The sequence below is a fragment of the Ananas comosus genome, linkage group 7 (assembly GCF_001540865.1).
Source record: "Ananas comosus cultivar F153 linkage group 7, ASM154086v1, whole genome shotgun sequence".
NCBI classification, from domain to species: Eukaryota; Viridiplantae; Streptophyta; class Magnoliopsida; order Poales; family Bromeliaceae; genus Ananas; species Ananas comosus.
In genome coordinates this window covers 2450522-2572417 of record NC_033627.1, presented here as the reverse complement: position 1 = coordinate 2572417, position 121896 = coordinate 2450522, and the positions used below count along the sequence as shown (strand labels likewise).

Genomic DNA, 121896 nt, shown 5'->3' with positions numbered 1-121896 from the left:
AATAAATTTATACATAGAATATTATAATTTTGTAAATAGATAAACTATTAAAGTAATTTGTCTAATAGTCCAATATTGTGGCTTGGCTCTTGTACTTCTCACTTAACCATTTTAAAGAGTCTAAATTTCATATATTACAACATGTTTTCTAATCATAAAAAAATAGTTTTTTTTGTAAGATGGCCATTTTATTACTGCAGTTGTAAAGTGACTATGGTTTTAGTTTGCTTCAAACAAGAATTTTTTTTTTTATAATCAAACTAACTTAAATTCTTTCGTATGATCAAAGATTATAGTGTTATATGTACTTCAAAGTATAGAAATTAAAGCGATTATATCAAAAAGTATAGGAATGAAAAATCACCTTTAAAAAGTATATAAGTACATAAAAATCCTAGTTGATTCATATTTCTAGCTAAGTTTATTTCTAAATGAAATAAACGAAGCGGGTAGCGTGCTACCTCTCTCTCAAAAAAAGCATTGAGTTTCAGAGACCGGTCCACGGTGGACCACGGTCTACGCAATAACATCACCACTCCCACCCTCCGAAATAATTATTTTAGGGCTCCGGTTAATATACGTCGATGCGAGGTAACAACTTAATCACTCCTCTCTCCCGTTCGGAGCGCTCTCTCTCTCTCTCTCTCTCTCTCTCTCATCCTGCGGCGAAAGAAGCCCACTTTTCTCTCTCCTCTCTCTCTCTCTCTCTCCGCTCCTTCCCCAGTTGGAAACCCCTTCTCTTTGCCGCTTCCGTGTCCAAGAAGCCGCGTCGATCTCTTCGTCGATTCCTCGGATTCAATTCGATCCGGAGATCCGAGTTTGGGATCTCGTCATTCCGATCTACCCCGGTTGAGATCTCGCCACCTCGAAGATGAATAATCTCCTAACGGTAACTTCATCGACCCATGAATCGTTGCCCCTAAGTGTTTGATTCGATTTATTTTGGTTTTTGTGATGCTTTCATGTTTCTTGTTGATCATGCGCTGGTGTTTGATTGTAATGGTGAGTAGATTGTGGGATTTCCGCGTCATTTTGCTGTGTGATGGTGTTTTGGGGGATTGATTAGTATTTGAGCTATGTAAAGTAGCGGAGTTTGGGAAAGAGATGCACTGTTGTTACTGGATTTAGTCTCCGATTGAAGAGTCTTTTAACTTTGATTTAGCTTAACTCGTAAGGGGATATGGTGAGATCATGTGAGTAATAGTGGGATGGGAAAGTTTTGATTTAAGAACAAGAAAAGATCGCTGGGTGAATCGCATGTGGGACAACAAACAAAAAAGAGTATATTGTCTAATTCGTGAACTTTTAGTGTTCTATGGCCCTGTTTTCGTGGCTTCTTTAAAATCTGGAACAACGGAGTACTTGATGAGGACTGATGGAATTATTTTTGTGAATAAACCTAATATTATAACTTCTCGCGGCCTTTAATTTCAAGAATGCTTGATCGGCAATTCCTTTGATTTAATGGAATCTTCTTATGAGCCCATAAAACTTATCTTTTTTCTGTTCTGACAATGTTTTTAGACTTCAGGATGCTCGATTTCCATGCAGAATAATCTCTACCGGTGATGGATTTATCGGAAAAAAAAAAAGCAATACTTTTGAGGTTTGGCAAGAATACAAGAAAACGAGCAATGCATTTGACAGTTTTATGTGGATTTAATCTAATCAGTCAATGGGAAAAATTATTCTCTCCAGAGGGAAACGTCATGCAAGCACATTTATCAGCTGATTTAAATCGTACTTCTGGATGATTATCAATTGCAGAAGCCTGCCTGCTTTTTTTTTTAACTGCTATTATAATTGAAGTGATAGAAGTATCACACTGTCACTTGAGCAATGATCCATGAGTTGCTTAAGCATAAATCCTTCGCATTGCATGATGTTGTAGATAATTTTCTTCGTTCCTATTGGTGGGGCGTTATGGTGCTCTGTAAATATCACCAAATGGAAAGAATCTTTATGGATGTTTGAAATCATATGTTGTCTTCTTCTCACAGAATAACTTCAATATACTCATATATGTTGTATCCTTCTTTATAAACTTTATCGATTGGCAGGATTCCTTCGAGCTCCCTCGAGGCCAGACGTCAAGAGGCGGAGACATTGAATTAGGGCAGGCCCAACAAAATACTGCAGAATTAGGACTGGATGATTTCTTCAAGCAGGTTTTAAATATGTCTGATGCATTATACACAAATATCACCTCTTCTATTCGCTCAATAATTCTCTCTTTTTCTTTAGGTTCAAGAGATAGAGAAACAAATTGACAAGCTCTCTAAGCTGTTGAAGAAATTACAGGTATACATCAGAAACACTTTGCTTATAATTTCCTTTTATGGAAGTATGCATCAGAAACACTTTGTTGAGTCTAGCATTAGGCGGAGTGCCACAGCGGCATGACTGGGAATATGGGGCATCCAATTATTCGATCACCATCTTACCAGAATTTGCTTGCATAACTACTATAGTTTACCCAATTGCTCTTTTGGTTCTGGAGTTGCTACTTTCTAGTGAATTTCTCTTCAGTTGAAGTGATGCTAATGCTTTTTTGGAAATTAACCTACAATGCTAATGCTGTATTTTGGAAATTAACCTACTGCCTTTGCTTGCAGACTGCAAATGAGGAGTCGAAGGCTGTTACAAAGGCGGCTGCTATGAAAGGTAAGTGAATTTGATTATGCATGTAATTCATATCTTCTTTTGTTCTTTTTACATATCTGGTATGTACAATTATCTGACCATTTTATGACATAATAATCACTGTTAAGCATGCCTTTGATTTTAGCAATCAAGCAGCGGATGGAAAAAGATATTGACGAAGTGGGTAAAATTGCTCGTCTAGCAAAGTCAAAGCTTGAAGAGCTGGACAAAGATGTATGTTTTTTAACTTTTAAATCTAATCACATAAGTTTTAGAGTAGTTACAACATAGTAAAGGACTTTTCAAGACTCTTCTCAAGTTTTTGAAAATGCAGATTCAAAGTGTCTGGAAGTTGAACTGAGTGGCAACATAGAAAAGATTCAACTTTTCTATGCCTGTGAGGTTAACTGAATAGCAGTTTGTATGATATTTTTTTTTCGTTGAATTATGGGTTTAACTTGTTCTTAATGGTCAAGTTTCATTTGTCTTTAGATTTTGTCTTTCTTGGTTTTTGTAGAGTTGAGTGTTTCATATTTCCTTCCTGTTATCTATAAAAGGAAATTTTCTTTTAACTTCTCATCGAATTGCCTGAGCGTTTAACGACGTAATATGAGAAGCTTAATTTTTGCTGCTTAAAATCCTCTATTTGGATAGCCTTTTTTTGTTATCTCTTTATATGTTACTGGTTTCTTTATGAAAATGCTATAATATAAAATCCAACATTCTTTCTCTTCTTTTCTTTTTCTGACATGAGTGAATGTGAGCCCCATGACCTTTCAAGCCTCCAACTTATGAATTTAATCACACAAACTTCACTCATGTTTTCTTAAGCAGAATTTAAGCAATAGACAAAAGCAAGGATGTGGCAAGGGTTCAACTGTAGATCGTTTGCGAACGTCAAATACTGTGTAAGTTACATTCTGGTTTACCTCATTCTGCTTTTCTTTTTCTTTTTTTTCCTTTCTTTTATTACAATAACCTTATGAGATCACATTTTTGATGGTCTGCAGAGCATTGAAGAAGAAACTAAAAGAGAGGATGGATGATTTTCAGGTAATATCTCCATTCAATGATTTCAAGAAAACAATTTAACTGGTTTCAATTAATCGGGTTAGGGTGTATGGGTTGGTCTTATTCATGGTTTCTTAATTTATGCCTACTGCATTCTATTGTAATTTTAAACATTTAGTTGCCTTCTATAAGAGAGAAGGTAAAACAATATATCAAAGTGAATAATTGATTTTTCTTTACTAGCTTATTTAGCAATTTTGATGCGGGCTGCAGACAAATTAATGCGAACTAGTTAAACAATTTTTTTGAATAATAGCAACAATCAAGAAGGGAAAGTATACATGGCACAAGGTAGTTGAGAAGAAGGAAATCCATATTGTGATTCAACAGGAAATAGGGAACAATAAAAAGATGAATTTGACAATACAGAGGTGTCATGTAAGAACGGGAGAAACTGACAGAAGACACTCTAATTTTAATAATGGAAGACACACTAATGATAATGATGTTAGATGCCACTGTCTTTTAATAGAGTAAATGTTTGTTTAATAAATTATAATTTGCTTAATTTGGTGTGCAGTCTCTAAGGGAAACCATCCATCAAGAATACAGAGAAGTTGTTGAAAGAAGAGTCTTTACAGGTCTGTTTTTGTTTCAAGATGAAAAGAATCATTGTATTATTTAGAATTCACTGTTTCTTCCATTCCTAGTAAGGTTGACTTTTTTCTTTTTCTTTCTGTTCATCTTTCAATTGGTCATTGACAGTAACTGGCACTCGAGCTGACGAAGAGGTAGGCTCATTCCCATGCTAATATTTAAACAGTTGAGATTTTAATTGAACTTTTATAATTCATTATTTTTGAAATTTTGGCATACAGACTATCGACCAATTGATAGAGACAGGAAATAGTGAACAGATCTTTCAGAATGCTATTCAAGGACGTGGTCAGGTTTGTTTTTGTTTGATTGCATTTCTCTTTGTGAATATTGACTGATTAAGACTTCTTTGATATGAACAATTTTCTCATGTTTAGTCATTCCGAATCTCAATCTATACATCTAGATACAAATGATATACCCATTTTGGTTTAATGCAGGTAATGGACACCTTAGCCGAAATACAGGAACGTCATGACACTGTAAGGGAATTAGAGAGAAAGCTTCTTGAACTGCAACAGGTAGGTCTGTTCATGCAAACTTTGAAATTTTTAGGTGAATAACTAACTATAATCATGACTCGAGGAATCTTGAGGTATCAAAGGAACATTTTTGGAACTAAAGTTTGTAATAAAATGATTGCTTCGCAAGTACATATTTTGATTAGTAATAAAATGATTGGACCCAACCTGTCTCTTGTCATTACTATGCATTTACTCCATAATCTTATTTATGACCTATGGCTAAACGCTCCTCTCTAGATGGTTGTTTTTTCTTTTGTTAATGCTCTTCAAGGTGTAGATATAATTTTACTTTGAGCATTTTGTGTCCTACTATTACCCTTTTTTTGAATTCCGATGTAGATATTTCTCGATATGGCGGTCTTGGTTGAGGCTCAAGGAGATATGCTGGATAACATCGAATCCCAGGTAAGAATTAGCATGTAATGCATGTTAGTATCTTTTCTATGCCTTCAAATTGTTGTGCATCTACTTAACTTTGTATATACTTTTCTATGCCTTCTCCTTTGAAGGTCTCTAGTGCCATCGACCATGTGCAAAATGGCACAGTCGCTCTCCAGAAGGCGAAGAAGCTGCAAAAGAATTCTCGCAAGTGGATGTGCATAGCCATCATTATCCTTCTCCTAATTGTCGTGATCATTGTGGTGGCCGTCTTAAAGCCATGGAGCAAGGGTGGATAGCTTGGGCCAGCTGTAAATCATACCTATACAATAAAATGTTCCTTCTTATGTGCAATATATATTTGTTTGTTTCCTAAAAATAGGAGCTTTATGGTGTATTGTTGTTTCTTCTCACTGGTCTTTCTTTCCTTTCGTCGTTTGACTCATTTGTGGAAGCATATCGGATGCTATTTTATTTGTAAGGTAAACTCTGCGTGTGTTATGCGATCATTTTTGTTTCTCTAGACGAGTTGAGGCGCATTCTTTGTTTCTTGCTCTTTCCCCTATTTCCAGAACTTAAAATTTCTGCAGGTTTGAAACTACAGCGGGCAAAAGGTTTTCACTACCGCCTTTCCTACCGTTGCCTTACTGGTCTTTGCAGACTGGAAAACAAGAACTGCAGATATCTAAGTTCCACTTGGAGCAATTTGATGTAATATCTGTTTTCTATGTTTAGTTTTATATTCTGCATCATAATTAATGAAAGCTGCTAATGTTCCTAGGCAGAGAATGAGCAGATTGACCTGTTGCAATTGCTGTGAAACCTTTTGATTAAAAAAACCTGCCTTATATTTCTTATATACTGATGGTTACAAAATTTTCAGATGTGCCAATTTAGTGAACACAAAGTGAAAACTGCAACTTGTGCGCGAATCTTTGTCTTTGGGACCATCCTGTATCTTGCTCATTCGTCGACATCCAAGGGCTTGAAGTGCTTGCCATCAATGAGGTATGTACCAATCGCGAGGCGGACGGCCCAGACGTCTTTAGGCTTCCTTGCCACAATTCTGCAGTATCATGTATCAGCACCTGTTCTAAAATTTGAGTGTATGTAATATTTCTCTTACTGCATCAATTATCAAAAACAGAGCATGTATACTGGCAGTACGATCAGGAAAAGAAGAGGAAAAGGAAAACCAAAAAAAGGGAAGAGGCAGAGCGCAGTAATTGTAAGTTTGTGGTTTGTGTTCAGGGCTTCAGGAAACTCTGCTGATGCTAAACATCTATCTGTTGCCCCATAGGTACAAAGAGAAATATTTCAGAAGAAAAGTTTAGCATTGAGTGTGGGTTAAAACACCTTACAACAAACAGTAAGGTTGTTTTTAACATACCTTCCTACATCGCCGGGCTTGACCAGCCCGGAGTTGACCCTCAGCGACGGCATGGAGCTCGCCGTCTTCAGCGTCGGCGGAGCCACAACCACGATGATCGGAGACCCTATTGTCAGCTCGTCTTTTCCACCGCTCTCTGCGGCATTCACTGAACCCAATTTGCAACAAACTACGACTAGGCTTGGCCGTCGGGCTCGAAAGCGGTTCGGTTGTGGCAACGGCGGCGGAGACGAGACGGCAGAGGACGAAACAGTCGCGAGAGGCATAGTCGGTGAGGTGGTTACTCTGAACATGGACCTGGATGAGGTAATAATATATGAAGATAAGCTTCTGTATTATGTGGTGGCCAGTTTCCTTGCCAAATAGATTCAACGTCTTCACTTCATTTGATTAGCTTTCTTTTGTTTTTTCCTTTCCTTTTCTATGTTATATTTTAGCCCAACCAAACCGAACCGAAGCTAATCGAACCCGTCTATTTTTTATCGGACCGGACCGGGTTCAACTCACTGATTCACGATTACGAAACTACTTCCTCCTCTTCCATACGGAAAGCCTGGCGTATGAACACACACACCATTTCTCATTTGATGCGGTTTGAGTTCTCGCTTTTCCCCCTCCGCGTCCCTTCACGCCCCTCTCACGCCCTCTCCCTCTCTTCTCCAACCCTCGACCCCCACCACCTCCTCCGCGAAACCCTCTCCCGACTCCCCACCCAGCCCTCCCTCTCCCACATCCTCCAAGCCCACGCGCGCCTAGTCGTCCTCGGCCTCGCCTCCTCCCGCGCCGCGGCCGCGCGCCTCCTCCTCGCCGCCGCCGCCGCCGCCGTAGTCGCCGCAGCGCCCGCCGCGCTCGTCTACGCGCGCGCCGTCTTCGCCTCCATCGACCGCCCCACCGCCTTCGCCGCGAACAACCTCATCCGGTGCTTCGCACGGAGCCGCACCGCGTCCCGCGAGGCCCTCGCCTTCTACAGCCGCGCGCGGAGGCTCGGCGTCCCCAGCAACAACTACACCTTCCCCTTCCTCCTCCAAGCGTGTAGCGTCGCCCCCGCGCTCCTCCGCGAGGGCGCCCAGGTCCACGCCCACGCGGTGCGGCTCGGGCTCGATGGGGATCTGTACGTGAGGAACGCGTTGATCCACTTCTACGGCTCGTGTGGGGAGATAACTAGCTCGCGGAGGGTCTTCGATGAATGGCCACGATCGCGTGATGTGGTGACGTGGAACGCGATATTGGCAGGGTACGCGAGGTCGGGCCGCATGAGCGCTGCGGAGGAGGTGTTCGACGAAATGCCTCAGAGGGATGTGATCTCTTGGAGCACGATGATCATGGGCTATGTCCAAAACGGTATCTTGGAGAAGGGGCTGCGGTTATTTAGGGAGATGACGAGGAGAGGATTAATGGTGAACGAGGCTATATTGGTGACGGCCCTCTCGGCTTCAGCGCAGCTGGGTTTGCTCGAGAATGGCCAATTCATTCACGACACTGTAAGGAAGGTCAATTTCCCCATAACCATGGCGCTCGGCACAGCACTGGTCGACATGTATGCGAAATGCGGATGCATCGCGATCTCGCGGCGCTTGTTTGATGATTTGCCGCAGAGAGATGTGTTTGCCTGGAATGCTATGATATGTGGTTTGGCCATACATGGACTTGCAAAGGAGACACTGGAGCTCTTCCAACAGTTCATCGGCGAAGGGCTTCGACCCACGAATGTGACATTTGTGGGGGTTCTAAATGCATGTAGCCGTGCCGGATTAGTCACCGAAGGCCGAAACTTTTTCAAATCAATGGTAGAAGAATACAACATTGAGCCCGAGGTGGAGCATTATGGTTGCATGGTCGATCTTTTGGGCCGTGCTGGGTTAGTCCCCGAAGCCCTCGAATTGATTGAAGGGATGAGTACTCCACCCGACCCGGTACTATGGGGCACCTTGTTGGGAGCATGCAAGATGCATGGATTGATAGACTTAGGGGTCACTATAGGGAACAAACTCATTGAACTAGAACCGACCCACGACGGCCATTACGTTCTTCTAGCTAGCATCTACGCAAGGGGGAGAAAATGGGAGGATGTTAGTAAGGTTCGAAGGTTAATGGTTGATCGTGGGACGAATAAGGTCGCAGGTTGGAGCTTGATAGAGGCCTATGGTTGTGTGCATAAATTTGTGGCAGGGGATAAAGAACACAAGGACTGCTTTGGAATCTACAAAAGACTTGAAATGGTTGATAGGAGATTAGCTGAGGCAGGTTATTCTCCTGATGTTTCTTCAGTTTTGCATGATATAGGGGATGAGGAAAAAGTGCATGTTATAAAGGAGCATAGTGAGAGGTTGGCTATTGCTTTTGGGTTGATGGTGACTGAGGTATCAAAGCCCATAAGAATTGTGAAAAATTTGAGGGTGTGTGGGGATTGTCATGAGTTTAGTAAGATGGTTACTAAGGTTTTGGGTAGGGAGATTATTGTGAGAGATGGGAGCAGGTTTCACCATTTTATGGAAGGGAAATGTTCATGCCTTGATTATTGGTAAAGATTTATTGGGACCACTGATCAACTAAGCAAGTTTCTTTAAATTTCATTGTTTCTTGTAGCGAAAAAATTCAATAAAATTTGATAAATGTATTGCTTGTGACATTTGTTGTACAATTCCTTTGAATTATTATGACATCACAGAATTTGTAAATATCAAAAGGACAACTTTCACAAACGTTCATTTTTGTCAAATGTTCCCTAAAACTTTTGAGTTCGGAGTGTTAGGGAAGGTAATGCTCCTTATTTTAACTGGAAATAAAAAATTACAAAAAATGAACCACTTCTCAGTTACTTTTTGGCTTCCGGAGACGTAAAAAATTTATGCAAAATTGCCACTATAAAGGTTATGATTTTGGAGCAAGGACTTAAAACAGATCGAAAAATTTACTACATAATGCTCCTATTAATAGTTTAGAGTGAAATAGTCGCCAATATTACATTCCCAGTAACAGCTACATTTAGTTTACGTGACAATGGAATAGTAGTCGTAGACAAAAACCTGCACAAGAATTCCCACTCATGACGCCAATCAAACTATTTAAATCTAAAACTTCATTCCTTGTTCAATACTCTTGGAACTTTGATGTATGGATCCTCGTAACTCGGAACAGCTGCTATTATGGCCTCCCTGTGTTCATACAAAACAAATATTTAGGTTTTGTTGACTATAAAGGGAAAATATTAGACCCTAAAATGGAGTGTGGTCTTAAAGCATGACTTTTTACAACCTGTTATCAAATGCTTCTGGCGCATCTTCTCTTGTACGGGCATCTACTTCAGTATCTGATCACGGAAACCAATTCATTCAGTCATAGTTAAGTAGTGTAGATGACGAACAGTGCATTGAACGTAAAATACTTCATAAGATGTAATTTAAGAAGACAATTACAAGGATCAGGCTGAAACTGCTGATGCAATATATTACTGCTAAAATTCTCATGCAATAAAGGACGAATTTCAGTGCCGTAGAAACAGCATATACTAGATAACCCTTCTCAAATTTTAAACACTTATAATCACATCGAATTTGAAATATTTCTCATATGAGATTCATGATATAGACCTTTCAACACAGGCAGAGGTTGGACTCCGGACAAACATACATGAATGCTGATTCAATGGTAAAGTGAAAAATCACCGGCATGAACATGATAAATTCAATAAAAATCTTATACATACTAGCTCGAAGTGAAGGTTCGATACTCTCAAGATCAACAGCCTGGAGTTGCCCAAACCTATTATCAAGTAAAAGAGCAATTAAATAAATTGATCTATCTTTCATAATATACTGTTATAGGATGGATGCAAAAGGTTAGAACAAAGAAGGTAGTAGAACATAAGTGCACATTAAGTTCTTGATCTCATTTGTACACTCAATAGAGAATTATGTGGACCTCTCCCCGTATAATCTTCTTATATATAATATTATTAATACTCTCCACGAGGAAATTCAGATTCCTGAACCTCAATCGAGTACTCCAAATGAGTACCTTTTGGGCCTCAATCAACCACCAAATTTTTTTCTAAACATCAAGGTATATGACGAGATGTAGTAATTAAGTGCCGCAATTCTTAGTTGAATCTTAACATACGATCATTTCTATCCTTCTGATTATATTTTTTTCTCTTTCTCGCCCTTAAATTGCTGCCCTATTGGTTTTGAATCCTTGTTTAGAATAATGTACAATATTCAAGCCATGTTTCTATTCACACTAATTTCTCCAGCTATTGATATTAATGGAATGTAGATGTAAATCACATTGATACTCTACTTGCTGAACATGAAAGTGAAATAATAAGGACTCAAAGCCAGAAAAGATGTATGCTTCAGGAATAATAGCAGCAGAGCTATTACTGATCTGAACAAAGAAAAGGAATGTAAGAGCACGTGATACTAATACAATTCCACAAACACAATCGCGTGACCGCTTACTTTAAACTCACCATCTGAACCGAGAAGCATAACATACATGACATTCAATTAAGGGCGCATTTGGATTGGAATAACTGCAACCGCGTATTCGATCACAACCACGCCGTCCAGCCGTGGGCTACATTTTCAATCTTTTTCCACAAAAACTCTGAACCTTTTCAGGGAAGCTCCTTTTAACGAGCTAAGCCCACGAATAGGCGGCAGCGGATCTTCACGGCGTCGGAGCTCCCACTTTCACTAAATTTAGATCTAGTGTCGAATTACAACAACATCAATCCAAATTCAAGCACCAGCTCCAAAGCAGCACAAGATAGCAACAGTAGTGGGTTTAGAGAGAGAGAGAGAGAGAGAGAGAGAATGGAATTACCAGTCAATGACCTGCATAATCTTGGGCTCGAATTCTCGAACCTGCCATGGACAAAATTGGGGAAATTGCCATGATTTTGCCCTAAACCCTAAAACACAACCCCCAGAGAGAGAGAGAGAGAGAGAGAGAGAGAGAGAGAAAGAGAGAGAGAGAGAGAGTGGATACTTCGTTGGGGGAGAGGGAGATGCGCGCGGCGTCGGCGAGGAGGGAGACGTCGGGGGAATCGAGAGCGGCGCGGAGAGGCGAGGAGGAGGAAAAAGAGCGACTCCTCCTCCTCGTCGTCGTCGTCGTCGTCCGCGTCGGCCACCTCGACCGCGGATTCGGATTGGGGGGCCGCCGCATCCGCATCCACCCGAGTCTCGGGAGGAGCGAGCCCACGCCCGCGTAGGAGACCATCGCGCCTCCGGTGATGCTCTGGGTCTTTGATCCTCTTCGGAGTTCGGAGCACCGCCAACGACGCTATCCAATCCAAATACTAGTCATTCCCCTACTTCGATTGGTAACAAAATGTACGGGGACACCGACGGTCGCTAGTGCAAATAATAAAAAATTTGGTGGTTGATATTCAAGATTCTAAATTTAAATTTGGTGGCTGATATTTGAGATTCCAAATTTGAATTTTAGTTGATTTATATTTTCAGTTAAGGCTATTTCTAAATGAAATAAACGAATCGATAATATGCTATCTATCTTTCAAAAAAAAAAAAACAAAAAAACAAAATGTACGGGGACCCCCTCAGCTATATGGCTAATTTGAATTCGACCTCTCAAAATTTATAATTCTTAAAAATGTCACGTATTTGTAAAAATAAAAACATAAATTCTAATTTCACTGACAAAGCTTAAATAGGCAAGCAAACTTTAAAAGTTTTAATTTTATCATCTGATTTTGATATTTGTAACTCTTTTTACGGATGTGTTGTTAGTGAGACACGAGTTACATAATATTTTGAAAATCATTCCTCGACTGTTTCCCCCACATGAATCTCACTTCCTGCAGCTCATTGTATGAATAGGCAGAAGCAGAGAAGGCAATCAATTTTAGCAAGAAAACCGATGTACAGAAACACGATAATTACATTGACTAGCTTCAAGTCCTCGCTCGCCTCCGTCATTTAGCATTTGGAGATGATCAGGGAAAGTTACACTAGATTCTAGAGGGTTAAAACAACTTTTAGTGAATTACAATTACTGGTCTGAAGTAAAATCAAAAGACTTTCACAAATAGCTACTCCCTGACCTGGTGCATAAATTCACACAAGATATGGTGCCATCATTCATCTTGAAACTGAGAATGAGGCAAAGAAAAAGCTTCACATAGCCATCCTTTTGGGTTTGTATAGCCTTCTATGTAGAGAATATGCTTCAGGTATGCAGGACATTATTAGGCGGATCAGTTGACGCACGTGTGATAGAAAATGGAACCATCAATGTTCTCCATAGTTAACTGATTCATCCGTAAGAGTACTAACAGATAAGACCGTCCCTTGCGCCCTGCAACAAGAACAAACCAGCATCTAAATCACTGTAATGGCAACGCATAAGATGGACAAGATGTTGCAGATTCGCAGTTGTTTAGATTATACTAATTTCCTTTATGTCATATGCAAAGTTCCAACTTCCGCTTGAGGTAGTATTACTTGTAGTTGTGGTCAGTCACAAGTGATTTGTAAACGGGACACAGAAAAAGAGCAAGATCTCACAAAATGCGGAGGCAACCAGTTTTATAAATTCACTCACCTAGCCCTATTTTTTCAGTATCATCCTGGTTAAGTTTATCACTTCCCTCACTTCTGTCTTTGCAGAAGTATGAATTCAACTTTACAACGGCGTCCTGCAACTCCTGTGACAAGGACGCAATAATTAGCATAAGAATATTTGATATAAACTAGTCAAGAAGAAATGCAAATAGGCAATAAATAGTTAAATTCTCCTGGTACTCTAGCTTACATCAAATAACAAGTGAATATAACAAAGTACCAAGATCCATCAAGAGTCAGACAAATTAACTTACAAGCCAATATTTAAACCAAACGCTGTTTTTCTGCAATATTATACGAAATTGCAGGTGGTAGATGGGGCATTCAGCAAGTAGCATAGTAGTGAATAGAGAGCACATAAACATTAATGAAGTTGAATAGTTAAAACTTAAAAGATGAAGTATTACTGCCAACTGCAATGGGAATTCTCAGAAGGTAGATAGATACAGTAGGTGTTTGGCCATCGCATTGCACAAAGCTTTGCAGCATTCAATCGCAGAGGCCCTTTTGGAATGTTCGGTTGCGCGTGCAACTGCACATGCAACCACCCAATTCCACGTTTTTTGGGGAACCTCCACCTAGAGAATACAAGCGGTGCGGCCCGCACAATGATGAAACATGTAGCACATGATGGTACGTCAAGATTCAAGAGAAACTATCACTTCGGCAACACATGGTATCAGAGTATAGGTTATTGTTAAATTACTTCTTCGAATAAAAAGTTGGTGCACAACCTCAGGGCCTGCACATCCTTATGTCACATACTTGGAACCACTTTCCCGATATTTGGAATAAGAAAGAGGTAGAAGGACTCGAGAAAATTAGGGAAGTCAATGTGTTGCTTAGTCAATATGCTAGAAATTTATAAGCAGCATACAAAAGTTGATGTTCTGTGCAACCTTTATGCTACTGTAGCAAGGTTACTACAATGCATATGCAGATTAACAGTTGTTACTATGCCTGAGGAATAAAATTCACTTTAAAAATAACACAATAAATTTTGTTTCATGTACGAGACATTAAACATTGTGTTGCTAGTGCATGATGATATACATACCTCCCAGGAAGCTAGAGTTTTCATATAGGAAGGAAGATTATCATAGTCATCCTTGGACACCTTTATAACTGAGTTCGTAGCACTTCCATCTTATCAATAGCACATAGCAAAATCAGTAGCCAAACAAAGAGATTAAACTTGTTAGTTGATCACAACGTAATCCCAAACAGACAAATTATATAGCACCTTGGGTATTTAGAACATCCTTCGTAAGTTGAGAGAAGGTTATCTTTTCATGTGGTTGGCCCTCATCATCACTAAGCGAAATCATCAACAAACTATTAAGTAATGGATGAGGAAAATATGATTCAAAAATTTAAAAAAAAAAAAGAAACTTTGCCAACAATACCTCATATCCAGCTCTGAAAATTTCTTCAGAGTTGCATCACGCTCGTCACCTGACAAGACTTTCCATAAGTTATAAAATGATGTTTTGACAAAGAAATATTACAATTCAACAACTAAGAAACAAACAATACATGCAATACTACAGTTTTATCAAAAATAAACAAATGTTGTAGTATCCAGTAGCGACATGTTTATAGATAACACCTTTAGAGTTTAGACAGCCTTTTCACTCATCCTTTCCTCTTCACTCAGTTGGCCACTCTGAGTAGATCAGCAGACCTTTGAAGTACATTAATAAGGCATGTTCAAGTTATTTATGCAAGTGCAGCATGGAAAAATGCTTTTGGGACAAAGAAGTCCTAGTTCCAAAAAGCTAATATAGGGAAGAATTCATCAATAACCGAGCCTCTTATTCTCCTCTTAAGGCTATTTCCGGAAGCCACAACTCTATCGGCTTGTTGACATCCAATATTATCCTCAGCAGCCATTAGATCCATGGTCTAACCTTCAGATAGCACTCACACAACTGTTGACACCAGGAATGCTAAGTCGCAACAATTACACAATAACAAAGCATCAAAACAGCCAAAACTAGCTACTTGGTTGTCTCACACATAACAGGTATTCTTAAGTCCTTTTCTGTGGTAAGTTTCTCATTGCACTTGGAATTTCCCTATACGAGGCTATCAAATTGTGCTACTTAAGGCTCGAAATTCAGAATATTGGAGAAGGCCGTTCATGATTTGTTACCACTTAAAAGAGACCATATTGATGCTATCATCTTAATCAGAATATATTCTGAGCAAGAATTTACAAGTTTTAGCACTCTAGTAGCCTGCTGTGAGAAATACAGTTATCCAGAAATGTGTCAAACCTTCGGAGGCTAGAGTGGCCAGGCAAGCATCTGAAAATCCAAGATTTCGCAGTGAAACAGAGTCCTCGAACCTTACCGATAGTCAGGGAAAGACACATAAATGCTGCAAATATATGCTGCCATTTCAGATGTAATATACATTAAGCTGCACTGTAAACCAAGGTAGTGTAAATCGAAAATTTTGGTGAACCAAAAACTATGGGGTTGAAATGAATTCATGCTATTCTTGATGCAGACTCATTGAGAATATTGAGCACTCGTAAACAGCAAGCGTTCAAAAATAAAGAAGACGAAGGCAAGTAAAGGGAGGATCAAGATTCATGATACATCGATACGGCAGTGCAATTGCATAATAAGAACTCCCATGAATTGCGAGACCATAACTCATTGCGAGGAATCATAACTTTCTAGCTACAAAAACGATTGTATCTTTAGGTACTAAATACAAACAGGCGTGCCACAACTGTAAAGCTTGACACACTTCGCATTCTAAGATCTCAGATCTACAATTATTCCAAAAATAAGCTACTATACTGCATTAGAATGAGAGAAATTTCTACTTGAAGAAAATTATGAAGAAAATTATGAACCAAAAAAAGGATACAAAAAATCGTCATTGAGCCGTTTCCTGCAAGCAAAGTGCGACGTACCGACGCCGTTATCAGGGCTCATGTACTTGGAAAGAACGCCAGAATCCTCATCGCCGCCCTCATCGTCTTCCACCTCTACCTCTAGCAATCGAGAATTCGAGATCGATTAAAAAGAAGACCACAAACAGGTAGGGGTTCGGGCGGCTGCGATATTGCGATCGGTTACCGGGAACGTAGCCGAAGGAGGCGAAGCGGTCCTCGAGGTCGGAGATGTACTTGAGGTTGATCTTGTAGACCTCGTTGCAGTGGCCGAGGAGCTCCTCGAAGGAGACGGTGCCGAGCGCCATGGATTCGAGGAGGTCGAGGTCGGCGCTCGCGGCGGAGACGCGGCGGTCGAGGCATTGCAAGAAGGCGGAGGCAGCGGAATCTAAGGAAGAGAGAGAGAGAGAGAGAGAGGGGGAGAGAGAGAAGGGGATGAGCATACACGAATATATAAGAGGGAGATGAGAATGGTTTGGGATGAGGTTACCGAGGGGGATGGGACGACGCTGGATGGAGTCGGAGAGGGAGTCGGAGGCGCTCTCGACGTGGTGGCAGAAGGCGGAGAGGGATCGGCAGAAGGCGGAGATGGACGCCTCCATCTGCAGTTGGGCGGTCGGAGACGAACGGAGAGATGGGAGCAGACCGCCCCGGCCTTTACGAAGGACTTTCGGTGGTTTTGAAATTGGATCCGAACGGGCGGGCACCTCCTAATGACTGTTTTTTACTTTTTCTTTTTCTTTATTTTTTTTTTATTTGAATTCAACTAACATCCAAATATAAATATGTTATTTATTTTATATACTTAATTAATATACTTTATATAATCTTTATAATTATAAAATTTATTAAAGTAAATAAGTAATTTAAATTTTAAAACTAAAATATCCTTAAAAAAAATTAGACAGTAACATTAAAATTTTAAAAGATTAGATAGTCAATAATTGTCTCAAAGTTAGACAAATTTTATATATTTTTATTTTTATTTTATTTTTTTGTTAGTTGTGTGATGACTAATGCAAGTGGATGATAGAGGAGGCTAATCCCAAAAATATATAAAATGTGTCGGTGATAAAGAATAATATGTTGTTTGCAATTAATTAAATTATTTTTAAGATTCATCTATTTTATTATAATTTTTAAAAATTATTTTTACTGTATTTTTAAAAATTAATTAGTAAAAAATAGATAATATATAGTGTAGCAGCTGCAGTATACTTCCTCGGTTCCTCCTCCAATCCACCACCGCTATCGCGACCTCGCGCCGATGCGGTCGCGTCATCGCCTGCTCGTTACTCGTTAGAAACGCCACTCGAGAAGAAGATAAACTATACTAGTCACTCTCCCCTCCCCTCCCCTCCCCCTCTCTCCTATCCATCGCCATGGGCTTGTTCTCCACCTTCCTCTCTCGCCTCGCCTCCTCCTCCTCACCCCGCCCCTTCCTCCGCCGAGCTCTCCGCTCCCCTCTCCTCCTCCCCCGACTCCTCTCCGCCCTCCCCGAGCCCCCGAGCTCCGCCACGGAGGGCTTCGCCTTCTCATGGTCGCGTGCGCTCCTTCCCCTCGCCGTCGCCGCCTCCGCCGGAGCCCTCGCCGTCGATCTCCGCCCCGATCCCTCCCTCTGCGACGCCGGCCTCGATCATGGGTTCGAATCCTTCCTCCTTTTGATCTCCCTTTTCTCACCTCTCATCAACAAACTCTCGATCGGATGGTGACTTTACTTTTGCTTCAACTATGCAGCATAGATGGGAAAGGGAGCACCGATCTAGTGGTTCGAGGTACTCGCAAGGAGATTCCGGAGGAGTTCATCGAAGAGTTGCGAGAGATTTTGCAAGTATTATCTCAGTTAGACTCACATTGCTGAGTATTTGGCTATTGGATGGTATTGGTTTAATGTTTTTTTTCTCACTAATTAATTGGTAGAATAACATGACACTCGACTATGAAGAGAGGTACTTCCATGGCAAGCCACAGAATAGCTTCCACAAAGCTGTGAATGTTCCGGATGTTGTCGTCTATCCTAGGTGTTTTGTTTATTTTTCGTTTATTTTTTCACCCCCTGCATTCATTGGTGTATTACTTGATTTTTGTATGTTGCAACTCTAGGTGACTTTAGCAATGTTAGCTTCATCATTCACAACATTTACTAGGTAGGTAGTAATGCGTGACTTAAAATGAAAATAGTACATATTACAAGGCAATGGGCTAATTGTGCCTGGATTTTGAGTAGAACTAGTGCAAACTTGACTATCCCATTGCCAAGGCGATAAATAAGTGGTCTCTCGATCTCTGTGTCTAATCTGAGGATTCTTAGAAACTGGTGAGCCGGATTCAATTAACTTAAAATCAAGGCCGGTTACAAGGCCGGTTACATTAGCTTTAACATCTGAAGAAAAATTAGGAGACTTGTTATTGCAGGTTTGGATAGTTTGTTAATCAAATTCAATTAATATGGTTTGAGGTCCCATTTCTTATCATCAGAAGATCACCCAAGATATGTCTTATAATAATTCAGACAGTTAACCACTACCATGTACTGCTTTTTAACCAAAACTAACAAACTAATAGAAGAATACCCTTTGTCACGAAATTTCTCAAGATGCTTTTTTAAGTTGTTTCATTTTTTCTTTTCCCCAAGGTTAATATTGCAAATGTGGAGATTGAAAGCTTAGTAGAATTTAATTACATCATTGATGTTTGTCTACTGTAGCCTTTGATCTTTGGCCTCTGATCATATGTCATCTGCCGTGGCGATGATAAGTCACCTGTAGAGAATCATTCTTTTACTCATTGTATCTCTTGCCATATGTGTGGCATGGAGATATATTTAACCTTCTATTCTCCATTTCGTCAGTACAATCCTGCGGTGAAAAGGCATGTACTTGATTATACAGAAGTAATTGATGAAGTCAATTAGCTAATTGATTCTCTTCTTTTATTATCTGTTTTAGAATCAATTCCACTGCCAATTACCAATTATTTTGGTATAAGTAGTTCATTTTGACATTCTGAACTAGAGAATCTTGAGTTAATGTTCCTTTTCCCTTACAAAAAATGTGCTCAAAATGCAATGCAGAACACAAGATGACGTGCAGAAGATTGTGACAGCTTGCAACAAGTATAAGGTATGTCGTCTTTCTCTTGTCGAAGAAAAAGAACAAAGGGTTTTGGAAAATGTTTAACATTCTTGAGAAAGCTTCACTTCTACAAGAATACAGTATTTTAAATTGTTTCCACTAACTACATGTTGGTCCATTCTGCATATGACTTTTCAAGAATGTCATTTGACCTTTTGCTCTATTGGATTGGAGAGTCTAATTTGAGTGATTACTCATTTTGTTGTGGTGGTAGGTTCCTATTGTACCATATGGTGGAGCTACATCAATCGAAGGCCATACTTTAGCTCCTCAGGGTGGTGTGTGCATTGACATGTCTTTGATGACAGTAAGCATCTCAAATCTTTCTATAGATTCCATGCCCTATGATGTGACTACTCAAAGGACAGAAGAAATATCCAACTTTTCCATATTACCTTGTTATATTCCCCCTTGGTAAGAAACATATATTAGACCTAGAATCATGGCTCAAAGCACCATATTCATGTAGATAATACAAGTAGCTGCACAGGATTTAAATTCAATAAGTTTCTGCAAGAAAGAAGTTGAATACTAGTGTTTTGCCCTTTTGAAATGAGGAATATTTGTTGTTTGATCCTGTTGGTTTTTGTCCCTTGATGTGCTAGAGCAATGGTGCATATAGGTTGATTCCATCTTTCACCTTTTTTTGGGTGTAACCTGACTGTCTAGGTCTTGGAGTATAATGCTAGTTTATGCCTGAGATCTAACTTGCTTGTAGAATGATTCATATGTAAAGAGCTTCTTGATGAGCACTCAGCTATGATGATACTTTCGTAATATTTCACGCTTCAGCAAATTAGTATGCCAATTCATTTTTTCATATATTTCGGTCTTTCTTGTTTTGGTCGAAGTTTATGCCAATTCTTTTTCTTTTTTTTCATTTTAGTTATCCTTTGAAGACACCAGTTTTTTTCGAATTGTTACCTAAAACCTATTCTCTTTTTTGATTTTAAATATTTTCCATTCATTCATCTTTTCTCTTTCTATTGTAGAAAATCAAATCTTTGAATGTTGAGGACATGGATGTAGTTGTTGAACCAGGGATTGGATGGATTGAACTAAATGAGTATCTGAGGCCTTATGGTCTTTTCTTCCCTTTGGATCCAGGCTAGTAAAATATCACTCTTGTTTTAAATTTTCCTCAATTATTTACAAAGGTCTATTTATCTGTGAGTGTCTTTTTTTTTTTTGATAATTTAGTTCTAGCGTGATGTGGAATCACCGTGAATCTTGGTTCAATTTTACTGGCTTACTTATCTGATAATGGATTACTTATCTGATTATGTGTTGTTGGCAATCTTATGTTATATTCTAATTTGTATGTGTCATAATTTCCAATGAAATCACGACAATTCACTATGCTGATTTTCAGCCATTAGGGTGTATTTTTTGCATCTTCTGATAGAGTGCCTTCTATAACCCACTGAATGAACTTTAGTCTTTTCCTTTTCTTCTTGTGAAACAACTGTTGTACTCTAAAAGTTTAAGCTATTAGAGAACATTGTTTATATATTTTTTGTATTTAACACTCTCCCTCACGTCTGGGCTCGAGACTTCTTTTTTTTTTCGCAAGATCCATGACGTGGACTTGAATTAAATGAGAGAAAATTAAAAATGTTAGGAGCCTGGCGTGACTCGGAACTCAGGACCTCCTGCTCTGATACCATATAAAACAACCGTTATACTCTAAAAGCTTAAGCTATTAGAGAACGGTGTTTATATATTTTTTATATTTAACACTTCTCATCTTTTTCATCATTGAACTTATTAACAAGAAAACGCATAGACTTACATGTTTCCAACTATTTGGAAGCTACATGGATCCTTTTCTTCCATTCAGCTGTTACATGCTAATATGTGGGGCACTCTTGCCAACTTGCAGCACTAAGGTGCTGTTTTATAATGATTGGTGAAGACTTAACAGTGTAAATGCCTTTCCTGATTGCAAGAGTATGTTTAAACTAATGAGCTATTTAGTAAAGACCTTGGTTCCTATTGAAGGTCTCCAAACCTTCACTTGCGTACTTTAATTACAGAAGAGGGAGCTAGAACATTGACTATCATATGACTATCATTTGGTTTTTAGCTATATAAGTTCCTAGATTGATATTTGACTGCTGTAATAGAACATGATAATGCAAGGACTTCCACCTGGTACCATTTAGAAAGGTACTCTGCTTCCTCTTTTTGAGAAGCTGACGTGGAAAGGAAAGCTCATGTTGTTCTGTTCATCTCGCCTAAGACCTTTGAAAATAACTTTGTCAAACATATGTATTGCTTTTGGATAAGCAGCGTGCTCAACTTGAGCCGATAAATAAGAGTATTCTAATTATTTTGGAAGAGAGCTTACATACTTTCTATTTTAAGAAGAAATGTACCTGCAGAATAGGGGAATTAATGCAGGACCTGGTGTGAGTTGTTATATTCACATGAATAGGATGTAAAGATCGAATAAGGATGTAAGTACTTGGTATTCAGTATACTTGGTGAGGCTTGTATTTTTGACATGCAGGACCTGGAGCCACAATTGGAGGAATGTGTGCTACCCGTTGTTCTGGATCTTTAGCTGTAAGGTAGTACCCTCCATCTTCTTTTAACTGTTAGTTTAGTTTCCTTAATGTTATTAATATTGCTTCAAAGATAGAAAAGTTACCTATAGTGCATTTATTGGTGGGTTGGATGATAATTAATCGGTTTTGATGATTGAGTTCTTAGTTTTTAGGTATGGAACAATGCGGGACAATGTCATTAATCTTCTGGTATGTTGATGATATTCTCTGAATTTTGTTTATGTTAATTTGATGGGGTATGTTATCAGATGTTATCTGAAGTGCAGGTTGTTTTGGCAAATGGTGAAGTTATCAAGACCGGCTCCCGTGCTCGAAAAAGTGCTGCTGGGTATGATGGAACCTTTCTCTAAATATTTGAAATCCAACTAAGAGTTTCTCTAAATATTTGAAATCAAACTAAGAAAGTACTGTTGCATATCATTTTTATTGTCTGCCAGATATGACTTAACAAGATTGATTATTGGAAGCGAAGGGACCTTAGGGGTAATTACTGAAGTGACTTTACGGCTGCAGAAGCTTCCTTCACATTCAGTGGTATTGGTTTTCTCTTGTGCATGCCTTGCTCAATATTTCACTTTCAGAATACAAAGTTTGTTTTATATTGGGTCAAAGTGAAAAAGGTAGAAAGAACGATGCAATTTTAGTTTGTTAATGTGCTTCAGTCATTTTTTGAAGCAAATGACAATATTGCAGCTTCTTAGAAATATCAAATCCCATTTCTTGTTCTATACATCCATTTTGTGCTTCGGCATGGGTTAATTTCATCTCTTCCTTCTATTCTTTTGTAGTAGAGTATCTAGTATCTTGGGTCTTTTTCCCTTCTATACCATATTTTAGAGTGATCATCCTACTTGTCTCTCATATTTCAGGTTGCTATGTGCAATTTCCAAACAATAAAGGATGCTGCTGATGTTGCCATTGCTACAATGCTTTCTGGTATACAGGTTTGAGTATTGGATAATAAGTCTCCTTATCTCTCTATCTATTCTTTGCTATTTCTTTCTTTCAAAGTTTTCTATTGTCTATCAGGAGCTAGTGTATCGGTTTTCACATTTGGCTTTTCTTATGACAATATGAATGTGGTCATTCTTATTATAGTCTTGGTGTTTCAGGTGGTGAATATCTCTTTGTTTGTTTATTTGTTTGTTTGTTTTATTTTTTATTCTGCATTATGTTCTTGCAACAAACATAAAGATTATTAATTAGTGGTTAAGAGCCATCCAAGCTGGATTGTGATTGGTGTAACTTTTCCCTTGTTGACGACTGTATTACCCTTGACTGTTGGTTTATGGCCAAAACATTAATAATTGATAACAGTCAGTGCATAATTGCTAGTAGAAATTTGCATGTGATTAAAGGATCAAACACCTAAACTCGTACTGAACCAAGTTCCTATACTGAGATTATATAGTTGAACTGCGAATTTGACCTAGGCTCCAACCTGATTTTTTTTTTTTTTTTCTTTGAGACAAGTTACCAATTGGAAAAGAAAGTTGGCCTGAAATTGTTATAAGATTAGCTATGGAGTGGCCAATTTGAGAGTCTTGTAATAAGATCGGCTAAGGAGTTGTAAAATTGAGAGTCTAAACTGGTATGCTTTCTTCTGTTGTGTAATAATTGTGGGCTTTCCTCCAAAATATTTCTGTTTATTGGGGTTTATTCTGTGTTGATAAGTATATATCAGTAATATTAATGGTGAGCAGAAAGATAATGTGTGAAGCCTTTTTTATAACGAAAATAAGAAAAATATTGGTAACTGTTATTGGAAAGTTCGGAAAAGTATAAAAAAGTAATATTACAAAAGCTTATTCAATTGCGTCAGAAATTAGTTGTGCAGACAGTGCTAAACTGCACCCTTCTCTTCATGGTTGCTCTTCCTGAGTATGTTGCTGTTTCGAGACTTGTAATGGTGCCCTATTTGTTGTGTATTAATATGTTCTAGTGCTAGAAAAATGAAAGTGATTAATTGATATAGATTTTTCAGATGGTAAATACGCAATTATTAAAGCAAATCCTTATTTTTCATATGTTTTTAAATGTCTTTATTTCATATGGACTATCAAAATGTCAATTGCATGTCTTTCTTGATTGTAATGAAATGTCAAAATATTTCGTTGATGTTATCTGTTGATGTTTCTTCCTTCATCCCTGAGTAGGTATCCAGAGTGGAGCTGTTGGATGAGGTTCAAATAAAGGCAATTAATTTGGCAAATGGGAAAAATATACCTGAAGTTCCCACATTGATGTTCGAATTTATAGGCACAGGTATGCTACAAAGGGTTTTGGCTGTTTTTCAAAAAATTGTTCTCAGTTTGTGCTTTTTATTTTGTAAATCCTTTATAAGTCAGTCTTATTAAATTGTTTCTGTTTTCAAATTATCAGAAGCATATGCACGAGAACAAACATTGCTGGTTCAGAATATCGTTTCAGAACATAATGGCTCTGATTTTGTTTTTGTGGAAGATCCTGATGCTAAAAAGGAGCTATGGAAGGTCAGACATGCCATTCTTTTGAAGTCTTTTTTATTTTCTTTTTATATGAATACTTATGTTGATATATTTATCTTATTGTTTTTCTGACCATAGTTTTTTGGCTTGAGAATTTATAGTGTGGTAACATAACACTGTCACTTTGGGCCAGCCCAGTTCATCACCCTTATTTACTGACAAACATTTATCAACTGTGATATTGCATACGTGTGCATTGCTCTTATTTGGTTCATCTAGTATACATATCCATGAGTTGATTTTTCTTATATCCTCATTGATAAAAAAAACAGGTTCCATTCACTGAATTCCCTAATTTGACTGGTTAAAATTTAAAAATATTGTCTCACTTACTTGATAGTATAAGTATCCATGAGTTGATTTTTCTTATATCCTCATTGATAAAAAAAACAGGTTCCATTCACTGAATTCCATTCTGTGACTGGTTAAAATTTAAAAATATTGTCTCACTTACTTGATAGTATAAGTATCATTAATCATTTGTCTTGAAATTAATGAATCATTACTAGTGTAAAATCTTTTCAGATCCATGAAGAGGAGTAATTAACAATCACAGAATAAACATCCATCGCATAACTTAATCATCTTGACACTCGGTCTGTGTAATAGGTGATTGTGACCTATCTTAATTGAGTGAACTTGAGCTCTTACATCATATGCTCTGAAACTTTCATGCTGGTGGATTCCTAATAAAGGTTAATATGTTCTGTCAATACTCTATGACATAGTTTCTGAGCTTAGTCAATATATGTTAGAGGCCACTCCATTTTATTCTTCCAGTTATTTATTTTCAGTAATTATGTCTGGACATTCTTTTTTGTAATTATGTCTGGACGTTCTTTTTATGCAGATACGGAAGGAGGCGCTTTGGGCAGGCTTTGCTATGGCACCTGGGTATGAGGCAATGATAACGGTTTGTCTCTTGATAATTTTAAACAATTTCCTTTTATTTGAAATTTTAGTTGCACTAGAATAGATGACAATTAGCTAAAATATAAGGATTAAATTGGTATCAAGCAGGCTAATTCCAACTTCCTGTTTAGTCTAGTTAAAAGGCAATTGAAATGTGCTTCTGCTTTTCATAAATAACCAGACAGTTTTTTTTTTCCCCATTAATGCATGCTTCCACTAATCTGTTACTACTGCCTGAACTACCTAGTACGAACAAGTCTGTGATCCTTTGCCTTGTTGTAAATCATAAGGGCATGCATGCACATATTCTAAATGATTTATTTGACGCGCTTTATCTTTTTCCTAGCATCTTACTGGTTTTTCTCTTTCCAGGATGTCTGTGTTCCTTTATCAAGGCTTGCAGAATGTATTTCAAAATCAAAGCAACAGCTTGATGCTTCACCGTTAACATGGTAAGCTCTTTTATCTGATTGTTCAGCAAAAGAGTTGTTCAAGTTAGAACATCTCGAGCATGCTTTTTTTGTAGGTGAAGTAAATAAAATTGTATAATTAATAACAACCATATTGATTCAAGACATGCATGGCACATAGAGAACAAGCATGGGAGATGGTTTAGCTTGTACAACAGAAATTGCATCAAAATAGAAGTAAAGGTGGGTTAATTTGTTCTAGCATAAATACCTCTGGGAGCGGAAGATCAAATTTGATAATATGGTGTGATAGTGAGAAAAGATATGATGGCACTTGGTTTGACAAAGATTTTTTTGGAAAAATAGATTTGGATGGAGAATGGTATCCTTATAAGCATACAAACGACTCTAAATAGTTGGGACTAAAAGGCTTGATAGTGGCAGCTAGTGTTGAAATTTTATATAGATGATAACACTTTGAAAACTTGTGCTTTATAGCTTGTAAAATAATTTCTCCGGAATCTAATATTGATTATTAACCTTTTTATGCTCACAGCATGGTCATTGCTCATGCTGGTGATGGAAACTTCCACACAATTATTCTATTTGATCCAAGCAAGGAAGAACAACAGCAAGAAGCTGAGAGACTCAACCATTTCATGGTCCACACAGCCTTGTCAATGGAAGGTAATCATACTATCTGAGATGCTAGAAAAGCCTAGCTTCAGTATATTAGCATCAACTCTGTTAGCAATCATGCTTAGTAATTAGTTTTCCGCTGAAGTTTTAACTTTGTTAGCATATAATTATCCTAGGAGGATGATAGACTACTTGATTACATTCTGTGTTTTTAATGTGCTTTAATATGAGCTATATGTGGCTACTAAACAGGAACTTGTACAGGAGAACATGGAGTGGGTACTGGGAAAATGAAGGTACAATTTTCCTACCTTACCTAAGAGTCATGGCAGAACAGAATAGGTGAAATAAGATTAAAGCATATATACACATAAATGTTGATCCACAAAGGTGAATAAGAGAATGATGAAAGAAAAGTAGCCAACCGGGATGAGGCTTTTCTTGTAAAATAGAAGAGCCATCGGATAGCTGCTTGGGAAACCGATAACTTCAGTTTCCATATGATTTATCAATTCTATCATTAGCACCATTAGCACACAATTTCAGTTTCCATATGATTTATCAACTCTATCATTAGCACCATTAGCGCACAATTTTTAGATGTTTTGAATGTGTTATATTTGTGATATAGTCTGGTTTTGAAGTGACTAATGCTTTAAAAATGTCGGTCCATTGAAACATGCACTCACGTAAATTACCTATTGTAGTTGCCATATATTTTGTTTAAAACTTTCAATAAACTGTAGTTGTATCTAAAGACAAGGACTGTAGAAGTGTCTAAAGATTCTTTTCTTGCAGTACCTTGAAGAGGAGCTTGGGATTGGCGCATTGAGAACAATGAAGAGAATAAAGACCGCATTGGATCCCAATAGTATCATGAATCCGGGGAAGTTGATACCTCCTCATGTTTGTCTTTAAATGGAAAACGCCCCTTCACACGACATATTGCCAAATCCGACAAAAGAGACAAAGGTTATGTACCATTTCCATCTAACTTAATTGTACTGTGGTGCTGCTTCAGTTCAGGGGCATTGCAGGTATAGCTCTATCATTCTCATTCTCATTGAGATCGTAGTCGTATGCACTAATGGTTTTCCATCATATTCTTGTTGCATGAGGCGTCAGTAGTGAAAGAAGCAAAGCTAATGAAAGAAACAGTCATATTTTTTATCAATAACAGGCTCTAGTAATATGTTTTGCCTGAACAAAGATATGAAAATTTGCTGTCCATATCAATAACTGATATTTCTGTGGTTTTGCAAAATGTTGAGTTCCCTCGGTTCCTCCTTATTCATCTTTCTTAGGAGACTTCGGATACCAACAATCAAGCTCTTAGCTAAGTTTATTTCTAACGAAGTGGCAAAGGATTTGGTGTTTGGTACCCGAGATCCAAGTTCGAATCCTAGTTGATTCACATTTCTAGCTAAATTTATTTCTAAATGAAATAAATGAAGCAGTAGCATGCTACTTATCTCTCAAAAAACAATCAAGCTCTTAGCTAAGTTTGTCAGGTGCGATCGGTGTTTACAAAGATATTGTTGTTGTGCAAAATATTATATATTTTTCAGCGGCTATGAATCTGATCTGAACTTGAAATTTTTGATAGACATACTCTTGGGTTGAGACTTGCGTTGTTCTGCGATTTGGATCCTGATTTAAAATCTGAAATGGAAGTTTTGTGGGCCGTCCGAGGCCACAAGAAGTCCTTAATAAATTTAATGTGATAATTTGAGGAGACCCCCTCAACTATACGTCGATTGGACGCGGGTACTCTTTAATTTTTTTTTTTTTTTTTTTTTTTTTTTAGTTAACACCTCTCACCGTGTAATTTTTTTTATCTAAATTATTTCTAGTTTACAAAAAGGCCAATTTGCATAAAAAATCTACTTATTTTAGGCTTTTGTAAAATCGGGCCACCTTTTTCGTTTTTGCAGATTCGGTCCGCTTTTTCAGCAAACTGACCAAAATGCCCTTGTACCTTTTTCTCTTTCTTCTTTTTTTTTTTGTCGTTCTTTTTTCCTTTCTCTTCCCAGAGAGCGGCAGAGGCGGAAACGCCACCCCTGCCCCGGCGACGTCGCCTTCGTCCGCTCCGGCGACGTCGCCGGCAACGAGCCCCTCTCCNTTTTTTTTTTCCGGCGAAAAAAAAATTAAAAGAACGAGAGAACGAAGATGAGAGAGAAAGAGGAAAGAGAAAAAGTAATAAGGGTATTTTGGTCAGTTTGCTGAAAAAGCGGACCGAATCTGCAAAAATAAAAAAGATGGCCCGATTTTGCAAAAGCCCAAAATAAGTGGATTTTTTATGCAAATTGGCCTTACAAAAATTAAGATTTTCTTGACTATTAAGCATTAATTAATTTCATTTTTATTTCCTTAAGAAGTGATTTAAGTTATTAAATCTAATAGAATCGTGTACTTTTAATTTTATTGACTCGATTGAAAAAAACTATGAGCTATGAGAGGTGTTGGAAGGTTTCGAGAGGTGATCGGCTGTTCTTCATAGATTTTTGTCTAAATTTAATCATTCGATGAGCTTAATGCTTGGTTTCTTCGGAAATGTGAATAACTACCAGAACCTAAAATTTCAGCCGGGAATGAATTCAAACTTTTGTGTAGCGATAAGTGGCTCCCTCAATAGTAATTGATTACAGAATTTTGAATTTTTTAAGTTCCGTATGCTTCAAACTGCCTTGCTCGATTTTCTCGTTGCCATTTGTATTTTATTTTTCCCGGCAATATCTAATGTCATCCGTTCTACGCCATGCGTGATGTCATTCACCTAATCTGCTGCGTCATCAAATTTGACGTTTCTGGTCTTCTCGATACAGCTTCTTTTCCTTCCAAACTCGAAACCGTGGAGCACCGAGTACCCTCATCAGAAACTTCGCTTTCTCTCTAGAAGCAGGCCACCGACGCTCTCTCCTTGTGACTACTCCATCTTTGACTCTTCTAGATTTTTTTTGACCCCGCTACATAATAAAGGAGAATTTTTCCCACGAGAAATATTATTTTTTCGCTAGCTGCAACGCTGGACGTGGCTAGATGCATGTAACTAGAAGGTCACCGTCGTGCGACCCCAGGTTTCACACGTACGAATGAGGAACTCCCATTTCTTTAATTAGCAAATGCTTTCCGTCCGATTAATAAACACGTGCGGTTTGGTTTTCAGAAGGAGGCATCTTCTATATAAATAAATCTCTTCCCCTTCCACCCTCCTCAACACACACACCGAAGCAACAGCAATTGTCTCTACAGCTGGTTTAGCTACAAAACAAATTCTTCTTCAGCCACAAATTCAGATCCAACAAAAAATGGCCTCCCCCCTCGCCACCGCTAATCCCCTCTCGTCTCCTCCTCCTCCTCCTCCTCACGTCGTGGAGGACTGCCGCGGCGCAATCCGCGTCCTGAGCGACGGCACCATCCTGCGCTCCCCCGACCCCATCTTCCCCGTCACCGTCCACGACGACGGCTCCGTCGAATGGAAGGATTCCCTCTACGATCCCCAGCACGACCTCCACCTCCGCCTCTACCGCCCCCGCCGCGATCGATCGTCCGATCATTGCAGTAGCGAGAAGCTCCCCCTCCTCTTCTACTTCCACGGCGGCGGCTTCTGCATCGGCTCCCGCACCTGGCCCAACTTCCACGCCTGGTGCCTCCGCCTCGCCGCCGAGCTCAACGTGTTCGTCATCTCCGCCGACTACCGCCTCGCCCCCGAGCACCGCCTCCCCGCCGCCGTCGACGACGGCGCCACCGCCCTCTCCTGGCTCAGATCCCAAGCCGAAGCCGGCGCCGGAGCCGACCCCTGGATCGCCGAATCCGTCGACTTCGGCCGCGTCTTCGTCTCCGGCGACTCGGCCGGCGGGAACATCACCCACCACATGGCCGTCCGGTTCGGGCCGGCCGGCCTGGGCCCGGTCCGCGTCCGCGGGTTCATCCTCCTAATGCCGGCCTTCGGCGGGGCCCAGCCGACCCGGTCCGAGTCGGAGTGCCCGCCCGACGCGTTCCTGAACCGGGAGCAATCCGAGCGGTACTGCCGCCTCATGCTGCCGCCCGGCGCGACGAAGGACTACCCGGTGTTCAACCCGTTCGGACCGGAGAGCCCGAACCTGGGCCCGGTCGAGACCGGCCCGATCCTCATGGTGGTCGCCGAGCGAGACGTTTTGAGGGATCGGGAGGTGGACTACGTGATGAAGATGAGGGAGCTGGGGAAGCACGTTGAGCTCGTCGAGTTCGCGGGGCAACAGCACGGCTTCTTCGAGGTCGACCCCTACGCCGAACCGGTCGACGAGTTGATCCGGCTCATCGGCCGGTTCATGGACCAGTTCGGACACGACTCGGCCTGAACCGCTCCGGGACGGTTTGCGGTGTTGACGGAATAAATGGTCTTTAATTTGTTTCCTCTTTTTTTTTCCTTTTTTTTTTGTAATTTTCTATTTTTTGCATCTTCTTTTTTTTTTCCCTATTTGTCGCTTTTCTATTGTTTTTGTTGTTGAGGGCGAACGTTAGTATCTGCTCCTGCCGATAATGTTGTAATGTCGCCCCAAAAAAATGGAAAAGAAATTTTTTTAAATAAAAATCAGATATATGGAAAAATAGTTTCGAATAGTGGACTTTCTTAGGAATAAAAAAAAAATATCACTATTAAAAGAAAGTTAGCGAGGTATCCATAAAAGCATGAAACAATTAAGCTTCCAAAGTTAGAAACTTAGGGCGTGTTTGGTTCGAAGTTAAAATCGGAGTCGGAGTCGAAATCGGAATCGGAATCGGAATCGGAATCAAAATAAGCTGGAATCAGAATCGGAATGACTTATTATCTAATTCCGTTTGGTTCATCACCTAAATTGGAATCGAAATAAATAATTCCCATTGTTGGTATTTGGTTCAAGTGGATATAAAAAACGTAATCAAATTAATATAATAACGTTATCTTTATAATATATTAATTTAAATTCAAATTAAAAATTAAATATTAAAAATTTACATCAAAATTTTTAAATAATGTCAAAATTTTAAATCAATTTTTTTAAAATAAATTAATCTTTGAAGTTGAGTGGATAATTCAAAATATGAAACTAAATTTTTATTTATTCAAAGTCAAACTTAAAATTACAGTTTAAATTTTAATTTGAATTCATAAATTTAATTTAAGTTTGAAATAAAATTTGAATAAACTTTATATAAATTAAAATTTAATTTAAATTCAAATTCATAAGTTAGATTCGAAATACTTAATTAAATTTTAATTTTTAATTTAAGTTCAAATTAAAATTTAAAATTATATATTTAATTTTTAAATTTTAACTCATATTTTAATTAAAAAAGTTGAAAAAATAAATTTAATCCGAATAAATATTCATTCCGTCCGAATTCAACTTCCAATCCGGTCTAGGAGGCCGGATTGAAAAAATGGATGATTGGGGGATTCCCATTCCACTCGAAAATCGAAATCGGAATGGGACTCCCGCGTACCAAACACCCATAAACATATTCATCCATTCCGATTCCGATTCCATGGTAAAAAAGAAGCGAACCAAACACGCCTCTTAGATACCAACCATAGAGTCCTTACCAACTAACTATATTAGGTATGATTGGTTTCAAAACTGAAGCCAATTAAAATCAAAAGATACAAAACATGAGAACAACTTTAAAAATGTTTTTACATGAACGTGAAAAATCACTTAGTTCGCACCGATCTACTGTTCTTTTCTGTCTCATTCATTAAGCACCACATCCTTAATCCAAATCTCCAAGGCCTGCCTACTTTGTTATGGAAAAAGTATGCTTGTCATAACATAAAACCTACAGTTGCAAAAGCATCTTATAATGTGTTTCCACAAACAACTTTTTGATACAATTATGTGTATAAAATCATTATTTCTTTGCATATTTAGGAGATTTAAACTCATATATTCCGTTTACGTACCCAGAGTGCATAATGATTTATTTCTCTAAAACATATACTTACTAGAGAACAGTATTTTAATTATTTATGCTGTACATTTCATTCTAGAATTTGGGATCATCTCCTCTCGACCACCCTTTTGTCAACCATATATATTTGTTTATCTTGCCTCTGAAATATTTTTAAGACCGCGTAAACATCTCGTCTTTTTGTACTTTAAAATATGACTGAATTAGTGTAAAATGCCTTGCTAGAACCCTAGCTATGTTGGGCCGAGAACACAATTGAATCAATTTGGGACTTAAAGAGCTCTATGCTAAATTTCACATTGTCGACCGAGCCGTTCTAATAATTCAGCAGCCTAAATAATGCAAATTCTAAAACTTTCATATGTAATTTAAGTAGTGAAAAATATAGATTATTATCACTCGAATCAGAATGTTTTTGGACAAAAGTGAAACATCAAATGACATATTTGAATCGGATTGTCGGGAAGGTACAAACCGTTAAGTAGAGCCAAAGAGGCAACCGGAATAACTATCAAATTTTTTACTTCTTGTATTAGAAACGATTGGTGCAATTTTTTTATTCTGCAATGTGATTTTTCAAACTACTATATTTCGCACTGATTGTTCCTAACGTAAATGGCAAAGAACTTGATGATTGATTCCCAGAGCCTCAAATTCGAAGTCTAATTGCTACATCTTTTTAACAAATAGTATAGTTATCTTTCTTTCTAAAAAAAATATATATATATTAAAGTCTTATATTTAACCAATTTGTCAAACGAGTACGATCTATAAAAAAAATCAAAGTATTACTTTTCACCAATTTGTCAAACACGAACGATGTATAAAAAAAAAATCAAAGTCTTATATTTCACCCATTTGTCAAACGAGTACGGTGTGCCGTTCTCACAAAATAAATGATCGTGTTCATCGGGTAACAAGGATATTATAAATGTTTTATTTTTTAAAAAAAATAAACTTAGTTAAAAATATAACGTAGCTAATTTTCGAACTTGAAATTTCGGATACAAATTATTAAGTTTTTTGCCATTATACCTACTGGAATTGACTTATAAATTGTATCAATATATTGATAATAATGATATTTTTTTTCTGGTTGGTATTTAAGATTCTGAATTTAAAACAAAACTGAGTTGCTTTAAAATTTCAGCCAAATTATTTCTAAAATTGAACTAAGCAAATAACATACTATCTATTTCTTAAAAAAAAAAAAAGCTGGCATCTACCACTTTATGTGATATGCATTATAAGCTAATTAACTGTAAGCTAAAAAAAGTAAAAAGTCATTTTTTCAACAAATTAAATTATAAAGAATTAGTGTGTAAAAAATAAAAATATAACAAAAATACAAAACTAGTAGACTTGGCAATCTCTATCTATACTCATAAACTATTCATAAATTTGTAAATACGGATACTAATTTTTTTATCTAAAAAATTATAGATAAAGAAGATGATAGCTAGTAGATTATGGGTATTTTTGACAATTTGGGAGTGCCCATAGATACCTCCATATATTTTTAATTAAATAAAATTTTTTTTTTGTCTATTCATTCTCAAAAATTATAAACCTAATTTATCCACGTGTTTTTTTTTTTGGTTTTTGCTGTGGTTATCTCTCCTACCACGTGGCCTCTGACGCTGCACCATTTTTCCATTGACCAATGCTCCGGGTATATGTAAAATGCTTTTAAATATAATTAGTCGGTGCACGTGCGTTGCATGTATAATTATTTCTAATATAATTAAATAAACTAACAAATTAGTGGAGAAATAATATATTTAAAAAGTAGTGCCAAATTTAAAAAATTATAAAATATTGCAAACTATAAACAAACTACAAATAAGTATTATTTGAAGATTATTATTCAAACGAACATAACATTCATATTGAAAATTATTATTTGAACATAACAAAAATTTATTCAATGAGAATGAAAGAATATAAACAATTTCTGACATAAATTTTAAGGTAAAATTTGATAAAATCAAAGTATTATGTGTTGGGGCAAATTCTACAGGTATTATATCGAGTTGCTGTATGAACAAGCCAAACGTTCCAAACAATCTTTGGCAACGATGCAACAAAAATTCAAATATATCAATTGCTCTATTGAAGTAGAAAGAGATATCTAAGAAGAGTAAAGAGTAGCTAAATCAACTCTAGTAAAAATTTTCATTAAAATGTCAATTGACAATTGCACATTTTTCTCATCATCAATCCAATATTGAAAGATAGCTATATGCTAACGACATATTGTGAATAAAATAGAAAAAAAATAAATAATTAGCAGCCATTGAAGTAAAGTTTTTTTAAAATTTTAGTAAAATTTTAGAAAAATGAAATCATAAAAAAAAGGAAGAAAAGACAACCAATTTACAAAGTGAAAGCAATTTACTATGCAACTAATTCATCGAATCATCAAAAAATATGAAAGTAAATTAAAAAAATCACTACAAGTACAATTTTATTGTATACAACTCTCACAAGTATGAGTAAACAATCAATTTAAAAAACAAAAATCACCAAAGCATGCACATTAAGAAAAAAATTTAAAAAAATAATTTTACAAAACTAATTGTTTAGTAAAGGTATGAAGACCAATTAAATAAATATCATCAAATTGATTGAAAATCCACACAATATTCAGAATATCTTCTTTTAAAAAAAAAATTTCTCTTCAAATTCAAGTCCTAATTGATGCACTGTCTATGGCAACAATACTTTCTTATATAGAAAAAAAAAAGGAAATAAGAAAAAAATAATTTATAAATATTTAATAATGATTAACATAATTGCATTTATTCAAAGTGCACACTTCTTTATTCAACCTCTTCGTTCTTCGAGAAAGCTCTTTGTTTCTTGGACAAAATACATCTCCTCTATCAACATAAGTGACATTTATTCCTTAAGCATTTGAAAGATAAAATATGAACTTGTATACTTCTCTATTCAATCTTTTCGTTTATTGGAGAAGTCTCTTCGTTTTTAAGAGAAAATACCTCTTCGTTTCTTGGAAAAGATACGTCTATTCCACACCACGTTTCTCGGATGCCTAAAAGATGAAGAAACTAAATATTAAGTCTTTTATTCCTTCATTAATTGAAGAAATTCTAATACTTTTGTTCGGAGAAAAAAATATTCAAACCTCTATTTCTCCGATGCTTAGAAGAAAACCAAAAACTCTTCATTTCTATGAGCACGTTTATCTCTTGGCCATCATCTTTCTTACATGTATGGAAGAATAAAATTCGATGAATCATATAAATAGACCACAATAATTCGAATATATAAATTTAAAATTCTAATTGAAGTTTAATATTTTGTAAAATTTTAAATATCTTTTAAAAGATAATAGAGAGAATTTAGATTGAAAATAAGAATTACTCTAATTTGACATAATTTTCAACATTATAGTTATTTATAAGTTAATTATATAACATTATAATTAATATCTAGATAATAATTAGTTGACTATAATTTTTTTAAAATTTTATAAAAAAATCAATTTTGTTATGGAAAGAAAAGAAAAACACCTCTTCTGGAAAAGTTCTGAAAAATTTTATTATACTGTAAATTTTTCTTGAAAAGTTCTGAGCCCTAATAATAAATTTTAGTCCTTATTGATATTGCATGTTTAAAATTTGTTTTACTAATTTTCAGAAATGAACTCTTCTATGTTGTTTTTTTTTTTCCCTTCATTATTAAAATTTGTCATTTAATTTAAATTTTTTTGGTATAAAAGTAAAATTAAAGGTTATATTTTGTAACCTTATGACACTAATTGAAGTTTGGTGTTTTGTAAAATTTTAAATATCTTTCAAATATCTAATTTAATATAATTTTCTACATTATTGTTATTTATAATTTAATTATACAATATTAAAATTAATATCTAGATAATAATTAGTTGAGTTTAATTTTTTTAATTTTCTAAATAAATGCATTTTGTTTGGACAGAGAAATGTCCAAACAATTTAACAAATAATAGTTATCTATTTTATGATTTTGCATATTTAAATTTTGCTTTACTAATTTTAAAAAATTAACTATGCTACACTGTATTTTTTCGCCTTAATCATCAAAATTCATCATTTAATTTAAAATTTTGTTGGTATAAAAGTGTAATTAAAGGATATATTTTGGAACCTTAAGACACTAATTGAAGTTTAGTATTTCGTAAAATTTTAAATATCTTTTAAAAAATGATAGAGAAAATTTAGATTGGAAATAAAAATTGCTTTAATTTAACATACTTTTCAACATTATAGTTATTTATAAGTTAATTATATAACATTATAATTAATATCTACATAATAATTAGTTTACTATAAATTTTTTTAAATTTTTTGAATAAATGAATTTTGTTATGGAAAAAGAAAAAGCACTTTCTTTTTTAAAAGTTTTGAAAAATTTTGTTATGCTATAATTTTCTAAAAAGAGTTTTGAGGCCTTCATCTCATTGTATTAAGTTTTAAAATTCTAAATTGTTATTTATAATTTAATTATATAAATTTATGGTTAACATTCAGTTAATAATAAATTATCAATATAGCCTTGGTAGAAGGGGGTGAGGAGAACCCACCAAACATATTTGTTTATAGTTAATAATATCAAGATTTATGCGTTTTAAAATTTTATATTATTTATTGTATATTGTGACATTGCAGATAATAAGTTGTATTAGGATTTTTTAAAAAATTATATATCCGTATTTTACATTTGAAAAGTATAGAAAAAAAAATAATAATTTGCAGATAACCCACATACTCATCCGCCCGCGGACCAGTATGGATAAAAATGCAACCTATCTAAAAATTTACAATAGGTTTCATCCATACCTATATGACTCGCAGGTATAATGTCTTATCTGCGGTTTTTTCAACTCTTCTATTTGCCAGATCAACAAACGAATTCTATTTATTTTATTTTTTTATTTTTAATAAATAAATTTAAATTAAAATATCACATAAAAAAGTGTTCAAACTTCACCCATAGTGTCTAGAGTTTATACAACCCACCACTCTCGTTCAGAAGTGCCGAAAACGAAACCTAGGAGAGGGGAAATTTCAATTTTCCGTGGTGTTCGAGTTGCTGCTTTACAAATTGGTCTCCAAACTATTAGGACCGGAACCACAGAGCAGTTACTTAATTAGATTTTAAAAATATATCAACTTCTTGATAAAAAAAGCTAATAATATTTAATTAAAACTCGCCATTTGAATTTTAGCACTGCCGTACTAAACCCACTATATAGTTGCGGTAATGAGACCCTGAGAAAATTAAGAATTTCAAATCAGGACTTGTCGCCTTGGAGAAACTATCAAAAACTTTTGAGACAAATAAAATGAATGTCAAATGACTTGAACCTGTACCATGTGCTCTATATTATTATTATTATTATTATTATTATTATTATTATTGTTGTTGTTGTTGTAGGGGAAACCACATTAGATTTAGATAGTCGAGATAACATAACAGTGGAAATGACGAAACTAGTGAAGCACTCGCAGGTTGCTATAAAAAATTCGGACGTAGAACCGGTTCAGGCCGAGTCGCTTCGGAACTCGTCCATGAACCGCTTGATGATCCGGACCAGCTCGCCGGCCGGTTCGGACCACGGCTTCGTCGCGAAGAAGCCATGCTCCTGCCCCTGGATTTCGACGAGCTCCACAGGCTTCCCCAGCTCCCTCATCTTCGCAGCGTACTCCGCGTGCCGGTCCCGCAGGAGGTCCCGCTCGGCCGCCACCACGAGAACCGGGCCGGTCTCGAACGGGCCGGGGATCGGGCTCTCCGGTCCGAACGGGTTGAAAAGTGGGTGGTCCCTCGTCGCGCCGCGCGGCAGCATGAGGCGACAGTACCGGTCGGCCACCTCCAAATTCAGGAACGCGTCGGCCGGGCACTCCAGTTCCGACCGGGTCCGGTCGACCCCGCCGAAGGCCGGCATTAGGATGATGAACCCGCGGATGCGGACCGGGTTCAGGCCGGCCGGCCCGAACCGGACGGCCATGTGGTGGGCGATGTTGCCCCCGGCCGAGTCGCCGGAGACGAAGACGACGCTGAAGTCGGCGGATTCCGCCAGCCAGGGGTCGGCTCTGGCGCCGGCTTCGGCCTGGGATTTGAGCCACAAGAGCGCGGTAGCGCCGTCCTCGATGGCGGCGGGGAGGAGGTGCTCGGGGGCGAGGCGGTAGTCGGCGGAGACGACGAGTACGCCGAGCTCGGCGGCGAGGCGGAGGCAGCCGGCGTGGAAGTTGGGCCACGTCCGAGAGCCGATGCAGAAGCCGCCGCCGTGGAAGTAGACGAGCACGGGAAGCTTTTCGTTATCATAATCAGATAGTTCATGACTAGGTCGGGGACGGTAGAGGCGGAGGAAGAGGCTGTGGGTCGGGTCGAAGAGCACGTCCTTCCACTCGACGGAGCCGTCGTCGCGGTCAGAATCTACAGGAAAGATGGGGTCCGGAGAGCGCCGGATGGTGCCGTCGCTCAGGAGCTGCACGACGCCGCGGCAGTCCTCGACAACGTGCGGAGGAGGAGAAGAGGAGGATGACGACATGGCGGCGGCAGAAGAGGAGGAGGAGGAGGAGGAGGAGGAAGAGGTGGTTGTGGTGGCTAAATAACGTTATGACTTGTGAGCCTGCGTGGTGGTATTGTTGTATTGGGAACTAATGCCATGTATAGCCTTATTAGAAAAAAAAAATTTCCAATGTAGCCTCTTTTTTAAAAAAATTCCTAACCTAGCCTTCTTTTGATAATTAGAAAATAAAAGATAACTTTAATAGTATTTATATGCTAACTTGGAGAGAGAAATTTTTTTCTCTCTCTCCTCCCACCCTACTAATATTTAAAAATAATTAATTTTTGTTATAATAATATTTATTAAAAATTAATATTTAATAATAATAAATATTATTATTATTGAATTTTTTTTTTTCAGAAAGATAGCATGATGCTATCCTCTTCATTTATTTTTTTTAGAAATAAACTTAGCTGAAATAATAATAATTCAAACTCAGGACTTCAAGTACCAACCACCAAGTGATTTACCACTTGTACTAAATACTAGTGATAATAATAATAATAGTAAAAAAATTATCATTCAGTAATAATAATATCATTGTTATTAAATATTAATTTTTAATTATTGTTATTATTATAAGAATTAATTGAGAGGAAAGAGAGAGAAAAATTTTCTCTCTACTAATTAACATATAAATGCTCTTAAGCCTTTTTTATTTTCTAATCCATCAAAAGAAAGGCTAGGTTGGGAATTTTTTTAAGAAAAAGGCTAGATTGGAAATTTTTTTTCTCAATAAGGCTAGATGTGGCATTAGTTCTTGTATTGGACTATAGGTTGCAACAGATTTTGAATTTAAATAGAGTTTTAAGTAAAAATAATTTTTTTAACTATTTTTATAGTTTTGAAAGTGAAGCCTTTTAATTTTTTTGTTTATTTGATAGAAAATAAATAATATAAAAATTCTTCATTTTTTATATTTATTTTGTACAAAACTGTTGAATTTTCACACTCTTGCTAAACTTATCATTATCTTTTATAAACTTGATACATGATAATGAGTAATATAATAATATAATTATTTTTTTATATACTTAAAAAAAATATTTTTAAATAACTAAATTAATCCAAAGCAAGGTGAAAAAAAAAAAAAATTAGTACACCACCAAAATTTACATTAACCTCTAATTTTCTTGTAACTTTTTATTACCTCAACCACAATCAAATCAATTTCCTCATATTTTTATTATATTTTTTCCTCACGCGTTCTTTTCCAAATTGATTTGGTCCCATTGCGCGAAGTCAATTACGGTACTTTAAAAAACTCAAAGTCTAACTGAAACTATATTATGCTAAACCAAACATCAAAAATATTTATTTTCGATCGAAAATTATTTTTCCTCTTTTCATTTTCACCAAAACAAACAAGCTCAATGATGCGTGGAGTTTACTAGTCCATTGTTTTATTTTTAGTTAAAAAGTAAAGCTAATAAAAAAGTCTTTCAAAACACTTGTTGTAAAATTTGAGTTCATTGTGGATTATAATCCTAGCTTTGCTCTTTTGTAATAATGATAGAGAAAAAATATATACGGTAAATATATAATAGAATTAAAAATCTCTATTGCAAGAAATGCTATTCAATTTCAAAATTTAATTTCACTAAACAAAATTGAAATTATTTAATTTGTACAGTACAACATTGTTGTTCATATCCGGTACATTTATATATTTGTCATGGAATGGCGAGCACGTGGAGGTGGTGAACAGTGATATATATATATATATATATATATATATGTATGAATGCCTTATTGCAGATAATAATTAATTCAAGTTTATACCTTTATTATTATTTTTTAACTTGTAAAATATAGTGCTTTATGACTTTATTTAGTAGTAGATTCTAAAATAGGTAAATATAATAATAAAATAGTAACTTTTAGGCCAGGAGATAACAAAATAGGCTGGCCTTAATTTACTTTTTCTGGTAATAAAATTACTACAGCACTAAAGTGAGCCTCAATATTATCATACCTTATTTTCTTTGACAGAGTCTATTTTAGGTGAGGAGACATTATCAATTTAAAATTTTAATACTTAATTTGACACGATAACTTTATTTGTATTATAATTTAAATGGTTTTTAATTATTTGTACATACTTTATCATTTTTTTATTCAAAAGATGTTAAAAGCGCTTTTGCATGTCTACGTAGAAGGATCAAAAATAAAAAGCAAAACTCTTTTTCACGGTGTAAGTTTCGTTTACGTTTCAAGCAACTAAAGGAAATCTAAAGCAGCTGGAAAAAAAAAATGAAATTGCGTATGCTTTGGGCCTCAAATCTCAACCACTTGAAATAAAAAAAAAAAATAATAAAAAATAAAAAAAAAACATCTCTCCTATGCTTGGTTAGAAGAAATTAATTAATTGATGGTGGGTTGAGGAGTTTTTGTCAACACGAAATTTAATAGAGTACGTTGTTTTGGAGTATTTACTCTTAGATGATGGGTTCCATATCTGCCAATACAGTACTTTCTCCCATCAAGTAATTTTTTTTTTAAGACCAACTATATCTAGTATGTACAGCTAATTAAGGAGTTAATAGTTAGTATTTGAGATTTGAAATTTAAAATTTTATTATTTTATATTTCTAGTTAAGTTTGTGCGTGAAAAAATAAGTAAAATAAATAACATGCATGTTATCTTTCTCTAAAATATTATAATAATAAAAAAAATTGAATTTTGTACATTCTGCTTGAATTCTTAGTAAACTAATTACTACATTCTTATTATTATTTATCTCTTTTTTTTTCTCTCTCTCACTTGTTTTTCTTCGCCCAATTCATCCTCCTTCTGTTTGTTATTTCTTCCTTTCATTTTTCTCATGCTTTTTCTTCTGTATTCTCCTCCTCTGTTGCCCAAACGTTGATGCCATGCCTCTCTTTCTTATCTCGTCTACACCTTCATCAACGTCTTTTCGAATATGACACAAATCGTTAAAGTAAGGCTGCAGGGGAGGGCGTGACTATGAACGGCGACAAGGGTGCCACAGACTTTGAGTACGATGGGGAGAGAGAGCGCGATTGCAAATTGGCCGAATAGTAATAATAATAATTTCATCCATAAGGTCTAAACTTAGTAAGATAATCTAAACTCTTTTGTGACTCAAAGAGTCATGGCATGCATGCATGAATCAAAGGGATCATCTACAGATAGAAATCCTACGAAAAGCTTCTCATAGTTAATGCTAGCTAGGGTTTGATTTCCCAACACATATTATTGGTCGTGGGAAGCTTTCTTCCTCAACTTCAATATTTTTTTTTTTTTCCTAAAGAGATATTTTCTTTAACATCTAATTTTTTCAATTTAAACTATTCTTGCTGTTTGCATCTTTTCTAATGAAATGTCATAGTACTCATACATTTTTAAGGGGGGTACAAATTTCTTTCCATCTTGAGTGGTGAAAATTTTTTCGTAGCAGGTGATTGGAGTATTCATTCAAAAATTTTTGCATAGCTTTCTAATAGGCAATCAGATTACTTAGTTTGCAATAAATTATACGTGATATAGATTTGTAAATTAATGTAGGAAGGAAAATTATAATTAAGAAATATTATATTTATTTTCATGACATTTATAAATTAAAAATATGGAATTTGGTTTGGTTAAAATACAATTTTATAATTTTTATTACTACAACAGTGATTCAATCAAATGTGGCTTTGCGCCAAATACCAAACGCCAAACGTAATCCTACAGTGTCGTGCTCACCTTCGCTACTGCCAAGTACCAACTTATATTGCCAAAAACTCACAAACCTTATCATCATTCATTTTCATTCCAAGCCCTCCAATCATATCCAACACCAAACAATGTCGCCGTCCTCCTCTTCTCCTCCCCACGTTGTCGAGGACTGCCGTGGGGTCGTGCAGCTGCTGAGCGACGGCACCGTCCGGCGCTCTCCGGACCCCATCTTTCCAGTCGATTCTGACCGCGACGACGGCTCCGTCGAGTGGAAGGACGTGCTCTTCGACCCGACCCACAGCCTCTTCCTCCGCCTCTACCGTCCCCGACCTAGTCATGAACTATCTGGTTATGATAACGAAAAGCTTCCCGTGCTCGTCTACTTCCACGGCGGCGGCTTCTGCATCGGCTCTCGGACATGGCCCAACTTCCATGCTGGCTGCCTCCGCCTCGCAGCCGAGCTCGGCGTATTCGTCGTCTCCGCCGACTACCGCCTCGCTCCCGAGCACCGCCTCCCCGCCGCCATCGAAGACGGCGCTACCGCGCTCTTATGGCTCAAGGCCCAAGCCGAAGCCGGGGCCGGAGCCGACCCCTGGCTCGCCGAATCTGCCGACTTCAGCCGAGTCTTCGTCTCCGGCGACTCCGCCGGGGGCAACATCGCCCACCACATGGCCGTCCGGTTCGGGCCGGCCGGCCTGAACCCGGTCCGGATCCGCGGGTTCATTCTCCTAATGCCCGCCTTCGGCGGGGCCGACCGGACCCGGTCGGAGCTAGAGTGCCCGGCCGACGCGTTCCTCAACCTGGAGCTATTCGACCGGTACACCCGGCTCGCACTGCCGCGCGGCGCGACGAAGAACCACCCGATTTTCAACCCGTTCGGACCGGAGAGCCCGAGCCTGGGCCCGGTCGAGACCGGCCCGATCCTCGTGGTGACGGCCGAGCGAGATATCCTGAGGGACCGGGACGTGGAGTACGTGGTGAAGATGAGGGAGCTGGGGAAGCGTGTGGAGCTCGTCGAAATCCAGGGGCAGGAGCACGGGTTCTTCGCGACAAAGCCGTGGTCCGAGCCGGTCGGGGAGCTGGTCCGGATCATCAAGCGGTTCATGACCGAGCTCAGCAACGAATCGGTGTGAACGGGATCAACAATCAATTTCGCGTTTTCGCGTGCTTTTGGTCCTAGCAACAATTATTGTACTGTTAACAGCAACAAAATAAATAGACTGGTTTTGAATATCCCAAATATTTTATTAGAAATGTGCATGCTATATACATCAATTCGAAAAGCAGAATAGGCTCGCCGTGTTGTCCCTGTTGACAAGGTGACAGTGTCGCAACGTTTGCTATCCTCTCATCCAACTGCGGCGCCACTTCGGTAAACCTTATGCAGCGTTTGGTTAGGGAATAAGAATAGGAATAGATCATTATCCTCCTGTTTATATTCAAACGCTATTTTTTTATCCGAGAATAGTAATTCTCGATTATCCCCACCAATACCTTCATTTTTTATATAAAATTATCTAAAATTGTTTTAATTTCTGGAAACAATCCAAGTTTTATCCCAACACTATTTTTCTTATTTCCATACTTGTACCTATCCCTATAATAATTAGTTCTTACTTATATCCGAACCAAACGGTACCTATATGAAACGCTGAGTATGAAAAAGAAAAAAAAATCATGTTTTTGCACTTTGGTACTCGTTAGAAGCCTTTTTTATAGGATCTCGATTTGTAGATCATATCATTCATGCCACGCCTCTTTCACAAATACTTTATAATATCTTTCTAAGTTTAGACATTCTAGGTAAAATTGTTTGATAGAAGCAACGTTTTGTATTAAACGATATCCAACACACTCCCATGTAGTATATGTACTATATAAAACACCTCTATTAAACTTTCGTGTTCTTTAAAACATCCTTCGCCCACTATTAATTAATTTTATTCTAGCCAAGTATAAGAGATATATACTTTTTTTTAATAAAATAATAATAATAATTATTATTATTATTATTATTATCATGTGGTTGAGATTTGTATTATACAACTTCAGTGTCACAGAGTTGTTGGAGGTCCAAAGTTTATGCAATTTCATATTTTTCCTTCATGCTTTACTTTTATTTTAGTTGATTTTAGTTGCTCGAAACGTAAACGACTCTCTCGCCACGGAACTGAGTTTTCATTTTTGTTTTTTCTTCTTTTGAGCACGCATGCAAAAGTGGTTTGCCCAAGAAAGAAAAAAAGAATTTTTTTTTTTTTGAGAGATATGTAGCACGCTAACCGTTTCGTTTATTTCATTTAGAAATAAATTTAGCTAGAAATGTGAATCAACTAGGATTCGAACTTGGGTCTCGGGTACCAACCATCAAGCCCTTTACCACTTGCTCTAGGGACAGTCGGTAAGAAAGAAAATTATTGATAATATTATTCAGTACATTACATCTTTTGAATAAAAAAAGTGACAAAGTATGTACAAATAATTAAAAAAACATGTAAATTGTAATACTTGTCAAAATTAAGTCCTTAATTGTTAACGTTTCCTTATCTAAAATTAGACTCCTTGTGAAAGAAAATAATGTATAATAAAATGATATAAAGGATCACACGATTAGCTCTATTAAGGCTAAACGTAATTTATATTTTTTCATCTCTAAGCCTAAAAGTTAGTTTTTTTGTTATTCTATCTTTATGCTAGAATCTACTATTAAATAAGATAATAATAAAGCAGTGTATATATATATACAAACCAAAAAGGTAATAAAGTGTGAATTTAAAGAATTGTTGTGTGCAATCTCCATGTGACATATATGAATGCACGGTAGTCGACAATAATATTTCTATGTAATAATCTTTCCACATGATTATTCAAATGCCCATAATGTACCAGCTGTCCCTGGCGCAAGTAGCATGCAATATAAAAAAACGATTAGTAAACCCTAAACGAGAGACTCTGTGTATCCTCAAAAACCAAAACACATCCAGCTCCACACCAGCATCTCCTCCACCGCGCCGCCATGTCGTCGTCCTCCTCTTCTCCTCCTCCGCACGTTGTCGAGGACTGCCGCGGCGTCGTGCAGCTCCTGAGCGACGGCACCATCCGGCGCTCTCCGGACCCCATCTTTCCTGTAGATTCTGACCGCGACGACGGCTCCGTCGAGTGGAAGGACGTGCTCTTCGACCCGACCCACAGCCTCTTCCTCCGCCTCTACCGTCCCCGACCTAGTCATGAACTATCTGATTATGATAACGAAAAGCTTCCCGTGCTCGTCTACTTCCACGGCGGCGGCTTCTGCATCGGCTCTCGGACGTGGCCCAACTTCCACGCCGGCTGCCTCCGCCTCGCCGCCGAGCTCGGCGTACTCGTCGTCTCCGCCGACTACCGCCTCGCCCCCGAGCACCGCCTCCCCGCCGCCATCGACGACGGCGCTACCGCGCTCCTATGGCTCAAATCCCAAGCCGAAGCCGAAGCCGGCGCCGGAGCCGACCCCTGGCTCGCCGAATCCGCCGACTTCAGCCGCGTGTTCGTCTCCGGCGAGTCCGCCGGGGGAAACATCGCCCACCACATGGCCGTCCGGTTCGGGCCGGCCGGGCTGAACCCGGTCCGGATCCGCGGGTTCGTTCTCATAATGCCCGGCTTCAGCGGGCCCGACCGGACCCGGTCGGAACTGGAGTGCCCGGCCGACGCGTTCCTCAACCTGGAGCTATTCGACCGGTACGCCAGGCTCGCGCTGCCGCGCGGCGCGACGAGGGACCACCCACTTTTCAACCCGTTCGGGCCGGAGAGCCCGGGCCTGGGCCCGGTCGAGACCGGCCCGGTTCTCGTGGTGGCGGCCGAGCGGGATATCCTGAGGGACCGGGACGTGGAGTACGCTACGAAGATGAGGGGGCTGGGGAAGCGCGTGGAGCTCGTGGAGTTCGAGGGGCAAGAGCACGCCTTCTTCTCGAGAATGCCGTGGTCCGAACCGGCCGGGGAGCTGGTCCGGGTCATTAAGCGGTTCGTGGACGATCTCAGCAACGAAGAATCGGTGTGAACCGGGTCAACGAATCGCTTTTAGCCATCCTCGTTTTCTAGTGTAATGGAATAGCAGCCGAATAAATTGATGGACTTAGTAATATTTTTCTTTTTCTTTTTCTTTTTCTTTTTTTTTGGTTGACAAAGCGTTGTTTAGTACGTAATTATATGTGGCTCAAGCTAATCAGTGATGATTATCACTCACCTTCATAAAATCATTCAAACAATTAGCAACAATAAAAAGAGCAATAGCGACAGAGCACATAGATGAACTTGTTAAGACGCTCTAAACATTTCAAAATAGGCAGTAGTTGAAGGGTGGTATTCAAACTCTTTTAGAATATGTTTGATTTACAATTAGAATAGAAATAAAAAATTAAATTAAAACAATGAGAAAAAAAATGGTAAAGCATCCAAAAATTATTTAGTTCATTATAGAAAGAAAAATCAAAATGGATAGTTGTGAGTCGAGACATATAAAGTTTTGAAAAAAAAATTTTGTTCGAGAGGTAGATGTTTGTGCAAGAGGATTTTAAGTTATGTGCTCTGTCTAAAAAACAGCAAGCAATTCAAGTTTCAAAGTTGAATTAGAACATAAGCAAATTAGATCATTCTTCATTTCAAAATCTGATTTTTACAAAATAAATAATAACTATTGGAATTAGTAACCCTAATTTTGATTTTAAAAATTTAAAATAAGTGAACAGAATAAGCTCTTATTGTAATTGCTCAAACTTTATTGTGCTTCGTGCTTGTCCTTTAGTACGTAATTCATGAGTAGGTGGTCCCTTTTGATTCCAAAAGAGATACAGTAACTTTGTAAGGTGAGCTGTAATGATACAGAACAAATCTGACACAAAATATCAACTTAAAAAATATTAAAAATGTAATTCTTATTCATAATTTCAATTATAAAAAAATATCTTTCCTGATCATACAGAATGAGTAAAGTAATATTAGGGTAACACGAATATAAATAGATGATAGATTAATTTATTATATATATATATATAATTATCTACTATATTAGTTGATGTGGTGGTATAACTACTTATGTAAAATTAGTATTTTTTGTAAATTCATCAGACATTCGTAATGTATAGAAACAACATTAATTATAAAAAACTGACAAATAGAACAGTCGAGGAGTATTAAAAGAAAAAAAAAAAATCTTCCTAAAAACATGAGAATTTACTAGAATGTGTACTCTATAGAGTAATTAAATAAGAACAGCAAAATAATAAGTACCTTATAGGATAAAAAAATATTTAATGCTACAGATATATACTTGTATATCACAATTGTACAAACAATTACAGGTATACAGGTAAATAAAATACTAAAGAAATATAATTTAATTTTTTAAATAATAACTAATAAATAATAATAATAGTAATGTAATTTTTTTTAAATCCCATAACAAATGACTATATTTCAATTTTTTAATTTTTAACTTGTTAACCTGCTCTTCTTTTTTTTTTTCTTTCTAGAAGGCGTGGGGGCCAACGAAGAAGCTGCCTTTCAGCTTTTCATACGGTGGCCCAATCAATGTGTTTCTTTTTTTTTCCTTTTTTTTTTTTGTACTTTCTCTTTTAATCTTAAAAAAAGTAAAGATAAATCCAAATGTGGGGGATTAGCCTAAATTAAGTAAATTACGAAAGTAGGATTAGGTGAAAAGTGTGAACTAGACCAAAATGACTTACATATTAAGAGAATGACACTGTGGGCCCCACATGTTGATCTTAGGGATAATTTCATCAATACCCCTCTAGGAAACAGTAATTTCATAAATGCCCCTCTAAATTAGAAAATATCAACAATATCCCTCTAAAAAGCAAAAATATTCATAGATACCCTTAAGACTAACATTCCGTTAAAAAGTCATCTAAAATTCTATAAATACCAATTTTACCCTTATTACTAATTTAACTAAGTGTAATAATTTAAGATTAATTATATAATTAATTCTTAACCTTTCAATCACATAATAATTCAACATTCTCTTTAAAATTTTACAATTAAAGATCTACAGTTTATAAAATATAATAATTCAATTCTGTTATGATTTTTCGCTTTTAAATTATATAATAGTTGTAATGCAATTCTTTACTTTTGCAATTGAGTTTTTTTTTTTTTTTCCAACTAAGTTAAAAATTTTATCAAATTCATGTATGAGGGATCTCAATTGAAAAACTTTTAACTAAGTAAAACACAAAAACAAAAAAACTCTAAAAGTTCAAGGGCACTTAATGTTATAAAATTGAAGTTAAGGGGGTTCATTTCAAAATGATCTATAGGTGAGGGGTTTCCACATATTTTATTCACCAATAATTAGTGTTAAAAATATTATTTTTAAAAGTTTAAGGGTATTCATGAAATTACTCTTTTATTATCTCTTATCAAAAGAACAACCCAACCAACTTTTTAAGGGGTAAATTAGTCATTTTACAATTTTACCCTAACGTCAGTTAGAAGAAAGGATAACTGTGATAATTTTCTACATTTGAAGGGGCATATATGATATTTTTAATTTTATAGGGGTATTTACGATATTTACATGTTTAAGAGGGCTATTGCTGAAATTGCCCCTTAATCTTATTACCTTGACTCTTTCTCCTCTTTTTTTGAGTAACTCTTTTGTTAATTAACTTAATAATAATATTTTTTTCCCATTTTGGAGTTAAATTAGCATCTTATTCCTACCTAGGCTTTGTTATTTTTGGTTTTTGAAAACTTTTGTCTCCCTCAAATGCTCTTTGGATTTGGTTGGCCTTTTAAATAACTTTTTTTATTTCAAATCTCTAATAAATTTACACGTTAAACATAAATTTAAAATTTTTTATTAAAACAAAGCGAAAAAATGACCAAGTTCAACTCTTATTTTAGCTTCAACTTAAGATCATAAAATTAGAAAAACTTTCTCAAAGCGATGAGTGAAAAATTAAGAGAAAGTCGCTAATTCTCTCGTATGTCCGAAGTTTCTGATTCAAATCCTAAATTTATTAGATCTGGAAAATTTTATTAGGTATTTCCAGATAAATCAAAGCAAAATAAAATTAAGAAAATATCTGCACCATCATGGCAAAATAAGTTATAAAAAATAAATGATAAAAAATAATAATAATAATAATAAAAAAAGTAATCATGAGCACGTGGCTCGGTCGTGCTTTTGACGAACCCAACCCCGCGACGCGACCACTGACCACCCTCCCACCTCTTCGCTGTTCGCTAATCGCTATTTTATTCCTCTCTTTCGCTCTTTTTCTCTTTGTCCATTTCTCACTGTTCATTGGATAGCGAACTTTTTTCGAACGAAGAGAGGGACCAGGGTTAAAAAAAAAAAAAAAAAGAAAAAAGGAAAAGAGAGAGAAATCTAGGGTTTCGAAACCCTAGATTTTTTTATTCCCCCGCCCCATCCCCCGAATTTCCCTCCCAATCCGAACCCCAAATCCCTTCGTCTTGTTCATCCTCCCCTCTCGGCGAGTCCGATCGATGGTGAAGGGGAGGAAGCTCCCGAGATCCGAGTTTGGAGGGTAACGTCGACACGGAGACGATCCATGGAGGCCGTGGCCCCGAGGGCGGCCCCGTGCCCCTGCGCCTGCCCCTACTGCTGCTCCGGCCCCTCCGAATGGCGCCGATCCGTGAAGCGCAAGGCCGAGCCGGACGCGGCGGCGGGGGAGGTGGTGCGGGTGGAGGTGGAGAACGAGGTGGCGGCGCTCCGGGAGGCGGTGGCGGGGCAGCAGGAGACGATCCAGCGGCTGTGCGCGGAGCTGGAGGAGGAGCGGAGCGCGTCGGCGTCGGCGGCGAGCGAGGCGATGTCGATGATCCTGCGGCTGCAGCGGGAGAAGGCGGAGGCGCAGATGGAGGGGCGGCAGTTCAAGCGCTTCGCGGAGGAGAAGATGGCCCACGACCAGCAGGAGATCGCCACCCTGGAGGACCTCCTCTTCAAGCGTGATCACGCCATCCAATCCCTCTCCTCCCAAATCGAAGCCTATCGCTACCGCCTCCTCCGAGAGGGCATCGCGATCGCTCCGCCCGATCTCGACGCCGAATACGGCGACGTCCTCTTAACCCCCGACGCCGATGCCGCTACCGCGAACCACCTGTTCGAAGACCTTAACTCTCCGTTCTATGACTACCCTCCGCTCAGGTGCACCATCCCCGGCGGCAGCGTCGGCGATCGGGATCGCAAGGATGATGATGAGGGCGACCGCCTCGACGCGGCCAATCTCGAGAAACCGGAGCCGGAATCTTTACGGGATTTGGAGCAGCGGATCCTCCAGCTGGAGAAAGAATCGCCGCACAGCAGCATTGTGATGGAGGAGAAGGGCGTCGTCGAGCAGTCGCTCGACGGCGATACTAGGCAGGACTTCAGAAAGGTGGAGGAGTTCCCCGTGATGGTGGACCGGCCGTCGGATGAGCCAGGCGATGATGATGATGATGATGATGTGAGCGATCGGGTGTACACGATTGATACCGTGCATAGTAATCCGACCGCCGGGGTTTCGGAAGAGTACTCAGGATCACCAACGGCGAAGGGGAAGGGATGGGAGAAAGAAGGGGAGACTGATATAAAGAAGCTTTATATGAGGTTGGAGGTATTAGAGGCTGATAGGGAGTCAATGAGACAGGCCATCATCTCGATGAGGACGGAGAAGGCCCAGCTAGTGTTGCTTAAGGAGATCGCTCAGCAGCTTTCGAAGGAGGTGATACCGTCCCCGGAGAGGAGGATTGTGAAGAAGAAATCTTTCATCGAGAGCTTCCCGATCATAGCAGTATTTAAGGTAATTTATTGGGTAATTGCATCTCTTTAATTTGTTGTTTGAGTATATAAGTTTGAATTGGCTGGGAATGCACAAGGAAGGTCTTGTTTCGTTTCGAGAGTTAATGGTAACAAATTCGTGTTTAAAGGTCAATATCTAATGGCATTTTGCTACGGAGAAATACTATGCAGTTAAGTAGCACTCAGTAGATATCGAACGAAATACTTCCAACCTTATTCTAAGGCTTTGCAATGTATATGTTCTGTTTATATGGTTGCGTATTTCTCTTTTAATAACTGATTTATAATCTTTATTCTTGCTCTCTTCCACTAAATATATAGCTGTGTTCATAGATTAAATGGCTGGCGTGCACTTTTTGTTACCTTTGATTTTCGAATAGTGATTGGTGTCTTCATATTTTCACTACTCTCTGCCAACTAATTTTCTTGCAGTGTTGTCAATAGAAGGATTACATTTCTTGAGCATATTTGTTCTTATAATAAGTTAAGCATTGTTCTACATAACTTTGACGATTGTCATGTCCTTTTCTCTGATTGACATTGTTAGTTTGAATTATATGATGTCTCTGATTGACATTGTTAGTTTGAATTATATGATGTCCAAATACTAAAGGCTGTCGGAATCTCATTGTTTTTAGGATCATACATTGCTCAGAGAGAGTTTTTGAGTCTAATTGAATTCACTAATTTCTGGTAAATGAGTTTTCACTTTGATGGTTTCAATATTCCAGCCACAGACAAGCTCAAACTCGAATATCCAAAGCTGAACCTTCTTTCAAACTCTCATAGATTTTAGATACGTGTTGCTACCATTGATCAGTAAGTCAAATTACTGTACTTGTGTTGCCAATGTCTGATGAAACTTTAAGTTTTCTTTACTAGTGAGAAATTCATTGAATGATGTTAATTTGGCTTGGTGAAGGAAATTATTCTGATAATCCAACTTGTTAATTTGTGGCAGCTAGAGTAGATTTGAAGAAAGGCAATTAGAAAGAAAATTGAAGTTTAGGAGAAAACCACTCCACAGTTTTAGTGCAGTTGAAACCAAACTGTACTCTTCAAACGCTTTCTCATGCCTATGCACCTTCTGATTGTGGTGTGTTATCTTTTTGTTTACTTTTTTTGGAGGGTTTATATTTTATTTCAGCCTTGAGGAGTTATCAATTTTTAGAATCCTCTACATTTTTGTGACAGAGAGATATTTTGTTTGATTGTATGGTCAATTTATTTTTAATTGTCACATCTTTATATTTCTGTCTTAGGTCAAAATTCCATGTGGATTAGCTTACCATTGTTTCTGAATAGATGGAAATTAGGGAATACTCTTTCTTTCATCTGTTGTATTGCGTTCAAATTGTATAGAGAAGAGCATGCATCAGCAAGTTGCTTTTATCTCTACACATGGATAAGTCCTTGGGCTCTTAGCTTCTTATCTGTTCTTTTGTACTTTGAACGCTTCAATACCATGTTTCCATTGGTGTTAATTCGTGGTTACAAGGTGTCCACTTTTTCATTTGTTTTCTCAAACAATAGGACCATTGGGATTCTTTTCATGGAGTAAGTTGGCCAGGCCATGTGATAATAGATTCTCTTTTTGTGTACTCTGTTTCTTCACTGCCCAACTGTTTGATTATTCAATATGCTAACTAAACTAATCAGATCTGATATAATAGCAATCTCTTGGTCTGATGGTTAATGCTAGCCTACAAGATTTTGTACTCTTGAATCAGTTCTTTTACCGTGTTCAGTGAATTTAATTACTAAAATTTGAAGATAGTTCTTTGAAGGCTCTTTGAGCGGTTACATGAGGTTGGTTTCTTTGACTTGCTAGTCTATCTCAGTGTCGATGACAGCCTCGTATTCAAGCTAGTTATCAAACTTTCATAATATTCTATATGGATAATTCATTGTACTTCAGAAGTGCTTCTTGTTTCCCTTATTTTTCCCCCTTTTTTTTTGCAGTGGGTCTTTTCTTTTACATTGTGGAGGAAGAAAGCACCTCGATGTAGATACCCTTGTGGCTTGTCGAATAGCAATGTCGGGTTACTGCTGCTTTTAGACAAGTCCAATCAGGGGAGCCAGCGGAAGTTCCTCACACGAGCACGAGGATGACTGTGTTAACTCGCTGTTTCTCTATCTTCTGAAGCAGATAATACCATTAATATAAATCAAAAAAGGATATCCGTTCAGAGTGTGTCGTTGTATTGGGAGATGCATTCATTTTGTGGTTTGCATTGTTTTCTTTTTCTCTTTTTCTTTTTCCACTTTTGTTTTTTAGGGGATTATGTTTCCGATGGTATTTGTTGATCATGCTTGGAGAGCTTTCTCATGGTCTATGAGAGGGTCATAGCTTTTGTATAGATAAACATTTGTTGTTATTTGATTCCTTTGAATTTTAGGTATTAGGAAACGAGTCATGAAAATTTGACTGTGTAATATAAATTACTCCTGCACTCCAATTGTATTTTGTTTGTGATCTCTTCTCTCTCTCTCTCTCTCTCTCTCTCTCTCTTTTCCAAGACTTCGAAAGAGTAAACAAGAGAAAAATTTACCTATTTTTCGTGTCAAATTATAAAATGGTGTCTAACAGAACTCATGGACGCACGCAAAATTTTAATGCGCTTCTAAATTTTGTAAAAATGAATTTTTTCTGTACTTGACGTGTGATCTTTGGCAAATGATAGAGCCATTTTAGCTGATGAGGCTTTATCAATATAGTTTAAACACTCTCAAAGCCCTTCGAAGCATTCGTTCAGTTGAAGATATAAATCTTCACAATAAAAATAATAATAATAATAATAATGTGCATAAAACTGTAAGGCGCCATGAAGCATACAAGGCTAAATATAAATATTAAAATAAATAAAAATAATAATAACAAATATATAAACTAGGACAGATTTTTTAGTACAATAGCCTTCTCATAAAATTTTATTCTAAAAATAAACCTAATAAACCTGTTAAATTTTTATTTATAAATATAGTCCTAAAAAAATAGTGAATTATTCACCGTTTTTAAAAGCGATGAACCATTCACCGCTTCCTTTTTTTTTTCTCACTTCTTTCTATATTGTGAATAATTCACTGCATTTAAAGATCTATTTTTATAATTATTTTTAAAAAAAAATATTTTTATAATTATAAAAATCAATAGGATTATTTATAAAAAAAATTCAACTGGGACACAACAAAGCAAGCATATAGGACCTAAACAGCTACTCGAGCCAAAAACAAACCAAAAAAACAAAGGAGCATATTAGCTCTAACGTTGTTTTCCCATGCCCTACCCCCATAAGCCCCCGCCAAGACGCCAAAAAAACGATGACCAAAATTTCTTATAATGACAGTCATAACAGGACATCTCAGTCGTAATATGGATGTCTTTCATTTAAGTTTTGAATTACCAACAAGATAAATCGATCCAAAGAGCGTACAGTTGATGTGGAAACCCATATGCCGCCACAAAGCTCCGCTATATCCACTTTTTTCCTTCTGAGCTACACCTGTAAAGGTCACAAGAACTTACACAGTTGTGAAAGCTACGTAAGCACCATCGGCATACTTGAGGCGTCGTACTGATACAGAGCGCAATGACGGCACCAGTGTTGTTTCAGAAATGCCGAAGGCATCACAGCTCTCTGAAAGATGCTTATCTGATTCAGATTTCTTGCAGAAAGAGTCCATGGCAACATTTAAGCCAACTGATGAAGGCTCTGTCGAAAAGCTGCAAAAGCCCCAAGTTATTCAAAAGATAAATAAAAGGGAAAACTTCAAGCAAAAAAGACTCCCGAGCACATTTCTAATTAATCACCCTGTGATTCAAAGTGTAGCACCTTGTTCTCCTGTGATTCTTGCTTCAGTTTTCCAAAAAGAACAATGCAATCAAAAAGGGCAGCAATGCACTATGCTGTTAAACCCCGGGGTGGTGAAAAGGACAATGGCTAAACATGGAGATTCCTATACTTTCAGCATTTTACAGAAACTAGCGATTGCCATGTGTTCACTTTTAAGGAGTTGCAATAGAAGATTAAGCAACAATCAGTGGAGCAAATGGCCACACTTTGCACCGAGGGATAATAAATTGCAAACCAGAGGGGGCTTTTCAAAACTTTTCCAAAACTACAATATGCAGATGTAGAATTTAGTAAAGGGAAGAATTGTTATGTCGCATACACAGAGTCAAAACTCCTTCCATCCGAGCTCATTGTAGCACAGACTCCGCTAACAATCCATGGGGGAAGAATAGTATCCTTTATCTCGATACTATAGCAAATACCATTGCCAGAAGAACCAAGAATAGCTTCGGTTTGTTCTTCTGATTCAGACCCCCTTGAAGAGGGAACAACCATGTTGGCTTTCCTCATCTCCTTGCATCTCACCTACAGGAAAACACAGGTGATGAAATTCTCTCAATCTAACAATAAAACTATTACAAGACATAGTTCATTAGCAGAACAATGTTGATACAAGGCGATTCAACAGAAATAATAAAAAAAAAAAATGGAGACTAGGATCAAATCCTAGTTCAGACAACAAAGTACGGGCCGAAAGAAGTAAAAACCTAAGAAACAAACCTCTGGAATAAAAAAACAAGCATTTTGGAATGGTACAGGGGAGTAGAGTACAGGAACATCCACACCACTAAAGGAGCTAAGAAAGAACCTGCAAAAGGAAACAAAAAGAAATTAGATCGTGTACCAGATATCAATATCCTAAATGAACATTTAACAAGCTCACTTACCTATAGTTTAATAAAAAGTCGTATAAACCATGGACACTCTCATTTCCAATAAATGACAGGAGAGATTGAGGCGTATTGTCTATATCAGAGAAAGAGTCTGATAGGAACGCCTGCATTTGTAGGTTCCAGATCATCAAAATCCTAGATAGTAGAAGTCTGGTAATGTTAACAGAGAAAGGTTTGAGTATTATTCAAACCTGGCCTAGGTTACGCTTCTCAATTTCAGATAATTCAACCAAGTCATCTTCGCTAGCTTGCTCAACTTCAGCACGACAAAGAGGCATTGAGAAACAAATATCCTACCAGTAGGATTGCAAAGGTAAAATAATCAGATAAGTTATCTTGAAAAGCCAGCTAAAAATTATCATATATTTATTACTATTAGAATCCTCACATAGGCTAATGAATGAACACCACTTAAGTTCTGACAGAACTCTGCCTCCTCTAGCTATTGTAGCCATCTAAATTGCAAGATAAATAGGCCTATTGGATTTGGTTAATTAGAGTCTAGCTCAAATCTTACAGGAAAGTAGGCCCATCACCTTCTGCCCAGTTGTTTAGAAGGTAACTTTTCCTTTATATTGCCCTCCGTAGACTGGTTGATAAGCCCACAGCAAAAGAAGAGAAGAATGCTATCACCATCTATAATTGTAGGGACAACATTTGATATGTTGATGATTTACCATAATTCTACTCTGGTTTAATTATTTTTACCTCTTCCTGAAGGTAATCATAAATAAAGGGGAGATTAGTCCTGTTGTACAAACAATATTGAGAAGCCTTCAAATTTTCACGAATTTGCCATAAGGGTCAAATCTCCATTACAAATACCGCTCAGCCAATCCATCCATTTGTTACCCTTGTTCATATTATACGCGATCAATTCACCAACAAATGCTCAATTATTTTACTTCTTCAATAGTTCAAATCATCATATTCTACGTCTATCATTGTCGTTAGCATTCATTAGCAGTGATCTCTTTTTCGCTACCTTTGAACAGCATCCCCTATCAGCAGTATCCTAATTGTTTAACTTTCTATCCCCATCAAGGCTTCAAAACTAGCAATCTACGATTGATTCCAATATACTAATCAAGTTTGGTTAAGGCATTTCTCTTGGTTGCCTATGGTGTGACTATGTCACATTGGGTTCGATTGGAAGGTGCGGATCACGACTATATGTTTGTTAATATCACTAGCAGATACAGGATTAAAGTAATTAAGCTGGATGCGACAATATGTCCCACATCAACCTCCATATTTCTTTGTTCTGCATTTAAATTGCAAATCTAAGGAAAAGTGTAGAAGTTTGCAAAAAAGAAAAACTAGTGAAACAACTTACATGTTTTTTGAGCAAGGACCGCAAACCACGAGTTGATTGTGACAAGTAAGCATTACATGATTGTTTCTTACCCAAAAAGACCCCACCAATGAAAAGAACCACAAATTGTGATGTATAAACTGCAAATTATCAGGTAACCTTGAGTATACAAATTAACTACCAACAACAAGAACTTTAATACTAATACTAGATAAAATAAACAAAACACTAAAATTTGCAACATTAAACCATCTTGCTTATTTTTTTCCATAAAATCTAACAATCACAATGATGTTAATAGCTTGAATGCAATAATTCATATATCATTTTAAATTGACAGATATGAATAAGATCATTTGTCTCGAGGACGGTCACCAGTAACATTCTATATAAATTGATAACAAAATATAGAAACAGGCATGCTTTAAGAGGGACCCTCATAATTGCACAGTATGAAAATGCAAAGATATTACGAGCCTATAATGGAACATAGATACCCACAAGTGCAATAATTCACAAACAAAAATACGAATGCCTAACATTAATTTACATCTAAGCAGAACTCTTTTCCACTAAAATGAAAATTCTACCCTTTGCATTAGTTTCACTTTGTTCTAAATATCTCCATATCTCTTAGCATGAATTACTGTACCCAACATGAAGTAACGATGGTTGCTACTATTGTTAGGGCCTATTTGGTTTGCTCAAACTAGGAGCTGAACTCACGATGTAATGTAATGTCCTGCCTCCCAGCATTTGGTGCACGTTAGAGAAGTCAGAGTTGCGACTAATTAAGGTACTGCCGGCTAAGACAATTTTCTACTTTCTACTTTCTACACGACCCCATGGGAGGCCCAGGCAGTGTTTTTACAGCAGCCACCCAGTGGCAGCAGAAAACTTAAAATAGTAAGCTTCGGGAGGATATGTGTTGAAGTTTTAGTTCGTTGCAATTTCAAGGCTGACAAAAAAAGATGGCCAATATACTCCTTTGCTTGTCAATAGTACACTTGCTCAGAGAAAATTCAAAATATGACTTAAGCAGAAAATTTGTTCAAATTAATAACATCACAAGCCAATAGACATGAATTTAAACATATGTTATCATGAGAAAACTGTAAAAACAGAGTACACATGATATCATTCACAAGGTGAAATTTTAGAACCAAAATCAAACATCCAGTCTGCTAAAATGGGAAAACAAGATATATACATGCGTAGAAGTGAACTTGAACATATTCAAGAGTTAAAGATAGCAGATCCACTCATCAGACGTCTAAAGATGTTGTCAAGATAATTTAGCAAAGGTACATCATAGAGATGCGAGGGATTACCATAAAACATAGTAGACTTGTTCTTTCTTAGCATATAGTAAAGATTGCAAAATGAATCTTCCCAGTCATGCTGCCTTTTCTGCAAAAAGTCTGTTTCTGTGAATTAGCAAAAAGAAAAAAAAAACAGAGTTATTTACAACCTAGTTCCACCAAGCTAATATTTTGAACAAATAACAGGGGGGTGAGCATAAATACCTCCCTTTATACTTGATGAAGCCATAGCTGATATGATGGAAGGAGGCAAAGAAGATTGAGGGTAAACCCATGAATATAAAGCCTTTGAAAATTGCTCGCTCGGCACATTGGTACCAGACGTGCAGCCAAAACTTTGGCTCTTGCTACAACACTGAGAAGTCAACCTGTTAATCCCTGCTGTAGAAAAGCTTGCCCTTACCTTGTGGAACCTAATGTAAAAGAATTTAACATGGTCGCATCAGTCTGATTTATTTTAGTATATAAAACTAGCTAAAAAGTAAACTTCATTGTCAGAAGTTAGCATGGAAGCTACAAATCGGTGCTACTTCTATTATTGAACTAGAAGAATTGCCATGCATCTTGTAATATTAGCAAAAAGGGAGGACAAAAATTAAATGTTATTACCCCACAAAAATAGGTCATTTAGACTCTCTCTCTATTATCTTTAGAGGTACGTTTACATGAAATGGAAGGAAAAGAAGTTTAGGTGTTACATTCTAGCTAAACTATTTGGAATGACTATAATCCAATTTTTCCTACATGGTCAATAGAGTGTCTGTTCAAATTGCCAGCATGTGTACTTGTAAATTTAATCAGCCATCTTATCACTTTTCTAGCAAACCGGGCAATAATGACTACCAAAATTTGAGATTTAAAAAATAATCAATAGTACTCACCACTTCACTGAAGACGATGAGACTAATCTTAAGGAAGTTTTTAAGGTAAAATCCAAAGGAACTTTATCCCCTGGTATGTGAATTTCGGAGGGATAGACATCTGAAGAGATAGAAGGAACATCAACAAGTCTTCGAGAAGAATCAGCCAGTGAAGAAGTGGAAGGAACATCACGAGCTACCAATCCTTTAAGTGCTTTTTCCTATCAAAATTATTGAAGTAAGCTTAAACCACTGAAATGACAAATAAGGTGGTATGGCTAAAAGTAGCACTACCATATCAAGTTTGGCAGAATCAACCAACTTCTCGTTTCCAACATGGAGCTCAACAACACTGCGCAAAGGATTCTGGCTACATTTATCAATCTTCTGAAAACCATCACCAGCGATATTTCTAACAGATGGGTCAGAAGGTTCCAAACTGTCAGCAGTGACTCCATCACCGCTAGATTGAACACAAACAAAGATTAGCAAAGTAGCAAAAAACAATATTAACTGCAGTCATACATATTGAGGTTGTGAATCTATTAGTGTAGTACCATGGAAATGATGTAGCCTTCGTTGAAAAGCTACAAGCAATAGTAGCATTACTAAGGTCGCCAGGTTTTGCACAAGCAGTTGAATGATCCTGCTTTAAAGGAGTAAAATCAAAGCAGTTTAGTAAGAGCCTTCGAAGAAAGAATATTTGGACCTCAGCACCGCATGTCTTACATATGTTTACGATAATTAAGTTGAATTAAAGAAGAGCAAATATGCCGAGTCATAACATTTTGGACCTTCACGTTTTCTTTTCCAAATAGTACTCTGCACCTCTCACTTGACTTTTTGATAGGATATACATCGACCATACGAGTATTAATGTACTTTGGAATCTTCAGGTGCTCAGCTTTCTTGGGACCATCAGCAGTCCTATTATCAGCCCTGCAAGTACAACAGCAGTCAGAAACCAAATAAACAAAAGAATTATAAGCATTAGCAAATGCTACCTATCATAGTCCTGTAGAGGTGGCAATTCCTCATTAACAAGCAATTCATGGGTCCTTCGCTTCAACTGCTCTCCCTACAATAGAAAAATTTATATGAAAATCAACTTTAATGAAACCCGTGAAAGACCTCTTTGCCTTCCCATCCCGACCTATAAATAAATGCTTAAGACATACACCTTTTATGCTAGCAAATGAACAGAATAATTAACCTTGTTTCATTAGCTGAGTTCAATATATAAATTGCATTGACAAACTTTTCCTATCAATGCAAATAGTTGTTGTATTGCTAATTTCAGCAGATTGTTGCTTCTCTCCTGCAACTTCTGTGAGCTTAAACCAAAGTCTTCTCACTCACACTCAAAACCCAAAAGATAGCCAGATCAACTGGTCTTACTAATGCCATCCCAGATGTTACAAAGAAATGGTAGCACACATTATTTGTTCACTATTTTACCACTATTACACTGTTTGTATAGCCTGTCAGTATTAAAATACTCAATCTCGTACAATAATATAACTTTGACTGTAGTCTCTTAAGCTGAAATATATAATGCTAGGAGCAGCACTCCAAAAAATTGATCTGAATGCAAATTCAGCAAGTCAAAACATCAGCAAGTCAAAACAAAATTTTTGTGTGCAGGTCCTTAATATTTTAAATAAAACTTTCACATAATCTTCTTTAGTAAAAACTCTAACAAGTAATGATATTAATGGCTAAGATGGATCGCAGTAAAATCACAAGTATAAAGTTGCCTAAATTTTAACATCTACAATGACTAAATAATTCCAGCCTTTAAATTCAAAAATTATAATGCTCTATACCAAAGAATTGGTTCCTTAGTAGCATAAAAAATCTAGATGAGAAAAATATTTCATCTCAAAGTGGGTAGGACTACATAAATTGTGTTGCACTATAGAAAATTAATGAATCACATATGCCAATAGGAGTATGTAAATGAAAGCAAAGACGATAGAGTTTTACTCTTAGCTCCGACGGGGTCTTCCTCTTCATTTTCACATCTGATTTAAGTTTCCCGAAAGAAAAACTGTTGAGTTGCAGAAGATTCAAGAACAGCAGCTTTTGCCATAATATCCAGCTCCTATGACAGCATCTCTCTCTCTCCCCCTTTGACAAGTAACACTCTCCTCCTATAGTAAACACCCAATGCAATAAGAATTCACAATTGATAGCCTCAATCTCTTGTTGTATCAAATCAACAATATGAGCAGTAATAAACTATAGCAATCAAAGAACACCAACAAACCCTAAATCGAGCAGGATCAAGATTTGAGAATTAAATCAGAAGGTTCTGCATCGCAGACAACTTACTTTTATTTTTAAGTCATACGTGGTGCATTTCAATTAGCTAATCTTTCAATATATAGTTTCGTTACAGGGAAATCTCATACACCAAGAAAACATAGAGCTTTACAAAGAGGCAAACACCATTCATCAAGAAAACATGAGATTATATAAGAAAGTATTGGATTGTAAAGCTAATAAATTTGTAAAGATGCTTCATAAATTTGTACAAACAAAGTAAACAAACCTACATTATAATATGTGATCAGTATTTCTCATTATGAAACAATGGAATTTATCAAGTTTCTGAAACAAATAGGGTAAATGGTGTCCCATACCAGCTCCATACAATTTTAGCATCAGTACTTAACAATCATTTTTGTATGTCAGTCCACAATATGCGGAAATTGAACTACGAATACAGGTCGCAGTTTCACCGGTCACTAAAAAACACATTGCAGTGTTTCTACACTGAATAAAACAGGGTTCACACCGATTACCAGCGTGGTGAAATCGTTCACCTTCTACAGCCGTCTATATCAAATCAACTACTAATTAGGGTTTCGATTCGGCTACCTAAATACTGTAAAGGAAGCATACAACTTGGATTTACTCCCTAAAACTAAGAACGAATCTTAAGATGAAACTATAAACTAGCAAATTCCTGAAAAGAAAATCTCTAGCATCACAGCATGAAATATACTTGCGAATATTTCCATCTAAATTAATTTTTCAAAAAAAAAAAAGGCAAATAGTAAACGCTAGAACCCTAATCCTTACCACCACCGATCGAAGAGGAACTTAAGATCGAGCTCTGATTCCCGATCGAAATGGGGAAGGAAGACGACGTGACGAGTCCACGCCGAGCGAGAGGGATGGAGAGGGGCGACGACAAGGAAGGGTCGGGGCGAGAGCAAAAGCGAGAGAGAGAGAGAGAGAGAGAGAGAGAGGGGTTTGAGTGGGAAGAAGAGAGAAAAATGGGCGGCAAGAGAGATGAGTTTTGGATTTTTTAGGGGGAGTTTGGATCCACGTAAATATACGGAAACGTAAGTCTCATTCCGAAAATTCTTTTTTGATGCTTAGATTGGGATTTCGGAGAGACTACATTACATGCCGTTAAAAAATACGATAATAAAATATTTTATTTATTTTTATATATAATATTGTGTTTTGTATATTACGATGAGTTTATTATGATGTATTTTTTGTGACCCTATCAATAAATGTAGAAATATATTTCAAATATACTTTTATTCTAACTCTATTTTATTTAATAACGTCAGATAGGCTTTAATACCAAACTAAGCGTAAGTTATTTAGTTTGAGGTAAAACTATTTTTTCGGCCCTTCGTGCAAGTAGAGATAAATTGAAAAGTTAAAAATAAAAGAGATTGCCCCCAAGATAGTATTTTCATGAACTTAAATTAAATACTTTAAAATCTGATGGAACAGGAACTAAGAATCTCTAATATTGATACTATATTAAATTATCTAAAATTTGAAATAATTGTTAATTTTTAAAAGTTTAAGTCGCTATATAAGGTTATTTTTTAATAATTATATTCAACATAGCTAAAGTTGATATGAAATATTACTAAACTTTATGAATAAATTTGTGTGTGCATGTGTGAAACAGAGTAGAAAATTTTAAATTTTACCAAATTTTATCATCTTGGTATGAACTTGGGACTTCTAAAAAATACTTCCAAAGTGATCAACAACTATTCTAGATTATAATTACTGGATTAGATCAAGATTGATAGCTTTGGTGATGTTTTCATAAAAATGACTGTATTTATCATATCGTTTTATTTAATAAGTATCGTATTGAAGGGTAAAAAAATGAAAATGAATAATATGTAAAAATGTACAAATATTGCTCAAACTCTACGCCATTTAAAATTGATAAGTTTTTCAAATTTAATTCACTAATAAAATTATTTAAAAATAAGAACTAGTCAAAATGAAATTTTAAAATAATAATAAAAGGGCCCAACCGGGTTCGAACCGGTGACCTATTGATCTGCAGTCAATTGCTCTACCACTGAGCTATGGACCCTCTGTGCATAAAGAGTTTAAAACTTTATTTTTATATAATAGAAACATTAGAATTTACCGACGAAAACACAAACCAATCAACCAAAACCCAAATCACACTGGAAAACTCAATTTAAAATCGTTCCCCCGCTTTGCAATTCATGGTTTATTACAACGATGGAAAAAAAAAAAAAATAGAAAAGCAAATAACAAGACATACTCTCCTTTTCTTATATTTTCCCCTCTATTCTCATCTCCATAGAGAGTAACACCTCCTAAGTTTCTCATACTATTTTCCATTGAATACACATCATTTTTCACAACTGCTGCTGCAAACTAAGGATGAAAATGGATCCGGGTTGATAAAGCCCCCGCACCTCGTGCGAAGTGAAGGGCAAAAGTAAGAAAAATAGATTCCCTCTGTTAAGAAAATAAAGTAGAAGGCATGGGCCGAACCCGCCAAAAATGTAGCAGAGCTGCAAAAGCGCGCTTCTGTCTCAACCCACTCCAGCTCCAGCCTGAATGAAACGATAAGAGGGTGTTTGGTTTCTACGTAAAATGAACTAAAAATTTATTATCAGCATAAAAACTAATTTTTCACTTGTTTGGTTCGACATAAAAACATATTTCTGTAAAAAAGATTTTACGGACTTAGAGAAAAATTAATTAAAGTTCTCATTTGTTATTATTTTTTAGCAGAAAAATAAAAACTCAAGCTGTATAAAATATTTTTATTTATTTTTTCTACGAAATCAAACAAATGTAGATTTTTTTTTTCAACAAAACAAATTTCAATGAAAAACTTTTTTTTTCCAACAATTCAAGTACTACAAAATACAACGATTTTTTTTTTTTGCGCAAAAAAATTTTACATTGAACCAAGCAAACACCCAGTAAAAAACAAAAATCTCAACCGACCCCAAATAAAAAAAAAAAAAAGGGTGAAAGGGGAAAGACTCCTCCCACAGTCATATCTATCCGCCTTACGAAGTGAAGTAGAATATCGGGATAAGGAAAAGATGGAGGAGCTTCAAGAAGGCGCAGGAGACAGAAATGAATGCCAAACCGTACACCATCCGCACCACCATCTTATCTATTACTTACAGCGCTCACAAACTTCGAACTGGATATGAATTAAGCAACAGAGAGAGAAAGGGGGCGGGGACCTATCACTATTCCCGCTTATTTATTTGTGGAGTTTGGATCCGAACATGCGCGGTATACATACTTACCTCTCAGGATTTGATCTGATTTTAAATTTAAAATAAAAATATATAAAATTTATCTGAATTATAAATTATTTTAAAATTATTATAAAATTATTTAAAAGTTTAATTTTACTATTTAATCTTTTTATTTGCTTATTTTGAGTCAGTCGGCCATAATTTTGACTTAAAAATTAAAACTAATTTCTTGCTTTAATTGATATATAGTCAATGAAATAAAAATAACACATTTATTTTTTTTTTTGAGAGAGAGATAGGTAGCATGCTATCCGCTTCGTTTATTTTATTTAGAAATAAATTTAGCTGAAAATATGAATCAACTATGATTCGATAGCAACATCAAAACATTAAAAAATAAAATAATAAATTTAAAATAATCTATAATTCAGAAATTATGTATATTTTTTAAGATAAATTTAACTGGAATTTCTGTTTCAAGCTGCACAAAATCCACGAGATGTAAATGGTTTATTTCATTATTTGGAAGGGGGTCATCATTCGCGTATTCTCACCGGGGTGTGTTCTCAACTTCTCATCCGATGCGTGAACCGGCTCTGCTTCGGCACGTGTGAGCGCATCCGCCCTTTCCGGTTTCGTGCGGAGGCGGGAACTCGAACCCGCACGCGGCGTGTGTCAACCTCCGCTTGCCACGTGTAAACGGAAGTCGCATCTCGCACGTTAAAACTCGTGGGGACATGAGGAACAGCGCGAAGAAGAGCACGGGAGTTGGAGTGTTTAGATAAAAATTGTAAAGAGACCCCTCATCTATACAACTTGTTGAGGCCGCCCCTGAAGTAATTTTTTTAAATTAATACATTTTCTAATTTACTAGATTAATTAACTATAAAATATCTAATTGACTCGTAAAATTTAAAAAAGTTTAACTTATTCAATTGAGAAATTTCAAATGACGTAAATAACAAAAATTGAAGGTGAGGACCTAGTTTAGAATTGACTGTAGTTGAGGGGGTCTCCATACATTTTTACGAACCATTTTGTAGACTCGGATAAGGTTTCACGTGGCGGTCGCATCCCGTATACAGTATACTGTAGGGGGATTAGATCTCCCAACAATAGTGGGACCTGTGTAGCGTGGCAAGGCAAGGGGACGACACGTGTAAAATATATTGATATTAGTGAATAGTGGAGCGCACAGGTGCCACGTATTATTTGGAAACTGTGATTTGCAATTTAATCAGAATAAATTATTATAATTTAATAGTTTCAGTAAGATTTTGAACTGTTATATTCTCAACACTCTAATGGCAATGTCCAATCCAAAATATTATGAACTGGACTGAAGATGTAAGTTGCAATATAAAACAATAATTTGATTTAAAGTTTTTAACCATTTAGCTTGTTTTTTTAGTTGTTTTGCACAATTTCGGAATGCATATAAGTTCAGAGTTCACATCTTACTCAAGTCTTGGATCCTTAGATGCAGATTGTTTCGACTTTTGGGTTATACAGTTTATTTCTAAATAAAATAAACGAAACGGATAGCGTGCTACCTATTTCTCAAAAAAAACAAAAACTTTTGGGTTCTACAAATTGTTTCCATGTGTTAATTTTATTTATGAGCATTTTTTGTCTCAATTACTTTCCAACTGTTAATTTTTCATGTGTTTTGATTGTTTTCTTATTCTGGGCCAGTTCAATTTATTAGATGTTGAGATGTGGAGAAACTCGAGTCTTCTAAGATTTTAAAATGTTTAAAGTCGTATCAAAATCAAGTCAAGTCAGATCAACAAAATATGAGTGGCGCAATCGTATCCGCTATATCTAAAAATATCAGATACTCTAGTTTGATTTGATCAGATCATCTAACATTTTGTCTATTAATTACAATATTAGTTGGCCCACCAAACTTCTAAATTTGCCGACCAATAATTCAATTTTTTTTTTTTTCTAAAGCAAAAACTAAAGGTCAACGTTAATGGTCTTAGTATATGCTTAAATCCATTGACTTGACCAACCACAGCCCACAACTTCGGCTTTTGGTGGGCCCATTGACACATCACCCCTTCTTAAACAAAACAACACACATTTCACGCTTCTTATTTTTCTAGAAGATGCAATGGTTTTTCCAAATAGAATTGGGTGCTATAATCTAGAAAACGATCTGTATGAAAAAAAGTCGTTTTTCGTCGCAGTTATTTCACAGAAAAATAATAATATCTACTTATATGAATACTTCTCTATGTTTACATTAAAAATTTATAAAATTTTGTTATGACATAAATATTAGGCTAAATTATATAAAATTTTTCAATCAATATACGTTTTTTCACTTTCCTCATATTATTCAAAAACCTACACTTTGTTATTTTTGAAAAAAAAATATATTCACGAGGGATACAGTGTGATAAAATGATCAAATTGTCCTCATCTTCTTCATCTCCCCCTCCCCAATCTTGCTCGTCCCGACGGTGAAGGAGGGCGAAGGCGTGTGTCTGGGCATGAACAGAAGGGTGGGCGAGAATGAGGCAGCAGCTGAAGGCATGTATGTGGATATGGACGAAGGTTTCAGGAATATTTTGGGTACAAAAATGAGATATAAGCGAAACCCTAACGGAACAACTGAGGGTGGGGGCTGAAGTGAACATTTTTTATTTTTTAAAAGAGCAAAGTGTAGATTTTTAAATAACAGAAGGGAAAAGTGAAAAAGCGAGTGGGCCGCGCCTCCTGTGCACTTCTCACCATCCACGCCTCCGACATCGCCGAGGCCGCGCTCGCCGTTGCCCTCTGGGGTAGGCGGGTGGGCCGCGTGCTCCCTCTCTCGCCGACGAGCTTCTCGGCGCCGAAAAGCGCTTCCTCTTTGTCGTCAGCGGCGGTGGTGTCGACCGCAGGTTTTTAGAAATGGGTTTGATGGATGCAAAATCTGCTGCAGTAGAGGTGAAGAGCGAAGGCGGAGGAAGAAAACGGGTTGCCGTTTTCGTTACCATTACGGAGGACTGCAGAGACGGTGGAGAAGGGTTGGAGAGAAAAAAATGATGGTAGCGGCACGGCCTTGGCACGGTCGGAGGCGAGGAGAGCCTGGGGTGCGGGTGCGGTCGAGGGCGAGAGTGTGCAGCCGCCTCCGCCTCCGCTGCCTGAAGAGAGAAAAAAAAAAAAAAACAAGAGAAAAAAAAAAAGAATATTTTGATAAGTTTGTTAAAAATTCTGATCGAATATGAAAAATTTAAAAAAAGGTCTAGTTTTATAAAAGTTTAAAACTTATGAATTATTTATGCAAATTGGCCTAATCTTTTTATGTAGATGGAAAGATACTGCATACCTACTCTCTNTGTATATGAAACATGTAACAGCTTATGTTTTTATAATTTTGTATTAAAAAAAACTATTGAATTGTAAAAACTCTCTTTATCAATAAATAAAGTGTTTTAGATTATACAATAGTTTCGTTCTTTCATAGAATACGATTACTAACTTTTTTTTTCTTTTTTTTTTCTTTTTTTCTTCAATGCATGAAATGTAATGAATTGTATGTGGCCTAAGCATAAAAAGTATTAAAACTCCGCAGTGCTCAATTTGTAAAGTTCAATTCTAAATGCGTTAAATTTGAAAGTTATAACGCTGCACGTAATCTATAATGCTTAAAAGGTCCATGCATAAAATTTACGTTTCTTTTTGACCTTTTTTTTAAGATTAGTACACCATGATTCTAAAGTCTAAGCTATTTGTTTTTCCAAATTTATAATGACTCATATGCACGTCTATTCACTTATTTTAAATTTTTGAAAAAAAAATATTTCAGCATCCAACTAAAATATATTAAAATATCCAACAATCACAAGAATAAAATTTTTATTTGCCAGCTCATTTAAATATAATTTTTTTCTATAAAAATTTTATAATAATAAATAATTTAATTTCTCGTCACAGTGATTGTGGCCTTGAATGCCCGAGAGTGGGCCCCACATGTCATTTACTCAACCGATATATTATATACGCCATTATTGTTTATAATAATAATTTTTTTTTAAAACGAAACATCGAGAAAAACCGTGAAGTCACAGGGGTATAACCATATAAAATTAAATTCGTTCTCTAAATACAATTATATTTTAAATCTCTGCATTTATTATAAATTCTTTCCTTTTTTTTTTCCTTTTTTGGCCTCTCATATATATTAAAATAAAAATAGAAGTAAAAAAAAAAAGTTTAACCCAGAAATTTTTACCAACTACGTATTTTTCAGATTTATATTAAAATTCCTAATAAAATCAAATTCAAATAATCTTGAATATATACTTCAAAAGCTAACTAAAGTATTTTGATCAAGAACTTAAAACAATTTAATTGATTAAAAATTTGTTGTTAAAATGCTCTTGTAAAACTCTATTCTACATAATTTTTTTTATTCCTTGTTAATACTCCTTTCTTTCTAAACTACATCTGCTTATGCAATATTATCTTTATATTTTGGATAAATTTTAAGTACCACCCATGTGATTTCGCGCTTTTTATTTTAGTGCTCTATGGTTTAAAATGTATTAATTAAGTGTGTCTGAAAGTATTGTATATAATTTAACAAAATATTAACGAAACATCTAACAAAAAGATAAAAATAAAACCACAGGACACTAAATTAATATATTTTTAACCACAGGATATTAAAATGAGAAAATGTGAAACCACGTGGGTGATATGTGAAATTTTTCCTTATATTTTTAAATATCTGAGACCAATTATTATAATAATAATAATTATTATTATTATCATCGCGGGATTAAATCCGGATAAACTCTAGATATTAACGGAGTCAAACAATAACACAACTTGTGAAACCGACACGTGGGGCCCGCTTATGTGGGGCCCACATGTCACTCGAATAGTCAAATACAACGAATTTGGGTTGTCGCAAAAAAGTCAAAAATTAAATTGAAACGGATACATCCCTCCGTTTTCTTCTATAAACATCCGCTCTTTTCCATGTGCTTTTCGCTGCCGCGTCCTCTCTCTCTCTCTCTCTCTCTCTCTCTCTCTCTCTCTCTCTCTCTCTCTCCTTTTTCCCCTCCCCTCCTCTCCTATTCTCTCTCGTATTAGAATCCTACTCCTAACCCAATTTAGATACATCTCCAATATGTACGTATACATCAATTACCAATACGTATGTATGCATGTATATAAACACCTCCTCTCTTTCTCATGGGCCTCTATGGAATTCATGATTTAGAGAGAGAGAGAGAGAGAGAGAGAGATTGAAGAAGAGATATAGGGGGGGAGAGACTAGAGAGAGAAAGACGAGAAAAAGAGATGGGGAGCAGCAGTTGTGTGGGATTAATGGCGGTCGTCGCGGTCTCGAGCAGCGTCGCGCTCGTCGCATTCCAGATCCACCGGCGGCTCACATCGGAGTTTCTCAAGAAGATCGAATCCGAACTCGGTACGCTAGCTTTTTTTTTTTTTAATTATATCGAAAATAAATGTATTGAATTTGGTCAGTTCACAGCTTATAATTCTGTTTGTAAGGATGTGGTACGGTTTTTTTTTTTTTTTTTTCCCGGAGAAATAAATTTCCAAATTGTCAATCACTTGTTCCTCTTTTTAACTTTTTATATATTAATTTAGTAATTGGGTAGGTGAAGAGACTACATGCCCAATAATGATTAGACTTTTCTTGTGGAGCACAACCACCTCCCCCTGCCTAATAATTTGATTAATAGTTTTTAATGCAGTAATTATATTCTTGCTTAATAATTGCATTAATCCTTTTTGTCCCGGCTAATTATAGGGAACGGTACTCAACGAATCCGACCCAAGAAGAAGGTCAGCTTCGCGGCCGACGTGATCGAGCCGTCGTCGAACAACAAAGAGTATCGGAGGCGTAGGTCAAGCGCATCGGCTCAGCCGATCGAATCGTCATAGAGATTTGATTGGTTGATACATCGACGTAGGGAGAACTTGACAATGTATAGGGAGTAGTCTAGTCTTTTCCTTTTTTTTTCTCTTTTTTAATGCTACAAGTTGAGAGCTCTTTCTTGTAGATTTCTTTGTATATTAAGCTTTTCCTTAATTAATTTTTTGTTTACACCTAATGTTGAAAGCAACACTTTTGTACCATATGAAATATGTGAATAGTTATTGCAACAAGTTCTCAATTTAGATCCTCTCGTGTTGTTTTCATGTTGTAGTCATATATAGGTCCGTACGTAACGTGTGGATATATTCTAGAAACTTGGAAATTATTCATGGTAATCCAACATTGCTTTTTCTCTCTCTCTCTTCTTTTTTTATTATTATTATTGTTACTTTTTGATTACTTGTATAGTTGTATACCCGCCCAAAAGAAAAATTAAAGAAAAAAAAATCAGATACACCATCTACCAATAGGAAAGTAGCCTAAACCCTCGAATTAATTTATGTCTAAAAATAAAATAAGAAAAGCAAGTTTGATTGGAGAATAATATTACTATATAAATTACTTGAACTTCATGAATGGGATAAAATTTACATTTCATTTTTGGATGTACGAAAGAGTGTTTTTCGTTTGAGATTGTGATGTATATTCCATTAACACTTCGATAGAAAAATATTATTTTATGAACAAATATAATATTATATAAAATACAGTAATTTGATGTAATTGAAATTATGCTGGAATATTATCAATAGCACTAAGCTATTGTTGCTATTAGTTTTTTAGCCCTTACATTGAGAAATGTGCGGCTAGGATAATATGGGCCCTCCTAAGGTTGAGTGAATGGTTGGTTGAATAGTATCATCTAACGGGTAAAAATAATCAAAGAGTTAAATCTAATAGTGAAAAACTCGATAGTATCAAATCCTTGGCGCTATGGATAGTATTCCAGTCGGACTCATGTAATTGAATTAATAAGAATAATGATTCCACCTTGAATTACATGAAAGAAGAAAAATATCAGCTTGGTAATAATCGAGATCAATTGTAATGGACCAACATGTCATTTTTCATGATCCTTGTGTGTTTTAAAAGTTGGGTTAATTATTGAGAAAATCACTCAATATTATGAATATTAAATAAAATTATATCATTATTTAATTATGTCCTAGTAGGATTAGCTAAAACATCAACTTTGTACCTCCAACTTGCACATTATCGTTTTCCTGATGAGCTTACCGGGAGTACGTAATCATGATAAATCTTCTATACCTATATATTAATTCCCAATATTTATAGCTGATGTGGTGCAATTTTTTTTTTTTTAGAATTTTTTTTCTTTTCTTCTCTCTTTCTTCATTTCTCTTGAGCCATTTTTCTTCTCTTAAGAATCTATACCGGTCTGTTAATACCTAATATTTATAGCTCATGGCACAACCTTATTTTTTTTGAGATTTTTTTTTTCTCTTTTGTTTTACATAGGCACGTCTATTTTCTCTTTCTTCGTCTTCCTTAAGCCATTTCTTTTTTTTTTCTTAAGAATTGTATGGTTGATATTCGGGATTCTAAATTTAAAAATCAATTGTTTCGTACTTCAAGCAGAGTTTAATAGATAAAACTAGTTCCTNTATATATAATAAAAAATATATTAAATAATTTTTTATTTTTTTTCTTTTTCTTTCAGCCAAACAACCGTCACGGAAAATTTTTTTTTTTTTCTTACAAACTATATTAACTCTATTTTTTTTAATGGTCCTTTGTCTTGCGTTGCATTTATTCGATCCTTTTTCCAATGGCCTTTTGCCTTATTTTTGCCATAGGTGAGACTAGGAAGATGGGAGAGCACGCAGAGCTCAACATCCTACCCGAAAAACAGCGGAACATCTACAACTACGTTGCTCAAAAACGCTGATCTTGCACATGATCCTTTTTTTTTTTTTTTGAGAGAGAGATAGGTAGCTCGCTACCCGCTTCGTTTATTTCATTTAGAAATAAACTTAGCTAGAAATCTAAATCAACTGGGATTTGAACTTGGATCTCGAGTACCAACCACCAAGCCCTTTGCCACTTGCTATAGGGACTGTCGGTATCTTGAACATGATCCTGATGTCGAAGAAGAGATGGAGCGCAAGGGTACTGTGGCGAAAGAGGAGGAGCAGCAATAGTATCATTTGTTTCTTTACTTCTTTTTTATTTTTTAGCTATATTGGTTAGTAAAATTCTGTATTATTTTTACTGTGTTAGATTGTATATTTTTTTGTCTCTTAAAAAAATATTGTATAATTTATTTTTTCTACTTTTATGACTTTTTTATTACTAGATGTAAGAATGTTGACAAAATTAGATTTATATAATAATTTAAAAATATCTTCATTTTCTTGAAATATAGCTTATATAAGAAAAATTAAGTCTTTGAGTGCTTTGATTTGTGAAATATTGTTTTTTGTTGGATTTTTTATCTAAACTTTTTTCTCTTCCTAAATAGTATAAATTTTGTTACTATTCAACTAAGTAGATTGGCATACTTATTCTTTTGCTATAAGCATTTTGTTACTAATCGGGTTCAATATATTAGTATACATAAATTTTTGCTGGAATCCAGTTCATTTGAACCATTTTGGTTTTCAAAATAATAGGAAATATTTGATTTAGTAGCTATATAATAAATTTACTTTAACTATATCTATCCGCTGCAACGCGCGGGTTACTACACTAGTTATTAATGATTCAGAGTCGCATTACTACTTTATCTCCAATGAAAATTAGATGTTCGAGGTCAGATGTGAGGAATGACCAAATCGGCCCAGGCGATATCTGGGCCAATTAAGCTTGCCATCGTAGAAATTTTTGGCCCGGAGCAAATAACTTTATTTTAAAAAAATTTATTCCTTATTATTTTTCTTAGAGATAAGTAGCATTCTACCTGCTTTGCTTATTTCATTTATAAATAAACTTAGCTGGAAATGTGAATCAACTAGGATTCGAACTTAGAATTTCGGATTTCAACCACCAAGCCATTTGCCACTTGCGCTAGGATAATATTAAAATGGACATTATTATTATATAATCCTATAACGTATTTGCTCTGCAGAAGATTTAAAATATAAGTTCATTTTTGAGCCCCTCCCACTTCGATCAGACACTATATTGAGTCCTGCTACATTCTAGACTCGCTGAACCACAAAATAAGATTAATACCGGGAAAGACGCAAGCCTTGCTTTGCAGAAAAAAATCTACAATATGTCATTCACATATTCTACGCGGCGTGTCCCAACCAATCATAATCTTTTCTTATAATTTATCTATCCTATCATAATTTATAAACAAATATTTTTATCATATTTTTCAGTTTAAATAATATTTGATTGACAAGATATAATTAAAGTGGTGTGATTTGTTGGCTTAAATGGGCCAGCATCCCGCCCTGTGGCGGGAGGTCATGTTGGGTCGAGTCGTGTTCGAAATGCATGAGACTGGGTGGGCGGAGTCATGTTCGAAGTGGCATGAGGCTAATTGGATCAAGTCACAATCGAAACTCGTGGGTGCTGTATCTGTATACTTTAAGTGAATTGATTGCGTATTTCTAAGCTTTCTATTGGCTTTTTGGAATCAGGAAAAAAAAAAAAAAGTTTCCGCACTGTATTTATTTAGATCTAAAATCAAGGTTGTAGTTCGGGCCTAGTACGGCCCAGCCCAACGGAACTCCTAGTTGTTGCCAATTGAACCAGATTCGACACGTGGAGCCCTCAGGGCCATTGGTGCCACGTAATTCTTACGTCAGCAGGGCCGGCGGGCCCACACCCTTTTTCCTGGTAATTTCTGCGTTGGAAAAAAATCTATAGACCGAGAGCAAAATTTCTACAAAGTCCGCAGATATATTATATTTTATTTTAAAAATTAATTTCATTACTTAGACAATACTGGTCTGTAAAAAGTGTGTTAAAATCGGCAACTTTGCCGCGGTTGGCACCTCTATTCCTCTCGATTTGATCCTACATATTAAGCTAGAATTTTCATTTGATGATTTTTTATACTGTTAATTTTTTTTATCAGAGCTTATGTCTAATTTTTTAGTCATAGTGAGAAACTAAATCATTATATAGGTCGTCCACCAGTATTTTATTAGAGATGTCTTTATCTAAACAACTAACTTCACTGTTTTCATTATGCAAATGATTTTAAGATCTACATAGTGAAGGAGTTGTCGGATTCCGGCGAAATGGTAAGGAAGAGGAGCGGTTCATAATTTTACTTTGCATCTGATGCGACCATATCCATATTAGTATATATTTTCTATCTGGGTATAGAATTATTGTTACTTTACAATACAAATTTTTAATTCTCGTTTTGGTACTAAATCTAAATTGGAGGTCCACAAAATTCTATTCTATTTGCCTTGTTTGGTAAATTATGAAAACTTATTTTAATATAATTTTATTATGATTTACATAATTTGAGAGATTTTATAGCTATTTTTGTAAATAATAATTAACTAAATAGCAAATGACCTCACCAATTCGATTTAAAATTATGTGAAAAGGATGAAAGTCATTTTATGAAGTCAGATTCTTTTAAATTACTTAAATTCTTATTAACTTACAGAACCAAATAGTTTTAAATTTTAATAAATAAAATTAAAGTTTTAATTCTATAGAATTTCGGGAATTTTCATTGGACGCTACCCGCATCGTTTATTTCATTTAGAAATAAATTTAGCAAAAAATGTGAATCAATTAAGATTCGAACTGTGGATCTCGGGTATGAACCATTAAGCCTTTTGCGACTTACTTTAGGGACGGTTATTTTTGGTGCAAAGAGTTACAAATTTTATGCTCTATAGATTAAAAGTTTTTGAAATATGCGGTGTACGGACCACGGTCTATGCAATAATTATGGTCTCTTCTTTGGAACGCAAAAGACGCGAGAAGCAGCGTTCGACACAATCCAACCAAATCCCGTTTCCGGTAACGGCTTCCGTTTCCCTCTCGTGCGTTCTCGCCTTCTCAGCGACGATCTCGCGGATCGTTCCGGAATCTTCGCGACGGTTCTTCCGGGTTCTAAGGATCGATCGAAACCCTTCCACTTTTCCCCTCTTTCAATCTCGACGATGGGATCGCGCGGCATCTGATGGGGCGAAGGGGGGCCCCCGCGGCGTCGTCGTCGTCGTCGTCGTCGGCGGCGGCGGCGGCGGTGCAGGCGAGGAGGAGGCAACCGGTGATACTGAAGGAGGCGGCGGTGGCGGGGCCGCGGCCGAGCGCGCGGCGGCGGATCGGGGAGGCGGCGGGGGGGACGGCGGCGGGGTGCGCGGCGGTGTGCTGCTGCTGCCCCTGCGCGGTGGTCGACCTCGTCGTCACCGCCGTGGTGAGGCTCCCCGCGGGGCTCTGCCGCCGCGCGATGAGGGCGAGGGCGGCGCGGCGGAGGAGGGCCAGAGCGCCGGGGCTCCTCGCCGCCGCCCCCGAACGCAGAGGCGGAGGCGACGCGGCCGCGGCGGCGGAGAAGGACGGGGTCGAGTTCTATCTCCACCTCCACCAAGCGGAGGCGGCGACGGGGGCGGAGGAGGAGGCGTCCGAAACCGAGAAGGAGATGTGGAAGAGATTCTACGGCGCCGGGTTCTGGCGGAGCCCGTCGCAGGTGGAGGACGAACGGTAACGGTTTCGTTTCGGATTTTTTTTTCTTTTTTTTTTTTTTCCTTGAGGTTTTTGCTCCTCACAAAAAAAAAAAAATCTTTCTATTCTAAATGGAAATTAATGTTGTCAAAAAACATAGATTTTAATATTATCAAAATAGTTATATTTCTCTGTTTTGATAATAGTAAAATTTATTTTGGCAAAATATCTTATCAATTCTCATCTCCATAATTGTATATTTTATCTTATTATTCGTCATTTCGATTGTGTGTATAGAAATTTTTATTACATCTGAGTGAATAATCGTGTGATCTAAAGGTGTCTATGTACGAGATACACAAGCTCTAAATCATCGTATGGATAATAAAGTTAAGAGAAATGCAACAGATTGCAAAAAAATTCTGAGTAATTTGTTTGTGTGTTTGTAAATTTATACTATGCATGATTAGACTAAATTTTTGTGGGCCTGCATTATACACATTTTAGGCCCCACATTCTGTTTTTTTTCTTACAATTTTCACTCGTTGTGGTATATATATATATATATATATATATATATATATATATAGAAATAGGTAGCAATTTTTTCGTTTCGTTTATTTTATTTAGAAATAAGCTTAGCTAGAAATGTGAATCATTTATCATTCGAATTTGGGTCTCGAATACCAACCACCAAATCTTTTTTCACTTACTCTAGAAACGGTCGGTCTTTTTGTGATATGAATTGTGGATAAGGATTATAGTTTATATAAGTCTGCGACTATTATCAAAGAAGTTTACGTACCAAACTTGTGCTTTCAATTTAGATGATCAAATGAACATTTTCTGAACGAATCTATTACATCCATGTCCACAGAATCATGAAAAAAAAAAGTCATCGAAGAATCATATTGTTATATTTCTATAAAGCTGGAAATATTGCAAATGTCCATGTAAGTCTTAATTGATATGCGTTGGTGATGTTGGTGTTCTTATTGTCCCTTTCAGGTGACAACATAGCCAATCTTAATCTGAACGCTAAAATGGTTTGATATGAGTTGGTACGAAAATTCTTTTATTGTGATTGCAAGTTAAAGAACTTAATTTTTTTAATTCTTTTTTTTTGAGTAAAAATTAGAGAAAAAATTATTCCCAGCCAATTTTAATCATTATCTTTTTAGATAAAAGTAGCCAAGTTACTTATTTTATTTTTTAAAATAAACTAAGTTAGAAATGTGAACTTGAAACTTAAAACTTTTAGAGAATTGTGTTAGGGATAATTTTAAAAAATTGAGTTTGAAGACTGAATATACAATACTGGGCATTTAATTATTTTTTCTACTCATCAAATATTATGTTTTGTTTTAAAAAAAATGCGTAGAATAAAATATTTTTTAGCATCCAATCGAGATATGTAGAATAAAATATGTTTAAGCATCAAATCCAAACTAAGACAACATCGAATCAACTACTCCTTTTGTAAATGCCCTTTTGTCTATTTTGGGCATCAAATTCTAATCACATGCCAAACCAAATCTGATTACTCCCAAACGAAGAAAATTCTGCTGCACTTGTACGATCACTTTATGAACAAAAAGCCAATGGAATTGTACACAGATCTGACATGGAGCAGTGGCTCGTGGGAACACTATTCAATGAGCTCGTATGTAGAAGCTTTAAATGAGTCAAACCAGCCATTTGCCCAGTCAACAGCGTCACACCAAAAATTATGACTTTTGGGGCCTATTTATTGTAATAATAATAATAATAATAATAATAATTTTTGATTCTTGCTGTAAAATTAGTAAAACAAGAAAAATAAAAATTATAGTAAAATATTTCTAATAGCACTAGTCTTAGTCGGACTCGCAGAATAAAACAGTGGTAGGAGTTGGTCTCTTTCGATATATTATTTTCATTTTTTTTGTTTCGTTTATTTTATTTAGAAATAAATTTAATTGTAAATGTGAATTAACTAAAATTTGAACTTGGGATCTCGGATACCAACTATCAAGTCCATTACCATCTGCTCTAGGAACAGTCGGTTTCTTTTGATATATTATCTCTTTTTAAATAAGGTACTTATAACACACCACCATTGTCTAGTACGGTGCAAGTAAAAAGTTGGGGATTGGACTATCGCATACTCCTATATTGAAGGTTCAATTAAACCATCCGAAAAATAACTCGGCTTAAATTCTGTCAGCTCAGATTCTGCTGGAATCCAATTGAAACTTTTCATTTTATACGATAAAGGCCGGTAACAATAAAAGAGTTCTTAGGGGTTGACTGTCCCACGGGGGATAGAAAAGTATATTTGTATATGCTCTACCTCACCCTCAACACCAACAAGGGCCGGCGAATGAGTAAGCCAGCTCGGTATTCAGCTCACTCGCGCTCGATTCGGAATTAAATAAATCGAGCTTAAGCAATTTTTTTTTATTTTTTATTTTTTTTTTATTTCAAGCAGAGCTTGATACATTACCAGGCTCACTCGAATTAGGCTCGAAAAGCTCGTGTGTGTGCCATAAGGACTACTATCATCTTCACCGCCCAAAAACTTAATAACACCAACGACTTATGCTTAGTTTGGTATTGAGATGGATCTAACGCTATTAGACAGAATAGAGTTGAGAAAAAGCATGTAGGGAGAGCGTGTAGGGATATGCTTCTGCGTTTTTCGATGGAATCACAGAAAATATATCGTAACCGACTAACTGCAATATGCGGAACGCAATATTACATACGGAAACAAATAAGGTATTTTCTCATCGTCTAATGCTAATGCTATTTACAAGCATTCCGGCCCAATTAATAATTATATATAATATATAATTTATATTATTTATTTTAATTATATTTATATAGAATTTTGATTATTGGGCATATTTGCTGGCCTATAAAACCAAACAAGCAAATCCCTATTCTAATTACTCTCTCTCCCCCCTCTTTTCCATTTTGGTCGCATAATTGATTTCTCTAATTTTTTTTCTTCATATATAATTTTGTATTCATACGTTTTATTTTGTATGTTAAACTATTAGACATATTTATCTAAAAATTAGATTATACATTGCGTAATGTTAAGAATTTCAAGCAGCTCGTTTAGGGCTCAAGCTTGCTCAAATCGAAATTGGGCTCGCTTGACCTCGGCTCCAATTAATTCAAACCGAGCTTGAGCTTAAATTTAATTTTGAAATTAATTTCAAGCCAATCTTGAGTTAAGATAAGCTCGCTCAAGCTTGGCTCATTTCCACCCCTAGCACCAATCACGCGCCGTAGGGCATGCTTGATCAGGTCGTATAATGGCCTGGGTCATTTTGGACCAGTTGCGAGCCTAAATTAGCGACCCAAATTTCAAACCGGGTCGGGTTCAAACATCAAAAAAACAATAAAACTCGGCCCAAATTAGGCCCGGTCCATAAACAGGCCCGTTTGCCAAGGTCAACTGCGGTCCGTGGTAGACGTGATAGACCGGGTCTAGCCGACTTTTTTCCCGCCGTATACCAACAGTGGTCGTGATCTCCCTCCGAACGGCAGAGGAATAATTAGGGTTACGACCACAAAAAAAAACGCGAACAAATCCCCCATACCATTTCGACGAAGAAGAGAGAGAGAGAGAGAGAGGGGGGAGAGAGAGAGACGGGGTCCCCTTTTCCCCTCTCCTCGCTTCGCATCGTTGCCGCTTCAATGGATTCCGAGCTCCGCATCCCTTGAAAGATCCCGATCATCCGATCCTTTAACCCTAAACCTTGTTCAATCCCTCGAAGGTACGCGTCGATCTCCTTTCTCCCCTCCATTTCGTGATATTTTTCCTTTTCTCCTTCGTTTTTAGTATCAGTTTTTGTTCACGATCGCTTGCTATTTCCCCTTCTTCCCGGCGCTCAATCGATTTGGTGTTTCTTTATTTCAGTTTGTGTAATTTCCTAGATTATTCCCCCTCGCCGTCCGCGTACGTGTCGATTGGTGTGCACGTTCGATTTTCAGGGTTTAACTTAGTACCGCTGCGTTATTCTTCTTTGGTAAAGGCGCCGCTTTTATTCTTTTGATCGAGTTCGGCGGATGTTTGTTGGGTTTGTTGATTAATTTGCTTGGTCGTTTTTGGGATATAACATCTAAGTATGATTCCTTCCACCAATTCTATGTTTAGTTTTGTTTATTTCCTTGTCTAAGTCGATTTATCTTGGAAATAATATTATGAGGTAGGGGCGAATCCTAGGATGGAGGAGACCGCGAAGATGGAGAGCCACTTGTCGTCGGCCGCCGCCTTTGTCGAAGGGGGCATTCAAGATGCCTGTGATGATGCTTGCAGCATTTGTCTCGAAGAGTTCTGCGAGAGTGATCCCTCAACGGTGTGGTTTCTTTCGAGTTCTACTTCAATTTTTATCATTATGTTTCCCCCTTTCTGATATTTAAATTAGATTGTTCGTGAATTGCAAACATTTTGCTGATCCCCCAGGTGACTAGTTGCAAGCATGAGTTTCATCTGCAATGCATTCTCGAATGGTATTCTCTGCCTCACTGTGGCCTTTTTCTTTTGTATTTGATGGCAGTTTCATTCTAGGCATTTCTAGTTTGCTGTGGAGAAATTCTGGTGACATGAGATGTCCGAGTTACCTTAGTTCTTCAAATTTATTTGCTTGTCTTCGAGGATGGGATTAACGTTTGCTGTTAGTTATGGATTTTTAGTGCTTCATCCAGAAAGTTAACTGAATTTAACGGCTGAAAATGTCTTTGTTATTATAATTTCTTGATAACTCTAGCACTTTCCTCTTAAATTTTCATTTCTTTTCCTCATGGATCCCCTATTCTCTAATATGGTTTTATACCAACTTCTATGTTCCTTCTCTTTATGTGATTTTCTATGCACTTTCCACCATAATAGTTTGTATGTTGATTCAGGTGCCAAAGGAGCTCCCAGTGCCCCATGTGCTGGCGGCCCATCAGCTTGAAGGACCCTGGCAGGTTTGACTGTTTAGTTTAATCTGCTCAAAAATTTATTGAAAGTTGTTTTATTTGATTATGTTGTTTGATTTTGTTCTTCCTGCTGATTGTAACAGCCAAGAACTACTTGAGGCTGTCGAAGAAGAAAGAAGTTTTAGGGTCAACCGATCACGAACTGCTACCATTATTCATCATCCAGTGCTGGGTGATTTTGAACTGCAGCATGTATGTAATTAGATCTATAATTAATGAATCTTATTGAACTGTACACATACATATAGAATCTTATTGAACACCGCCCAATATATCCTTTCAGTTACCGGTAGGGGCAGATGATGCTGAATTTGAAGAGCGTATTATTCAGCACTTGGCTGCTGCAGCTGCAATGCGCAGAACATCTCACACTGCTAGGAGAGAGGGCCATCGTGGTAGATCATCAGCAGTTCATGGTCGCCCACAACTCCTTGTCTTCTCAGCACATCAAAATGCTCCTTCTGTTGGTTCAGTCTCTGCATCTTCGGCTCGAAGTGAAAATGAGCCAGTCCCCACTATAGTTGCTGATAATCCATCAGCTTCTTTTGCTGCGGTGGAAGAGGGTTCACCACATGAAGCTTCGCCAATAAACTCTGCTCCAGTTGATCCAGCTGCAGCCTCTCCATCCATGAATAGTGCTACTTTTGCTAGTAACAGGTAATTTTCGTGTCCATGTGTGCCTATATATGCTTGCACTTTCTTTTCAAATAAGTTGCTCCTGTAGGTTTCTAAGGCTGTTAAGTTTTTTTTTTGTTTTTTTTTTTCCACTCTCTCTCTCTTAGTCAATTTTTAAGCTTAAGAATGCTGCTTTCTAAATTTTTCATTATAGTCCGTCCATTCAATGCCTGTTAGGAGACCAGTAGAAGTCCAATGTCGCTGCCATGTGGGTGTTACCTCTATACACATGGCAACCATTTGGCTCGAGGACTAAAGTTAAATTTGCAAACAAGTTAAAGGACTTGAGGTGGAATTTAGCTATTAGCTTTTCCTATCTGGGACTTTGTGCCTTATTTATGTTTCGTTTTTATTTTTTGTACTTCAGGAGTTCTGCTGGGCAATTTTCTCCTGTAAGCCAAGATAGAGCCGGACCATCCGACCTGCATTCCTTTTCAGAGTCTTTAAAGTCTCGCCTGAATGCAGTCTCAATCAGGTAATCTCTAGTTTCATGTGTTTAAAAGTACAAGCATATGAACAATAATTGATAATCCAAGTTTCCTTATCATGAATTTGCGGCTATCAGATACAAAGACTCTATAACAAAGAGTACAAGAGGATGGAGAGACAGACTGTTTTCTCGGAACAGTGTTATATCTGACTTTGGTTCTGAAGTCAGGAGAGAGGTCAATGCAGGAATTGCTACTGTGTCACGCATGATGGACCGGCTTGAAACGAGAGATAATGTTGGACCATATACGGCTTCTACTCCGCTAGGCAGTCAAATTCATTCTGCCAGGGAGGCAAGTAATGAGAGAGTTACATCAAATAGCACTGCTCTTCTAAACAATGCTACTCCATCTGCTTCTTGTGCTGCAAGTTCTGCTCCAAAATAAGCTAGTATGTGTTCAGTAAAGCTCTTCATATGCCCCTGGTATTGGTTCCTGTAGTTTTATTTAGTTTTAAGTATACAATATTAGTTTCTGCTTGTTTAATCAGAAATTGTAAACTAACAACTTTAGGATTTACTTCTCTATGATGCTCTAAGTTATGATGAGTATCATAGTGGAGGTGCCCCCTTGAATCATTGAGTCTTAAGGTGTATTCAAGTTGTGACACCTGATTCTTAGTTAACATGCAAATATGAAATCTGGCTGATTTGTTGAGTGGGAGTCCTTAATTTTATTTGCAAATTTTACCTAGTTTTTTCCCCTCAACTGATCTGCCATCTCTCTTAAGTTGTTAGCAATGTTTTGCTGCAAAGAACCCCTTCATGTTAGGAAACTGTAATGGTGGACATGAGCTTGGACGGAATGTCTTGTTGCGTCATAATGTTGAGAGACAACAACTAGGAGATCTTTAGTTTACAAACCTAACTAAAATCCTTTGCTAGGTGATGGAAATCATTGCCATTTAACCTTTGATTGAGACTAGATCAATTGCCATTGATTAACTTGCCAATTTGGTGCTTGAGAGCGGTGTGGATTGGTTGAAGGCATAAGTAACTTTGTGATTTGTGAGAAATTGTCGCATCCTACTGTCAATCGGTCATCGTGGAATAAAATATTAGAAGGCATTATAAGACGTACGAAAAGACTTCTTGAACATGTTCTGGTTGCTACATGTGTTTTCTGGATGAGTCAGATATGTGGAAGATAATGTTGGGAAAAGATGTTTAACATGACTGATTATTTTAAGAATTAGTTTAGGAGGCACAGTTGGTTCTTTGATGTATGTTTCTTGCTTCTTTTTTTTCGTGTGTTTTTTTGGTAGTCTTTTACCTGTTCAACATAGTTGTCATCCTGCATTCAGTGACATTCTTGAAGTTTACTGTAACGACCCGACCTGTAACGACTCGCCCCACTAGCAATAATAATTCGTTGGATACAAACCATCGGCCTAAAATGCTTAAATTCAGTTATTATTACTAGTGTTTCCGTCACTTATAAACCCATATAACACTCTCCCACATTATCCGATGTGGAATTATTGGGATGTCACTTACTCCCTTCGTTACATTTTTTATTGCTAGCGGATCCACTAGCAATAATAAGTCATTGGGCCCAGTTTTTATTACGAGTGTGTCCATCACTTATGCTTTGGTTGCTATTCTCTTCGGATGTGAGGGGTATTGTTCTAACTTAAGATTGTCGAGCAGTCATCTTGTGAACTCATATATATTGCTAAGAGTTTTGTTTGCCTTGTAGGTATAACTAATGTATGTCATATCCATGTCTGCTGTAGGCAATTGTTTAGGGGCGATATGGGGATTTTCTTGTTTGATTAGAACCAAGTAATTTGATTTTAGACTCTTAATCTCAATAGTTCCGACCTTTTAGCATAGTAAGTTCCACGCTTTAGGTTATTTCTTAGATTTTGAGGAAAATTGATTTATAGGCCCTATAAACTAAACCATTGTATCACCTTTAGTAACTATAGAGTTATACTGAATGAGATAACCATGCATCTTAACAGGCCCCAAGTAGTTGTACCAGACTAGCTATTATCTATATATCATGGCATTGCAATGACGAATTGTTGATTAAAGTGCTTTCAACATGCTTTGTGCTAAATTATTTACATAACACTTAGATCTTGATGCTTATTATTTCATTTGTAGTTCTTTATTATCTTTTGATCAAGTTTACTGCAGAATACATGCTGATGATTTTACTTTTCCTTTTCTATTTTTTTTGTGCTCTCTCCATCTGTTGTACTGTATATTAGAAAATATCCAGCTATTAATCAAAGTACGCCATTATGTTTGCAATATTTCAGGGCATAATCTTCAGCAGTTAATGTCGAATATACATAAATGCTTCACCGTGGATGCCTCGGAGGTGCATCTGGCTGCTGGATAAGTTATAACGAGCTTTCTTAAAAGATTCTTTGTTTGTTTTTGTAACCTATGGATTATGGACTGATAAATATGTTTGTAAGTAGCACGTGGCATATATAATGCTTACTAAGATATTACCTATGACTTTTATAGAATAACTTATGGAACTAATAACACAAATATTATCCTACTACAGATCATAGAATTATTTGATGTAGATGAATGGCAGCACCTTGAATGTTGCTTTTTTGTTTTTTAATTTTAATTCTCGACCTTCTGCAACAATAGTCTGTGTTGCGCTGAATTTATCGGGTAAAAGCATGAAACATGATTTTGATTTCAAGAATATTGACTTTGCTGCTTATTGATTTGCTGGTAAGATCATTTTCCAGCACGTCCAACTTTTATTACATGGTCCCTGATGGTCAGTGTCTCTTCTAGTTGGGTCTTATCTCTATACACAGTGGAAATGCAAAATGGTACATTGCATGGTTATAGTACTTTTATTAGCATCTCTTGGAGAAGGGTATCATTTTGTTGGTTTCTTTTTTTAATGTTCTCCCTTGGAGGGCCCATATCTTGCCAATTGAGTGCATTTTTTAATGTCTCTTTTTGTCCCTTTCTATTTGTTTTTTGAAACTAGGTGTTTTGTTTCCTAACCAGCTTTTTCCATTTCAAAACCAAGAGATAAGTTAAAGATGTTTAAGGAGGGCCCAACATATCAAACTAAAATTTCAATTCCTTTTTATAAATCCTGGGTTCAATAAATTGTTTAATTTGACTGTACCATCTCTTGATTTGGACTGCTGAAATAAGCTTTGCTGTACCTCTAAGCAAGGCCACTGCCTCACATCATATTTACTTGTTGCATTTTTCTGTCGGTGCACATGTAGTTGGTTTTCTCTGGCAACAAGTTTTAAATAAGAAAAATGATAATTGCTCTTTAAAATAAGCTAATAAAAATTCACCTTATATATATATATATATATATATATATATATATATATATATATAGAACTAGGCTAATATGCTATTAATAGCACAAGTCATTGATGCTACCAAGTTTTTAGCCATTGAATTAATAGATGTGCGGTTAGGATGATGTGGGCCCCCTAGGGTTGAGTGGGTGGTTGGTTGAATAGTATGATCTAATGGGTGAAAATGATCAAAAGGGTAGATCTAACGGCGGAAAACTTGGTAGCACCAAGTGCTTCGTGCTATTAATAGCATAGTAGCCGGACTCTCTCTCTCTCTATATGTATTATATATATATAGTAGAGCTACTGTGCAATTAGGAGTATAGCAGTTCTTATACTCCTAACTTTCTAACCACCCATCAAGTTCAATGGGTGGTTAGAATGAGAGGGGCAAGAGATATTGGAGAGAAATTGGGTGTTTCAATTTTCCTCCTCCTTGAATTTTTCTTCTCTCCAATATCTCTTGCCCCTTTCATTCTAACCCCCCATCAAATTTGATGGTTGGTTAGAAAGTTAGGAGCATAAAGACTGCTGTACTTCTAATAGTACAGAAGTCTTGCTAAATATATATATATAATTGAGCTAGAATATTTTTAGAAAGACCAACCCCTTGGTGTTCCTAAGTTTTTAGTCCTTGGATCTACTTCTTAATTACTAATAGCCTTTGGATTAAACACTATTCCACCTACCACCACCTACCATCACCTACCTAGGGATGCAAATGGATCCGGGTTGGTGGAGCTCCGCCCCGATCCGTCCCGAATGGGGTGGTAAGTGGGAACAAAAAATATAAAAAAATATAACCCGCCCCGAATCCGCCCCGATCCGCCAAGTAAATGGAGCGGGAGGTGGGAGACTCATTTCTTCCTTCAATCCGCCCCGATCTGTCAAAAATCCGGCTCCCGCCCCGATCCGCCCCGAATGGAGCGGTAAGTGGGAGCCAAAAATAAAATAAAAAGTAACCCACCCCGAATCTGCCCCGCCCTGATAAGAAATGGAGCGGGAGGTGGGGGAACTCTCCCGCCCCCGGATCCACCCCGTTTGCATCCCTACCTACCACTATCATCTCAATCTCACATCTCTCCATTCAATGGCTAAAAACTCAAAAGCAACACTTTTATGGTGCTTTTGAGACTATTCTAGCTCATCTCTCTCTCTCTCTCTCTCTCTCTCTCTATATATATATATATATATATATATATATAAATAGAGCACGGCGAAGAATGAATATGCTTGTGTTCAATTCATATGCATCTTCACGTTACTGGGCTGCAATCGTATAACAATAAATGTTAAATAGTGGTCCAAAACAACGCATAAATACCATAATAAAGAACATAACAATAAAGATTGAATAAGAAAAATATATTCGTATGTAATAAGGTGAATATTTTCGACAACACAAGCACCACCGACGCTGCGACGAGCTGAGCATTTTCTCGGCAGGCGAGACATCGCCCTCCCATCTCCCCTCCATTATTTTATTTTATTTTATTTTATTTTATTTATGTCACGCTGATGCTGCTCCCGAACTCTTTTTAATTGCTTTAATATTATCAGTGGTCGAAACAATTTATCAAAAAAAAAAAAAAAAAAAAAAGGTACTGTTAGGAGTAATCTATAATGTTTCTTTAAAGAAATTTCATTTGACTTGCACATGTGATTTCATGTCAACAACCCATAGAGAAGTGGTTGTGAGATTGTGAAATATTTTTATTTTCTAATTATCTTATATCATAGTTTAATACCTTAAACTATGGTATTGTTAAGTCCTCTAAATTGCTTTTTTTTTTTTCATGTTGCAGTGAATTTTGTTTTTGTTTTTGTTTCACATTTGTATTAAATGCATTATATAATATTGTTAACATGTTAATATTACAAAAATTAATGTAAAATTTAAAGTATCATTAGACAAATACAATTCCTCAAAAAAAAAAAAAAAAAAAACCAAGCAATAAATACTACAAAAACAAAACAAAAAAAAATAATTGCAATGAAAAGGTTGCGTACATTGAAAACGAAGCTAAGAGGCAACAATGACAGCTCAGCTTCCGTCCCCATAAGCCCCCCGCATAATTTTCCTATCGCTGCGTCGGTCGTCTCTAAAATGTCTAAACTGCCCATCCCCTCAACTCGCAACTTCGTCCGCACGACGAAGGGCATTTTTGTCAAATAATAAACCGCGATAAATCCCCCACCTAATACCCAATACCGCGAAATTACACGGAGGAACTCAAATTACTACTCTACCCATCGCACATGCTCTTCACCTGAACCCAGTACGTGAGGGCAAAAGCGTCATTTCGGAGCCTGCTTCTTGTTAACTCACGAGGACGAGCAAGTGGGGCCCGGAACACAACATGTCTTTTACGCATCACCAATCGCCACGTGTTTTCCCCTCCTCTTCTCTTTCCCTCGAGAGAAAGGAAAATAATAAAAAGAAAATTCGCAAAAAGAGGAGGGGGAAAATAAAAATAAAACCAACGAAAAGGACAAATGAACTAAAAGCGAAGAGAATAGAGTAGGAGTGGGGGAGAAGAGAGAGAGAGAGAGAGAGAGAGAGAGAGATTGTAGAAGGGGCATCGTTTAGGGTTTCCTCCTCGAACGTCGTCGCCCATGGCGATCCCGATCCGCGGCGGAGTTAATCAGAGCGTCCTCCTCGTCGTCTTCTTCGTCCCCGTCGTCGTCGTCGTCGTCGTCCGGAGGAGGAGGATCGGGGGTTGGGATCAACTCCAACTCCGTGCTCGTGGCGCTCCTCGACTCCCACTACACGGAGCTCGCGGAGCTGGTGGAGAAGGCCCTCCTGTTGCAAACCCTAGAGGACGCGGTGGGGCGCCACAACCTCACCGTCTTCGCCCCCCGCAACGACGCCCTCGACCGCGACCTCGACCCCGAGTTCAAGCGCTTCCTCCTCGAGCCCCGCAACCTGCGCTCCCTCCAAACCCTAATCCTCTTCCACTGCGTCACCCACCGCCTGAAGAAGCCCGCTCCCCCCGTCCCCCCCGGCTCCCCCCCGGCCCTCCCCATCTTCGACGCCATGGCCCCCGGCCCCTCGCTCGCCCCCGCCCCCGCCCCCGGCCCCGGCTCCGGCAAGCACTGGTTCGACGGCGAGAGCCAGGTGAAGGACTTCATCCAGACCCTCCTCCTCTACGGCGGCTACAACGAGCTCGCCGACATCCTCGTCAACCTCACCTCCCTCGCCACCGAGATGGGCCGCCTCGTCTCCGAGGGCTACGTCCTCACCGTGCTCGCCCCCAACGACGAGGCCATGGCGCGCCTCACCACCGACCAGCTGAGCGAGCCCGGCGCGCCCGAGCAGATCGTGTACTACCACCTCATCCCCGAGTACCAGACCGAGGAGAGCATGTACAATGCCGTGCGCCGGTTCGGCAAGGTGCGCTACGACACCCTGCGCCTCCCGCACAAGGTCGTCGCCCGCGAGGCCGACGGCTCCGTCAAGTTCGGCCAGGCCGAGGGCTCCGCCTACTTGTTCGATCCCGATATCTACACCGACGGCAGGATCTCCGTCCAGGGCATCGACGCCGTCCTCTTCCCCCCCGACCAGGCCCTCCCGCCCGGCGCCGCCGTCGCTCCCGCCGACCGCAAGCCGCCGCCCCTCGTCAAGCGCAAGCCCAAGCCCAAGCCCACCAGGAGAGGTCAGTCACTCACCGCTACACTACTACTGCTATCCACTGCATCTCCCTCTGCTCTGCATAAATTCTCTCTCTTTTCTTTCTCTTCTCAATTCTATCGATCAGCTCACATCTCAGATCGGATCACTGCTTTTTAATAATTCTCTTCTCAATATTGCTGATCACTAAAAAATTCGCGAATTTTAATCATCAGTTCTCATCATTGACGGCTCAATTTTTAATTCTACTAGCAAAAGGACAAATTTGGTGACTCTTAGCCGATCATCCAAACCTAGTTGTTCATATCAGATCAAATTTAGGAAATTAATTTGTGTGTTCTTTTTCTTTTTCTGCATCGTATTAACATTAGTGGAACAAATGGATCGAATTGTTCTTGAGAGAAAACGATAGTAGGCTAGGCTATCCTACTTTATTATTTCGTTTTCTTGGGGGGTAGATGATCATGATAGAAGATATCATCACCTAATTAATGGTTGGCTTAATCATACCACACTATGCTGAAACCTTTTTCTTAGGTTTAGTTCTGTTTCTTCGATCCTCCTATGTAGGGTTTACTCAAAATTTGACTGGACAATAACTGATCCAGGTTTCATCCATTGGTTGAAACGCAGCAAACAAAAAAAAAAAAAAGAAAAAAAGAAAGAAGTTCAAAATGTAAACTTTTTGACCAATTTTTTGTCAGGTTTTTATAATAATTCAGATGTATTGTTGTGAGTTTACAAATTCTAAAAATATTTCAAGTCAAATTACCAGTTCTTTTTGTCATCTGCACTCGGTGGCAACTAACTAACATTTTTAATTACTAATCAGCATTGAATATTACTTATTGATAGAGTATAATAATGATTGCTATGGTAATTGTAGCTAAATTTAACCGTTTTAAAAAGAAAGAAAGATAAAACACACACACACACACACACACACACACACAGAACAAAACCCAGTGCATTAAAATGCGCATTTGTGTGGGCTTTTTTAAGTTTGTAAAGCACGGGCTTAATTGCCTTGTAGCTGTGTCGGTGGCGAGATACCCATATCATATGTACGTACGGTGAAGGGTCTTTATCTTACTCAACATATCTTTTCATTTTAATAATTTCGCCCTAAATTTTGTGCACTTTTTTGGAATATTCTCTTTAATATAATTTTGGTAGAATTTAGCTGTCAGAGAGCCAGTGTGTCGGTGTCGTCTGGAGTCCATCAGTCCGTGAGCTGGCTGTCACTTTCCCCTCTTTTTTTTTAAATTTTAATTTTCATTCTTTTATTAGTTCTCTTGCTATGGGTTCCTTAGAATGCACACCAATGTGTGGGTTACGAGTCACATCCACACCCGCTGCGCCGGAGAAAGCCTCGGTTGTAACGCGATCAATTATTGGTGTGATTTAGACGTGGCGCCCTCCATCCAACTCCCCTCTCTCATTTTCTCTAATTTATTACTCAATTTGCAGATCCTTTGACTTTATTTATTTAAGCTGAAGTCTATTGTGCAATTCTTTCAACCATATGATGAGAATATTATGAAAATAATACACCAATATGGGGACCTAATTAAAGTTTACTGCATGATTAGATAATTGATTTTGATGGAATTAATGACTTTTTTTTCTGTGTTAATTAATGCAGGGAAATTACTGGAAGCGGCGTGCCAGATGCTAGGCGGCTTTGGTCAACGCTTCTCCAGCTGCCAATCATAATTTTTAAACAAAATTCGGGTGATGACAAGTCAAGGACCAAAAAAAAAACACCAAATTTTAAAAATTGCCCCCTCAGGGATGATGATTATTCTAGATTTTTTAGTTGGTGGTATATGAAGTTGCGGGGGGTTGGGGTGCGATCATCAAATGAGTGAGCGGTTGTTGTTATTGTTGTGTGTCATAATAATGTTCATAATAATAATAATAATATTAAATATTATATAACACTAGAGAGAGAGAGGGAGGGCTCCCTGTTATTGTTTGTTGTGGTCTTGTGTATAGCAAGATGCTCTTTTTGGTCGCTCTGCTTCTTGTGTTTCACAATTTATTTTTATACGACAATTTGCAATAAAATGTCATCTTTTGGGAATATTTACTCATTTCGCCACCTGTGATTTTCATATAGTTGTTACTGGATACATCCTTTTTCAGGGCATGACCTTATATAATGACATATATCTCTAGTCAATGGTTTTCTTTTTTTTTTTTTTTTGACCATTTCCTTTTTCATAAATTATATGAAATATGTATTATGTATGTATGTATGTATGTATATGCAGTGTGTAGTAGTCACAGCAACTAAACAAGGTTGCATTGCTCGCATCCAGCTGTCATTTGGACTGAGTCATCTGGCCGCTATGTAGAGGAACACATATAATTGAGGGGACCAGCCAGGGGATTGACGGGTACATCTCAAACTTACATAGCATATGAGCACAGCAAAAGATTCTCTAGATGAAAAAGGCAAGAAGGATCGTAAAAAATAAGTACGAAGATAACAAAATAATAAAATAAATAAGAAAGTACAAAAGATATAAGATTTACGTAGTTCGGCCAACGATGAGTCAATCTACGTTCACGAGCAAGACCACTTCAATACATTATTCGATTAATTTGCAGCACAAAAGTATAAGGAGTAAATTGGATTACAAGAAACTCTCTCTTAGAAGCTCTCCATATTTTTCTGTCAATTGGGGTGTCTACAACGAAGCTCACAACTAAAAACATTAATTACAAGAGTTAATAAACTCTAAAACCCAAAGTCTAGTAGCAAATGATTTCAGCCGTCCATCCGAGTTTCCGATTCACATCTAACCATCAATCTCCTCTTAAAAATCTTCTTTAAAGTTTTCTTGGACCATCTTTAATCTCTAAGATCAAAATTAGATCAAATTGGGGTCAATCCAAAAGATCTAGCCTGTTGCAAAATTGCGTACCAGTACTCGAAATCGCATACTGGTATACAATACAAAAATAGAAAATCAGTATCCGTACTCAATTCGTGTACCCGTACTGGCAGTACCGGTACTCAATTCACATACTGATACATAGTACAAAAACAGTTTTTTCAAGTTTCGAATTTTGAGAAACTGCTGAGGTATTCTATAGTACTGGTACTCAAACTTTAAGTTCTGATACCTAACATCTATAAACCTCAAATTTTCGATGTTTTCACTATGATATCGATTCGGAACATGATTTTACATGATCCAACAATAATGAGAATCAACGAAGCGTTTTCCTTGGATCAATCCTGCACAATACATGAAAATTGAAAAACTGCCACATTCTTGCTTCTTGCATTTTCTACCTTTTGTTTTGTTTTGGTTTGTTTTTCTTTTTCAAAGTTTCACTCCACTCTGTCCCTCCTCTTCCACTCTACCTCTTTAATTTTATCTTTCGCCTTCTCTTCTACCTGAAATATGAAGTCCTCAATAGAATATGCCAAATTACTGAAACCAAAGTGGCATGAATCTAAAGTGTGATCACTTTAAAAATTGAAAGTGTTCTTCATTATGAGGATTCAAATATCTCCTCGCTGCATTGACTAGCTCTAAATATTTTCTTAGGCACATGCGTATCTGCTTCTCGAGTAGCGAAGCAGTGACGAAAGTTGAACCGAATAAGCACTGAGAAACTAAATCAGCTGTACTGTGAAATGGCATCTTTCATAAGCTACATACAAGAGCTTCAAGGTTAGAAGCCAAGTAGATGGATAATAAACTAGAAATTAATAACAAGAACAAGAAAATCCTTATATACAACAAAAGAAACTACATGCTTCACCTTTAATTTCTCAAACAAAGTACAAATCATGCATATACTCTTCATACATTTGACATACTGTTACACTGTTGTATATTTTCCATTGGTATAGCGCTCATGTATCTTTACAGCTCATGTAATTTAATGCCTATGATGTAGAAACATCTCAGGAATTTAACAAAGAAAAGAAAAGAAAAAAAAAAAACTAGAGAGTAAACTTTGCAGTAACTGATTAGCCAAGCTTGAAAGCCTCCCTAAAGCCGATACTGAAATTGCTCTGCAAGCCTTTCTTCCCGAAGCCCGTGTTTCCTTTCTGCATCATCGCGACGAACTCGCTGTAATCTATGCGCCCGTCCTGGAACACAAATAAGTTAAAGGGTTAGTCGAATGGTTTATATTCATTAGAAGTTAATACAATTAGCTCCAGTAGCAGCAATTTACGTTGTCTTGGTCGACTTCTCGTATCATTTCCTCTAGACGGACATCTTCTATACCGAACTCTTCGCACGCCTGCTGCAGCTCGTCTTGTGTTATGTAACCGCTACCATCCTTGTCGAAGTATGAGAATGCCGCGAATAAGTGGTCTTCCTTCTCGATCTTGTTCATGTGTAGAGTGGCGGCTATGAACTCGCCGTAATCTATGGTTCCACTGTTATCTACATCAGCCTGCAGTTTCCGTCAGAATACGAGAGACATATCAGCAAAGATGATAGCAGATGAAAACATGCCCTACTTGAACTCAAAACGAAGTACAAATTCTTCTAAAAAGAAGATCCGGCACAACTATACATGTTGTTTCATTTGTCAACACCCCTTCAACTGTTTTCTACCCATTTGTAAACATTAAATGGAGAGTCTTTCTGTGATATGGAAATGATGTGCTGCAAAACTCACCGCTTGCATAAGCGCGTAAATTTCCGATTCCTTGAGATTAGCACCCACTCTTTGCAATCCGGCCTTGAGCTCGTCGAAAGTGATCTGTCCGCTGTTGTCGGTGTCTATCATCTTAAACATCTCTCTTAAGCCAGCAATTTCATCCTCCGATAGGCTCTCGGCGATAACCTAGAGAACAAATGATTGATCATCTTAGGATCAAAATGCAGGGTGAAGAAGATCATCGAGTCCTAATATTGAACCTTAACAAAAGCAGGGCTCAAAACCAAACCAATTTTTTGTACCAGAAATGAAACAATGCAAGAGTAAGGCTTACTCTAAAAGCCATCTTTTTGAGCTTGTTCATCGCGGAGAACTGCTTCAATCGTGACAAAACTGCAGAATCTAGTGGCTTGTCAGGAGCCACACCTCCGACCTGAACCCAGGGATGGCCTGAAAGAAATTGAAAGGAAGCAGTTAAATCGATCTTAATTCGCGATTATCCTTCGTCAAACAATACGGAACTGTACTTATTTTCGCGATTGGTTTAGGAGAAAATCGAGGCGACAAGATATCATTTCATGACTCTGAGAAATCGATACTTACGTAAAACTTCGTGGGCAGTCAAACGCTTCTTAGGGTCTCGAACGAGCATTCTCCTTACAAGATCTTTCGCACTCTCTGAGATGCTAGGCCACGGCTCCGACTGAAAATCGAGTTTGCCGTGCAAAACCTCTTCGAAGATACCTTGTTCGCTTTCTGGTTGTAATTTAGTTTTTTTTGAAAAGAAGTCATCAATGAGATGATGCTACCCTTCTGAGATCATCAAAAGTTACATGATTTATATAAGGAATAGCAAAGTAATCACCTGCCCAGAAAGGGGGGACTCCGCATAACAAGATGTAGATGATTACACCAGCACTCCAAACATCTGCTTCTGGACCATATTTCTTTCTCAGCACTTCTGGTGCTACATAGTAGGGGCTCCCAACCACATCAGTGAATACTTCTCCTGCGATAATAAGATTAGCTCAAATTTTCAATCATTTGCTTTACAAAAGATTAGATTCAGGTGAAAATTAATAAGAAACGTGGGAAATACGACATAGGCAACCAAAAAAACACACATACAAGAAAAGAAAAACAGCAATTTTAAGAACAATATGTCTCAATTATATGCTGTAAAAATGAAAAACTCTGCAAGTGCCGATATATTCGACAGAATGCGAATAAATTCCGAAGAAATTTTTTTTAAAAAAGAAGAAATTCAGCTCATGAATCAAGCTCAAAAAATAGTCCCTTAAGCTAATTCATTCAGATTTGTTTAGCAAAACAACCAAATTAAGTCAAGTAAGCGCAATTAATACTGAATCTACAAATTATGTTCGCATGAACCGATCAAAAAAAGTCAACCCGAGAAAATAAAGTCAAATCTTAGCAAGGCATGGAAACGGAAACAGAGTATCAACAAACTAGCTAGCCGCAGATGAATGCGGAGGGAAAAGATGGACAGACGGACCGGGGCGGAAGAAGACGGAGAGGCCGAAGTCGATGGTCTTGAGGGGGGCCTCCTCGGAGTGGTCGGCGAAGAGGAAGTTCTCGGGCTTGAGGTCGCGGTGCATGACGCCGAGGGAGTGGCAGGCCTCGACGACGCCGACGATGACCCTGGCGAGCTGGGCGGCCTTGCGCTCGGTGTAGTGGCCCTTGTGCACGATCCTGTCGAACAGCTCCCCGCCGGCGCACAGCTCCATCACGAGGTGCACCGCCACCGCGTCCTCGTACGCCCCCTCGATCGCCACCACGTTCGCGTGCCCCGACAGGTGGTGCATTATCTGGATCTCCCTCCGCACGTCCTCCACGTCCTCCTCCGTCGCCAGCTTCCTCTTCAGTATCGACTTGCACGCGTACTCCCTCCCCTTCTCCTTCTGCATGCACAGATACGTCGTCCCGAACTGCCCCTGCCCCAGCTTCCGGCCTAAGCTGTACACGTCCTTCACATTCTCCGTCCTCCGCTTCAGCACCGATCCCGCCAGCAACCCCGCGCTGCCCAGTCGCTTTACGTCCGCCTTCGCCTGCTTTGTTACGTCTTTGCCGTCGTCGTCTTCTTTATGGATAACGACGGGCTCCGGAGCCTTGTTTTCTGCGACTGCGATAGGGGGATCGGCAACATCGGCGGCGGCGGCGGGGGGCAGAGCGTCGGTCTGCGACCGGGCGCGCCACAGAGTGGCAGAAACCGACTGGAAGAAGCCGCTCTTCGCGATGCTCGGACCGACGCAAGTGTTCCCCATGCTATATATATATATGATATGATATGATATGATATGATCTGCTTTGCTATTCTATTATCCTAATGTTTGCTTGATCGATCACTCGAATTCCTCTCTCTCTCCCAATCCTCCTCTTCTTCACCATTCGGCGTGGTGTCACCGAAGATGATGCATGCATGTATGTAGGTTTCACTGAAAACAACAGGGCACTACTTTCAGCTGTGTGCACCAAATGTAAGAATCATACGAAGAACCGATCCAGGAACTAGCTATATACAACAAGTTAATCTAAACCAATCTCCAATTTTTTTTTTTTCCTTTTTTTCCCCCTCTCTCTCTCTCTTATTGGGGGTGGTGAATGGTGATGAAGAGGAGGGAGTGTAGACCATAGAGAGAGAGAGAGAGAGAGAGAGAGAGAGAGGGAGAGGGGTATAACGGTCACATATGCGGTTGGAGCCGGCGCGTTGTAATAAGTGAGTCAAAGGAGAAGAAACGCGGTTGGGGATTTGGACGGGGCAACAAAGCTTTAAAAACAGAGAATTGTTCTTTGCGCAACTTGCCCACTGATATCCTAACACGAAATCTCCTCTGATATATCTATCCTCTTTTTTCTCCTTTTTTTTTTTTTTTTTTTCCCTTTTTTGTTTTCTAAGCTAAATATGTAAAAACAAATCAAGAAAAGGAAGGAAAAAAAAAAACACTCCTCAATTGTGGATTATATATTTTGAAATAGATTCTTTAAAAGTTATAAATTCATATTAAGAGTTTTGTTAAATTTAATAATAATATTATTCGGTTTAACTATTCTAGATACTTTTTCAGAAGATGAAATGTTGCACATTTCTTCCATCGTTTACGTTTATGGGCAGTTAGATAGCTTGTAGCTGCAACTATATTGTATTTGTAATTGCATACAGATTTAAATTTAGCGATTGACTTGATGTTTTAAATATAATTGTTGTAACAGTTGCAGCAGTTGGAGAAAGTAGTTATTATAAATTAAAGATAAGCTTTTATCTCCTTAATCATATTTTATAATATAAAATATGTATATAGTAATAAAATGTGTGAATGTACTTTTCAATTATATGCAATCAAACAAATTATTTATAGTTGCATCATGTTAAATATGTCTCGAATTCTAGTACAGCAAGATCTTCTAACCCTATTCTGTTTCAATTATCCCATTAAGTTAAGTTTAAATTATGCCTAATTTATCGAGATATTCCTAATCTTAGTGGGTTTGTATTCCTAATCGTATTAAGATTTAGCCACTATTATAAATATACCATTTCTGCTATTGATTTAGTGCGGAAGATGAGAGAGGAAATATGTGTGTATTTTTTGGGATTAGGGTTTTGTGAGAGAGGCATATTTTGTACACCACTTTGATTCTAATCAAGATTTCCGCTCCGTCTTCGCCCGTGGACGTAGGCCGTTGGCCGAACCACGTAAATATTGTGTGCTTTATTTTTCTTCTCTCTTTTTCGGATTTCTTTTGGTATTTTCGCATCCGACAAATTAAATCTTCTCGGTTTTAGTTCTAACAAAATGGTATCAGTGCTGGAATGTTCGTTTGGGTGTTTAAGACGTCGACGAATTTGAGATCGAGAAGTTTGATCGCTCCAGCAGTTTCGCTCTACGACAAGTTGTCGTTCTGATGCAACAGAGGTTGCAAAAGGCGTAGTTGGAGATGAGAAGATTGGCACTTCAGAGAATCCCGCGGATTTGCTCATTAAGTTTTTAGGCGATCAAGGTCAAGTATTCCGTAAACTTGTTCGCATGTGCAGTAGCACTTCAGGAGCTCTTGGGATTTTGATGGAGAAGACATAGAATTCAAGTCAAGGTGGAGATTGTTAAATATGTCTCGAATTCTAGTACCGCAAGGTCTTCTAACCCTATTCTGTTTTAATTATCCCATTAAGTTAAGTTTAGATTATGCCTAATTTATCGAGATATTCCTAATCTTAGTGGGTTTGTATTCCTAATCGTATTAAGATTTAGCCACTATTATAAATATACCATTTCTGCTATTGATTTAGTGCGGAAGATGAGAGAGGGAATATGGGTGTATTTTTTGGGATTAGGGTTTTGTGAGAGAGGCATATTTTGTACACCACTTTGATTATAATGAAGATCTCCGCTCCGTCTTCGCCCGTGGACGTAGGCCGTTGGCCGAACCACGTAAATATTGTGTGCTTTATTTTTCTTCTCTCTTTCTCGGATCTCTTTTGGTATTTTCGCATCCGACGAACTAGATCTTCTCGGTTTTAGTTCTAACAAACTGGTATCAGAGCCGGAGTGTTCGTTTGGGTGTTTAAGACGTCGACGAATTTGAGATCGAGAAGTTTGATCGCTCCAGCAGTTTCGCTCTACGACAAGTTGTCGTTCTGATGCAACAGAGGTTGCAAAAGGCGTAGTTGGAGATGAGAAGATTGGCACTTTAGAGAATCCCGCGGATTTGCTCATTAAGTTTTTAGGCGATCAAGGTCAAGTATTCCGTAAACTTGTTCGCATGTGCAGTAGCACTTCAGGAGCTCTTGGGATTTTGATGGAGAAGACATAGAATTCAAGTCAAGGTGGAGATTGTTAAATATGTCTCGAATTCTAGTACCGCAATGTCTTCTAACCCTATTCTGTTTTAATTATCCCATTAAGTTAAGTTTAGATTATGCCTAATTTATCGAGATATTCCTAATCTTAGTGGGTTTGTATTCCTAATCGTATTAAGATTTAGCCACTATTATAAATATACTATTTCTGCTATTGATTTAGTGCGGAAGATGAGAGAGGGAATATGGGTGAATTTTTTGGGATTAGGGTTTTGTGAGAGAGGCATATTTTGTACACCACTTTGATTATAATGAAGATCTCCGCTCCGTCTTCCCCCCTGGACGTAGGTCGGCGGCCAAACCATGCACGTAAATATCGTGTGCTTTATTTTTATTCTCTTTTTCTCAGATCTCTTTTGGTATTTTCGCACCCGACGAACTAGATCTTTTCAGTTTTGTCCTAACAAACTGGTGTTAGAGCCTGAGTGTTTGTTTGGGTGTTTAAGACGTCGACGAATTTGAGATCGAGAAGTTTGATCGCTCCAGCAGTTTCGCTCTACGACAAGTTGTCGTTCTGATGCAACAGAGGTTGCAAAAGGCGTAGTTGGAGATGAGAAGATTGGCACTTCAGAGAATCCCGCGGATTTGCTCATTAAGTTTTTAGGCGATCAAGGTCAAGTATTCCGTAAACTTGTTCGCATGTGCAGTAGCACTTCAGGAGCTCTTGGGATTTTGATGGAGAAGACATAGAATTCAAGTCAAGGTGGAGATTGTTAAATATGTCTCGAATTCTAGTACCGCAAGGTCTTCTAACCCTATTCTGTTTTAATTATCCCATTAAGTTAAGTTTAGATTATGCCTAATTTATCGAGATATTCCTAATCTTAGTGGGTTTGTATTTCTAATCGTATTAGGATTTAGTCACTATTATAAATATACCCTTTTTGCTATTGATTTAGTGCGGAAGATAAGAGAGGGAATATGAGTGTATTTTTTGGGATTAGGGTTTTGTGAGAGAGGCATATTTTGTACACCACTTTGATTCTAATGAAGATTTTCGCTCCGTCTTCGTCCGTGGATGTAGGCCGTTGGCCGAACCACGTAAATATTGTGTGCTTTATTTTTCTTCTCTCTTTCTCAGATCTCTTTTGGTATTTTCGCATCCGACGAACTAGATCTTCTCGGTTTTAGTTCTAACACATCATCTTTTTTTATATCCAACCAACTGCTGCATCTCCAACTATACTATTTTTTTTTAATTATATCCAATCAAGGTGCCCCTTGCAGATAAAATTTATCAGTTTTGTCAAGTTTTAATTAATTTTTAAAATTCAACTTAAAACAAAATTAATAAAGTTTTAGAGGGTCCATTCCAAATTAGGCATTTTGAGTGACACTTTCATAACATTTTTATTTTATTTTATTTTATTTTGTTTTTTATTTCATAAGTATCTTTCCTTGTTGGTGGTATCCTGGGTAGGTCCTGTTAGTTTTGATTTATGTGTTAGTGGAAGTAGCAAGAGAAAATGGCGAGTAATGGTGGTGGGTGGTCCCCACTCCCCACATTACGCGATTAGCGATTTTTAGGGTTAGGGTTAGGGTTAGGATAGAAAATTACAATTTTTTGGATCAAGCAACTCCGCAGTTTACGCAGCCGGCCATGGCCGGATCATTCAAATTTGATTCTAGTGAAGATTTATTTTTGTTTCCACACAACATATTTTAATTTGTTTGTTTCACCGTAAACGCAGGTGCGAAGTACTAGTTTAGTCTGTTTATTTAGTTTGTTGTAAGAAAGAAAAAGTAAGAAAGTTATTCGCTGTCGAATACCATAATCGAATTTGACATGAACATCGTCAAAAATATTTTGGTTAATTGTTATTTACAATTTATTTCACATAATTTCGCCCTCTGAGGTGCGTAACGCTTTGTATTTCCTCAATTTTTAGTTTGTACAATTTCTAATCCAGACATTCTGAAATATTGTAAATAAATCTCATAATCTAATTTAGTTGATTAAATATTGAACAAATCGTCGGTGCAGAAGTGATGCAGCATCTTAATTATTATTACAATATTACTAATCATAATATTTATACATTAATAATTTCTCAATATAACCAATTAACTTAAATAATGAGATATAATTGCAATAATTCAAAAAGTTTAAGCTAAAAATTATAATATATTAAAGTTTAAATACCCAAAGTGTAATTTACCCTAATTTTGAAGGTCACATGTAATAACTTTTCAAGGTTTACATACATATATAATTGAGTTAGAATACTTTTAGAAGTATCACCCTCTTGGTGCTTCTAGGTTTTTAGCCCTTGGATCTACTCCTTGATTACTAATAGTTCTTGAATCAAACACTATTCCACATACCACAACCTACCACCATCTTTTCAATCTTACATTTCTCCATCCAATAATTAAAAACTCAAAAGTACCAACCTCCTTTTGAGAGTATTCTAGCTCAACTATATATATATATAGAGAGAGAGAGAGAGAGAGAGAGAGAGAAAGAGAGAGTAGGGCTACTATATTCTTATGAATATAGAGCCCTTCATACTCATATATTATTTTCGATGATGGAGCTTCCGAATTGACAATCCACTTCGTTAAACATAATTTGGAGTATTTGAAATTTCTAAAAAATAAATTTTGTAATTTTTCGAAATCATAATAAAGCCTATCAATCGGACAGAAAACAAACGGTCAAAATAGATTGACATCCTAAGAATGAATGATCGGATTCTTCAATTTACAATCAGAGTTATTGATCTTTATCTAGATAATGAATAGAATTTTCAATCAAAAATTCAATCTATTCCAATTCTTTTATACCGTTAAACTAGCAAATATCTTATACTGGTTATTAAAAATTTTCAATTTTGTGACCTTTCGATCGTAATGTAAATGATGTCGAAAAATTATGAAATTTGATTTCTGAAAACTTTAAATGTTCTAAATAATGTTTAACGGTATAGATTGTTGATTCGAAAACTCTATCATCAAAAACGATTTATGAGTATAAGAGCAATCGTACCCATAAAGTATAGTAGCCGAACTCTATATATATATTTTTGCATAAAAAATATATATATAAGATATTGTGTGAGAGTCTATGTGTTGGACTCAAGAATTAATGGTTTAGAATCTCTAATCAAACGTGAAATGGGAGCTGATTAGTTTTCACCAAAATATTTCAACGAGGAATACGAGGCAAATGTGAGCTGTATCTTCATTATCTTTATATAAAAATGGTTTGAGAAAAATGGGATCGACGTGATGCATTAAAAAGTCCAAAATGTAATTAATATATTTCTTATGCAAAAATACCCTTTTTTTTTGTTTCTTTTTCAATCCAAGAGTTAAATAGTCACCATAAAATAGCTAAATTACACATTGGGTCCTCAAAACTATGTTCACCCTTTAACTCAATATAATTCTAGCTCGAACTTTTTAGATTATCAAATTTTACAATCCAATTTAGTTTACAGAAAATTAATGTCTGACTAGTCCATAATAATAATTAAAGCACCATATCATTTTTATATTAGTGACGCATTAATCAATTAATTTTGATTGCAGGACTTGATTGTAATAAATTAGAAAGTTTGATGAGAAATTGAACACTAAAACGTCTAATAATTTGACAACCGAAAGTGTAATTTAGTGTACGAAAGATCACTTGAAATTTTGATTAGCTTCTCTAACTTTCACAATAGTAAATCTAAAATTTTGGACTCTCACACTTTGAGAGGCACATTGATTGGCGCATTGATCCGATATATCCACGTGTCAATAATAATAATAAAAAGAAGAAAGAATAATATTGCACTTCATTAGAAGTTAGTTTAGAAAAAATAATGGACCTTTGTTCTTGTCCTTTTCACCAAATTGGTTTACTTTGTGGAGTAAAAGGCAAAAAAAGAAGAAAAAAAAGGCCTTTCATATGTCAGTTTTTGATGGCTACTTGCGTGAGTGGCCAAGGAATCATTCTCCGGATAGTATTGTTGCCATAAAGGAGAAAATAGTGAAACAAAAAACTTTGATCAACCTATTTTATCCTCTCTAAGTAATATTACCTTTATAATACCTGTAAATTAGTATAAAAATTTATAAACCAGGCAATCAACGACCCATATTTATTCACTAATCTTATTAACTCTTTTTAATATAAAAAATTCAAAGAAAAATTAAAACCCTTAAGTGATGCAGCGTGAAATGTATACCTTATTATAAGGTGCACCACCGGTGGTATTCTTCTTATCCTCTACAAATCATGAATGGTACATAAATCACGTCCAATATTATTAAAAAATATAGACATTAAAAAATTCTGCTAAATTATATATATATATATATATTATGAATCATTTTAATTAGTTCAATCAAATGGTCCAAAAATATTATATAAATTTACTAACATATTATGTTAACAATTCATTAAAGCGAGATTATAACAGTGTCAGACATATGCACGGTTGAAGTTGAGAAAAAATGGGACCCATCCTTCCTTGTTTCAACTGCGTAGCGATTCATAATGCGAATTATTATTCCTTTTCCTAGTGGCTTGAAATTTCGCTTGAATTGCAACTTTCGAACGTTCCAGTCGCAGTGTTACTTTTTCAAACCAAAAAAAAATAATAATAATACACCGATGCGTAGTTGGGGGTTTATGGAACCTCACAATGCGTTCCACGCACGCATAGGTTTTATAGTCGAAATAAAGTTAATACATCAACCCCCTTGCAAAACTTTTTTTTTAAAATTTTTTTGAGAACAGTTTTGAACCCGAGAAAATATAATGCTCAAGAGAACTTGGTGTTGAAAGGAAAACTTAAATTAAAGGCTATCATTTTAAATTCAAACTCCAAAAACTCGCAATACTTCGTATTAGTATCACAAAACGAAAAAGATTCAAGTTAACTAATGTTCCATCGCAAATACTCGAACAACAAAGTCCCAACCACCAACATGTTTTTCCTTTTCTTTGTTTAAAAAAAAAAAAATCTATTTTACCGAACGGTTTTTTATTCATCGACTTGGTCAATACCCACCTACCTCAGCCACCTGATACCTGCAGAGAGGAATACACATCCTCACGTTCTAATTGATGCTGCGACTTGAACCTCTCTCTTATTCAAAACGAAGGAATAGGATGCACCAGATGGGGCCCAGGATGCAAATGGTGCGGATCCGGAGGCTCTGGATCCGGGCCTCCCACCTTCTGCCCCGTTTCCTTGCTGGACAGGTACAGGTACGAAACAAATTAATTTCCATTCTATATTTTACTCCTAATAACCGCTCGTGGGCTCGTGGCGAGAACAGTTTTTTAGCCGATCGGATCAGATAGAGGCAGATCAAAGAGAAGGAGGGTCCGCCACCACCCACTCAATTCTTTTAGTTAATCAGCACAAATTTAGAAAGAAATATTTTTTAAGAAAAATTTGGGCCCCACTTACTGTACCATTTACGGTAGATTAGGATGGAAGCTCCATCAACACAGATCCATTTGCATCCCTACATGAGGCATGCTCCAACAGACCGATTGGTCGACCGTTCTCCGGATCATACAAAATACGGCTTGATTAAACTGCTACAGGTCAGTTGCATATAGTGGGAATAATACAAACCAAACATTGGGTACTTAAGATAAAAACTGCTAGTTCAATGAAAGAAACCAAAGCCAAGAGCTTCCAAGTCCCTAATGTGTAAATACACCCAGGGCGGTAGAAAGAGCACTTTTTCATACTTCTCTAACCTGGCTAGCAAATTCTGAATAAGGCGGCGACTCTGGCTCGGTCGGATTTGTAGGGTTTTCTTTCTCGAGTTGTCTCCGTTGACCGAAAGGTGATGTTTCCCTTTCGCAGGATGAGGGGACTCCGAAAGATTTGAAGAATTCGCTCGTCATCCGCTCAGCTTCCTCTAGGAAGTTACTCAGACCACCAAAGAAGCCTCGTTCGAGAGCTTCGATGTCGCTTTGAAGTCCGGGAAAGGGGAAAGGTACGATGGTTGGAGACTCCAAAGAGAATGAACCTCTTTTCACTTCATCTGTGACATCTTCTTCGGAGTGCTCCGTTTCTGATTCCACCACTTCTGCAGGCCTGAAAGAGTAAGTATTTAATCAATTGAGTACAAAAAGAACAAGGATCACGGCAATCAGAGTGTCGTAGTAGTTGAGACAAATACAAAAATAAAATGAAAACCACTTAAAAATGAAAGACAAGTAAGAAGAAATGTCATAATCTTACAAATAACGCTGGTCTGAGCATAACTGACCATATTTAGCACAATTGACTAAGGATTTGATAATTGGTATATAAGATCCCAAGTTCAAAACCTAATTGCTTTACATTTCTAACTGAGTTCTTTCTAAAAAAATGATCGAAATGGATAGCATGCTATATTTCTCTCCACATAAAAAAAAAAAAAAACTTCCCATTTCTAGCCGAGTTCTTTCTAAAAAATGAATAAGGCGGATAGCGGGAAACTGCATAGTTCAATGATTGATACAAGTCCAAAAGCAAAATATTAGCAACATATCAGCAACGCAGGTAAACCTGAGAGTTGCAGCTCATCAAATTTTATCCTTTTGCATCAGGGTAACATGCTAAAAAATAAACAGTTTTTTCCTAGAAGGAAACTGCATTTACATTTAAACTAGGCATGGTAAAATATTGTAGTACCATCACTATGTATAGCATTAAGACGGACATACATATGCAGCAATAGAGTGTGCAAAGAAATTACACACTAAATGTACGACAAACTACTAGGCAAAGTACTGGGGTTACATATAATTACAAAGAAAACCGATAGTTGTGTGGTCCAAACAACTAGCTGATGAATAATGGGTTTATCATTCAATGTATCATATGAAAAACCACTCCTCTCATATATCACATAGAACTATTTTATCAGCTAAAGTCATAAACCCAAAACTGTACAACATAATCGCAAGGCTTGATACAAAATAAACAATAGGCCATGATCAAACTGCACCAAAAATTAAGAGCTCCGCATATTGCTTAATAGGATAAAAGGGTAAAACCAATTTAGTCGAATAATGAACTACTTAAGGTCACACCTAAAATCACAAAGCCCCAAAATATCACCATACGCAAATAAAACCACTGCAGAAAAATCCAACAAGAAAGTCTGTAATTTCTGAGACACTTCACACAGTCGAAAATCCAATACAACAGATGAATGTTAATTACATGAGACAAATTCACCGTGTCTAAGGAGGTAAAACGTTTGCTTTAAAAAATATTGCCATATCTAGCAAATCAAATTTGAAGAGTACCATGCCTACACTAATTCTTTATGTTGAATATATATAATCTCCAGGCACTCCATATTCTACACACACACTCGAGTACAGTAACAATGTTTTCTTCAACCCTAAAGTTAACGGTGCATTAATATCAAAAACAGCCTAGCCCACATGCATACATGATGCCCCCGCATGGGATCATGAATGACATTTCTTGGGATCGATGATTGATTAAAGCAGGCTACGGGCCAATTATGCTGTTTATTGAAGAACTTTTCCTTTAGTGAGGGTGAAAATGGCAAGACTTAGGAGGGGAGTATAGGGTGAAAATGGCAGGATTTAGGTGGGGAGTATAAGAAACAAAATTTGACATGTATTAGTCCACATCAGAGATGCAAAGTTATAGATAAGAAAGCCTTATGTGTGTATAAAAGTTTGAGTTTGCATATATTGTAACAACCTCAACAAAGGCTGGAAAGTCTGCGCCTGCCTATTTCCATTCTCAATGCTTTAGTTGATTATAAAGCTAGACACGAAAGAAGCTCACTCACGGACAGGATTTCTGGGTACGACCTATCAAATTCAACAAAAGAGATGAGTTCCGCCTAAGCAAGCCACGGCGTTAATTATAAAATAACAATTTATACCAGACTCACTAATGAAGTTTCAGATCTTATAACCAATATGAGGACAATCACTAAGTCGAAATCAAAATTCTTCTGCTTTTAGATGAAAAGAAAACTAAAAGAAGTCTCCTGGGCAACACGGACATCGTGAAGCTAAAACGACATAAAACCTTACCTACCCAAATGTAAATTACCCACTACTCAGACACCATCAACACATTGATGTATCCTGAAAGTGACCTGAAGAAGGTATTAGTCATATACACATTTGATCTTAATTTGGATAATAATTAGTTCAGATACAAAAAAACATGAACCAGTCGGTAAAAATTCTGAAACTGTATTTGTAGTGCCGCTAACAACACCGCCAATAAAACACAATTGTATAAAAACTGGCAGAAAAATATATGGAATAAAGTGAATACTTAAGTACGAATTTAATCCATCGTTGTGAAATTTACACATGACATGAATACAATGTGATAAGTATATTAGACACAAATATTGAGATATTTATATGGATTGAAAATATCATCTATAAGGAAATTATAGAGGGATATAACCTTTAATATGTGCGAGAAACGCAAATCTCAAATCAGATTTCAAACCAACCAATTTACTCGTACTTACAAAGTCAACCCCAAACAATGGAAAATAAATTCAAATCACACTAACAAACATTTTCAAATAAAGAAATTCATGAATTCTGATCCCCAATTCATCCAAATCGGTGATTTGAATAATTAAGCAACGTGTTAAGACACCAATCGATTTGCATATCTATTTTGCGAAATGCATGATTCCACACAATTGCAGATAAATACGATTACCAAACACTTCAAGCCTCAAGAGATTAGCATCATCATCATTGTTTGTGCCCCAAATTAAGCTTGCACACACATGCAATCCCAAATTTATATACTAACGACTGCATCATGAGTTCCTGTAGCTTAATCAGAAGCGTGCGTAACCAATAAATTAAAAATGAGATACGACATATTTGGGTCTTAACCACCAAATTTACACCGGGAGATAGAAATCAACGAAACTTTGGTACAGATTACGAATAGGACGGGATCAATTTACCTTCCGATGCAATCTCTGAGGGTTTCCTGGGTCCTCTCGCACTTCTTGATGAATCTCCCCGGCTCCACCTCCTCCGTCCTACACCTCGATCGAACTACCCTCCTTGTCGAGCAATGATCCTCCTCCCTCGACCTAGGGTTAGGGTTTACGACCTCTCCCACATCGCCGAAACCTCTCCCCGAGGAGACGATCTTCGAGGGCTCCTCATCGTCCACCCACTTCCACCCCATCTCTCTCTCTCGCTCTCTCTCCCGATCGGTTTTTTTTCTGGGAGCGCAATCCTTCGCAGAAGAAGGGTGTAGGATACTTGGATGTTTATGTTTACATATATATGGAAGGATCTCGAAGCATCGGCACTTCACACGTGTCATTTGCTTCGGCTTAAACGTGTTTCCGCTTCAGTTTGCGTTTGGCCGCCGACTTCTTGTGGTCGAGCCCAAATACTGCAACGGATTCCCATGGCCACCGACTTCCACTTAAATTACCCTTTCTCGTTGATCTTTATAATACAAATTATAAATCTCTGACTTAAAAATAAAAGCTATTAGCTCTTTTGAGAAATACGCATCGCAAATAGTACAAGCATATATTGAGCTTTTATTGTAAAAAAAAAAAAAAAAAAGTAAGAAAATGCCTAAAAATAGCTAGAAAATAGGTTAGTAATGCCATTGGAAAAATTGAATTAAAATTTAATAAAAAAGAATAATTCAATCACGTTTCCAATACATATGGTATCTCATATGTTGGAAAATCTTTCTATTTTTTTAGTAAAATTACTTTTTAAATAATTTTAAATACAAATAATTAAATTTCTATTTTGAAAAGAAATATGTTCTCTTATATGTATATAGTATAGGAGAATAAAAGATAAGGTAAACTCGATAGTTAAGACTGTGCACATTGTCTGCCCGGCTCTTGAGCACAATATTCAATGTGGAATTAAACTCATATATAGAAACTTATGCATGATCTTTTCGATAAGGTTCATAGAATAGAATGTTAGACTGTTCAGAAAAAATAAACTAAAAGAAAATTTTAAATCACTTTAAAAATTAAATAAATACTAACAAAATATACTAGCAACAATGACGTTATGTGTGCACATATAATATAGTGTAATGTATATCTATCCTAATTTTTTGTAGCTAGAATTAGGAATATAAATGGGCCGGGCACAGCATGTCACGGGTATTGTAATACTAGAATAATTTATAATTTTTTTAAAAAATTAAAATATTTATAAATTTGAAAAAATTCAATCAAAATATAGATTTAAATAGAAATACTTAATTGATCATAGTTTAAAATTTTTAATTTTTTATAAAAAATGAAAAATAAAATTTTTAATGGTTAATCCGAAGCTGTGCACAGCCCGGCTTGGCCCGGACCTTCGGGGCCTGGGGGCTGTGCTGAGCCGGACGGTTGATTGCATCTGGCCCGGCACTGCACCGCCCGAATGTGAATCCGGCCTCTAGCTCGTTTCGGTCCGAAAAAATTATAATCTTATTATTTTTTTTTATTGCTAAAATCTAAAAAAAATTAATTTTTTAAATACATATAAATATTTTTTTCCAATCAGGATAGGCGGGTCACGCAAATTTTCGGACCCCGCCACTTCACCTAGTATTCAAATATATTTTGTTTCCGGGTGGGCGACTTCCACACAATTTTTTTTTTTTTTTTTTTAAAACTCAACGGACAAGCGTTCGACAGCGGAGATCGCAGGTGGAAAAATCCCGCCCACTCGTCCGAGTGCAACTCCGCCGTGGGCCCCACACACGATTCTACGATTTCTATCCTCGAACAAACCATGGCCGTACGATTGCCAGTCCATCAATGACCCCAACCGTCGGATTCTATCAAAGCGACCGAATTTTCGTGGATTGTCCACCGAGGCGTGCACTTTAAAATGAGACTCGATAACATGATACGTGAAACCGTACACGGCCCACCTATTATCTTCATACACGTGTAAACCTGCGGTTATTAAGCGGTGTAGTTAGAGACCCTGAGTGTATACGTATAAAGATACGCGATACACTATATGTACGGCGGCGGTGAGCATACATACATACGCAGTTTCACGATCGTCTCCTCCCACTCGTTACTTCTCCCTGCCCCCTCCTTTCCCACTCCCCCTCTCTCTCTCTCTCTCTCTCTCTCTTGCTCTCTCCATTATTTCGATCCTTCTTTCTTGTAGCTTCGATTGGGTCCTCCCATGGCGGCTCCGGCTTACGAAGGCAGGATCGGGGGCAAGATCCGGCGGCGGCAGCCGAGGGCCGCGGCGGCGACGCCGTACGATCGGCCTCCGGTGGCGACGCGCGATACCAGGGTCGTCCCCGACGGCGCCGGCGCCGGCGCAGGTAGCGGGTGGCTCTCTAAGCTCGTCGACCCCGCCTCGCGCCTCATCGCCGGTGGCGCCTCCAGGATCTTCTCCTCCGTCTTCCGGAAGCGGCTCCCTCCGCCTACGAACCACCCAGGTTTCGTTGCCATACTTCTCTATTTCTTGGATTTATCATTGTTGGTTACCCTTTTTTGGTTCTCCTTCAATTTGGCTCGGATTAGGGTTTTGGGAGATTAGGGTTGCTTTCGTGATCTTTTGTGTTCCTTATCGTCATTCTTGAATTCTGTGATTGGTGAATGATAAATATTTGATAAAAAGACGTCATTGTTCATTTGCTTGTTTCTGGAAATATTTCCGGGTTACGTCAATGAACATAGGATAGCATTATTGGGTAGTATGTTGTAAAAGGAACAATCTTTGTAGCATTAGGTACAAGGCCTTCACAATCACGCCAATGTTCGTTCGTTTTCTTCTTGATTGGTAATGTTTTAGCTGCTTGTTGCGAATATATTCATGCTGGAATGATAGGTTGGACTGGCCGGTGCTCTCACTTTCTTGATTACTATTCACTAATGCATGTTAGTTTAGCTTTTCAATTCGTGATCTTGGGTGTAAGCTATTCTCCTTGATGAATAATGTATTTTGTGTCGGTACATTGAATTACCTTTTTGCTGCAAAAAACAGCTATTTATTTTGTGTTCATTTGAAAACGAAAATTATTCTGTATCCTTACATATATTTATGTCACAGAAAATATTTCCTACTCTGTTTTGTGGATTTTCTATCCTTTAAATTGGTATATGCTCTTCATTCGGCAACTCTGTTACTGACATGTACTCCCATTTTGTTGGCTGAATTTCCTGGGATAACATCTTTTCTTGATTTAACCATATTTTGACCGGTCCATTATGTTCGCAGAGGGAAAGCTTGAATCCAGAGAACTTCCTGAAGTTACTTGCATTGTGAGTATCAAAACGTTAAATTGTGTTGATTTGTGTGTGCATTCATATTTTAAATTCTCTGTTTTTATACAGATCCCTTTCTCTAATTTTATGAGAATTTCTGGATAGTTCACTGTGCTGTGATGAATATGCAATTTTATTCTTGCCCTCTTATGTAATGCTGATCATATTCTAGCTTGGATGGTATAGAATAATACTGCTTGTAGAATTTTGACATGGTTTCAATATGGTTTTCACCGGGCTATAATGTTTTCCTTTACGTGTTTTTCCTGTGTAGTTTATTGCAGTATTGGATGCACCCACATAGCTACCCATGCACCTATGTAATAGCTTGACTTGACTATATTAAAAGCAGAAGCACATTTACTAGGTCGTAAATTTTTGTTAAAAGGAGTGTGTTTGAATTGAGAAACCCTACAAGGAATCAGATTCCTAGGACTGCGTGAGGTTTAAATTATAGACATAATCCATTTTGATGGACGGATTAGTCAAAAACTAGGAATGTTCAACTACTGCTTCTGGCTTCTAATGCGATCTCCACATGCTTTATGTAGGAGGTACTTTATGTAGAAAATGAATTCTCCTACACCACTGTAAAGTGCCATTTTTTTTTGTTTGGCTACCTTTTTATTTATTTATTTTTTGTCCTCACTAAATGTAAAGCCTTCTGTCAAGAGCATAATCCTGTTAAGTTTTCTATTGGCTATTTGTTTAATGCTGATTCGGTTGTGATATGCAGAATCCATCAACTGAAATATTGGATGCTGGTACTGTTTCAACAAAAAGTCCTCTTGACAAGGGTGTATTTGAACATACGGATCCAACAAAATGTCCTGATGACAAGGGTATATCTGAACTAGAACGACTACTGAAGCAGAAGACATTCACAAAGAAAGTATCTGCTGGTTTTCTAAATTATCAGACTATGAATCTTCTTGCACAAATTAATTAACTGTGAAATTTATTAATGCTCTGATAGAAATCTTTATTTGACTCCCGGCTACTGTATTGAGATCCCTAATGCGCATGAACGTATTTGATGGAACCTAGCAGTTGACCAAAGAAAGCAAAAAGAAGTTGCCATGAAGTATGGGGAACCTACTAATGGTCCTCATATCTTCTTTCTTTTCGCCGTGGCATTTGACCTTCTAATTATTCTGGGATCCATAAAAGCTTGGCATTGCAGGCCAATCTTCTTTTATTCTCCTTCCTTTGCACTCTTGACTTGACCAAGTGCTTCAAGTTATAAAAGTTTACCAGTGAATGATATGCATTTATTGCCATTGGTGATGAAAGTTTCTTTTTAGCTTGCATCTTACTTCAGTTATTTATTCATATACAGAAACTATTTGCATAAATATATTTTTAATTTTCAATGCATCCTTTTTTTATATTTAAAACTACAAAATATGGATTATAAGAGTTCACCAGTGAACAGTGTGCATGTATTGTTGTTGGGCACGAAAATTCCGATCCTTATCTCTTATCCCAGAAGCTAGCTGCATAAATATATCTTTTAATTTTTAATTCAGCTGTATCTTTTCATCCTTCTTTGCTTTATATGGAAGCCATCTGCATGTATCCTTGGTTCTCAATTCACCTGATTTATTTTCTTACAGCTATAAAACCTCGATGATTCTACCATTTTGGCTTTCTCTTCCTATAAAGTATCTTACGAGTATCATAATTATAGTAGATGCCGCTAGTCGTGAACATATCTTTCCTCCCTTGTCTCCTTATGGCTCTTCTTGTAGGCCCTTCTTTTTCATTTCTTTCGTGACTTCTGTCATTTTATTTTTCAGATTATTTTGTTTGTCATTGTCAACTGCATCTCTAATAATATACTAGTACTATACAGGGCTGAGTTTGATCAATTGAAAGAATTGCTGCTTTCAAGAACTGTTGAACCTAATTTGTCAAAGCCAGCTATTAATAACGAGAAAAATTGTGAAATAGATGTGCCCGCAAGAGAAAAGGGAGTGGGAACCTCTAGAACAGACGAGAATTTGCCAAATGCTGCCGGGCATGTAACTGTAAGTTATCAATCCAATTATTTGCTAGCCCCTTTTACAACAACTCAACGTATCCTGTTTAAAGCTCTATAATTCTACTGCTGACACTCTTACTGCAGATAGAATATTATTTAAATGTTTATGTGCTACCCTTGTTTTTTTGCTTATTTATTATTTTCTAGTATCCTCAAAATCAAGGACTTTTCTCTAAGTTATCATTAAGATATCTGAGATGTAAATTCTGCACTTACATTCCTATTATGTGCAATTGATTATTACTGTCTAGTATTCTGTAGTATTTGCTTGTACCTCATTTCATGTATAGTTTCTTTGTGTAAATCAGAATCAGTATTATTCAAAATCAGTGCACCATGGTGTGAAAATCATAAAAATGTTTCTACATATAGTTGCTGATATAATTTTGCTTATATGCTTTGTATTCACTCTCATTTCTCATTTTTATGTCAAAAATTTCAGATTCCTGAGGATGAAATTGCTTCACCTGCAGAGCTTGCAAAAGCATATATGAGTTCTAGGTCTTCAAATGTATTCCATTCGGCACTAAGATTGCAGAGCCGAGTCCATCTGAAGGACAAGGGAATGCCAAGTAGTGCAGTTCATGCAACGAAACCATCTGGACTGTTGTTCGCTTCAAGCTCTACAGTCCAGTTTTCTAGACTACCCGAGAGTGGCTATGTGACTCCGAGACCTCGAGGGAGATCAGCAATATATAAAATGGCGCAATCTCCACATTTTAAGGTCCAATCAATCTCTGTTAAATTTCTCTGCAGTTAGAGAGATAATTATCCTAATGTTCTTACTTTGATTAATTGTATGTGTATTTTTGTGTATCTGTTCCAACTAAGAATTTCTATTATGATGTTGCAGGGTATAGGATCTTCTGAGGAGGTTTCCCCATTCTCCTTGACATCTTATCACACCCCAACAGCCAACATGTATTCCGGTCGCAGGCAGGTAGCTCAAGCATTAAGTCTCAGTCGTTGTGAATTTTTTTGCAGAGTTATTTTAGAGTACCTTTTTTCTTTTATACTATATACATAGGTCACATGCTTTGTTTCTTTAATTCTAGTGTTATGTTCCAGTTGATTTCTAGCTCAAAATTAAGCATTTAAAATCTCACATGCGTTAGTGAGCTTATATATAGCATTAAAATTTATGTACACACACTGTATGTATGTTTTCTTGCGACAATAACAGACTTAGTCATGTTATCTGAATATAGTGGTATGCATTACCAGACAGTCCATGCATTTTTTTTCTTTCCACTGGATGCATCTTAAATTCCAACAATGTAGTGGTAAACCAATTGTTGGTCCATTGATATAGGCAAATAACTTTCATCCTTCTACGAGTGAATTTCTCGTAACAGTGAGTGTGGAGTATTTGAAACGTCATATTTCGTTAATTCTTTTTGCTGATTAGTCAAGCATCTTGTAACTGTAGCTTCTAATATCATCTGGCAGGTCTTGAAACGAATAAGTTCTGTCTTGGATAGCGAAATTGGTTCCATTAGTTCCATACGCAGGATAAGACATAAGTCTAACATGTTATCTCCTTCAAGGGAATCGCGCCCTAGCCATCATGGAAATCTTCTTATTAGCACAAGCACAAGTGACGAGGATGTTATCCAATGTTCTGCATCACTTCCAAAGCCTTTTGGCCTGGATAATCTGAATTATAGTACAATGAAAGGAAAGAACAAGGAATATGAAGATGAAGTATATAACGATAGTGTTACTCCTATTGCTCCTCAGTCGACTAAGATGGCCATGAAAATACTGAACCAACTCGATAAACTAATGCCTTCACCAAAGGATAAACAATCTGAAACAGAGTGCATTACCAGAGACAAATCACCATTCAAGGTAGGACAAGCTAGTAATTGGGAAGTTACTACCAATAGCTCTCCTGTCACAAGAAATGCTCTATCTCAAAAGCAAGTCATAGAAGAGGATCTTGCGAAACCTTCTACATCAGGAGTTAAATTACCATATGGAAGCAATAGCATCAAGGAGATTGTTAAATCTGTCTCAACTACCACATCTGGCAAGTCTGCTTTTGATGTCTTTTCAGACTCTGTTCCTGTTCCTCTACGAGAGAAGCAAGGATTTCGGATGATTGCACCTGAGGTATTATTATAACACTGTATACTTAAGAAATTAGAAGCTTCTGAATAGATATGGTCGCTAATTAAGTTACTGAGAACAATTTTCTTTTAGACTGAATTCGATTCTTCTCATTATTTTTAAGGATTTTGTGGAGCTTGACAAGGCTGAGAATCGTGAAAGAGATGGTGATAGACCTCTGATATCTTCTTTGGAAAGTGGGCCTTCATCTAGCTTCAATGTTTCCAGTAATACAGATAAAATGGCAGCAATACCTCCCTTTTCTAATAATAGTACTGGCTTTACATTCTCTTTTGGACCAGCTAATAGCACTCCGCCACCTCAATTAGGTACAGTACCTTTGCCTGATACATCACCTACAAAGAAGGAACAAACTCGTGCTCATGCTCCCACATTTACCTTTGGCTGCAAGGAATCTCATACACCTATGTTGTCAACGGCAACTGCTCTAGTAAAAGATATTGTGAGGTGAGGACCATATTTGTATCGTCAGTGTAGTTTCATCATATTCATTAAAAATGCTCATTAAGTCAGAAGTTGCTTAGTGAGGATATTTTAATCTTTTCACTTGTAAATCTTCGTTTTCTGAAAATTATGACTTCGTACATCAACTTGATGAAGTAATATTTCAGCTTTAATAGCTTAGTTTAGCATTGATTCATTTGGCTCCATTGTGGCAATAGGTATCTAATTTCAATTTGAGATGTTTAGTTTAGATATAGAAGTTTTAAAGTTCTCTTTCCATCTTTCAAGGGTTCTTGATCATTAGCATTACTCTTGAGTAACAAAACATAAAGGCCTTTATTTAATCTCTGTGTTCTTTGTTTGTTCTCTGTTATATGATGTTACTTATGAAAATAATTATATATTTGAAGTTGAAGGAACCAGTTTCCTTTGTGCCAGAAAACCTTTTCTTTTGCCGATTTTTTTCCCTTTTTAGCAGCAACTGTCAGGCGAGGCAATCCCTGATCATCTCAAATCAATTCTTTATAAGTAGGTCTTTGCAATGCAACGTGGCTGTTGCTGTCAAAATGAAGTTCTTTCTCGTGAAAAATGGCTGTATGAATGATCTTGCACTTCCTGTAAAAGAACTCCATTAGATCAGCACTTTACGATATGATAGTTCTTTTGCATTCGTGAATCTTGAATTTGAGCTCTATTTGTTCTTGTTGATCATTGATGGGATTTAGCTCCATTTCTGTTTCTTCGCTATCTCCCAAATGCTCTTGTGGAATCTTGTGATCTTTTAAAATTTTTGGTTTTTCTCTGATGCAGTGGTGCAGAACCAACAAATGATCCATCAAAATCATCAAATACTGCCGTCTCGTCAGGAATATCAACAATTGATCATTCAAAATCATCTGAAAATGCTATTTCTTCAGGAGTATTGACATCAAACAACCCTCCTGTTTTTGCTTTTGGTGCTTCTGCCACTCCAAACTTAAGCAATGGTTCCTTGCATTCATCATCAAACTTAACTGTGTCTTTATTCCCTGTTGGGTCACCTAATCCGGAACCTCCCAAGTTGGTTTTCTCCGCCAGCACAATGACCTCTACCACTCCCACCAGTCTGTCAGCCTCTCTTGCAGCTCCCTTATTTTCTGCAAATCCCTCGTTTCATTTTGGCTCTAGTACTTCTATGGCTTCTCAAACAGCTACTTCACCACTAGCCTTTGCTGTAGATGCTGGCTCAACTCTGGGTGCATCTGCACCCTCAAACAGTGGCAGCACTGTATTATCAAGCTTGGAAAATGGTTCTTCCTCGACAGCACCATCTATTATTTCAAGTGCTCCAGCTGTGTCAACTCTCTTTACAAGCACATCCAGCTCTCAATCTGCTATTGCACCATCATTCACCTTTTCAAGTACAGAAAACAGCATTTTCGGTTACAGTGCTCCTGCACAATCTACTGGCTCAAGTTCTTTTGCTAATAATAGTTCTCAAACAGCTTTTGCTTTAATGACTCAGCCAGCTCAATCCGGAAGTGGAGTTCTACAGTTACCACAAATCTCAGCAAGTCAATTTTCTGCCCCATTGGGCTCAGCATCCACAGCATCTGGGCTTCTTAACTCCGGCTTTAGCTTTTCTTCCTCACTTGCTCCTGCTTCTTCCAGCTCTGGCACCAACTCTTCCTCTGCACCAAATATGAGCACAAATTTGTTCAGCTCGATTTCAATGCCATCCGCACCAGCCATTTTCAACACTAATTCCAGTTCTATCGCACCCTCAGCTACTGGGTTCACATTCACACCATCAACTGCTTCAAGCAGTTCACCTTTTTCATCCAACTCATCCTTACCTACAGTCTTTCCATTCACTTCAGCTAGCAGTACGATCCCTTTGCTTCCTTCAAGTTCAGGATCTCCTGCAAGTGATCAGATGAATGTAGAGGACAGGATGGCTGATGATAGCCCTAAGCAGGATGCAGTTTCTGTGTTTGGCCAACCGGGTGTTTCACCTGCTCCTCTGGCATTTGATACTCCCACTACCTCCTCTGTTGGATTGCCCGTCTTTCAATTCAGCAGTCAGCAGAGTTCAGTTGCCCAGAACCCATTGCCATTTCAAGATGCGGGTGGTCTAGGGGTTTCTCCGGGAGGGAGCAGCTTCTCCTTGGGAACCGGAGGTGGCGATAAGTCAGGTCGGAGAATCATCAAAGTTAGACGAGATAAATTGAGGAAAAGATAAGGTACGTATCTCCAACCAAGGATGGCTCAAGTTGTTTTTGTGAGCAGTGGTAATACTTTTTGTACCTTGGAATATCCTTCAGAATGATAATTTCGAGTTAGATTTGTACACATGGCAGCCTCTAGAAGGTTTAGCTTTTTGTAGCTGATTTCTTATTATGTGCCATTTTGAAGTTTGAAAGCTAAACCGTTTGCTAGCTATCACATGCATAAAGGCGACTCATTAAAATTATTTTGAAAGACATTACGAGGTACACATCATTACTTTGTGTGCACCCAAATATTTGCAGGCTAAGTAGTGAGCATATATTTTCCCCTCTTACTGTCAATGCTGTAGAGTTTTCTCACGCGCAGGTGAATTTGCTGTTCTAGGTGATAGAATGCCATTTGATCTGTGCTTTTAACTGCTTGCCTCTGGACTATAATATTCCAGTTTTGATGTAGCTGCAGTGATTGTGGAGTTATCCCGTTTTGTGGTGTGACAGGGGACTGGCACCTATGTTGTCGTTGCATATTGCTATTTTAGCCGTACCATAGAAACGTATGCAGTTTTTTAAGCAGCATCGCATTATACTTATGCCATTTCTGTTCTACATGCCTTACGTTTGCTCTTTTATCTGAATCCTCCATGTTAGATGGTTAACCGTGATTGTATGTTTTTATGCATAAAAAGGGGCGATGAATTTCTGGTGTTATATGTATTTTCAGGGGCAAACTTACATAAGCAATAACGCGAGGATTTTGTTTTTATGATTCAGTTGAGTTTTATGCTTTGCTATTGTATTTCTCAGATATAATACTGGATGACTTGTATTTTTTGTTCCCCCAGTATTAGCAGCTTTACATTGTTGAGATTGACATTGTCGTGACATTACACAAATAAGAGAGGAAGAAGTAACGAAGCAGTCCACATATAAATTTATATAACTTTTTACATATGTTGATGTGGTATTTTTTCTTTTTTAATTATTATAAGTTTCTTTTTGGTTATTATATAAAGTTTACCCTTCATCTTTGAATTGAATCACTATTCTTGTGAATTGTATTGGTCATCCAATTAAAATGCTTTTGTTACTATGTGACTAAAATGGTAAGAAGATATTACCTTATCTTATTCATGAGAATTGGGAGTTTGGTTTCATACGATCCAATTTAGGATCCTCGTGTTGAAATTCGAACCCATAATATTTGGTTTCTTGTGGGATGCCTTACTATTAGAATATCAATATATAATTTGACAGATATATCATTATTGATACCTTCTAATGCCTTCTAACTAATGTGTTTTTTTTTGAGAGAGATACGGTCCCAGTACATTCAGAATGGGTTTATAATACTCTCTGCATTTAAGCTAATATAATAGTATTTTTGTTTTGATATTTATTATGCATTTTAATGTCCCCACAGGTTTATGTACCGTGCAAACGACACACGGACACCCAAACAGTAGTGAGCTAGCAATCTCTTCATGCAGATTTATTTATTAATGTATTCTTATGATAAAATTTGAGTGGAAAGAGCCTTCGATTTATTGCGACGTGTTTTAAATGTCATGTATTAATTCTATCTTCATCAAACATATCGTTGAATATTTTTTAATCTTAAAATTTAAATTTATTTTAAAAAAATCTGGAGAAAAAAATTAAAATTTTTGGATAGAAATTAAAAATGAGCCTGGGATTTTGTCGGGTCGGTTGGGTTGTGTGGGGTGCGTAATAAATTCAGCAGCAGCAGCAGCAGCAGCAGCAGCAGAGGAGACGATATGACGTTTGGGATTCCCCCCAGCAGGTGACCATGAAACGTCAGCTAGATTAGGTGACAGAAAAGTTACCATTAAATGGGCTAATTAGGGTTTCCATCACAAGTTATTCATTTTGATGGTTTATGATATTTGGAATTTGGAATTTGGAATTGTGTGCTACTTGAATTGGGACGTTGATTGAGATTTTTATATTATTGTTAATTGACTATTCATTTCTCCCACCAACTATAAAAATACTAAAATCTTAAAAATTGTATTGAGAAAGATTTGGATCTATCAAATAGAAAATACGGCGGATTCTTCAAATGTTATAAATCATGAAACGACCGGCCGGTCTGTAAGTTAAATGAATTTTTTTTTTTTTTGAATGTGATATTTAGATTAAAGTTTTAGTCATCAAAACTATGCTCTCTTGATTATTCATCATCTCATGATTAATGAGGCGCTCATAAAAAATTTGCTATGAAAATTTGCTACATAAGCGCGTACTCTTTCTTGATTTTTGATGGAATCAGTAACGGCCTTATCCCTTTTCTATGGATACTAAAAATACCTATTAGAGTCAAAAATTTTTTATGGCTGACGGTTAAATCGAAGATGTTGACAGCCTCCCTTTGCGTGCTTTGTAATTCTGATTCTGAAACTATGGAGCATCTTATATTAGACTGCAGCTATTCCAACTCTATGTGGATTCGGTTGCTACATTCTGCTCCGACAGCTTATCATCGGCTATCCAACTCTCCAGGAGGAATAGCGGTTCGTTGGTGCAGCTCGAGACTCCTATTAACAGGGGAATTCAAGAAGAACTTCGATCTTTACGTCGCAGCGGGATGTTGGGAGTTATGGAAAGAACGCAACAGAAGACTTTTCGACAACAAGTCACAACGAAGCGAAATACTGGCAAGAGCAATCAACGACACGATCAAGCAATGGGTCTCTGCGTTAGGGTGCTAAGTTAGCCCGCTACTATCTTTAACTCGGATGAGTGTTTTCTCTATAGCTTACTAGTATACTACCTATTGTACTTCTCTGTCCTCCCTCTTCTGACCCATGTACTCCTGATCTCTTGTTGAAATAGGGTATATCCCTGTTTAATCAAAAAAAAAAAAAAATTTGCTACATGAATGTTTGGGATAATCTGTTAGTCTGGTTAATTTTAAGAGGTCATGAATTAATTTTTTGCTTCTTTGTTTTCAATTTCTCTTTTTACCAGGTTCGTTGCAGGAACCTATGCGTAAACTCCAAAAAGTTTTTTTTTTTTAAAAAAAGAAACTTTGGACTATGCGATCTCACGGCATTTACCTGACCTGAACACTAAATGCTGCAGATCCAAGCTGGCAACTGTCCTGAGATTAAAGACGCAAAACACTACACATACTTTATCGGCTGCCGTGTACGTACTCACCCACCTATGAATGCAAGATTAGGAGGCAGAAAAAATCACTGGTAACTGTAATTTACTAATTCTCACGTCTTTTGATGATTTTTTTTTTCAAAGACAGATGCATCATCTGCTGTCAGAGATAAGAAAATCACACAATAAATAGCATCTCTTATCAGTATGCATATTTTATAGAGGACTACTAGATAGCGAGTTGCTTTATACTATTTCTGAATCGGTTTGATTTATAGTGCTCTAATACATGTCGCTCGTATATCTACTGATTTTATTCTTGTTCTTGTGACTTGAAAAAATTTTAGTTGTGATATCTGGTATTGCTTTGCTATTGTTGTCTTGTGTTGTGTTGATGCTTCGTTCGAACAGAAAAAATATTACCCGTTCGGCAGGTCTGTTGACGCTCCTGTGGGCTTCCGCTGTGGAATCGGAGCGTGACAGATTTGATTGGAAACTATAATAGCATGAGCCACTGACCATACCCAATATAATTAGCTAAAAATTTAATAATTAATATTAAAAAT

General features: G+C 37.2%; 19 protein-coding genes, 1 long non-coding RNA gene and 1 other non-coding gene across 36 annotated transcripts; 12 read left to right on the top strand and 9 right to left on the bottom strand.

Annotated features, from left to right (window-relative positions):
• On the top strand, positions 600–5738 carry LOC109712493 (syntaxin-132). The gene is made up of 13 exons (XM_020236079.1): positions 600–889; positions 2061–2168; positions 2245–2301; positions 2616–2664; positions 2789–2877; positions 3478–3551; positions 3654–3696; positions 4235–4295; positions 4420–4445; positions 4533–4604; positions 4752–4832; positions 5175–5240; positions 5345–5738. The coding sequence occupies exons 1-13, from the start codon at positions 872–874 to the stop codon at positions 5510–5512; spliced, it is 912 nt and encodes a 303-aa protein (XP_020091668.1). The 5' UTR covers positions 600–871; the 3' UTR covers positions 5513–5738.
• On the bottom strand, positions 6038–6993 carry LOC109712496. The gene is made up of 2 exons (XM_020236081.1): positions 6604–6993; positions 6038–6279 (listed from the first exon to the last, which is right to left on the bottom strand). The coding sequence occupies exons 1-2, from the start codon at positions 6894–6896 to the stop codon at positions 6177–6179; spliced, it is 396 nt and encodes a 131-aa protein (XP_020091670.1). The 5' UTR covers positions 6897–6993; the 3' UTR covers positions 6038–6176.
• Positions 7098–9281, top strand: LOC109712492 (pentatricopeptide repeat-containing protein At3g62890-like). Its single transcript, XM_020236078.1, has one exon. The coding sequence runs from the start codon at positions 7164–7166 to the stop codon at positions 9126–9128; it is 1965 nt and encodes a 654-aa protein (XP_020091667.1). The 5' UTR covers positions 7098–7163; the 3' UTR covers positions 9129–9281.
• On the bottom strand, positions 9496–11934 carry LOC109712494 (glutamyl-tRNA(Gln) amidotransferase subunit C, chloroplastic/mitochondrial). Its single transcript, XM_020236080.1, has 5 exons — positions 11596–11934; positions 11431–11471; positions 10310–10365; positions 9859–9913; positions 9496–9758 (listed from the first exon to the last, which is right to left on the bottom strand). The coding sequence occupies exons 1-5, from the start codon at positions 11824–11826 to the stop codon at positions 9683–9685; spliced, it is 459 nt and encodes a 152-aa protein (XP_020091669.1). The 5' UTR covers positions 11827–11934; the 3' UTR covers positions 9496–9682.
• Positions 12517–16818, bottom strand: LOC109712554. Of its 2 annotated transcripts, none has more exons than XM_020236166.1 (9): positions 16589–16818; positions 16286–16486; positions 16074–16200; positions 15470–15540; positions 14597–14645; positions 14434–14504; positions 14248–14336; positions 13171–13273; positions 12517–12924 (listed from the first exon to the last, which is right to left on the bottom strand). In XM_020236166.1, the coding sequence occupies exons 1-9, from the start codon at positions 16698–16700 to the stop codon at positions 12824–12826; spliced, it is 924 nt and encodes a 307-aa protein (XP_020091755.1). In that variant the 5' UTR covers positions 16701–16818; the 3' UTR covers positions 12517–12823. The 2 variants fall into 2 exon arrangements, with proteins under 2 accessions (XP_020091755.1, XP_020091756.1); XM_020236167.1 differs by having other exon boundaries at positions 16074–16194.
• On the top strand, positions 17317–27552 carry LOC109713064 (D-lactate dehydrogenase [cytochrome], mitochondrial-like). Its single transcript, XM_020237018.1, has 18 exons — positions 17317–17740; positions 17836–17929; positions 18019–18119; positions 19172–19220; positions 19447–19539; positions 20225–20339; positions 21745–21805; positions 21955–21991; positions 22069–22130; positions 22240–22336; positions 22672–22746; positions 23959–24067; positions 24185–24294; positions 25160–25222; positions 25594–25673; positions 26188–26318; positions 26523–26566; positions 27069–27552. The coding sequence occupies exons 1-18, from the start codon at positions 17481–17483 to the stop codon at positions 27186–27188; spliced, it is 1701 nt and encodes a 566-aa protein (XP_020092607.1). The 5' UTR covers positions 17317–17480; the 3' UTR covers positions 27189–27552.
• On the top strand, positions 28642–30870 carry LOC109712382 (probable carboxylesterase 15). The gene has a single exon (XM_020235931.1). The coding sequence runs from the start codon at positions 29579–29581 to the stop codon at positions 30608–30610; it is 1032 nt and encodes a 343-aa protein (XP_020091520.1). The 5' UTR covers positions 28642–29578; the 3' UTR covers positions 30611–30870.
• Positions 37592–38798, bottom strand: LOC109713107 (probable carboxylesterase 15). The gene has a single exon (XM_020237070.1). The coding sequence runs from the start codon at positions 38752–38754 to the stop codon at positions 37747–37749; it is 1008 nt and encodes a 335-aa protein (XP_020092659.1). The 5' UTR covers positions 38755–38798; the 3' UTR covers positions 37592–37746.
• On the top strand, positions 42528–43710 carry LOC109712311 (probable carboxylesterase 15). The gene has a single exon (XM_020235804.1). It carries the CDS (start codon positions 42589–42591, stop codon positions 43591–43593), a length of 1005 nt encoding a protein of 334 aa, XP_020091393.1. The 5' UTR covers positions 42528–42588; the 3' UTR covers positions 43594–43710.
• LOC109712472 (probable carboxylesterase 15) lies at positions 45298–46635 on the top strand. The gene has a single exon (XM_020236051.1). The coding sequence runs from the start codon at positions 45474–45476 to the stop codon at positions 46488–46490; it is 1017 nt and encodes a 338-aa protein (XP_020091640.1). The 5' UTR covers positions 45298–45473; the 3' UTR covers positions 46491–46635.
• LOC109713020 (myosin-binding protein 7-like) lies at positions 49732–53733 on the top strand. The gene is made up of 2 exons (XM_020236932.1): positions 49732–51255; positions 53217–53733. Exons 1-2 carry the CDS (start codon positions 50029–50031, stop codon positions 53364–53366), a joined length of 1377 nt encoding a protein of 458 aa, XP_020092521.1. The 5' UTR covers positions 49732–50028; the 3' UTR covers positions 53367–53733.
• Positions 54563–62806, bottom strand: LOC109712323 (protein downstream neighbor of Son). Of its 6 annotated transcripts, none has more exons than XM_020235826.1 (15): positions 62586–62806; positions 61485–61651; positions 60503–60576; positions 60284–60437; positions 60056–60147; positions 59793–59961; positions 59520–59719; positions 58843–59051; positions 58648–58737; positions 57338–57456; positions 56193–56294; positions 55996–56105; positions 55829–55916; positions 55428–55633; positions 54563–54978 (listed from the first exon to the last, which is right to left on the bottom strand). In XM_020235826.1, exons 2-15 carry the CDS (start codon positions 61512–61514, stop codon positions 54777–54779), a joined length of 1845 nt encoding a protein of 614 aa, XP_020091415.1. In that variant the 5' UTR covers positions 61515–61651; positions 62586–62806; the 3' UTR covers positions 54563–54776. The 6 variants fall into 6 exon arrangements, with proteins under 6 accessions (XP_020091415.1, XP_020091414.1, XP_020091412.1 ...); XM_020235825.1 differs by having other exon boundaries at positions 58648–58743; positions 59793–59958; XM_020235823.1 differs by having other exon boundaries at positions 58648–58743; positions 62586–62805.
• On the bottom strand, positions 63793–63864 carry TRNAC-GCA. The gene has a single exon. It is a non-coding gene; the product is annotated as a tRNA-Cys (tRNA).
• On the bottom strand, positions 63948–65015 carry LOC109713078. Its single transcript, XR_002217039.1, has 2 exons — positions 64830–65015; positions 63948–64360 (listed from the first exon to the last, which is right to left on the bottom strand). It is a non-coding gene; the product is annotated as an uncharacterized LOC109713078 (long non-coding RNA).
• On the top strand, positions 70043–71178 carry LOC109712477. Its single transcript, XM_020236058.1, has 2 exons — positions 70043–70454; positions 70803–71178. Exons 1-2 carry the CDS (start codon positions 70328–70330, stop codon positions 70934–70936), a joined length of 261 nt encoding a protein of 86 aa, XP_020091647.1. The 5' UTR covers positions 70043–70327; the 3' UTR covers positions 70937–71178.
• On the top strand, positions 75757–76956 carry LOC109712540. Its single transcript, XM_020236147.1, has one exon. It carries the CDS (start codon positions 76057–76059, stop codon positions 76576–76578), a length of 522 nt encoding a protein of 173 aa, XP_020091736.1. The 5' UTR covers positions 75757–76056; the 3' UTR covers positions 76579–76956.
• On the top strand, positions 80079–85309 carry LOC109712941 (E3 ubiquitin-protein ligase RHF2A). 5 transcript variants are annotated; one of them, XM_020236762.1, is made up of 10 exons: positions 80080–80305; positions 80449–80654; positions 80742–80887; positions 80995–81041; positions 81438–81500; positions 81596–81704; positions 81796–82169; positions 82555–82662; positions 82753–83066; positions 84945–85309. In XM_020236762.1, the coding sequence occupies exons 3-9, from the start codon at positions 80756–80758 to the stop codon at positions 83060–83062; spliced, it is 1143 nt and encodes a 380-aa protein (XP_020092351.1). In that variant the 5' UTR covers positions 80080–80305; positions 80449–80654; positions 80742–80755; the 3' UTR covers positions 83063–83066; positions 84945–85309. The 5 variants fall into 5 exon arrangements, with proteins under 5 accessions (XP_020092355.1, XP_020092351.1, XP_020092353.1 ...); XM_020236764.1 differs by having other exon boundaries at positions 80738–80887; XM_020236766.1 differs by lacking the exon at positions 80449–80654 and having other exon boundaries at positions 80079–80305; positions 82753–83100.
• Positions 87976–91377, top strand: LOC109712740 (fasciclin-like arabinogalactan protein 17). Its single transcript, XM_020236485.1, has 3 exons — positions 87976–88149; positions 88573–89638; positions 91259–91377. The coding sequence occupies exons 1-3, from the start codon at positions 87976–87978 to the stop codon at positions 91327–91329; spliced, it is 1311 nt and encodes a 436-aa protein (XP_020092074.1). The 3' UTR covers positions 91330–91377.
• Positions 93370–97027, bottom strand: LOC109712578 (calcium-dependent protein kinase 10-like). The gene is made up of 7 exons (XM_020236209.1): positions 95768–97027; positions 95117–95260; positions 94855–95007; positions 94586–94701; positions 94270–94437; positions 93817–94041; positions 93370–93730 (listed from the first exon to the last, which is right to left on the bottom strand). The coding sequence occupies exons 1-7, from the start codon at positions 96534–96536 to the stop codon at positions 93608–93610; spliced, it is 1698 nt and encodes a 565-aa protein (XP_020091798.1). The 5' UTR covers positions 96537–97027; the 3' UTR covers positions 93370–93607.
• Positions 104495–108374, bottom strand: LOC109712350. Its single transcript, XM_020235874.1, has 2 exons — positions 108065–108374; positions 104495–105180 (listed from the first exon to the last, which is right to left on the bottom strand). The coding sequence occupies exons 1-2, from the start codon at positions 108292–108294 to the stop codon at positions 104823–104825; spliced, it is 588 nt and encodes a 195-aa protein (XP_020091463.1). The 5' UTR covers positions 108295–108374; the 3' UTR covers positions 104495–104822.
• On the top strand, positions 110163–121542 carry LOC109712349 (nuclear pore complex protein NUP1-like). Of its 6 annotated transcripts, XR_002216822.1 has the most exons (11): positions 110163–110544; positions 111327–111370; positions 112110–112261; positions 113229–113403; positions 113860–114141; positions 114271–114357; positions 114867–115532; positions 115654–115997; positions 116805–118216; positions 119622–120002; positions 120722–121542. XR_002216822.1 is itself a non-coding variant. In XM_020235871.1 (10 exons), the coding sequence occupies exons 1-9, from the start codon at positions 110283–110285 to the stop codon at positions 118213–118215; spliced, it is 3423 nt and encodes a 1140-aa protein (XP_020091460.1). In that variant the 5' UTR covers positions 110163–110282; the 3' UTR covers position 118216; positions 120722–121542. The 6 variants fall into 6 exon arrangements, 5 of the variants coding, with proteins under 5 accessions (XP_020091460.1, XP_020091458.1, XP_020091461.1 ...); XM_020235871.1 differs by lacking the exon at positions 119622–120002; XM_020235869.1 differs by lacking the exons at positions 119622–120002; positions 120722–121542 and adding an exon at positions 118923–119180.

Bases quoted from the DNA above. Each gene is read 5' to 3' on its own strand.
- LOC109712493 (XM_020236079.1), top strand. The intron at 4,296-4,419 runs GTCTGTTTTTGT...GGTCATTGACAG, and splicing joins TGAAAGAAGAGTCTTTACAG to TAACTGGCACTCGAGCTGAC. The intron at 4,605-4,751 runs GTTTGTTTTTGT...GGTTTAATGCAG, and splicing joins CTATTCAAGGACGTGGTCAG to GTAATGGACACCTTAGCCGA.
- LOC109712496 (XM_020236081.1), bottom strand. From the start codon at position 6,896: ATGTTCAGAGTAACCACCTCACCGACTATGCCTCTCGCGACTGTTTCG. The intron at 6,280-6,603 runs GTATGTTAAAAA...ATGATACTGCAG, and splicing joins AAGCCCGGCGATGTAGGAAG to AATTGTGGCAAGGAAGCCTA.
- LOC109712492 (XM_020236078.1), top strand. From the start codon at position 7,164: ATGAACACACACACCATTTCTCATTTGATGCGGTTTGAGTTCTCGCTT.
- LOC109712494 (XM_020236080.1), bottom strand. From the start codon at position 11,826: ATGGTCTCCTACGCGGGCGTGGGCTCGCTCCTCCCGAGACTCGGGTGG. The intron at 10,366-11,430 runs GTAATTCCATTC...ACTTGATAATAG, and splicing joins ATTATGCAGGTCATTGACTG to GTTTGGGCAACTCCAGGCTG. The intron at 9,759-9,858 runs GTTGTAAAAAGT...GTATGAACACAG, and splicing joins CCAGAAGCATTTGATAACAG to GGAGGCCATAATAGCAGCTG.
- LOC109712554 (XM_020236166.1), bottom strand. From the start codon at position 16,700: ATGGAGGCGTCCATCTCCGCCTTCTGCCGATCCCTCTCCGCCTTCTGC. The intron at 14,337-14,433 runs GTGCTATATAAT...GCTATTGATAAG, and splicing joins GGATGTTCTAAATACCCAAG to ATGGAAGTGCTACGAACTCA. The intron at 13,274-14,247 runs GTATGTATATCA...TCCTTGTCACAG, and splicing joins AAACTCTAGCTTCCTGGGAG to GAGTTGCAGGACGCCGTTGT.
- LOC109713064 (XM_020237018.1), top strand. From the start codon at position 17,481: ATGGGCTTGTTCTCCACCTTCCTCTCTCGCCTCGCCTCCTCCTCCTCA. The intron at 19,540-20,224 runs GTAAGCATCTCA...TTTCTATTGTAG, and splicing joins TTGACATGTCTTTGATGACA to AAAATCAAATCTTTGAATGT. The intron at 21,992-22,068 runs GTATGTTGATGA...TCTGAAGTGCAG, and splicing joins ACAATGTCATTAATCTTCTG to GTTGTTTTGGCAAATGGTGA.
- LOC109712382 (XM_020235931.1), top strand. From the start codon at position 29,579: ATGGCCTCCCCCCTCGCCACCGCTAATCCCCTCTCGTCTCCTCCTCCT.
- LOC109713107 (XM_020237070.1), bottom strand. From the start codon at position 38,754: ATGTCGTCATCCTCCTCTTCTCCTCCTCCGCACGTTGTCGAGGACTGC.
- LOC109712311 (XM_020235804.1), top strand. From the start codon at position 42,589: ATGTCGCCGTCCTCCTCTTCTCCTCCCCACGTTGTCGAGGACTGCCGT.
- LOC109712472 (XM_020236051.1), top strand. From the start codon at position 45,474: ATGTCGTCGTCCTCCTCTTCTCCTCCTCCGCACGTTGTCGAGGACTGC.
- LOC109713020 (XM_020236932.1), top strand. From the start codon at position 50,029: ATGGAGGCCGTGGCCCCGAGGGCGGCCCCGTGCCCCTGCGCCTGCCCC. The intron at 51,256-53,216 runs GTAATTTATTGG...TTTTTTTTGCAG, and splicing joins CGATCATAGCAGTATTTAAG to TGGGTCTTTTCTTTTACATT.
- LOC109712323 (XM_020235823.1), bottom strand. From the start codon at position 61,514: ATGAAGAGGAAGACCCCGTCGGAGCTAAGA. The intron at 60,577-61,484 runs GTAAAACTCTAT...TTTCTATTGTAG, and splicing joins AGACCCCGTCGGAGCTAAGA to GGAGAGCAGTTGAAGCGAAG. The intron at 56,295-57,337 runs GTAAGTTGTTTC...TCCTACTGGTAG, and splicing joins GGTCCTTGCTCAAAAAACAT to GATATTTGTTTCTCAATGCC.
- LOC109712477 (XM_020236058.1), top strand. From the start codon at position 70,328: ATGGGGAGCAGCAGTTGTGTGGGATTAATGGCGGTCGTCGCGGTCTCG. The intron at 70,455-70,802 runs GTACGCTAGCTT...GGCTAATTATAG, and splicing joins GAAGATCGAATCCGAACTCG to GGAACGGTACTCAACGAATC.
- LOC109712540 (XM_020236147.1), top strand. From the start codon at position 76,057: ATGGGGCGAAGGGGGGCCCCCGCGGCGTCGTCGTCGTCGTCGTCGTCG.
- LOC109712941 (XM_020236766.1), top strand. From the start codon at position 80,756: ATGGAGGAGACCGCGAAGATGGAGAGCCACTTGTCGTCGGCCGCCGCC. The intron at 81,042-81,437 runs GTATTCTCTGCC...ATGTTGATTCAG, and splicing joins CTGCAATGCATTCTCGAATG to GTGCCAAAGGAGCTCCCAGT. The intron at 82,170-82,554 runs GTAATTTTCGTG...TTTGTACTTCAG, and splicing joins GCTACTTTTGCTAGTAACAG to GAGTTCTGCTGGGCAATTTT.
- LOC109712740 (XM_020236485.1), top strand. From the start codon at position 87,976: ATGAAAAGGTTGCGTACATTGAAAACGAAGCTAAGAGGCAACAATGAC. The intron at 88,150-88,572 runs GTCAAATAATAA...GGCATCGTTTAG, and splicing joins GCACGACGAAGGGCATTTTT to GGTTTCCTCCTCGAACGTCG. The intron at 89,639-91,258 runs GTCAGTCACTCA...TAATTAATGCAG, and splicing joins GCCCAAGCCCACCAGGAGAG to GGAAATTACTGGAAGCGGCG.
- LOC109712578 (XM_020236209.1), bottom strand. From the start codon at position 96,536: ATGGGGAACACTTGCGTCGGTCCGAGCATCGCGAAGAGCGGCTTCTTC. The intron at 94,702-94,854 runs GTAAGTATCGAT...AATTTCTTTCAG, and splicing joins GACTGCCCACGAAGTTTTAC to GCCATCCCTGGGTTCAGGTC. The intron at 94,438-94,585 runs GTAAGCCTTACT...TTTGTTCTCTAG, and splicing joins TCAAAAAGATGGCTTTTAGA to GTTATCGCCGAGAGCCTATC.
- LOC109712350 (XM_020235874.1), bottom strand. From the start codon at position 108,294: ATGGGGTGGAAGTGGGTGGACGATGAGGAGCCCTCGAAGATCGTCTCC. The intron at 105,181-108,064 runs GTAAATTGATCC...TTACTCTTTCAG, and splicing joins CTCAGAGATTGCATCGGAAG to GCCTGCAGAAGTGGTGGAAT.
- LOC109712349 (XM_020235871.1), top strand. From the start codon at position 110,283: ATGGCGGCTCCGGCTTACGAAGGCAGGATCGGGGGCAAGATCCGGCGG. The intron at 112,262-113,228 runs GAAAGTATCTGC...AGTACTATACAG, and splicing joins AAGCAGAAGACATTCACAAA to GGCTGAGTTTGATCAATTGA. The intron at 115,998-116,804 runs GTGAGGACCATA...TCTCTGATGCAG, and splicing joins CTAGTAAAAGATATTGTGAG to TGGTGCAGAACCAACAAATG.